Here is a 144,179-nt window from a genome sequence, read left to right as displayed (position 1 = left end):
ATGGATAAAAGAGTTAAATGTAAGACATGAAACCATAAAACTATTAAAAGAAAATATAAGGGAAAATCTTCTTTTTTTTTTTTTTTTTTTTTATATATTATTTATTTTTTTAAAGACTTTATTTATTCATTTTAGAGAGGAGAGAAGGAGGAGAGAGAGAGAGAGAGAGAGAGAGAGAGAGAGAGAGAGAGAAGAGGGGAGGAGCAGGAAGCATCAACTCCCATATGTGCCTTGACCAGGTAATCCCAGGGTTTTGAACTGGCGACCTCAGCATTCCAGGTCGATGCTTTATCCATTGCGCCACCACAGGTCAGGCGGAAAATCTTCTTGATATTGATCTGGGTACTGATTTTTTGGATATGACCCCAAAAGCACAGGCAACAAAAGCAAAAATAGACAAATGGGATTTTATCAAACTAAAAAGCTGTTTTGTTTTGTTTTTGTTTGTTTGCTGTATTTGAAGGATGGGGGATAGAGACAGAAAGATTGGACTGTTTCTATATGTGCCTTGATCAGGGATCGAACCAGCAACCTTTGCATAAGGGGACAATGCTCTAATCAACCAAGCTATCTGGCCGGGCAAACTAAAAAGATTCTGCAAAGGAAACAATCAACAAAGTATAGAGGCCACCTATGAAATGAGAGAAAATACTTTTAAACCATGGGTTTACTAATGGGTTAGTCATCTAAAATGTATAAGGAACTCAAACCACTCAATAGCAAGAAAACAAAAAACCTAATTAAAAACGGACAGACACATCTTTAAAAAGCCATATAAATGGCCAACAAATAAATAAAAAGATACCCAACGTCACTAATCATCAGGGAAATGCAAGTCAAAACCACAATGAGATATCACTTTACACCTATCAGAATGGCTATTATCAAAAAGACAAAAGAGGCCCTGGTCGGTTGGCTCAGCGGTAGAGCGTCAGCCTGGCGTGCGGGGGACCCGGGTTCGATTCCCGGCCAGGGAACATAGGAGAAGCGCCCATTTGCTTCTCCACCCTCCCCTCCTTCCTCTCTGTCTCTCTCTTCCCCTCCTGCAGACAAGGCTCCATTGGAGCAAAGATGGCCCGGGCGCTGGGGATGGCTCCTTGGCCTCTGCCCCAGGCGCTGGAGTGGCTCTGGTTGTGGCAGAGCGATGCCCCAGAGGGGCAGAGCATCGCCCCCTGGTGGGCAGAGTGTTGCCCCTGGTGGGCGTGCCGGGTGGATCCTGGTCGGGCGCATGCGGGAGTCTGTCTGACTGTCTCTCCCCGTTTCCAGCTTCAGAAAAATACAAAAATACAAAAAAAAAAAAAAAAAAAAAAAAAGACAAAAGATAAGTGGTGATGAGAATGTGGAGAAAAGGGAACCCTTGTACACTGTTAGTGGTAATGCAAATTGGTATAACCAATTTGGAAAACAGTAGAGATTACTCAAAAATTTAAAATAGAATTATCATATGATCCAGCAATCTCACTTATGGATATTTACCTGAAAGAAATGAAACCAATATCTCAAAGAGCTGCCTGCACTCCCATCCAAACCCATTGCAGCATTATTCATAATAGCAAGATATGGAAACAAACTAAGTGTCCATCAATGAATGACTGGATAAAGGAGATGTTAACTATGTATAAAATAGAATATTATTCAACCATGGGAAAGAAGGAAACCTGCCATTTAAAACAACATGAATGAATCTGGAGGGCATTATTGATGTAAAATAAGCTAGACAGAGAGGGATAAATACTTATATATGGAATATAAATTTTATTAAAAAGTTGAACTAAAAAATAGAACAGGGGTGACTAGGAGCAGAGGAGTGGGAGAAATGAGAAGATATTGGCCAAAAGGTACAAAGTTATAGTTATTCAAGATAAAACATCTACTTAATGTATACTCATGATGACTCTAGTGAATCATGCTGTACTGAGCACTGGAAATATGCCAAGAAAGTAGATTTCAGGTGTACTCATCATCAAAAAAAAAAAAAGGTAACTATATTAGGAGATATGTTCATTAGCTTGCTTATCATAATCCTTTCGCTTTGTATATGTATAGCAAATCATGTTGCACATCTTAAGTATATGTATTTTACTTTAAAAAATTATAATGCAGAGAAGGTAACAGTTGAAACTAGGTATATGTAGTATGGAAGACAAAAAAATAGGGTGAATTGCAAGGAACTTTCAGTCAAGTCAGTTTTCCTTCCCTTTGTAAAACCAGTAGTAGCTCAGTGTGTCCATTGAAGTACAAATATTGATCGACTTACAACCTATGCAACTTACGACCATTTGACTTTATGACCACAATCGCTAGCCACAACTGCTCTGTGTCTAGCAGCGCAAGCGTTGCCCAGCTGGGCGAACGACAGTGCAGACCAGCTTCCGGCAGCACTACCATCTCCATGTGCACCATTTCAATTGTTATCCCAGACTCGGTACAGCAATTTGTGTTTTGTGTCTTGGATATTTTTCATCAAACCCCTCCCAAGATGTCTATCAAGAGGAAATAGTCTTTGCAAATATTAAACCAAACAGTTGTACTGGTAATGCAGTGTTTTACTTAAACCTGACGAATATAAAAATAAGAAACAAAATGGTGTAGAGATGATACAACTGGCATAAAGTGAACAAAGAAAATTATGATATATAACAATAATGAAAGGAAATTATAAAATATGACTTAAAAATTTTTATAACATCATTTCACAGTACTGTACATATAGCCTACTCAACTTACAACCAAATCGTGTTAGTACCTGGTCTATCGGAACCAATCGTGGTCGTAAGTCAAGCACTAGCTGTAGTCAGGATCTCATAAAGCAAAGAAAAGTGGCTCACAGAAGAGTAAAAAAACATAAAATATATAAGTTGAAAAAAAAAAAAAAAGAATTGGGCCCTGGCCGGTTGGCTCAGTGGTAGAGCGTTGGCCTGGCATGCAGAAGTCCCGGGTTTGATTCCCAGCTGGGGCACACAGGAGAAGCGCCCATCTGCTTCTCCACCCCTCCCCCTCTCCTTCCTCTCTGTCTCTCTCTTCCCCTCCCGCAGCCAAGGCTCCATTGGAGCAAAGATGGCCCGGGTGCTGGGGATGGCTCTGTGGCCTCTGCCTCAGGTGCTAGAGTGGCTCTGGTTGCAATATAGTGACACCCCGGATGGGCAGAGCATTGCCCCCTGGTGGGCAGAGCGTCGCCCCCTGATGGGCGTGCCGGGTGGATCCCGGTCGGGCATATGCGGGAGTCTGTCTGACTGTCTCTCCCCGTTTCCAGCTTCAGAAAAAATAAATAAAAAATAAAATAAAATAAAATAAAAAAGAATTGGAAAAGCTCCATTTTGAAGAAATTTGAGAAAAAAGATTCTCCTCAACACACATAGGGATTCATAAGCAGGAGCACTAATATACCCAGGTTCAGAAAGTGGGCCTCATGGAAATAGCAGAGGGAGAGAGTATTTGGTTTTATGTACAAGCAGCTCAAATAATGTGTTTTAAAATAAACTGTTAATATAATATAGGTCTGAGATAGTAGATGCTGTTCCATGTATCTCAAATTTGCAGATTATTGAGTGAAAAATTATTTGCCACCTCAATACTACATTCTTTGTGGTTAAGTACATGAGTCAGTTGTGAAAACCTATCCTGCCTCAGGGGTTGAGAAAAACTTCAGTGGTGTGCATACTGTCTGAGGTTCAGTGTAGCTGAAAAGGATCAATATAGAAGCAGTTCTAACCACATTGCAAGAACATCAACCCTCAAAGCAATTTGTTCTAACTCCACAAGGGGGGGGCACATGTTTCCACTCCCCATAGATCACTTTTATTTAATATCTTTTCTACCAAATTCAGACAGGAAATTATATATAAATTAACTCCATTACACCACTAAGATCTAGCAATTTAGTAGGATAAGGGTGAAAGGAATAGCAACACTTTTGCAAAATAATTGCACTCCTAACTTTTCATGTATAGAAGCTGGCCTTGGCTGGTTGCCTTAGCGGATGGAGCGTTGGCCTGGCATGCAGATGTCCTGAGTTTGATCCCAGGTCAGGGCACACATGAAAAGTGACCATCTGCTTCTCTTCCCCTCTCTCTCCCCCTTCTCTCTTTGATCCCCTCTTGCAGCCGGTGGCTCTATTGATTTGAGTGTGGCCACAGGCACTGAGGATAGCTTGGTTGATTCAAGCATCAGCCCCAGATGGGGGTTTCCTGGTCAATACTTGTCAGGGCACAGGTGGGAGTCCATCTCTCTATCTTCCTTCCTTTCACTTAAAAAACTACACACACACACACACACACACACACACACACACACACACACCATTCTTGGTTTAGTAAGAATATTACCAAATATAGAACAAAGAAGTCTTTTTCTTAATAAGGAATAAGGTAGTAAGCACAAAGTATCAGTACAATCTCTGGATTGGGAATTAAAAGAGCTTTATTCTAATCCTCAATCCACCACTCATAAACTGTATCATTGGTGAAGTTGTTCCACCTATTTGAGCATCATTTTCCTCCTTTGTAAGATAAAGATGATTATACCTGCCTTGAATATTTCATGTTGTGCCATTATTATCAACTGAGATGATAATAAACCTGTCCTGAAAACTATAAATTATAACTTATATTTCTATATTTTGCAATACATTCTGCCTCCATTATTTCATTTTAATTATAAAACCACCATGAATATACTAGTTATTATTCGAGTTATTAGTTCATACAGTCTTTCACATTGTGAATATAGCTATGGAAAAATTCAATATATCACATATGATTGGCAAATAAATTCCTCAACACTGGGGTACAATCATTTAAGCTGTGCTGATAGAAAGACATCCAGAATGGTCTTAGAAAACACAATAAGCAAAGAACAGATAGAGGTGGGACAAGAGAAAAATTGTTTCAGCTTTGCACTTCATAGAACTCTCATGGCATGTAGTGAATATATTTTCTTTAGCCACCTACACTGCTATAAAGACAGTAAAATGTATCTTTATCATCTTTGATAGCACTTGGTAAATATTATTCATATGAAAGATGTTATAAATTACTCACTGCCACATAGAAAAAAGAAAGTCAGCCTTTACAACTATGAAGTAATCAAAGACTATATTTAAAAACTTGGAGGCCATGGTCATAAAACGTGATTTAACTGAGGATTTTATGGTATGCTCATGAACAAGTAAATCAGACTCTTCAGTGTTTATCTGTGATAACTTCCGGTTTCACAGCCCATCACCCAGAAAATGGCTACTATAATTAACCCATAATGTAGAGATTGCATAAGCAGCCCACAGCTAATCAAAATGATAATGGTTGCCCACCCTTTGATGTTACTGAGGGGGCACTTTTTAACTTTCCTTCCTTGATCAAATAACAGTTTTGACATCTTGATGGAAGAAAAAAGGGACAATATCCGAAATATTGCTGCTATATGATACTTAAATGAATAAGCATGGCTATATTCCAATGAAAGAAGTAAAATCAATGGACATTTGTCCCAGCCTCCTGAGGCCACAGGAGGCAGGTTCCTGTCCCTCAGAGTTATACTGCACAACTTTTGCAACTCTCCTAGACTTGACCCCATGCCTCCTCACTCACTGATGTTGACCTTTCTCTGTACTAAAACAGAACAGTGAGTAGGATAGATTTCAGTGAGTTCTGTGAGTCCTTATGGTAAGTGGTCAAAATGAGGGTGATCTTGATGACTCTCTAAATTTGAAACTGGTGTCGGAAGTAAGGGTGAACTTGGAGACTGATCCCTAACTTCACATTCTATGTCCCCTAATAACTGAGGGAGGCCAGAAAAGAATCATCTCTGAACCTAGTTTGTGAAACTATGCAGGCTTCTTCCAGACTCTGGCATAGCCCCAAAAATCAGAAAAAGAAGGTATCATTGGAAAGCCTTCTCAGGGAATCCTGGGATGATTCTGGATTTAAAACCCATTCCATTGGGAATTCTTGGTATTTTCTAAATAAATAACAGAAGATGGCAAGGAGTTAGGCAGGGTTTATAAATTGATTGCTTTATCATTATCTTGGTAAAAAACCTCCCTTACCTGCCACTATCTGAGTTATAAATCAGATAAATTTCACATTCTCTATTCTCTGCAACCCAGCCCCAAACCCATTTTATTTCTTGCTGCTTCCTTCCATATTGCCCCAGGGGGTCTTGTCCCAACAATCTGATTTAATGGCTTAGGGTGGGGCTCTGGCATGAATATACATATTTTGAAAGCTTCCCAAATGTTTCTACTATGGATTCAGGATGGATAAGCTCCTAATGTTTTATTTTATAGCCAAATAAGATGACTATTTTTTCTTTTTATTTGTTTATTTATTCATTTTAGAGAGGAAAAAGAAAGAGAGAGAGAGAGAGAGAGAGAGAGAGAGAGAAAGGGGGGAGGAGCAGGAAGCATCAACTCCCATATGTGTCTTGGCCAGACAAGTGAAGGGTTTTCAACTGGTGATCTCAGTGTTCCCAGGTTGATGCTTTATCTACTGCGCCACCACAGGTCAGGCCAAGATGACGATTTTTTATATAAACCTAAAATAACATTACATTTTTACCTCTAGAAACCCATACATTCTTGAAGGTCCTGCTCAAAGACAGATTCTCGCCCTGGCCGGTTGGCTCAGTGGTAGAGCGTCAGCCTGGCGTGCGGGAGTCCCGGGTTCGATTCCCGGCCAGGGCACTCAGGAGAAGCGCCCATCTGCTTCTCCACCCCTCCCCCTCTCCTTCCTCTCTGTCTCTCTCTTCCTCTCCCGCAGCCAAGGCTCCACTGGAGCAAAGTTTGCCCTGGCGCTGAGGATGGCTCTGTTGCCTCTGCCTCAGGCGCTAGGATGGTTCTGATTGTGGCAGAGCATCGCCCCCTGGTGGGCAGAGCATCGTCCCCTGGTGGGCATGCCAGGTGGATCCTGGTCGGGCGCATGTGGGAGTCTGTCTGACTGCCTCCCCATTTCCAACTTCAGAAAAAAGAAAAAAAAATTAAAAAAAAAAAGATTCTCCAGGAAGTGTTCTCTGATCACACTAGATCAGAATCAATGTCTATTTCTCTATGTTCCCATGGTGTTTTATTTGCATTACTCCACAGTAATTCTCAAATTCTGTACTGTGATATACTTAATAAGTGGCAATATATATAAAAAAAAGTAAGGTTCAAACATCAGCTCTGTAGTTTTAGGAAAGTCAATATTTACTTTTCAAAGCTTTAAGTACATCTATAAAATATGAAAAACAAATGGTTATCTTATATGTTCTATAACTTTTAATTCTTTTTTTATTTATTCATTTTAGAGAGGAGAGAGAGAGAGAGAGAGAGAGAGGAGAGGAGCTGGAAGCATCAACTCCGATATGTGCCTTGACCAGGCAAGCCCAGGGTTTCGAACCGGCGACCTCAGCATTTCCAGGTCGACGCTTTATCCACTGCACCACCACAGGTCAGGCTATGTTCTATAACTTTTAAATAAGAGACTTCTATGCTCCCCAACCTTCTTTATGTCATAGTACATAGAAAAAAAAAAAAACATAATAACAACTCACTGGTGGAGGATGCTTGTGGCCAGAGGTGACAGACTGTGGGCTCCACCAACCCCAGACCTCATGCAAGGGTTTCAACAGTTAACAAGATCAGCATCTGAATACATCTGTAACCTTCCAGGAAATACTGATTGCACAATGAAATCACAAAGAGAGCATTAAAACTACTAAAGCTTGGATAGCAAGAGATTATGATTTACTTTGTCTAGAATAGAGCTGGAATATAGGGGAGTTTTAAAGCTCCCAGGTGATTCTCATGCGCATTCAAGTTTGAGGACTACCATTCATAAAAAAATTTGGATCAGAAACATCATAAAGAAAACTTGTTTTACAGAAAAATAATTTTAATTTAAAATTTTTATTTATTGATTTAATTTAAGGAGAGAGAGAGAGATAACCATTTGTTGTTCCACTAATTTATGCATTCATTGGTTGATTCTTGTATGTGCCCAGCTAGGGGATCAAACCCACAACCTTAGCATATTAAAACAATGCTCTAGCCAATTCAGTTACCTGGCCCAAGCTAAGTAAACTTCTACGTTATAAATTTCTTGAGAATGGAGAATATGTATTCTTTATTTCTATAAAACATTACCCAATCTCAAGCCTTAGCAACACTGTCCCTTCAATAGAATACAGGTTCAATAAATATTTTTGGAATTCAATTTAATTCAACATAGAAATAAAATTTAAAAGGCCAAAGAAGGTTGTGGAGGTCACTGGAGAAATCATTTCTAAAGTGGGTCAGACATTATTTGAGTGCACCCAGCACCCTCAGAACTCAGTTCCACCAGACCGCCTACCCACTCTGTGTGCTGCACCAGCTCTCAGACTTACCAAAGCAGACCCACATCTCTATATCATCAGATGTCACTCGTGTTTCCCAACCTTACCATGGAAAAGTAAAGACAAATGTTGAAGAAAAGAAAACTTTTATATAGAGCCAGGAATATTTTCAGTCCTAGTTCTTTTTTTTTTTTTAAGTGAAAGGAAGGAAGATAGAATTCCAGATGCGCCCAACTGGGATCCACCCAGCAACCCTGTCTGGGGCCAATGTGCAAACCAATTGAGCCACTCACTGTGAGAGAGGAACATAGAGAGAAGGGGGAGAGGGAAGGGGAGAGAAGTAGATGGTCACTTCTCATGTGTACCCTGACCAGGGATGGAACCTGGGAAGTCTTTACACCAGGCCAATGCTCTAGGCCTAGTTTTTTAAATGTAAAAAAGCTAAGCATATTCACGCTGAATAATGCACATTTCTCAACTTGCTTATGATTTTTTAGTTTCATGGTAAAGAGGATCATCTCTCATGGAATTTGCTTCCAATATTGGAAACCTTGAAATAGAAAAGAGACTTCTTAGTGATTCTGATTATAACTACTGAAATTACTTAAAGTAAAAAGCCCATGTTTATTAACTAATTCTAAAGCTCATAATCAATTCTGGTTATATTCAAAAGATCCTGAATATATTTTCATGTAAGATAATAGGTTTTACTAACCATTGACCAACCTCAGCAATAATAAGAGAGGCAACTGATCACAAATGAAGATTTCATCTCTGTTCAAAAGCTTGAAATGCATCTATGTAGGTCATGCAAAAAATATTTTGGATAGTTTAAAATACATAAATATTGCTCCTTCCCCTGTCCCCACCTTACACACACACACACACACACACACACACACACACACACACACATCTCAGTTGCTCATGCCATACAGTTTGGTCGGTGGGGTACTTGTGTTTAAGTTTGACTCTTCTTCTAGCACTTGCATATTAAAGGTACCGTTCAAACATTTCTGAGCCTCATTTCCATACCATATAACAGGAGTGGGTGAGGCTATAATATAACTAATGCCTTTTAATCTCTGATTATGATTTCATGAAACTGTTAAAAGTAAATGAAAGAAAACCTAGTATTTGATGAGTGCCTGCTTTCAGAAGTTAATTATGTGGTTGCAAAATAGAAAAACATACCCAAACTAGCTTAACAAGAAAGAAAGCTTTTGGAAAGTACTAGTAGGATCCAAAGGCAGGCACTAGAGTAGGGCCTGATCAGATACTAGGTCCAAAAAAAGGGGCATTCCAGAGCTACTATGACTCTCATAAGAGTCTAGCTCACACAGGCTCTTGTTGCTATTTCTCTTTGAACTTTGTCTTTGTTTGTCTTCTTTCTGCCAAAAAGTTTTCTTTGCACTAGGGAAAAGTAGCCCCAGTGATAAAATAAAAAAAAGCCAGAACACCGGTGGCTGACCACTGACTTCTTATCTCCAGAGCCCAAACCAACTCACTGGAGTCTCTGTCTCAATCGCAAATGATCAGAAGAGAGTCTGATTGGTCTATCTTGAATCAGCTACCCACCCATTGTTGAGTCATCGACAGAGAAGAAGGCTCCCAGGCCTTTGAATGGGAGGCTGAGGCAACATCCTTATCCCAACGTTTATGAGGTATAGCTACTTCTGCAAAGGGTACATAGAGGTAACTATTCTAACTTTTAGGTGCTCGACCTTTTCACCTGCTGTCTATATATTTGTAACAAGCTGACAACACAGGATCTTATCCCCATTTTGAAAAAAAAAAATGGTGTTAAGGGAGTTTGAGTGACTTGTCCAAGACCACATGGCAAGTGACAGATTTGGAGCCCGTGTATTTCCCACTAAAAGATACACATTCCTGGTGGAAGTTGCACAGTGTAATTGTATTTGCTATAAATTTTAGTTAAGAAAGAAAAGATTTAAAAACAATGTAGTTATCCGGCAGTTTTGTTTGGACATTCTAGGTGCTGCAAATAATACCTTGAGTATTAATTTTTTAAATGATGATTAAGGCCCTGGACAGTTGGCTCAGTGGTAGAGCGTTGGCCAAGCGTGTGGAAGTCCCGGGTTCAATTCCCAGCCAGGGCACATGGAGAAGCGCCCATCTGCTTCTCTCCTTCTCCCCCCTATCCTTTCTGTCTCTCTCTTCCCCTCCCACAGCCAAGACTCCATTGGAGCACAGTTGGCCAGGAGGATGAAGATGGCTTCATGGCCTCCACCTCAGGTGCTAGTGCTAGAATGGCTCCCATTCCAGTGGAGCAATGCCTAGGAGGGGCCAAGCATCACCTCCTGGTGGACATGCCAGGTGGATCTCTGTCAGGCGCATGTGGGAGTCTGTCTGTCTGCCTCTCCCCTACTTCTCACTTCGGGGAAAAAAAAAAGATGATTAATTTTTAATGAGTATTACTGTAAATCTGACAATTCATAATTTATAGTTTCTTTTCCTTCACATAGACTTTCTGGGAACTAACAAATGTTCTGTGTTCAGGAAAAATAACAGTAGCTCTACTTATCTAACATTACTATGTGTCAAACAGAGTACTAAATGCTATATTTGCACATCTCATTGAATCTTCAAAAAAAGCCAATAATGTAGCTACTACTGTTATCCCCATTACACAGATGAAAAAAGCTGGGAGTGAGAGAGGCAACCTAACTTGCCCAGGTCTCATATTACATAGTTGCAGACTTAACATTTGAGCTCAGGTCCAGGAGACTTCATAACTCTGAACCATGAAGTTTTGCAGATTCCCAACCTTAAGCCAGTAAGTACTTGAGATTGATATCTGAGTAATATAAATGATCACTAATACATATATATTTCAAATTCACTTTCTTTTATATCGGTCTCCTTTATATGTCACATATGCAAATATGTCGTATATAACAGCATGTATTAAGTATCTGGCATATATTCAAAAATACTAGAAATAACATTTGCCAGAAGTTTGTCATCTAATATTTATTGCAGTGTTCTATACCAAATACTCAGCCAAGTAATTTATATTTTAACTTTCTGCAGACAAACTAGAGTCAACTGATTATTTTTTAAAACAAGATAGTGACCTGATTTCCCAAGGAAAAATTTACAGATATTTCAAATGAAACAAATTTACTTTCTTGCCCTGGCTGGGTAGCTCAGTAATTAAAGCATCATCTCAATATACCAAGGTTGCAAATTCAATCCTTGGTTAGGGCACATACAAGAATCAACCAATGTATATACATAAACAAGTGGACAACAAATCAACGTTTTTCTCTATCTTTCTTGCCCTCTCTCTAAAAACAATAAATCTTTTCTTTAATTTGTTTTCTTTTTCTTTGTCTCTGATAAGAAAAGGGAGTAAAGTCTCACATGTCAGCAGATGTTCCAGCTGTCTCTGGAACAAATTATAAAAGTCTATACACAGTCTTTGTCCTGCTGCAGTGGCATCTTAAACTCTTACTTACCTGGTTTTTTTCTCTAGTTCCCTAAATTAGAGAGATGTAAATTAGTAGAAGAGAATAGGAATACAAAAAATAAATCAATATATTAGTAAAAAAAAATTAATAATAATAATAATTGAACTTTTGTCACATTTAAAGAAAGAAAAATATAAAATGTTTACCCATCTGTGTTTTAAGTTAAGAAAAGACAACTAAGCTGGCATAAATTTAATAAGTATATCTTATTAATTCTATAGAACAGTTCTGTTAAAATAAAATCAGAAAAGAGGAAGAAGAGGGCTTGACCAGGCGGTGGCGCAGTGGATAGAGCGTTGGACTGGGATGCAGAGGACCCAGGTTCGAGACCCCAAGGTCGCCAGCTTAAGCGTGGGCTCATCGGGCTTGAGCAAAACCCACCAGCTTGAACACAAGGTTGCTGGCTCCAGCAAGGGGTTACTCGGTCTGCTGAAGGCCCGCGGTCAAGGCACATATGAGAAAGCAATCAATTTTGCAACGCACAATGAAAAACTAATGATTGATGCTTCTCATCTCTCTCCACTCCTGTCTGTCTGTCCCTGTCTATCCCTCTCTCTGACTCACTCTTGTCTCTGTAAAAAAGAAAAAAAAAGAAAAAGAAAAAAGAAAAAAAAATAAAAAAGGAACAAGAGGGAGAGAGTCAGAAAATAGCACAATGGAAGGGGCTTTCTAGAAATACAGAATAAAGTACAAGAAAAGAGAAAAATCACATTCTCACAGATATTTAGAGACATTAAACTAGAAAAGAAAAAAAGATAAGAGTAATACCGGCAAATTAAAAAATAGAGAAAAGTATTAGGGTGGGAAAAAGTAAACCAAGAGTTATATGGGCTTCAGTGTTACTCAGAATGTGGTGAGAGGAACATGAAAATTGCCTGGAGCACTTGTCAAAGCACAAATTGTAAAACGCACCCCAAACCTACACAGTAAGACTTTCTGCGGGCTTGGATCTAGAAATCTGTCATTGAAACCGTCTCCTCAGTTAGTCTCAGGCACACTAATACTTAAGAGCCGTGACATAAGGATCAACTTAAGTGGACAGAGCAGTGTCAAAATTCAACTTCAGTCTTCTCCCAACTCCAGAGTCAATACTCTGATTAATTTAATAACACTTTTCTCTTGAATAGAGATGAAGACTCTGATTTCAAAAGTAGCAGACATACAGGCAAAGACAACACAAAGAAGGAAAATTATATGCCAATATCCCTGATGAATATAGATGCTAAAATCCTCAACAAAATATTAGCCAACTGGATCCAGCAATATATGAAAAAAATCATACACCATGATCAAGTGGGATTTATTCTGGGGAGGCAAGGCTGTTACAATATTCACAAATCAATCAATGTGATTCATCACATAAACAAAAGGAATGAGAAAAACCACATGATAATTTCAATAGATGCAGAAAAAGCATTTGATAAAATCTAGCACCCATTCATGATCAAAACTCTCAGCAAAGTGGGAATATAGGAAACATACCTCAACATGATAAAGGCCATCTATGACAAACCCACAGCCAGCATCATACTCAATGGGGAAAAATTAAAAGCAATCCCCTTAAGATTAGGAACAAGACAAGGGTGCCCCCTTTCACCACTCTTATTCAACATAGTTATGGAAGTCCTAGCCACAGCAGTCAGACAAGAAGAAAAAATAAAAGGCATCCAAATTGGAAAAGAAGAAGTAAAACTATCATTATTTGCAGATGATATGATATTGTGTATAGAAAACCCTAAAGTCTCAGTCAAAAAACTACTGGACCTGATAAATGAATTCAGCAAGGTGGCAGGATATAAAATTAATACTCAGAAATCAGAGGCTTTTTTATACACCAATAATGAACTGTCAGAAAGAGAAATTAAGGAAAGAATCCCCTTCACAATTACAGCCAAAAAAATAAAGTACCTAGGAGTAAATTTAACCAAAGAGATTAAAAACTTGTACTCAGAAAATTATAAAACATTGATAAAAGAAATCAAGAAAGATACAAACAAGTGGAAGCATATACTGTGCTCATGGTTAGGAAGAATAAACATCATTAAAATGTCTATATTACCCAAAGCAATTTATAAATTCAATGCAATACTGATTAAAATACCAACGATATACTTCAAAGATATAGAACACATATTCCAAAAATTTATATGGAATCAAAAAGAACATGAATAGCCTCAGCAAATTTGAAAAGGAAGAATAAAGAGGGAGGTATCACACTTCCTGATCAAGTTATACTACAAGGCCATTGTACTCAAAACAGCTTGGTAGTGGCATAAGAACAGGCATATAGATCAATGGAACAGAAAAGAGAAACCAGAAATAAACCCACAGCTTTATGGACAACTGATATTTGACAAAGGAAGTAAGAGTATACAATGGAGTAAAGACAGCCTCTTTAACAAATGGTGTTGGGAAAATTGAACATCTACCTGCAAAAAAATGAAACTAGACCACCAACTTACACCATTCAAAAAAATAATCTCAAAATGGACAAAAGACTTAAATGTAAGCCGTGAAACCATAAGCATCTTAGAAGAAAACATAGGCAGTAAGCTCTCCGACATCTCTCGGAGCAATATATTTGCTGATTTATCTCCACGGGGAAGTGAAATAAAAGACAGGATCCATAAATGGGACTATATCAAACTAAAAAGCTTTTGCACAGCTAAAGACAGTAAGAACAGAATAAAAAGACAAACTACACAATGGGAGAATATATTTGACAATAAGTCTGATAAGGGGTTAATAACCAAAATTTATAAAGAACTTATAAAACTCAACACCAGGAAGACAAACAATTCAATCAAAAAAATGGTTGAAAGAAATGAATAGACACTTCTCCAAAGAGTACATACAGATGACCAATAGGCATATGAAAAAATGGTCAACATCACTAATCATTAGAGAAATGCAAATTAAAACCACAATGAGATATCACCTCACACTAGTCAGAATTGCGCTCATCAACAAAACAGCACAGAGTAAGTGCTGGCGAGGATGTGGAGAAAAGGGAACCCTCCTGCACTGCTGATGGGAATGCAGACTGGTGCAGCCACTGTGGAAAACAGTATGGAGATTCCTCAAAAAAAAAAATTAAATATCGAACTGCCTTTTGACCCAACTATCTTACTTTTAGGAATATACCCTAATAACACCATAGCACTGTTCCAAAGGGAGAAATGTACCCCCATTTTTATAGCAGCATTGTTCACAATAGCGAAGATCTCGTAACAGCCCAAATGTCCGTCAGTGGATGAGTAGACTAAAAAGCTTTGATACATATATACTATGGAATACTACTCAGCTATAAGAAATGATGACATCGGATCATTTACAACAACATGGATGGACCTTGATAACATTATACTGAGTAAAATAAGTAAATCAGAAAAAACTAAGAACTATATATGATTCCATACATAGATGGGACATAAAAATGAGACTCAGAGACATGGACAAAAGTGAGGTGGTTACCTGGGCGAGGAGGGGGTTGGGAGGGAGTGGGGGAGGAGGAACACAAGGAAAACCAGATAGAAGGTGAGGGAAGACAATTTGACTTTGGGTGATGTAACATAATCAAATATCAAAGTAACCTGGAGATGTTTTCTCTGAACATATGTATCCTGATTTATCAATGTCACCCCATTAAAATTAATTTTAAAAAAAGTAGCAGACACATATGAATTTATAACAAATATTTTATTCCCATCTAAAAAATTCTCACTTCCGTAATGGACGATGTCAAAATTAAATTTGTGATTTTAACAATTAAGATGGTTTAATTTCTAATAATTTAAAACAGGGAACTTTCTGTGAATAACACAAAAATCATTTGTGAAGTTTCAGATAACATTTTTACTTTTATGAATAAAATGTTCATAGGATTTATCCGATGATCAGGTTCTGTTATTGGCTCTCTTCCAAATTAAGAACCATTTTTTGGCCTTGACCAGTTGGAATAGTGGATAGAGCATCAGCCCGGTGAGAGGATGACCTGGGTTCGATTCTCGGTCAGGACACACATGAGAAGTGATCATCAGTTTCTCTCCCCTCCTTCTCCCCCTTCTTTCCCTCTTTCTCACCAGCAGCCAGTTGCTCGATTGGTTTGAGCATTGGCCATGGGCACTGAGGATAGTTTAGTTGATTTGAGCATTAGCCCTAGATGGGGTTGCTGAGTGAATCCCGGTCAGCGCACATGAGAGAGTCTGTTTCACTATCTCCCCTCCTCTCATTTAAAAAAGAACAACAAAAAAACCCTTTTTAAAGTTAATACTAAGAGTTTAAAAAGTCATATTGCATTTTTGCAACTATAGTCACAAAGATCTTGTTAAATCCAATTATTTTCTCTGACTGATCAGCCAAAAGTGACTTCTTCCTTAGCCAGTAAGATCTCAAAACCCAACTTTGATATTTGGCAGATTTAGATATGGAAGTCGGAACCTGATTCAGATCATTTTGCCAGTGTGATTAATCTTGCAACACTTTGCTGCCTCCCACGTTCCATGTAGCTCCAGGGTCAGAACATGTCTATGATTTCTTCCTCGTGCAAGGAGTTCAAACTCCTTCCTTCATATACCCATGTTTACATCACTGTCTAGAATTTTCTTTTATTTGACACTGGAGGAAATGAATGATTTTTAAACCCTCAAAACCCAATGGCTTTAAGCCCATGCTATAAAGCCAGCCAATTTCTATGCATGTTTCAAGTTCACAGATTTTCCATTCTTAATACAGATTCATAAAAGGAAATTTCATCAATTGTAAATAGCATCATTTATCAAGTTTATTGCTCCGAGGAGTTGATTTTAGAATTTACCTGGCTGAATGACTTTTACATGGTTTCATTCTTTGGGCAAAAAATTATTTTTCAAACTTTGGTGCAAAACAAGGGTGCAAGAAATAGTGCACAATAAATATGTGCAGTTCTTGGTATATCGATTATACCTCGTTAAAGCTGTTTTAAAAGAAAATGGAATAAATAAAGAAAAAGCTAAGGAGGAATAAATGAAAACACAATGTACTCCAACCAGCATATATTTACTCTGCAAATTTATTTAGGCTGTGAAACAAGATATGACAGAGACCTAGCCTTTGTTTTCTTTACCAAGTCCCACATACACACACACACAGACACATACACACACCTTTTAGTTATAAGACTATATACTGCAAATTATATATTCCAGTCATCTCACAAAATTAACCAGAATTCTTACCAAAAAAATCTTGAAATCAGTTCATATTTCATGTTCCCAGAGAATGTCTGATTAATCACACAAACAAAATAACTTTTTAAAATTTATTTTTATTTATTTATTTAGTGTGTGTGTGTGTGTGTGCGTGCGCGCGCGTGTGTGACAGAGACAGACAGACAGACAGACAGGAAGGGAGAGAGATGAGAAGCATCAAATTCTTCGTTGTGGCACTTCAGTTGTTCATTGATTGCTTTCTCATATGTGCCTTGACCAGGGGATACAGCAGACAGAGTGACCCCTTGCTCAAGTCACCTTGGACTTGAAGCCAGTGACTTTTGAGTTCAAGCCAGCCACTAAGGGGTCACGTCTATAATCCCACACTCAAGCCAGCGGCCCCACACTCAAGCCAGATGAGCCTGTGCTCAAGCCTGCAACCTCGAAGTTTCAAACCTGGGTCCTCTGCGTCCCAGTTTGATGCTCTACCCACTGCACCACCGCCTGATCAGGCACAAAAGAACTTTTAATACACCTGCCATATCATTTCAATCAACAAATTTTTACTCCTAGATTTCCTGAGCACCCTTTACAGAAACAGCTTGTGTCTTAGAATTGACTTTAGCTTAATATATATTTTATAATAAAAATAGTATCATCAGCCGAGTATGTGTTTTATGTCTTTTGTTTGCAATGACAGCAGTAATACTTATTTACAGTCAGCCTCTTAACAAGAAATGTATTTATAACTGACATGAGCAGTTCCAGGACACTTCATTTCCCTTTTCTTCTCCATGAAAATTGAGACTTTACCAGCATCTAAGGTTTTATCAATGTCTCACTTCTTTTGGTGCCTTCACATTGTCAGGGACCATGGTCAGATCAATGATTTGACCCCATGATTTGCACCCACAGGAATCCCCAAAGATATGAGTATGTACCAGCATCTGTTCTCTCCCGTTCAAAACCCAGAATTTATAGCTGCTGCAAGAGGACAGATTCTCATCGTTCTAAGATAAATCCAAATGGCAGAAATGGGGGTGACATGTATTCATCAGTTAATTAAACTTCAGAGTTCTCTCTTACAGGAGTCTAGGGCAAGTTTTAAAAAAGATTTGACTCTAACACTAGACATCTGATCATCTTGAAGTACTAAAGTCTTCAAGGATTGGGGAAAAATTTAGTTTGGCACCAGTTAACTTTAGAAATGTTAGATGACACACGTAAAAATATGGATTTTCCCCTTTCATTGGTCAGTTAATATATTTTATGTTTTCCAAAGGAACCCACATTTTCAGAAAAATGGGAGACAACCTGGAAAATAGTTTAGACCAGCACTGTCCAACAGAATTTTCTGTGATGATGGAAATGAAATGTTCTGTATCTCTGCTGTCCAATATGGTAACCCCTAATCACATGCAGCTGCTGAACACTAAAAGTGTGGCCCATGCCACTGAGAAAATCAATGTTTAATTCTATGTAATTTTAATTAATGTAAATGTAAATTTAAATAGTCACATGTGGCTACTGTATTGGAGAGCATAGATGTGTCAAACTTATTCAACACAGGTCTTTAAATGATATAAAATGATGTCATATTTAATTAAATACATTTTTGAAAAGAATAAAGTTGCACCAAACTGTAAAGTTCTTTATATAGTCAATAACAACTTCATTGCTGTAGAAACTCAGTATTATAGCAATAGGTATTTTTCCAATTTAAAGACTTAGAGTTTAATTAAGCAAGTAGTAGATGAGAACATTCTTGTAAACTCGGACACAATGCAGATAAGCATCAAGCCCTCCCACTCCAATCCCATCAGCTAATTGCATTCCCACATCTTCTGGGGATGTGCATATATACCTCATTCTTCATGGCTGTGTAAGAATCCTAACTATGAATTTTCTGTAGCCTATTTGAACACATTGACCATTATTTCCTAACTATATCTTATTTTACTCACAGTTTTTTTCTATTATAAATAATATCAAAATAAACATTGTTATTTGCGAGTCCTTGCATAAATTTTAAATTTTAACAAATTGAAAATTTTCCTTCTATGATGACTAATATTATCAAAGGTTCTTTGGCAATTTGATGAGCCAAAAAAAAACCATTTAAATTTTTATTTGTCTTTTTACTAATGAGGTGAAGCAATTTTTTATATAAAAAAATTTTATCTTTTATAAATTGACTGTATCATTAAAATCATTTGATATACTAAAACAGAGCAAGACCAGGGCTGTAGTATTTTTCCTGAAGTATACAGCGCCTTATACATAGATCTCCATAAATAACCCTTGAATAAATTAATAAAACAGCTAACATCATGACAATCTCTCTCTAAAAGAAATAATAAAGGATAAATTGAATCCATATTGTTTTTACCCTAAGTTCCATATTTTCAAATATCAGCTGTAGACAGATAAATGACCAGTTTATATCATTACTACTAGAACCTCCCATTATTCTCCTAGAGAAATAAAAATTTTAAATCCAACTAAATATATATTGATTCCATAATCCCTCTCAATAATATTTCTGCTACTTCATTCTAATGTCAAGTAACCTCAATCTCCCTAATGTCTCCATAGCACAATAAGAGTGATGTTTTAATTAATGTGCTTTTATATCTTGCAGTGTTAATGCCATAGCTAGTCAGGTTAATTCAAGCTCATTTCCACCACAACTACCCACAATGTGTTTCCATTTCTGCCTTACCAATATCTGCTCTTCTGTTACAAGTACCCTTTTTGCTTGAGACTATTTGAGTTAGGCTTTGGTCACTTGCAATGGAAAGCAACCCAACGAGCACACTTGGAAAACCAGTATGTTTTTGAAGGATTATTCTTAATCATGCAATATCCAGATTACCTTACCTTTACTCTGCTTCCCTGTTTATTATAGACCTTGTCTAAATCTGCATTTCTGTGGCTGGCAACAGCATCACTTCTTATACGTGAAACATTTTTCCATTTTATATCTTCCCATCGAAATAACTGCACAGAAGATATATAGATCAAATGCTATCATTCTTGTTTTATTAATGAGAAAAATGGAGACACGGATAAGCTAATGATATTCAAGGTCTGGGACAATATCCAAGTCTTCTAACTTGTAGCTCATTGTTTTGTTTTGTTTTTTCTCTTTCTTTTTTTATGCCTTTTCTTTATGATGCTAAAGGTGAAATGAATAGGTGGTGAGACCCAAGACACTGAGGATGGTCCTGGATGATGTCATCCTGGACATTTTCTAGCCACGTGCAGTGGAAATCTGCTTTCCTTTTTTCTTTCCATGAAGCTTCTTTGCAGTTAAAGCTGTTGGAAACCTTCTTCCATAGGAATAGCACTGAGTACAGATTATCACCAATCATAGTCAATGCTGACCCCACCGAATGCCTCAGTATAAAGACACTGCCGACTAACATACAACTCATTACACAGAGCAATGAGAAGTCACTGTGGACTGCTGACATCCAGATTTTTAAAGAAAACAGGGTAAAACTGTAGTGAAGAAGTCAGGAATACAACCTGGAGTTAAGTTAGACAAATTAGTGTTTGAGCATGGGCTTTGTCACTTATTAGTTTGTGTCCATCTGCCTGTCATTTATATTCTTTATTTTATTCTCACTACCTCCTCTAAGTTGGCTCAGCTCTCCTAGGTTCTGGCAAGTGGTAGGGATATAAACAATCTAAGCACCTGTTTTGGCCTTGAGATAACCAGCAGAGTATCATGAAAATACACCTGTCATATCTGCCCTACCTAGCACCCTTCCAGGCAGTGAAGAAATAACAATGGGCAACTGCACTGTGGTGTGCACCTAGACTTGTAGTAGAGCCATAGGAACAAGTGGCCACTTGTGCCACACCCAAAACCGCTCTAGGCTAGAAGCTCAGTCACCCTTTCCTACCTCATTCTTTATCTGCATTACAAACCCCTCCAGAACTCCTCTCCAGGCTTTCATATTAGGTGAAACTAAGGGGGCAGGTGGGAGGCGGAATGAATGTGGCTCTAAGTACCATTTGTATAGTTTACACATATTATTATTTTTTCATTAGAATGTCATGTGTTTGGGGAGGGGTTGCCTATCATCTGGAATCTGCTGTGGACCATAAAGAGTCATTTTTCTCAGACCCTTTGCCTCATTTGCCCAAACCTCACATGGATCAAATGTAAACATTCTGCAGTCCTCCTCCACTCCTTATTTTATTAGCTCTTCCTCAAGGTTCTTGAGGTGTAGACATTGTTCAATGACTTCACTCACTTCATATATCCTGCTTCCATTAACTTGTATATCTCCTCCTTCCCACAATACAGTGACTTTCCCTACTAATAAGTATCACCCATTCAAAAACTCATCTTCTCTGAACCCTGATTTCACCATCTACAAAACAGGAGGTGTTAAGAAAAATTTGTTATGCGTTATGTAAAGGACATCCCTCCAGGAAGTTATTTTACAACTCAGTAAGTCATAAATAACTGACAGCAATACAAAATATTTCTTGTCTGTAGACATGCAAATTCTGCCCAGTTAAGCGGAAGTTCAATTGATTTCTTTAGCCCTGCTGTGGAAAACCATGTTTTGCCTCCGTTTGTACATTCACTTTAATACTTCTCATCTATAGATGTGTTTGTTCTTTGGATTTTCTTTTGGATCAATTGTAACATCTGCCAGATGCACCCACTGATTAATGAGTAGAATACAATCTTTAATACATGTTCTTTTTCATATCTATATGATAGTCACGATTTTACTTTTGGAAAATTATATTTCAACAGAAATAAAAACATTATATCAGAGGGCTAAAGTGAAAATCAAGTATAGTTGGAAATATCAAAGTATTGCAGACACATGAAATAATGTTTATAAAACAGCATACATTAACCACTTAATAAATGTTATCCATTATTATTTTGAAAGTCAGTCATTTTTTAACCAATTATTCTTTTTTACATTTCAATAAACCTTTAGATAAAATACCCCACAATAGAACTGCTAACTATGGATATCTGGAACAAATGGACCTTCCTTAATATTGTTAATGTTAGCTCCCAGCTTGGCAAACCTAGGTCCAGAAGCCCCTATCTTATGGATTCGTGCCTTCCTGAAACGCCTTCCCATTTGGGCATGTTCCTCATAACATAGAGCAATCATGACATGGAAACAGATATTTTACCACCAACAACAATAAGGACTCTGTAGGAAAAGCTGAAGTAATTACTTCCAAGTACAAAACAAGGGTGTGCTTCCAAAAACAATGAGAAAAGCTTCATTCTCTGGCTTCCAGTAGAACCATATTATATTGTTCCAAGGAACAACAACCTAAGTGAAACCCCAACAGTAATGATTTGTTCAAGTTTTAATTCGTACGCTTACCGGTAAGAAAGACCTCCCCAGACATTTGCTGTTGCTTATTACCAATTCCTGGCCTTTGTCCTACCAAAGACAGAGGTTCCTTCAGATGACCAGAGGGACTGAGAATGCTTTGAAAGATTTTATCACCTACCTTTTTTTTTAATAATAAAAAAGCCATGTATTAAGATGATTATTTTTCCTACCACCAATGTAATTTAAAAGTTGTGTTTAATCTTATTTTCCTAAGTGTTAAGATTTTCAGTATTTGAATTCTGCCTTGTTACTCACTTACTGAAGGACCTGTTGTAGTTGTCAGATATTTAACCAACACAGTCACCTCAGCCAAAGAAAATTTTACTATAAGAAAAACAGTCACTGAAAGCTTTATACATAAGACCTGAATATTGTAAAAATTCCAAGGGGATTTATATGTTTCTTACCCTCTTTTGCTCTCCAACAAATATATCCTGTCTCAAAACAATATCTAACATTTTACCATATTAGTTAAAAACTTTTCTATTACCATGATTTACTTTTCAAAGATGATATTTAGTCTCTATGAGCGAAATCTGTTTTTACCTTGTGAATGTAGGTGTTTGAATTATAATAGGAGGCAGTAGATGGAATCGTTTAATTCCATTAAATGTCACAAATATCCTTTCACATTACACAGTTACTCTCATCCTATTGGATCAAATGCACTATGCACATTCCATTGATTGCCTCTGTGATTAGTCATTATGGCCTAGAAATGTCACCAAAAAGAAAATAGTCAGTTCAAGCATATCAGACAGCCCATTGACATACCAGATATTTGATATTCTGGAGCCAAGTTTAGCCTGGTGAAATTCAAAGTAGTTAGAATATCAAAGACTGCCATCACTCATTCGAAGATTTATAAAAAATTCTTATTTCTATTTTAAAGTAGTGCGCACTAGACACCTTCGTCCCCACTCCACCTGTTAGACCCGACTCTCAGACCCATCACCACAGACACAACCCCACCAAGGCAGAGCATCTCAATGACACACACTGTGTGCAACAGACAATTCATTCTTGCCCGTAAATTTTCTAGTAAACCTAAACTTGGTGCAAGTCCCTTTCTCCATTTTGCTCATTCCTTCATCAGTTGTAAAGAACATATTTGAAAGAACAGTATATGAGAAGAAAAAGATTAGTGTGAACTGTGTAATTAAAGAAAACTTTTTAAGATTTATTGGCATGACACTGGTTAATCAAATTATAAAGGTTTCAGGCATACAATTCTATAATACAGCATCTGTACATTATACTGGGTGCCCACCACCCAAAGTGAAATCTTCTGCCATCACCATATATTTGGCCCTCTTTACCCTTTACTTCCCTTAACCCCCTTCCCTGGTAACCACCATACTGCTGTCCATGTGTACGAGGTTTTGTTGGTATTGTTTGCTCATTTGAAGAGACAAAATTAGTACTTTTTTCTCTTTTACTGCTTATATGTCTTTAAAAAATATATATGTTTTACACAGGGAAAACAAATAAAACATGGAAACAGAAATATTACAACTGGCAACAATAAGGACTCTGTATGAAAAGTGAACGTATTCTAAGTGCAAAATAAGACTCCACAAACAAATAGAAAAAATTAGTTCTCGGGCTTTCAGCTGAGAATATATAGATAATATATATGTATATATATGTATACATGTGTGTATATACATATATGATGTTTAAATATATATGTTTAAATATACATATATAATGTTTAAATATACATATATAATGTTTAAATATACATATATAATGTGTGTGTGTATGATATATATCACACACACACACACACACACACACACGTACAATGCTTAACTGGCCTTTTGCACTACACTATAAGAATATCTTATTCCCTTCGGTATTCTTAACTCCTAAAACCTATCCCCCCAACAGTTGAAGCTCTTTTAAGTGAGTGACTCCTGCCTGAGCAAACTGCACGCTCCGAGCAGGTGGAGACCCTCCTGGACTTTTGCATATTTTCCCCTGTTTGTGCCAATTGCACGTTTTATTATAATTAATTTCTAAAAGTGAGATAAGAAAAATCACTGTAGTTTTCTTACGAAAATCAAATGCATACTTGGAAAAAACATGATAAAGGTGAGTCAATAAGACAAAAAAACCCACTTAAATTAGTTGTGGGTCATACAAAACATAAACAATCAGGAAAAATACAGATCTCTGCACTCAAACTGCTTTGCATGTATATTTGAGTTCTTGCTCCATTTTGAAACCAGCTCTGATAATGGAAATCAATGACAATGCATTACGGCATAATTTAGATGAGAGCGGCTACAGAGAACTCCAATGAAGCAGCCCATGGGCCATACAAAAGATGAGTAAATGTGTTTTCTACGTCAGATGAAAATACAATATTTAAGTTACAAATTTTTTTCTGAGATCTCCTGCTTTGACTTTTAATTAACTGAGCACCTGCCAGTCCGTATTGCTTCAAATAAAAGGGTTCTACTGTAGGCAGTCTTCAAAAACTGTTTGTTAAATGAAAGCCTGTCTGATTAAATGAGTGTAGACTGTGAAGGACATATAAATACAAGAAGGTAGAGTGGTAAGATGACAGCATCTTCAGGACAAAGCTCAGGAAAGCTTCATAGAAACAGTGTTGCCTTTTCTATACGCCTGGCTCCAAGGGTTTTGCTATGCTCAGCTGACCTCATTTTAAGGGACAGAATAAAAGATCATTTTCTTCCACTTCCACCATCATCCTGGGGCATGATTTATCCTGGACTCACTTTAAATTACGTGTTCATTAGCTTGACTCATTTAGAGACATTTAAAATTTTTTCCTAGTCATTTTATTTTATGTCAAATTATGCCAAAATGTCAATATGGGGCATGTCTGGACCCAGTATTTGGTAATATGCTGTGTAATTTCAACATTTTATATCACTTACTAAGAGGTAAAGATTGGGTTTTGCTCATTAGTCATCTTTTAAAATAATGTTCCATATACTTTTACTGATGTTTTTATGAGAAATAATTCTTTCAACATTTCTTAACTGGAAATGTTTTAGAAAATTCCAGAGCATAGCATCATATAGTAAGTTGTTTGTAAAATTGTGCCTTTTCAAGCTTTGCTGTTTAAAAAAAGAAAAACACACTACTAATATAAGTTTCCATAAAGACTAAATAATCAAATTAATCAAAATAATTTTTTACCTCATTATGAGCTTCACTGTTCCCAAATACACTGGGATCTATCCTCACTTCCTGCTCTGAGCTAATGTTTAACCCTCCCCCCATGTGACAGTTCAAAGAGCCTTGCAATGGATCTCTTCCATCTACCTTTTATTCATCCACTGCTCAAAACACTCTAATAATTACTATGGGCTGAGCCTGAGGGACGTAAGTACATTGTCCCCAAACCATTTTTTAAGTCTAATCTCTGCCTTAATGTCTAAAAAAAAAAAAAAAAAAAGATGGCTAGAGAGAGGGTCTGGTTCATTCACACATTCATTCATAACCATGATTTTGATGGATTTTTATATTCCACATTTTTCATGCCATAATCACCTGACCTGTGGGGGCACAGTGAATAAAGTGTTGACCTGGAATGTTTTAAGGTCGCAGTTTTAAAATTCTGGGCTTGACCGGCCAAGTTACACATGAGAAGCAGTTGCTAGGAGTTGATGCTTCTCACTACTTCTCCCCTCACCTCTCTCTCTTTCCCTTTCTACTCCTTCTAAAATGACTAAATAAAATCTTTTAAAAAAATAATAAATTAATTTAATAAATAAAAAACCTACCTAAAAAAATGTCATAATCCTTTTTAACATAATGCCTTTATTTCTCCCAAAAAATATCTGATTTATACTTTGGATGTAACATGCATAGTGTTTTCTTTTGTTCTTCCCACTGAAAGTGATAAGCTTCACTCTTTTGGAAAACAGATAAATAGATGATAAATGATTAAAAATAAAGAGAAATATATAATGTGTTTTTGTTTATAAGAAGCAACAACCTAATAAATGAACCCCAGTATATTGCAAATATAAGTAACATAAAGATACTATTATTTACAAATTGTTCTTCTCAAATTATTTAAGCTTCTATACTATCCAACTCTTCCAATAATGGTAGGGTTAATTAAAGGACTGAAATTGAAGTAACAATATTTTGATAGATGATTTCCATAAACCCTGGCAAACAGTTTTCATTAACAAACTCTTAGGGAGGATCTAGTATCTTCTTTCTGTCTGTAGCCATACCAAGCATCCCAGAGAAGGTCCAGTGCTTTTGCCTTTGCCCCGTTAGGTGAAGAAGAGAGCTTGTGTTAGGGCCTGCAAGACTTTGGGTCCCACACAAACCTCCTATTCCAAAGACACCAGCTCTTTCTTATCTTTTTGTCTGGTTCAATTGTCTGCTCTTATCATATTGTTCTCCTTACAGACATTTCAGAGACTAATTTAACCTTAACATTTTATTATTTGTTCTTAACCACAGGTCAGTTAAATCTAAAATTTGTCTACATTGTCTTTAACAAGCCATGTCTACCACATTTGTGGTGCTGAATTATGGAAGATGGCATAAACAGTAATTCAATATGCATAAGCCTAACATGATCAGAATTCCATTGGGTTATTTTTGCCCTCAGCCAAATTGATCTGAATATAATGTGATGATATATATTCATAAGAATGCATGTAGGTGTAACTGCACTTTCAATGACATTTGATAAATGTTTTATAGTTATAAATCCTCACTTAGTTTATAATAATACATAATAATTGGTTTTTTTGCTGCAAATAGCTAATAATGTTTTATTCTATAAATTTTTCAGAAAAAGAGATAACACAAAACATAATTGCTCTCTCGTAATATATAGATAGACATGCCTTTATATGTGTATAGTGGTTCACTGACTATACTTGTGTGAACGAAGCATTAGACCTAGAAAGTGTGTCCAGTGTTCTCTTCCAGACTCTCGTATTTTGGTTTCAAGTTAGTCCCTGATCTTAAAATGGCATCTTCACTGAGCAGGGTCTCAGCTATTGTGTCTTCAGCCAACTAGAGATTCCATGGCAGTTTTTTTAACTTCTAACTTATATAAAATCAGGAGTAACTTAGACTCAGTCAAATTAAAATTTTACTGGAATCTCTAGGACTTCCAAATAGGGTAGGATATGGAAGTGATGAGTGACATCTGGAAAACTCATAAAGGACCATGAACAAGAGCAAGGATGGCAAATCCATGTTGTATCAATCACCACTATTGCTCTCCTTTCTCCAAACAGGAGCTGGCACTCCAAGTCCTCAAGTCCATCTTTTTCTTTTTTTTTCTTTTTTTTTCTGAAGTGAGATGCGGGGAGGCAAAGAGACAGACTCCCACATGTGCCTGTCCAGGATCCGCCCGGTATGCCCACCAGGAAGTGCTGCTCTGCCCATCTGGGGCTGTTGCTCTGCTGCAACTGGAGCCATTCTAGCACCTGGGACAACTTTGCTTCAATGGATCCTTGGCTGCAGGAGGGGAAGAGAGAGAGACAGAGAGAAAGAATAGGGGGAAGGGTGGAGAAGCAGATGGGTGCTTTTCCTGTGTGCCGTGGCCAGGAATTGAACCTGTGACTTCCACATGCTGGGCTGCTGAGCCAACCGGCCAGGGCCCCAAGTCCTTCTTAAAAGAATTGCAGTTTATCTCTACCAATGAATCAAATGTAGCACTCAAGATAGAACCTATTTGCCACTCTCCCAAATTGCATTTAATGACATAATTATTCCATAAAATACTGGAGGCCAGAGTAGAAAAGTTCTTATGATCAAAAAAAGTAAATAGTGTTGCATCCTCCATCCCACTCTTGGGGACTGACATTTTGGGGCATTGGCATTTTAAAGGCCCAGAGAAGTCCTATAGTAAGGAAGCAAGTTTTTTTTTTTCCTTTTTTATTGGAGTCACACTGGTTAAAAAGGAAAGCCTGTTGCTTTGGGTTAACCCAGCATTTCCCACATTTTTGAAAATACCAGGAAGTTTCTTAGAATGTCCATTACAAACTCCTCACTTAGACCTTCCTTACCCTACATGTGTGAGGCCAGTTTGCACACATGGCCTCTTCAGTGGGCTGGTTATAGAAAGAAAGTACCCTGGTTTCCTGTCTCCTTCACACCACAAGCAGTTCCCCAGAACTCTGAAAGTCCTCTGGAGAGTTTTGCATATAAAAGGGAGTGTACAGAGGCCCCCAAGCAGCCAGCAAGCTTTATACAGGAATAGCTATACAGACTGTGGCCTGCTGGCTTCCTGCCCTGGCAAGTGTGGTGGGCCTCATTGTGCTGACTCCCCAAATGCAAGCTGTGTTTCCAATTGACTGAGAATCTTTAAGTGATTATGTTTGGTTTTAAATTGTTGATCAAATACCAGAAACTTATATTCAAATACACCAAAGCCTTAATAATCTAAACTAAGTTGGATAAATTGCGGGCTGAATTAGTGGAAATTAAAGAATAATTAAAGCAGACTTTTCTGCCCAATAAAGGTCTCAGAGGTCTAATCCCCTCATTTCACAGGTGAGAGAATGGAGGCCCAAAGAAATGAAAGAAATGTCAAAAGAAATTGATCTGATTGTTTTTAAGGACCAAGAATAATACAAACTAAATGCCAACAAATCATTAGCACATAAAATGAGTTTTTAGTATATTAAATACCAGATTAAAGGAGACTTGGTGTTGAGAACAGATTTTTAAACTGCTTATCAAACAATCAAATAACTCTTCTTCAGACACATTTCTTCTAATTACATTGATAACCTTTTTATATCCCTTTATATTCTATATATGTTTAGAGGACTATGATCTCATTATACATATACCTACAATGGTAGGCTTTTTTGTCATTAGCACCCCCACTTCTTTTCATATAATCTATCCTAAGCCTCTCCCATATAGTACATGTGTTGATCAAGTTATGAGTTTGCTTTTTCATAATTTACAGAGAGATGATAGAGACCATATTTCCTCATGTATAAGATGCACCTTTCCAAAAAATTTGTGGTCTAAAAACTGGGTGCAATTTATACAGTGGTTGTAGATTTTTCTTACTTGCATTTCCCACTTTTTCGCATTTTTTTTTTTTTTTGCTCTCTTTGTTGAAGACAGTGATATGTCATCAGACACAGATGAGGACAAGCTAATGGATGGGAGTTTTGACAATGATGAGGAGTGGTGTGAATTATATGATGAATAAAACTTGAGTTCAATAAATTTATGTAATACATTTTTTTCAAAATTTGGGCCCCAAAATTAAGGTGTGTCTCATACATAGGAGTGTCTTAAACATGGGGAAAAACGGTAGATAGAAAGAGAGGTAGATAAACCAATTATAAAATGGTATTGATCAGAGATAATTTAAGCCTTTGTTAAATTTCTAATATTACATGGGTACCTAGCTTTATATGTAATTTGCAAGTGGTTATGAATTCCCCAGTATTGCCTGTGAAAATATCAAGGCAAATAGGCTGTGAACGCACTGCAACAGTAACATAGATGCTAAAACAGTAGGTTGCAAAGCAAAACTTCATCTTTGGTTGTTACACATGTCATTCAAACCTATGGTTGTTCAGTGTTGGAGACTGAAAAGGCATCAGAAGGTCAGGTTCACAAGGATCAAACTTTTCATTGTTCTTTGAATCAGGGATTGTATGTGAGTACAGAGCTTTGCATAAGAATTAGTCCTCTTCCTTGTATCAAGTCAGCTATTTTCAGTTCAGCCTAGCAATCTTTGATTTCTTGGTTTGTAACTATGGCAATAAGATTCAATGGCATTCAGGAAAATTCATTTTACAAATTAGCTTGGGAGGGTGTCCATGGCTGTGATGAAGGAGCAATGCAAAAATACTAGGAAATAAGAGGGAAATTAAATCAGGTTTTGTAATATACTTCAAAATAGTCCTCAAAATCATTTAGTGCCACATGGCAGTTTGTGAGTGTTGTCTGGTGACTAGAAATAAAAATGATCGGCTAACTGCTCCATAGACTCCCTAGCTCAGCTTAAACCACCACACCTCTCTCTCGCCTCTCACCCACCACACCACAATGCCCTTTATCTGTGGGTGCCTGTGTGTCTGTGGGCTAGCCAGAGCCTTTGATCCGGGACTTTTCATACTAAATAGCAGTCAAATCAATTTCAAACACCTTCATTACAGTACCCAGCTCATTATGTTCTAGAAAAATGTTTAGCTTCCAGCCCCAGGCCACGTTATAATGAGGACAGGAGTATATACCAGTACACACGCTCCATAGAGTATCTCCATATTTCTAGGTGATGGTACAATCACCACCGGTCTAAGCGAAAAGCAAGCATTCACTTATAGGCTTGAAAGAAGATTTCCTGAAGTTTTAAACCGTTTGCCATGAAACATGGTTTTAATATTGCTATGTTGTTAACGTTCTTTCTTTCTGTTGGTAGTCTTTTAAAAAGTGCATACGTAGACATGAAAAGAAAGAGCTGGATAAATATTTTTTTTCAAATCCTTAATGAGTGACATATATTATATAAATATACATATATATACATACACACATGTGTGTATATGTTATACATAAAAAGTTATTCTTGTAAATCAAGTTTTTGAAAAGTTATAGATATACATAGACACGTAGACAACACTATGTGTGTGTGTGTACAACTTATTTCAAAAAAATTAAAGAGAATTACTTCCTTTGAAAATAGTTGAGGATAGATGACCATCTTATCCATTGTTGGTTTACAAGTGCCTCATTTAGCCAATAGTTTTATTTATATTTACCTTCCTCACTTTGGGAAGGCAGAACAATGAACACAGCCCTCCATGGGCTCATTTGTGCGCTCTAATCTTGGTGCTTTTTCAATGCCTAAATGACCATCCATGAATTTTCTGACATTACACTTGAAATAAATGTGACAGAATGTTGGCTGACAGTGTTTTTTCTCTCCTATTTAATTGTAAATTTTCACAAAGCCAGTAATTGGGAAATTACTTCACTGACCACACAACACATTATCAAAATTACTTGTGTTTCTCTGTTGTTTGAAATATAAGTTGGTGGAGTAGAAATTTTTTTTGCTGTCACAGCTGATTATCATAAATTAATTGTTTATAACTCTAGATGGAAACAAATGCATCTTGACATACAAATAATTATAACTTGTCTTCTAGCCAGCAAACCATAGTCTGCTTGGTATCTGAGAAAACACTAGTGTAACACAGGAATTGCAATTCTTCTTTAATAAATGGGTTATCACAAAGATAAAACTGATTTTTGTGCAACCTAAGCAAGTGATAACAGTTTTCATGTTAACCTTGGAACTCTACTTGAGAACAGGATTTAGTGGTGTTTTTAGTAAGCCATGAATATCTTAGAGGAATCAGTTGAAAGAAAATAGTCCTTATGTAAAAGACACATTTGAATCTTTGGTTATAATGTAGTATGACAGTCAAGATCTGGCATGAGGAGCAAGATTACTAAAAGCTGTATATTATCTACATAATACAGGGTCAGCAAATGGAGATAAAACAGACCAAGGGAAACCCAAAATCAAGGTTTGTCCTTCAACTCATGTCATTAGAAACCTTGGTTTCAAGTGGCAGAGGCGACAGTAAGTAGAGAATGAAAAATCTCACTACTCATCAAGGACGCTGCTCCAACTGTTCTATGCAGATTAGCTGGACCCATAATTTATTTGCAGATGTTGAAATTAAAGACAGAATGCCAGATAATGTTCATGACAGAAAAAAAGTTCATGAAATATCCTCTGCATTAAGTAAACATAACAAAAAATAATATAATAATAAATTCAGATTTTTTTTTAATTTTTTTTTAAATTTTTTTTTTTAATTTAAGGCAGAGATAGACAGGGACAGACAGACAGGAACGGAGAGAGATGAGAAGCATCAATCATCAGTTTCTCGTTGCGCGTTGCAACTTTAATAAATTCAGATTTATAGACAAATTTACTTGTCTTAAAAACAGGTTTATCTTATAAACATTATCCCAGTATGTTTATCAGATAAAGATTTTGTGAAGAGAATAAAAATTGAGTTATTACAATTCATTTCAAAACTAACATCTTTATGTCAGGAATAAATGAAGGTTAATATTCACTTTAGTTCTAAAGACTAAATGTTAGTCTCTTTAAACTACCTGTTTCATATCTTATCCTAACTGTTTCCATGACTATAGAATCAAATTGATTTCAGTCAGTATAAAATGAAAGACAATGTCTTGAAATGCAAATACAGACTTGTTTTTCAAGCAGGCATAATAACCTGTACTGAAGGTACAAATCATTAATTAGTTCTCAATGAAGAATATGAATTGAAAAAAGAAATAAAGGACCATTAATACTCTAAAACAGATATCAATAAAAAGCTAAATTCATAAAGATTTTTCTGTAATTATTGAAGAGTACTATAAATGAACTAAGAAGTTAGTATTCCTGCTTCAATAGCTCATAGCACCTGCTCATTAGACAGCAGAAATGTCTGTAGTTTGGGAAAGAAAGGAAATTTCCTAAACACATGTCAAAATGAACTGTCTGCTATGCTACATCACTAATCTTTCAGAGCTTTAGAATCCTATGAACAAGAGAAAACCACAAAAAGACAGAAAGACAGGTCTCACAACGCAAGCAATAGTTCAAAGGCTATAGAAATGTTCACCTGAAATCTACAGATTCTTATTGACCAATGTCACCCCATTAAATTTAATTTAAAAATAAATAAAAGACAGGTCTCACCTCATACATTGCTGGTGGGAATGGAAATTAGTTATTTTAAAAAACAGTTGGGGAGTGCCTCAAAATATTAAACATATATAGTTACCATATCACCTAGCAATTCCACTCTTAGGTAAATGCCAACGAGAAATGAAATCTTATACCCAAACAAATCATACTGTATGTTCATAATGGCATTATTCATAATAGCCTAAAAGTTGATCAGTTGAGGAATGGATAAATTAAATGTGATATATCCACACAATAAATTGTATTGGGCAAAAAAGAAATGAAGTTCTATAACCTGGATGAACCCCCCAAAAAAGAAACAAGTTACAAAAAACCATTTCTTGTATGTTTCTGAATGAAAGATTCAACAAATTTATGGAGATGGGAAGTAAAGTAATGGTCGCTTAGGGCTGATGGGGGAAGGGGAAAAGAGGAGTTGGCAGCAAACGGGTACCGCATTTCTTCTACAAATCCATAAATAAACTAAAGACCATTGAATTATATCCTTTACACAGGTAAATTCTATGGTGCGTAAATTATATTCCAATAAGCTGCTTAAAAAAATAAAAAGACCTGCTTCTCCCAGCTCAGGAATAGAATGCTTAAGTTCTCAAGGAAGTTGCCTGCTACAGCAAAGTAGCAAGTTTCAAATACTAAAGGCCTGATTTTAATCACTGGTTATCTGTCCCCAGCTCACCTTCCAAGTGTTTCTACTGTTGGCAATACAGCTAGGTAGCCTATAGATATTCTCTCTCTCATTACTTTCTTTTTTCTTTTTCTTTCTTTCTTTTTTTTTTTTTTTTAGTTAGACAACAATGCACTGACAAAAACCCAAGGTTTACTGGGATAGGTTATCTCAATCACTGGTGTAAATGTTGCTTCTCCCCTTCTTCTACTTGGTGAATGCACAGACTGTCTCCCTAGGGTCCAGCTCTAATGGAAGGGGGTGTCTGCTGGTAACAGGAGCCTGCGGATAAGGTTTACTCTCCCTTCTGTTTGGCACTAGTAGAACAATGAACAAACTGAGCCATTACTTAGCTGACAATGGAGCGGATCAGAAAGAGCTGATGCTTATCTGTGACTGAGAAGGCTCCACCATAGTTCTTTTTACCTAAGTAATTTCAAAACCCTTTTAATTCTTTCATCAGCAAGAAAGGACGCTCTGCTGTTTAATTGAGGGGTTGACATTCTTCGTATTATTGAATACCAAAACATTAGAATTTTTACCTATTTTTGAAAAAAGATAGGTGTCATCTGCTCTGATGGCAATATTTCAGAGGAGGAAGTTTTTTGTTGTAGTTTGTTGTGGTGGTTTCTCTCTCTCTCTCTCTCTCTCTCTCTCTCTTTCTCTCTGGACAAACCTCATACATTCCATTCATAGAAAAGGTTTCCCAGGAAACTTTCATTCAGAGCTAGAAAATGGATAGAGAGATGCAAACTGAGACCAAGGGGGAATGTTAATGAAGAGTGGGAATGTTTCTGCCCTGTTGTGAGATTTACATTGTTGGCAATGACCAGGAATATCACTTAACAAGAACCTTCAGAAATGTCCTTTGGTGCTGCCACTGTAAGGGCCACTTGACTAGAATTGTTGAAATACTCTGCCTTATCATTTGGGCCATAAAATGTCTCTTCTTACCTGACAACATGGAGATTCAAGGCTACCTCTTTCCTCTCTTTTTCTTTGTCTCAAAGTCATGTAAATCCTGATTCTTTTTTTCCAACATTAACATCTTGACTTACAGGGAAGGGAATTATAGCAACCCTCCTCTGTACTCATCCTACTATAGTCGCCTTTCTAAGTGTTTTGATGTCTGGTTTAAAATATTAAGGTCAGATATCAAACAGATTTGTTTCTTCAAAGTTTTTTAAACGATTTTTTATTAGAAATTACATATTACATAACCCAGATATTTTATGTGCTGTGATGAATTCTGATAATAATGGATATCTCAAGGTCTACTTTTTTCCTGCAGACAAAGACTCTTCCATGCTACCTGAAAAATCTAGAATGTATTAAGTCAATATTTCCTAAGAGAAAATAATGAATGATAATGATAATACATTGCATTCATGTAGCCATTCACAAAGCAAGCTCATGTTTTTTGTCTCATTGGAGACTACCAACAGTCATTTGAAAAGATATCATTTTATAGATGAGGAAATGAACCTAGAGCAAGTAGAATGCTCAAGCAAAGACATAAACATAGTAATAAGAAAAACTAAGACCATAACCCCATCCCTGATCCTCATTCAAAACCAATCTGCCTCTCCCTGAATAACCAATGCACCTAATCCTGTCCCAAAGGAGCCTCAGGTCCCTTTCTCCTGGTCAGATCAGGCCTGCCTTAGATAAAAACTACATTAACAATTTAGTCAATAAGATTTTTTTACTTGTAAAGTTAAGAATTAAGTGTTAGAATTTTTTTTTTTAAGTGAGAGGAAGGAGGTAGTGAGAGAGACTCCTGCCTGCAACCTGACCAGGATCCACCCAGCAACCCCATCTGGGGCCAGTTTTTTTTTTTTTTTTTTTTTTGTATTTTTCTGAAGATGGAAACGGGGAGAGATAGACTCCCGCATGCGCCCGACCGGGATCCACCCGGCACGCCCACCAGGGGGCGATGCTCTGCCCACCAGGGGGCGATGCTCTGCCCCTCTGGGGCTTCGCTCTGGTGCGACCAGAGCCACTCTAGCGCCTGGGGCAGAGGCCAAGGAGCCATCCCCAGCGCCCGGGCCATCTTCGCTCCAGTGGAGCATCGGCTGCGGGAGGGGAAGAGAGTGACAGAGAGGAAGGAGAGGGGGAGGGGTGGAGAAGCATATGGGCGCTTCTCCTGTGTGCCCTGGCCGGGAATGAGGTGGCCAATTCTTGAGTACTGAGCTATTTTTAGTACCTGAGGCTGACATGTCCAGACCAACCAAGCTATTCTCAGTGCTGGGGGCTGATGCTCAAACCAATCAAGCCACTGGGTGCAGGAGAGGAAGAGGGAAAAGAAGAGGGAGGCGGGGGAGAGGCAGATGGTCGCTTCGCTTGTGTACTCTGACCAGGGGTCAAACCTGGGACATCCAAACACTGGGCCAACACTCTATCCACTAAGCCACCAGCCAGGGCCAAGTGTTGGAATTAAGAAATAATAAAGGGTTCCTGATCTGTGGTGGAGCAGTGGATAGAGCGTGGACCTCGAATGCTGACGTTGCCGGATTGAAACTTGAGGCTTGCCTGGTCAAAGTACATATGAGAAGCAACTATAGGTTGATGCTTCCTGCTCCTCTCCCTGCCTTTCTTTTCCTCTCTCTTTTCTTTAAAATAAATTTTTAAAAAGAATAAAAGGTAATGTCCACAAGGGGCTAGAGTTATCTGCTCACTGGGCGAGCTTGGGTATCCAAGTGTACACCCAGCATGCCAAGTTTACCAGAGAGCCTCCAGAATTCTGCAGCCAGAAGTAATGTCCCCTCCCATGGACTTCACATGTCCTTTCTCTATTTTACATACTGCTGCCCTTTCCAAAGGAAAGCTGCACAGTATCTTGGAAAGAGCACTAGATTTATAGCTAGAGGATTTGAGTTTCACTTATGACCTTGAGCATGTTACTTAACACTGCTAAATTTCTGGAAAAAGAACTAAGATTCATAGGGTTGCTGTCAGAATTTAATTAGCAAATGTTTCTAAAGCACTTGGCTAACAGTACATAATAAATGTTAGCTACTGTTATTAATCTAGCATACCCATTTTATAGAAAACAAGCTGCGGCATAGACAAGAGAAAAAGTGTACAGTGAGAAAATTATGTGTAAATAATAATAATACCCAAAGCACAGGACTGATGTAAGGATCAAATATATGTGACATGTAAGTTATTTGTGTACATATGCTACTATACCATTTGGACTACATACCCTCGAAGGCAAGAGCCTTTATCTTGTGTCTCCACCAGAGCATGGAAAAATCCCTCCACGGAGTGCTAAATAAATATTAACTGAATTAATTCCACGTAGAGCCACCTTAAAAGATGTCAGACATTTTATCTAAAGATTATAAATTATCTAATTTCTTAGATTTATCGAATCTATGCTTCCACAGATTCAACCAAAACCAACTTTTTCATTATATTATCAAGAGAACACTGCTGATCACTGACTTGGTAAGTGACTGGCCTGCTCTCCAGTGCAGGGAGCCCTTGGAATGGTCTGGAGCACTATGATTGCTAAGGGAGATAGTCAGCTGGGTCCAAATGCCTAACTCGGAAGCATTTATCGAGGCTTAGTATGAGCTGCTTTTTCCAGGAGTTCATCTCTGCCAGACTGGGGGGCCTAAGGCAGAGCAAGGTAAGACCTCCTTAAAATAAATATCATTCTGAACTGCATTCCTCCTACACCTTCAACTCATTGATTTCCTCCAAACCTACAGCTCCCTTCCTTTATTTGATCCCTAGCCAACACAGTTTATCTCTTTAGGACAGTTCTCAGTGGAGATTTCAGGGGTCCTGCGAGGAAAGGGAGCTGTATATACAAGTTCTGGGGCATATATCAGAAGTCCCCAGAGCTTAATAGCTCAGAAGACTCTGTGCTGGTGCTGTCTGTCAAGGAAGAGACACAGATAGAAAGGCCTGGAAGACGTAATGGGTCTTTTGTTCAATATAGGTTCTGATATTAGAGTCAGAAGCCCTTGTCAAAAGGTGTGGGTGAGCTGAATTGGTAATTCTCTTAAGCTGGTATTACTTTTTCCCCTTCTTCATATCTGGAAATTCAATTCAACTTAAAACTTCTTTGAAAACCATAATTTGTTTGGTCCGCAGTCAGGGCATATACAGGAACAGATCTATGTTCCTCTCTCTCTCTCTCTCTCTTTCGCTCTCTCTCTCTCTCTCTCTCTCTCTCTCCCTACCTCTTTCTCTAAAATCAATACAATTTTTTTTTTTTAAAGAAAGGCATAATTTCGCCCAGGAGTAAAGCCAAATCCAGGACACCTCTCCCGGTACTCTAGAAGATTCAGCGTTGTTTATAACTGAGAAGTAAATTTTAGATTCTTATCCCACCTTTCCCTCTTTCTTTTCAGAGCTGCTCCAGTATCTTGAAGCAATGGTCTCTCACAATTTAAACAGATTTCAACACTTAAGAAAGAAAAGTCAACCAAAATTTGGTTATTTATGAGCAAACTGGAAATAGGACTTTGAGTCACTGGAGGAAAGTAGAAGCCCATTAATTCAATTTTCTGACAAGAACAAAATAAACATCATTCCCTAAGTTTCACACTCCAGTCACTCTTAGAAATTATTCTGGGAGCACAACGCCAAATTATGGGCATCCAAGGACAGCCCTACTAAACAAGAACGAAAAGTAGATGAGCACTGAACATTATTAGCATGCGTCCTCTCAGGCTGATGACTGTCATTAGGCTGCCAGAGGATGACATCATTTTCTCTAAGAGGCAGTCAACTCAAAAATGTCAACTATATCGGTGAATTAATTCTTGTGGCTGCTTTACGTCGCCTTCGGCTCCTTGCTAAAAGAAGTGGACATATTTCATTTCTGGGTTCCGTCAGACATGTGGCTGTTTTAAATATTACATTTTAAGCCCGATTCAATCTGAACATACTGTGTTTTGAGAACCTGGTGAAAAAAAACACTGACTTCAATAAAGTAAAAGGTCAAGGTGTAAAACTCTGTGATCTCAGTCGAAAAGTAATCCCTTTCTTAGTTCAAATTGCTTTCATTTTAAAATGTCATTTTTTCCCAAAGACTTCTCTCATATGCAGTTAATAGGAACACATACTACACTAATGTGGTCATAAAATAGTCGTAAGGGGAAGCAAGGGTAGGCGTGAAGAGAGAGAACATAATTGCAGAGCACAACCTATCTAAAAATTCTCACGTCTGAAAGTAGCTGTTTTCTCTTCATCAGCCTCATAAGAAAAAAGCAGTGTCATTTATTAATTTAGTCAATGAATATTACTGAATACTTATATCATTTTCAGATTCTGTGCTGGGGAAATAAAATGATTTAGAAACACTTGTCACCTTTAAGAGAGCTCCAAGTTTACTGGGGGAGAGAGACATGTCAAGAGAAATAATAAAAGAGTCTAGAAGTTTCATAGGAGAAAGAGATTCAGCAGAAATTTCTGACAGTGGGTTCTGAAGGAAGAGTATGAATTTTAATCAGACACACATACATAATTCTGTATGTAGGGGAGAGTGAGATGAAATGGAGAAGAAAGACCGAAATTGTCTTTAAATAACAACTACATAGGCATCAGTAACAACCTTCATAGTCAGACTGAGCACTTGACCATGATGTCAGAAGCACCAAAAAGAACCTTGCAATGCCACAAAATATCTTTGTCTTCTAATGACTGAAATACTTTAAACTGTAAACAAATACTTTAAATCCACTATTAGACTGAAAAACTAAAAGCTATAAGCCATTGATTTAAATGAACATTAAAATATAACTGATTGATACCACACTGTCGTTTCGACAGTGAGTTCACAGAGAGGTGATTGGAAGAGCAGAAAGTCTAAAGCAGGGGTCCCCAAACTACGGCCTGCGGGCCACATTTATCCGGCCCCCGCCACACTTCCAGAAGGGGCACCTCTTTCATTAGTGGTCAGTGAGAGGAGCATAGTTCCCATTGAAATACTGGTCAGTTTGTTGATTTAAATTTACTTGTTCTTTATTTTAAATATTGTGTTTGTTCCCATTTTGTATTTTTACTTTAAAATAAGATGTGTGCAGTTGCATAGGGATTTGGTCATAGTTTGTTTTATAGTCAGGCCCTCCCAACAGTCTGAGGGACAGTGAACTGGCCCCCTGTGTAAAAAGTTTGGGGACCCCTGGTCTATAGGGAGGGGCGATGAACAAAATTAAGGGCTAGAAAAATATTTCCTTTCATGTTTTTATTTTTAATTATTTTAATGTGCATACAGTAAAACACATAGGTCTTCAGTGTTACAGTTCAATGTTTGCATGAATGCAAACCCTTCTATGGTCCACATCCCTGTCAAGACCAAAATATTTCTATCATTCCTTATGTTCCCCCAGCCCTTTCCAGCCAATCTACACCATCCCCCTGGCCAAATGCACCCATCGGTCTGATTTTTGTCACCAGAAATTAGTATTCTCTGTGTTCTTAAAATTATATAATGAAGGCCCTGGCCGGTTGGCTCAGCAGTAGAGCGTCGGCCTGGCGTGCAGGAGTCCCTGGTTCGATTCCCGGCCAGGGCACACAGGAGAAGCGCCCATCTGCTTCTCCACCCCTCCCCCTCTTCTTTCTCTCTGTCTTCCTCTTCCCCTCCCACAGCCAAGGAGCTACTGGACCAAAGTTTGCCCAGGCTCTGAGGATGGCTCCATGGCCTCTGTCTCAGGCGCTAGAATGACTCTGGTTGTAATGGAGCAATGCCCCAGATGGGCAGAGCATCACCCCCTGGTGGGCTTGCCAGGTGGATCCCAGTCAGGTGCATGCAGGAATCTGTACCTCTGTCTCCCTGCTTCTAACTTCAGGAAAATACAATATATATATATATATATATATATATATATATATTATATAATATATATATATATAATATTTCTGGCATTTTTCAGGAAGCACAATGAATCCATGTTAGGAAAACAATAGTTGCTTCCTTTTTATCATTGAGTAGTATTCCATGACTATCCCACAGTTTGTTTATACAGGATTTGTGGATGGAAAGTTGGGTGTTGGCAGCTCTCAGCTATCATGAACAGAGCTATGATGTGCATTTTTGTATAAGTCTTTTCATGGATATGTGTTTTCATTTCTATTGAGTAAATAACTAGGAGTTAATTGCTGAGCTATCAGGTAAATGTAGATTTTCACATTTTTAGGACTTATGAAAGTAGGGGCAGTTCATCTCAACCTTGAAGGATGAGGTAGAAAAGGAAATAAAGACCACCCAGGCTGTGGGAAGAGAAAGAGCAAAAGCAGGGGGTAGGGAAGCAGCTGTGGAATTTGGGAAGGTGAACAGTCAGATGTGAATCAGAAGGTGAATGGAGAGTGCTCTTTCTGGCACACAGTTCCTGGGAGGCTTCCAAAGTCTGTGTTATTGTTTGCGGAGTCTGCAGAGTCTGAAATAATTACTGGAACTTCTGAAAGTGTTGCTAAACTTTTCAGAAAGTGTCATTGTTCTGGGAAGCCTTAGAACATAACAAAAATACAATCCTGCTTTCTGTTCAAGTGTCTGTTTCCAGTAGACCTGATTTGGTAGAACAGTCATCCATGTGGGCACTGGGTACTGGTTCTTCCCCTGTCATCCAGGACTCCTTTCCATTGCATCGTAAGAACAGGATCTGACCTAAAACAGGATTTCCCCTGTTAAGACTCAGTCTCAGTCACTCTGATAGCACAATTAGTTTTCTGCCTCCTTTTGTACATTTGGGTCTATACCTAAGAGTTGTGAGATTTCCAGGGTTGTAAAGATGGTCAGCTTGTTAGCTAGAAGTGTCTATGTTGTTCAGTCTATGCTGTCAACGTCCCCTTTCAGTTTATTACTCTCTTCTTTCAATGGATTGGGAATCTTATAGTTACCCTCGACCATTAAAAAAGGAATTAAAAGGCTGAATGATTTAATATAAATATATCTTCTTCTTTAGTTTTTCTACCCCAACACATAGTTCATAATTAAGAACTGATAGCTGAGGTTTCTAGTTTTGATTCTATCAACTATTCTCTAAGAAAACAGATTCCTAAACAACCAATTCCCTAAAAATGGCCCTAAATCTCAAGAAAGATGTATCACAGTCATAAAAGTAAATACAGCATAATAAAAATAATGCAACATGCACACAGAGTTATCCTAGGAGTCTCCAAACTAATGGACTGTCAACAACGGTCATGTACATAAGAGTTAGCTGCTACTCCCATTTCTTCCTTCCAACAGAGTCTTATGTGTCCACAGACATTTATTACTGATAAAGCTAGTCATACACAGGAGCAGATGGCCTGGGCTAGGTTACATTGCAGTTACAGGGAAAATTCTCTGTGATATATAAAAACGGGCTTATTTCTCACTCACACTAGACTGTTGGTGAGAGGGACTAGCAGCCTTGAGACCAGTGCTTCTACCACTAGCCACATGGCCTGGGTCAAGACTTTTAAACCCTCGAACTAAATTATTTTATCTATAAAATAAAAGTATTGTGCCAGATGATCTCTAAGACCTTTTCCAACACTAGAACTCCATAACAAATAAAGAAAAATCACCAAATTATAAGAACACTCATCAAACAGGCACATGTTTACTAGACTGAACAGCAATTTGGCTGCTCCAATTATTTTGGTCATCTCCATGATCAATAATGTTCCCAGTGGCCCAATCAATTATGTCACTAGCTGTGTGGATCATTAAGGTAACTAAGGCACCCTGACAGACTGTGCATGATCCATTTCAGCCTCTGTGCTCAGCTGTAGCTCAAGAGGAAAACGTCTGAGTGTTCCTTTAACTCAAAGTCTTTCTCCTCCTGTTATGGTCTTAGTCCCCTTTTATTTTTCAAATAGAAATGAATGACACGGCCACAAATGAAAGAAAACTGAGAATATGAAATCAATGTTCAATGTCCTCTTGAAAAGGCCCTCCCTGGCAGACATTGTACTAGAGACAGTGTAAGACTCTGCGTCTGCCCCTAAGACAGCGGTTCTCAACCTGTGGGTCGCGACCCCGGCGGGGGTCGAATGACCAAAACACAGGGTTCACCTAAAGCTATTGGAAATACATATTCAGTCTACCATGTAGGTCAACAACAACAACAACAAAGAAGGAATTATGCTTCCCTCAGACATTGGTGCTCCTGGTTCAGCCTTGGATTTGGACTGAATTACACTCAGGCTTTCCTGGGTCTCCAGCTTGCAGATGGCAGAGAGTGTAACTCCTCGGCCTCTGTATTGTCTCAGCCAGTTCCTGTAATTTGTATATGTATAACTCCCATCAGTTCTGCTTCTCTAGAGAACTCTGGCTTAGATATACCCTGTTAACTTTTTCTAGATATGCCTCAAATAAGGGTCCCATGGTTAAACAGCTTGGGGAAAAGTTGGGGACCTGCCTTCTTCCCATCACAACGGACATCAACATAAGAGCCCTGAGGTGGCCTGCTGCTAAGAAACCTATTCAGCTGTATTTAACCTGATTCTTCACCAACTCAATTTACACCAGATACCTTTGAAATCCTTCTAGGATTTCACGTGATATATTTTTGGAAGACCCTTTGTTAGAAATAACATAATTTTACTATCTATATTGCTTATTCATTTTTCTTGAAATAATAATTGATAACTGATTTTTTATAACTTTGTTGATAATTATTTTTTTGAATTTGAGCTTATCTTTTTTTAAAAAAAAGATTTAATTTATTCAGTTGAGAGAGAGAGGGAAGGGGGTGGAGGGAGAAGCAGGAAGCATCAACTCGTAGTTGCTTCCTGTATGTGCCTTGACTGGGCAAGACCAGGGTTTTGAACCAGCAATGTCAGCATTCCAGGTCAACGCTTTATCCACTGCACCACCACAGGTCAGGCTGATATTTTAATTCAGTATAGCCTCTGGAACTAGTTTTTCAATTTCTCAGGAATTAGAACACAGGTAAGTGGATTAATGACTATGAAAGAACATAGAATTCTGAGAGAAAATGTTTACAAAAACATATATGTGAAAGACTGTTACTCAAAATATACAAAGAACGCTCAAAACTCAACAATGTGAAAGCAAACATATATTCAAACATAAAAGCGAACAAAAGATCTGAACAGACACATCACCAAAGCTGATTACAGATGACAACTAGATGAAGAGATGCTCAACATCTTATGTTTTTATGGAATTAAAACAACAGTGAGGCACCACTACACACCTATTAGTATAGCTAAAATCCCAAACACTAACTACACTAAATGCTGCTGGAGCAGCAGAAGCTCTCATTCATTGCTGGTAGGAATGCAAGGGATACAGGCACTTTAGAAAACAGTTTGGCCCTGGCTGGGTAGCTCAGTTGGTTAGAGCATCATCTTGATATGCCAATGTCATGGGTTTGATCCCCAGTCAGGGCACATACAGGTACAATCATACAATAATCAACCAATGAATGCATAAATAAATGAAACAACAAATCAGTGTTTCTTTCAGCCCCTCTCCCTTCCTTTCTCTTAAAAAAAATTAAAATAAAATTTTAAAGACAGTTTGGTGATTTCTTACAAAGTGGGACATACTTTTACCATGTGACCCAGAAGTGATGCTCCTTGGTATTTATTCAAATGAGTTAAAATGTATGTGCATACAAAAATTTGAACATGGATGTTTATGGCAATTTTATTCATAATTCCCAGACTTGGAAGCAACCAAGATATCCTTCAGTAGGCAAATGGATAAACGGTGGAACATCCAGATAATGGAATATTATTCAGTGCTAAAATGAAATGAGCTTTCAAGCTATGTACTGTATATAATTCCAACTATATGACAAAACCACAGTAAAAAACCAGCCACTGCCAGAGCCCTGGGAGGAAGGGAGGAGGTAAAGTGGCGGGGCATGGGGGAATTTTAGAATAGTGAAAATATTCGATATGCATGATCCTGTACTGGTGGCCACGTGACATTATGTTCTCGTCAAAACCCATAGAGTTCATAACACAGAGTGAACCCAGATGTAAACTATGGACTTTAGTTTATAACAATGTATCAGTGTTGACTCATCATTGTACAGAGTGTGCAAGATAATAAAAAATATGTGGGGAGGGAGAGGTAAATGAAAACTCTCTGTACTTTCTGCTCAATGTTTCTGTAAATCTAAAAACTGCTTTCAAAAATCAAAATCTACTATAAAACCCACACAAAATTAAAAAATGTTTAAAAGAGGACCCCCAAGTGCTACAGTCCTGATTACCTGCTGGAGGAAAGAAGGGGTTAGGGGCGGGGGTAGAGAAAAAGGGCAGTGGCCTTGGATGCTTGCCTTAGTAATAGAGGAGGACTGAGATTTCTACCACAGAACTCTGCACACGGAGGCTCTGGTCCTAACTCTGCCATTCTCCCGGGTTTAGCATCCTCCTTGCAAAAATGGAGATAATAAAGGTACCTTTTAAGAGCTCCTGCAAGAATCAAGTCAGACAATGTATGCCAAACAAGAAGCAAGTGTCTGACACATCATAGGATGTCAATAAACATATAACTTTTATCTTAGTCATCTTGGTCAAATCACTTAAACATTTTAAGTTGGTGGATTTGTAAGAATCAAGAAAAAGTACAGGAAGCACTATGCAAATGTTCTCGTTTTGATGCCAGGCTATGTCATGGGTGATGTCACAGATTATTATCCTTATAGTTTGTCTTTTAGAATCAGACGGGTCCTTCCCAGGTGCGAAACCCCGAGGTTACTGGCTTGAGCACAGGCTCACCAGCTTGAGCGTGGGATTGCTGGCTTGAGTGTGGGACCATAGACATGATCCCATGGTTGCTAGCTTGAGCTCAAAGGTCTCTGGCTTGAAGCCCAAGGTCACTAGCTTGAGCCCAAGGTTGCTGGCTTGAAGCCTAAAGTCGTTGACTTGAGCAAGGAGCCACTCGCTCTGCTATAACCCCCCAGTCAAGGCACATACGAAAAGCAATCAGTGAACAACTAAGGTGCCACAACAAAGAATTAATGCATCTCATCTCTCTCCCTTCCTGTCTGTCCCGATCTGTCTGTCTCTCTGACTCTCTCACTGTCTCTGTCAAAAAAATAGAATTAAAAAAAAAAAAAAAGAATCAGACGGGTCCTTTCCTGACCTTGGGCCTCCTTATCAGCAGCTCTTGCAATTTTCACTTTTGTCATGAGGACTATTCCTTTCCATAATCAGCCCAATCCTGCCTGTTTCTGAATGACTCTCTGGGAACAAGCTAGGCCCTTCAGCAAACTACATCAATGAACTCTTTCAGGCCACATGGGTATTCACTAATAAAATATTCCCACAGTGCATTAAAGAGTATCTTTGTAACTTAGGTCAGTTACTATCACATTTCAAACTTATTCCCACAGAGTAAATGTTCTGTATATTTGGAGAACATAACATTATGTTATGTTACTGATAATCAGTACCAAGTTTCTACAAATGAATGTCCAAGTTCCTACAAATACTATGTTATATACTTTATGAAAATAAAATACATTTAAAATAATTATCTTTGCCTATAATCAAACTTTCAGTTGTCATTTTTTTACCACTCAGCATGCTTTCGTCCTAACTTGACTAAAATCATAAAATTTCTCAGCTCTTTTAAAAATATTTTTCATTTACAAAATCATATGTATTTTTTCTGTTGGGATCAGCTCAGTGATCATATTGAAAACACTAATTAACTTCCTGTGTCCCTGATTGTAACTAGTGTCCAGTACTAATCATTATCATCCACTCTCAAATTTGCAATCTTGTTTCCCCTTCAATGACATGAAAGATTTTATTGGAAGTGCATAAGCCTTATTGTAGACTCAGAGTCATTTATCACCAAGAAGTATGGCTTCTTTAATCAACCAGCCTTAACAAGTATTGGATTTGTTACAGGAAGTAGGTTTGTACTTTCATCTCCTGACTCACCATTATCTAATTAGGCAGGAAAAAGTAACCACATTCTTTGAAGAATAAAAAATTAGATGGCAATCCCTGATATAATAAATCTCTACGTCATTGATCATATTAGCTCTTTAAATGATTCTGATTAGCATATAAATATTAAGCAAAACATTTAAAAAATTAAGGATATAAAGTCATCTAAACCTATTTAAAATGATCTAATCTATTGAGAGGACATTCTTGATGATCACATATCTATTACCTTAAAAATAAAAAGACAGTCATTAAGAACTGAAATTGAGGGACATATCTATACCTTTAACTAACACTACTATTGGCACAGAAGTTTAAGTGTACTTGCCATTGTCCTATTATTTGTTTTTTAAATGTTAGAGTACACCATCCAGGATGATTGGATTGTAATAACTGCCCTTTTCTGGACCAGTGCTATGTGGGTTTTTAATCTAATTTTTTTTTTCCTACTTGGATGAATAATGATGGATGGGCCAGGGATCTATTTAAACAGAGGAATCCATTCAGTGCCCTGTTAGGTAGCCTACATAGGAATTAGAACCAGTAGATTGGCTTTAATAAAAAAAGGAGTAAATAAATGCAAGACAGTAGAGCCCAAAGTTCTGAAAATCTACAAACCTTCGGAGAAGTAAAAAAGATCCCATGTGCTCAAGTGGGTAAACAAAGTTCAAAGTCATAGTAGACCTCCAAAGACACAGGAGAGAAAAATATCAGGCCATGAAGTGCTGAGCTAGGTTATTTTACCTAAGCCCAAATTTTTCATCATAGCAGTTTCTTACCATACTGCCAGGAAAGTCAGACCCTTGGGTGTTGAACATACACCAAGTATGGGAAACAGGAGTGAACAAGACCAAGTTCTTGCTATTCTGGAGTTTGTATTTTAGTTAAAAAAAAAAAAAAAAAAAAAGATAATCAACCAGGAAACAAACAATACAATATTAAACTATAATACATGTTGTGCAAAAAAAAAAAGTAAGGAGCCCTGGCCGGTTGGCTCAGTGGTAGAGCGTCAGTCTGGCGTGCAGAAGTCCCGGGTTCGATTTCCGGCCAGGGCACACAGGAGAAGCGCCCATCTGCTTCTCCATCCCTCCCCTTCTCCTTCCTCTCTCTCTTCCCCTCCTGCAGCCGAGGCTCCATTGGAGCAAAGATGGCCCGGGCGCTGGGGATGGCTCCTTGGCCTCTGCCCCAGGCGCTAGAGTGGCTCTGGTCGCAACAAAGCAACGCCCCGGAGGGGCAGAGCATCGCCCCCTGGTGGGCAGAGCGTCACCCCTTGGTGGGCGTGCCGGGTGGATCCCGGTCGGGCGTATGTAGGAGTCTGTCTGACTGTCTCTCCCTGTTTCCAGCTTCAGAAAAATACAAAAAAAAAAAAAAAGTAAGGTACAGAGTGGTGGCAGGTGACTAGAATTGGGGGTATGGGATTGTCAAGCAGTATTTGAACAGAGACCTCCTTCAGTGAAATTTTCAGGGTTTCTTCCCAAAGGAACCTCAGAATGGCAAGGCCGGGGCTTCCTGGTGGTGGTATGATGATTTATGGATTAACTTTTAAAAGTTAAAATAGTTGTATATATCATTTGTATTATCTTTTTTATGGCAGGATATACCACTTTTTTTTTTAAGATGGTGATGACAAAATTTTAATGAAGTTATTTAAACAAAAACAGGGACTTAAACCTAGAAAGTAAAGAATGGTGCAGATAATACATAAATAAGGGAAAATAATGAAAATAGTAAAAGAACAGCTAAATAAGTCAATTGAGTTCATTACATTAGTTGAACTAATATCACCAAGTTAGACTCTTCTGGAAACCTTAGTGCCCCACTTGGAACACCTTCTTGTTTCCTCAGATCAGGAGAAAGAGAAAGAAAATGTTGGCACCACCTAATTCAGAGAAGGGGAGAGCAAACAAACATGGGCTCTAGATAACAAATTCAAATTTCTTTTCTTTTTTTTTTCATTTTTCTGAAGCTAGAAACAGGGAGAGACAGTCAGACAGACTCCCGCATGTGCCCGACCGGGATCCACCCGGCACGCCCACCAGGGGCGACGCTCTGCCCACCAGGGGGTGATGCTCTGCCCATCCTGGGTGTCGCCATGTTGCGACCAGAGCCACTCTAGCGCCTGGGGCAGAGGCCAAGGAGCCATCCCCAGCGCCCGGGCCATCTTTGCTCCAATGGAGCCTTGGCTGCGGGAGGGGAAGAGAGAGACAGAGAGGAAAGCGCGGTGGAGGGGTGGAGAAGCAAATGGGCGCTTCTCCTGTGTGCCCTGGCCGGGAATCGAACCCGGGTCCTCTGCACACTAGGCCGACGCTCTACCGCTGAGCCAACCGGCCAGGGCCACAAATTCAAATTTCATTGTACAGTATTTAAAAATTGCGTCATTCAGCTCGGAACTCACTTCCGTCCCCGGCAGCCCACTCACACCTTCACTGCCATGCCGTAACCTCAGCTAGTCACGGTCTGATTCAACCACACTGTAAGTTTTGCAAGGGCAGCAGCCATGTCTTATATGATTGAATATTTCATAATTATTTTTTATGTCTTGGCATAATGTTAATCCTGGATTATAGGTTAAATAAATATGGGCTAAATAAACAAATTGATTAAGTAGCATGATTTTATATATGTGAACTCCAATTCAGGATAAACAGAAGTGATTTTGCAGAGCTGGAGCAATATCCTTAATCACAGATCAGTGTCGCTTCTGGAAAAGCACTAACATAAGTCATATGAGTTTGTCAGATGTTGTCAAAGCAAAACAAACCAAAAAAAAAAAAAAAAAAAAAAGGCTATGAACATCCTGAACAAAAACTTTAGATGGAAGAAGGCTTAAAACAGTGGGATAGAAGGTGAACAGTAGAATTAAACTCAGAAGTGAGTCTTTGAAAAAAGTTTCACCCACCAGATAGAATACTGTAATCTCTGGTTAGGCAGTAGGATCGTTTCAGAACACTCACTATTCCAAAGGTCCGCATGCTATAATGGGTATTCTGCCAAAGCAAGCCTAATAACAGGTAGCCGACTCCCAACCACCGAGATGAGACTCAAGTAGTGCACATCCAACCCTGAGAGCGGGGGTTGGTAGAAGGAAGTCAGGTGCAACCCAAAATAGATAACAGTACTACTACATGTTCTACTAGCAATAAAAACAAGAAGCCTTTAATGAGTGCCACATTATGTGCCAAGCATCCTTCTAAGATCTTTACATGCATTATTTAATTTAAAGCTCACAACAGCTTGTGGAACAAGTACTATTACTCTAATTTGACAATTGAGAAAGCACAAAAACCCTAAATAGCTTGCCTAAGGTCAAACAGCCAATAAGTAGAAGAAACAGTATTTAAACCCAGGTACTCTGGGCCAGAGCCACTATACCAACCAAGAGCTGTCATAGGCAATGTATAGAGAAAGAAATTCAGGAACAGAGATTCATTACTAGCACCTGATTCAAGGTGAAGGCCAACTCTTGGAACTAAGGCAGACACACATATGTCAGAGCCAGAGCCTAAGTCCAGTGATAGACTATTTTAAGGTCAACTTAATGCTATATTTCAGCTTGCTGGGCTAGACTTCCCAAACTTTCACCTGACCCAAGTTACGAACTGATCCTAGAGATTCAGACAAGGCTAATTAACATTGATGAAGGTAAGGCTACAGTGACCGAGAACCATGCAGGTCTTAAATCATAACAATAAAATGCTTAGCCCCAAAAGTCTCTTCTGGGACTACCAATTAGTGATGCAATTTACAGAGACAGAGACAGACTACAAACTTAAAACATCCAGCCAGCATCAAGATTAAGAGCATACCAGAAGTTTTCTCATCAAACTCAAACAGAAGACAAAAATAATTATAATCATCATCCTCAATTAACACTGTTTAAAAGTGTTATTCAAAACAATTAAGCAAGAAAACCAAATAACAACAAAGATGTATGCATATAAGAAAGGGGGAGATTTATCATGTTAACAAACAATATTATTTACTGGATTTACGTGAAGGCTCAAGTCACTTGAGGTAACCTAGTCTTGACATCTCCTTTGTACCTCTGACTCCACATCTGCAGGATTTGAGATATCTTCTAGTTGAAGTAGTAATGCATGTTTTGTGATAACTAGGCATGACCCCTGGCACCCACCCAACCTAAATAAAAAGAATATGCTGCATATTCGGTCTCTAATCTAAATGAAATGCAACCAAATCTGAAAAGACAATCTGTCATTTGACTAGCTTATTCCACCACACAGTACTTGCTAAAAGCAATTCATTCTCTACCATATCACCTCAAAGATTCTTCCCTGTTTCACTATTTACCTTTAATCATAGTCTTTAATACCTAAATGTGGAAACAAAGAGAACTTTATTAGTCACATTTCTAGTTAAATATTATCATATTGCTGAGTTTTACTCTAGTAATAGTTCTAAAATTAGATTGCTGAATAACAATAATGAATGTGTCTTTCTTCTAAAACAGTTTAGTAATCTTAGACTGATAGCAAGCTAAATTAAGAGCTGCGGTGCATTGTAAATTTGGAAGCTATCCCCAAGAAATCATACAGAACAAACCTAATCTTTCTTCCTCAGGATGGGATATTCCTTCCTCTTGACCCAGACCTTCCTTTTCCAGGATGCTGATTTGCACGGCTAGCAGCCAATTTCATTGCCCTGAACAAGCCAACAGAGGCCTGGGAGTGAAAGAGAACCGCCCTCTTTCTGCAGTGCATCCTGTACGTCAAACTATTGTACTCCACAGTGTTTGTGTATGTGTGTGTGTATCTGTGTTTGGGCTGGGGCTTGAAGCACTGCCTGAGTTGAGAGAAAGCTTCTTTCATCCAACTATCTGCGGGTTACCAGCTGGAACAGCAGACAGAAGCAAAACATAAACTGATGTCAGATTCAGAGAAGGAAAGAAAATGCTGGCACCCAGCTGGTTAAAAAGAGAGGGGGAAAACAAACACCTTTTCATGGACTCTGGAAAGAACAACACATTCAAAACTCACAAATGATTGAAATGGAAGGGTAACAGTGAATTATTTTCAAAGAAACCACATTTCTGTTCTTTATGATATATGTATCAAGGTATATATGTTTGCAAATAGAAATCTATTCCAATTCTCCCAGGTGTGAAAGTAATACATATGGCAGCCTTGGTGCATCTTCACAAGACAAAATTGCTGTCAACATGAGAATCTTAACCCAGTGCTCCCTGCTGTACTTGGCACAGAATCCCTGCTCCATGCGATCTGGCAACCAGCCTGATGCTGAGAGAGGAAAGGGCTGAGCCTAGGAGAGGTCAGGTTCTGCATTATTTCCAATATATTATTAAACTTGGAAGGAGAGCCTCGACTGCTGTGGGAAACCTCATGCAGATATTGGAGAACCATAAGTATTGATACTTAACACAGTGGCAAGAGGCTAAGGAAACATCACCAACTTGGAGAGTGGGAATTTGAATTTGAGGCTAAGCTCTGCCATTTAGTGGCCCTCCTGTGTTATGGACAGGTTATGCAATCTTCCCTCCTCTATAGCATGTGACAACTGTACTCAGTATACCTCAATGGCTTTGTGAGGACTGCATTGATAGGAAGTATACAAAAGTAATTTGCCAATAGTAATGTATTGTGTAAACCCAAATTGCCATCATTATCACTATTTATTAATTTTCTTATTATTATTATTAATAATTCACTAATATTTAAATTTCTTTTCCTACATTTACCATATTAATTATGTGGGAGTTTATACTGGGCATTCAATTAGTACTTATTAATGGGAGAACATAGAAGTATTTGGAAGGTGTGTAAGATCTAGCCCTGGAGCTTCCGATAGCTAATGAATGAACATGGTCACATTGTGGAAATCTATATAAGGAAAAGGTTGAATGAGAGGGTCTCTGGGGTCTCTACCAGTAGAAATATTCTGTGGCTCCTATTTCCTCTTTGTCCACATGACCATCAACCCTAGGAAACTTGTCTTTGTTACCACTGTCACTTTGCTTTTGCCCCTGTGACTCTCCATATTTTGTCCTGGAACCCTATTTTCTTCTTCACCTTTCTCCCAGTGTCTAATGCAAGGCTTAGACATTAATCAAAGGATATGTTTGTTTCAAGACGGATGGATCAACACGATGTTATAACTATGTATATTAACTTCTCATCAGCAATGGCTTCTTTTTGTGTTTTTAGATAGGGTTGTCGGAGTACACAGAGGTAGTCCAGAGATCTTGGAAGTAGTCAGGAATGTTGGGGGATACTATCCAACATTTTACATAGATGTGTTTAATACTTTATGCCTCCTTCATATTATCCTGTAAGAGGAAGAATATTGAATTCCATTTTGGCTCAGCCATTTCAGCTGGGTCAATCTAAACAAGTACCACAACTCATTCAACCAACACACTAACTAACTAACTAACATGTGCCATGCAGGGCTCTAGGTAATAAAGAAGGGGATAGACACAAACAGATATCATTCTGACCCTCAGGAAGTTTGTAGTCTAAAGGCATTACAGTCTTCAATGAAAGAATCACAAATAGGTGTAAGTTTGTAATTATGATAGTGCTACAAAGAAGAGAAGCATGATGCTAAGACAGTGAATCATATAGGAAACTGGCTTGGTCATAGAGGATCAAGGAAGCTATATCTAAATATGTAGTGATGAACCTGACATCTAAAGAAAAAGTAGGAGTCACCCAGGCAAAGAACAATCAGGATGGTGGGAAGAACACTTCAGTCAGAAAGAAAAGCAAGTGCAAAAGTCCTGCTGAATTTTTCTTAAATGACTTTTTTTTTTTCTGTATTTTTCTGAAGCTGGAAATGGGGAAAGACAGTCAGACTCCCACATGTGCTGGATTGGGATCCACCCGGCACGCCCACCAGGGGCGACGCTCTGCCCACCAGGGGGCGACACTCTGCCCCTCCAGGGCGTCGCTCTGCCGTGACCAGAGCCACTCTAGCGCCTGGGGCAGAGGGCAAGGAGCCATCCCCAGCGCCCGGGCCATCTTTGCTCCAATGGAGCCTTGGCTGCAGGAGGGGAAGAGAGAGACAGAGAGGAAGGGGGGGGTGGAGAAGCAAATGGGCACTTCTCCTATGTGCCCTGGCTGGGAATCGAACCCGGGTCCCCCGCATGCCAGGCCGACGCTCTACCGCTGAGCCAACCGGCCAGGGCCTTAAATGACTTTTTAAAAAGTCTGTGAGATTGGGGTGCAGAGCATGGGGAGGGAGCATGATATAAACTGAGGTTGGGGGGACAGATCTTGCTGGTTTTGTGGGTCATGTTAAGGATTCTAGTCTATACCTGAAAAGCAGAGGCAAGTCCCTCAGGTGCTATAAGTTGGTGGTAGCATATTTGTATTTGCATCTTGAAAAGCTCCTTTGCCTAACCAGGCGGTGGTGCAGTGAATAGAGCATCAGACTGGGACCCAGAGGACCCAGGTTTGAAACTCCGATGTCACCAGCTTGAGCACATGCTCATCTGGTTTGAGCACACCTCACCAGCTTGAGCCCAAGGTCGCTGGCTTGATCAAGGGGTCATTCTGTCTGCTGTAGCCCCCCCTCCCCCTCCAGGGTCAAGACACATATGAGAAAGCAATCAATGAACAACTAAGGTGCCGCAATGAAGAATTGATGCTTCTCATCTCTCTCCCTTCCTGTCTGTCTGTTCCTATCTGTCCCTCTCTCTTTCTGTCTCACACACACACACACACACACACACACACACACACACACTCTCACACAAAAGCTCCTTTGGCTAATGTAGAGAATAAATTCAAGAAATTCAAAAGTGTATTGCTGAGATATTGGCTTAGACCACATCTGTGATGACAGAGATGTGGTCTCTGTGCCTCTCAATGCAGAGTACCTCTGCGTGATTCTGGGCCACATCCTAGGCAGTCTTGAGATCCTAACTGAGATATAAAAGTCTAAAGCTGAGAGAAAAGATAGGGCTAATAATAAAATGTTGAGCTAGAGCTTACAAGTGAACTGTGAGACCTGGCCAGGAATGAGGTTATCAACTACGACAATGGAGAAGAATAAATAATCACAGAACCCTTGTTCCTTCGGTTATTAAATAGGAACTGTAGCAACTGTTTTTGCAGAATTTTTGTACCTGAAATGTAGTAGGCAGTCAATAAAAATTCAAATATTATTATTGTATTAAGAAAAATAAAACTATAGCCAGTTACAAAGCAATTTGCAGTATGATTTAATTTTTTATTTGTAAAAATATTTTAAACCATAAAATATAGACTGGGACTTTTAATTTCCATTTACTAATGATTATTGTCATGTGATAAGAGTAAATTGAGCAATGTAAATTTCTTCTTTGTATTCCTTAATAATTTCTAACTTGTCGGCAATGACCATGCATTCTTTCTATGGTGAGAACGTCAACTGTTTTACTGTTTCAATTATCTGAAAGTACTTTTCCAAGGGTAGAGCCAAAGATGATGAAATGAGCTGAAAAAACAGGCTGTGGAAGTGGCCCAGGTTTAGCACACGTGGCCAAATGGCTTTGTTGGAGGCCAGTGTGTGTTTCCAGGTCTCTGACATACAGACAGAGAGGTGAACTGTTCAGAATTGGACCAAATAGATGTTTGGGTCTAAGCTGACCTGGCTGACTTTCCACGGCACATGTGGCCTGAGAACCACCAGCCTTGCCAAACCCTTTGTCTATAATTCTATTCAAAGAGTTGTCACAGCACAAAGGTCCTCAGAGTCCTGGAAAATTCATACCCTATGCCACACACGTGCACAGTTTCTACATAGATTGCTAAAATCTGCTTATTTCCTTCTTTTCTTACCAATAACCTGAAGCTTGTGATAGCTACGTGCATACTCTCATGCTCAGGGTGAGCGTGCTGTCTAGGACCATGGCTCCGAGCTATCAAGAATATGATACTTGTCTCACTGCTCGGGTTTCCCGGGCCTTTGGAATGAGTCAGAACGGACTGGCCATGTGGCTGTGAAAAAGTTGCATGACTCTTACAGATCAGCACTGCTCAGTGTGATGGAAGGAGCTCAGTTGTGGGAGTCAGGAAAGCTAGATCCTGGCCCTAACATTGCACCTACCAACTGTGTGACCCTGACCAAGTAACTTAACTTCTCTCTGTCTTAATTTTTTTTTAATCTGTAAAATGAAAAACCATTCCCTATGGACGATCTCATGCAATTCATAGGCTGAATCCATGTGCCAAACAAAGCACTTACAAAACATATCTGCATTGGAATGTGTTTTGGTAGGCTGTCGATGCACACGCTACTAAAACTCCTACCTCACATACCGCCTACACACCACCTCCAGCTCACCCCACTGCTACTCCCTAACATGTCTCTTTGCTCTACTTCCTCCATAACTATAAAAAAGTATATTAGTTTTGCACACCTATTCCCAAGAGGAAGAACTGCACTTTTCTGTCCTGTTCACTGCTATATCCTTAGGTCTAGAATAGAGTTTAGTACGTAGTGCTGCTCAAAAATGTTGAGTGAATAAATTCGAATGCCACAGTGTCCTTGTTTGGTGGTATGGGACTCGCGAATTTCCCAACATAAAGAGAATAGAGGGTTTTGATTAGAGTGTCAGCAAAGGGGTACAGGATGGACACTGCCCCACCCAACTCCTTTGGACATGAAGCCTGGATGCATTGAAAGAAGGGGTGCACTTAGTATGTACAAAGATGTGGAATCAGAAGATCTTCTCTAAGATCTTCTCTTGCCTCACCTACTTACTAAATTTCCTAAAGTCTCTGTCAACCTCAGCATCTATATCTCTAAAATAGACATAACAATACTATTAACAGGACTGGAGTGACCCCAAAATGATTTCAGGGTGGGGTGGCATGTCTAAGTAGAAAAGCATTGTCCAAGTGTGAGTTATTGCTCCACACAGAATCCAAGACATTCTACATTGTCAAAATGAGAAGATGACGTCAATACAAAAATACATGTGAGCTTTGACTTACAGATCCATGAACAGGCACCAGTGCTAAATGGGCTGCGTTGTATTCTACTCCTGAAGAAACTAAGACTTTGCAAGTTTTGTTGGTATTTCCAAAGAGTCCCTCCACCCTTTTAAAGTTTTTGAGCACTTATTGGAATCTGTTTTTTAAATATTCTCTATAAATGAGCTGGGATACTTTGTTTTCTTCCATAAATTTGCAAACATTCTCCATGTGTGTCTTAACTTGGCAAATGATCAATATAATGTCAAAATATTGCGATTCTATTTCCATACTATAAATATTACAATGCAAGGTGGTTGTAGATGATGATGTGTTTCCTGAGCACCGACCACGAACTCATGAATGGTACTTCATGGACCTATAACTGAGCCACAGCTGGCTGTCCATACGCTTTAGCGAAGGTCTTGTCCAAGAGAACCAGCCGTGGGCCATTATGTGATAGCTACATTATAGAAAGAGCATTTCAAAGAAAAAAGAGTTGATATACTCTTCTGTACATATTAAAAATATTAAACTTTAATCTTCAGGAAAAAAATTAGGAAAGCAGATATTTGTGATTAGACCAATTGTTAAATAAGACTCCTTAAAAAACATGATCAATAGGGAGTGTCTTCGTTTCTGTTTTTGTTTCTCTACATCAAAGAACACATTAAGAGTAACCTTTCAAGAAACTCGAAGAAAGACCTTTCTTAAATCTGGCCTAAAACAAATGTAGTTGAAAGCCCTTGACTTTTGGCCTTTATTTTTTTCTCTCTCTCTTTTTCCAAGGAGCTTCAAAGTCAGAAGCTGGTGGCTTTGGCAGAGCCCTGCTTTGAAGAGTGGGGAGGAGGAAAGTCAATTAAAAACAGGTCACAGGATGCTGCATTTGAACTAAAATGGCTGCTGATTTTTATGTATTGAAAGCTTTGAGCGATCAGCCCCAACTTCTTAATTGCATAACATAATTAGCAGAAGATCATAACATCTTATCTTTCAGCAAAAGTTTTGACTTGCAGTGATTTCTATTCCACCCCCCGCCCCACACTGTCTGACAGTCATGATTACTGGAACAAGAGATCAAAGTAACTACTTACAGGATACAGTCAGATTATACTCTTTAAACTGGCTAGCTGTCGCTCTGCCTGGGCCAACCTCCCACCACACCACCCCTGCTGCACGGCAAATGACACTCCCAGACTGCACGAAAGGCATGCATGTTAGGGGGAGACAGATCAGAGGGCACCCAGATGACAAAGGTTTCTTTGGAGACAATAATTTAACATAATTATAGGAAAAAGTAGAATTTGTTTTATAAGCCATAAACTATCAAACCAAGAAAAATCAAGAAAGCTTTCCTCCTTCTGACTCACATTGTGAACTCTTAATTAGGATGGCTGTTACGTTACCATTTGCTCTATTTAGATGTGATTTGGGGCCACTGAACCTAGAAATCTTGTCATTGTTTTTAACAATGCCTGCCGCCCTTTGCTGTCTGACAATGGCCTGTTTATTAGTTGTGTGGAGCTCCCAGTTTTACTAGCTGTGGTTAGTGTCATAAGGGTTTGCCCTTTGCTCTGTGCCGAGGACTGCAGGGACTGCTTCTTTCCGGGTGAGGTTCAGGACCCCCCATTGGCAACCTACGTTCTCAACTTGTCCAAGGTTTCACACAGCCGACTTCGAGCTCATTGTCTTCCCCTTAGCAGCGGATGGGCTCCATGCAGTGACAGACAGCCCCACTGCATGTGGCTAACGGGTGCCCCTCAGACAGACTGCGCTGCTGTGCCATGAGCACTATGGAGGGGCCTTACTATGGCAGGCACGGCTTCTGTGATCAGACAAGCCGGCGGGGCGGAGGGCCCGGGCTGGCTGTGGGAGTTCTGCCCTCACAACACAGCTTCCGCCCAGATGTGCACGTCTTCCCCAGGGGCCTGAGACCGCACACCGTTCAAGCCAGTAGACCGCTGCACAGAATGAGAGCTCTGCTCAGAGAGCTGGAGGTTTCCCTGTTTCTGTTCCACAGTTTCCTTCCTCTGAAACCAATGGCACTGAAATTTCCTACATTTAGGAAGCAAGTGGTTACTCTTCCTGAACTCTGGGTACATTTTCTGCCTTCTGTATACCTGTAAGAACTCTTTAAATTAAAACAAAACAAAAAAAAAAACAAATAACAAGCAGTCTCATTTTCTCTGATGGGAGTTCTTAGAATGACTTTGCAGGAAGAGGTCGGGAGGTTGAGAGATCGTACCTGAGGCCCCTGGTCATGTGCCTGGTGAGACAAGGGGTGGAATGTTTCTTCCTAGTGACGATGAACATACCGTCTGCTGACAGGGGAACAAGACAAACAAAGGAATCCATGGACATGACTCGAAAGAAATGAAAATAAAATCTGGAACTTCCTCATAAGCAGAGGCAAATAAAATACAATTTGTAATCAAAATTAGAGGCATTTTATATAATTTCATCATCTTTCATGTCCTATGTCCTGGAGGCTAGCTCTTGGGGGGGCTAAAGACAACTGTGTTTATTTTTCTCTAAATCATCCTGTAACTAATTATGAAGGCCACAGAGTAGCATGAAAAAATGTTCACAAAGTCATATTACATGGGAAAATGAAATACAGAAAGTCTGGCCATAAGATGACTACGAGTATATAAAATCATGTCAATGATCTGTTTATATTATTGTTTCTGCTATAAAACAATATTATCATTGCTTCCCTTCACAACGTTCTAATTTTGCTTGTTGGTCCTGTGAGTGGGGCTTTAAATCTTAGCGTGTTTATTTCTCAGTAAACAGAACGCATTGGTGTGTTGGCCCTAGATCAGCTCCATCCCACCGATGAGGTAGAACTGCATGAAAGAACAGGCCAGGCCCCCACCCTCATGAAGTGATTCAAGGCTGCGGTCACACATGCTCTGTCTCTAATGAAGTCTCACGGCAGATGTGGGGACTTGTCCTTGGGCACACTGGGCAGTGGCCATGGCAACAGCACACAGAATCCTCCAGGCCAGCTACTCACTGATACAGATCTCCCCTGTGGGAGAAGCCAGCCTCAGGAGGGGAACAAGGTCTCTGCCGGTGTCCAGCAGCCACACACTAGCTCCCCTGGCTGCGGAACAATACAAGAGTGGAAGGAAGGACGTGATCCCTGCACACGTCAGGAGTTAGAGAAAAGCAGGTCAGCTGATTAACTGGTTGCTCGGTTGCTCAAGAGAAGGATGGGGGCCAGCCATTCCTTCGGCTAGGGCAAGAGGGACAGTCATCCTGCACCTAGCTCCTGGTGCTCTGTGCCAAATGTTTATTTTATTTTAAATAGATAATATATTTACATGTCCCTCATATATAGCAGGGCAAGGCTCATTTGTACAGACCTGCTCTAGGTAGTAGAACTGACTAAATTCAAATACGAACAAATGGAAAATGGAGTAAATAAATATTCATGCCTTTTATACTTAAAAGAAATCATCAAAAAGAAAAGGCTGCTAACAACACAAGACCCAAGGAAATGTCACGCTTAACTTCACAGCCTTTTCGAACAGTGAACCTGTGGGTTCGCTGGCAGAAAGAGCTTACAGTTCCGGATGAGAAGCAGAATGAGTGAGTTAGTGGTCGTGTGGGTAGTAACAGATTGGGTCTGTTTTAGGAAACTGTTTCCTAACTTCAAACTCCTCTTTATGGCATTTCTTCTCGGTCACAGCTTTGAACTTTCTGACAGTCTACCACTTGACACCCTTGCTTTTGAGCTACATCCACATCATCAGCAAATGGATGTGTAAATTCCAAGTTTAGAAAGAATGTAGAGGCCATTCAGATCCCTGGCTAACAGTGGAGGAGACATGCTGAGAAGGATTAACTGACCAGCCTGCCACAAGTCACAACACCTGCGGGCAGACCTGGTCCTTCCACCAATCCCGTGGTCTTGCACCGCCTCCAGGACCGTCACATCCGCGGACCAACAATGACAGACAGTAAACACTCTCTAGAAAATAGTAATAAAAATCATCAACAGTGTCTAATAGGTAACAATCATTATTATCTTTAAAACAGTATCTGTATTAAAAAAAAGATTGATAAAAAGAAGAACTCACGTGGTTCCTTTGGTTTTAGTTGCGTTATCCTTAACCAAACTTCATCTCTGATCCAGGTACTTAATGCGTGTTACTTAATTTAATTCCCACAGCAGTTTTAAAGGTTTTTATTTTTTTAATCCAGAAAAACATGAAAAGAAAGATCCATAGTCTTACTATGTAAATATACTCTGTTGAGATTTAAAATTAAGAGTCACACATAAACCTGGCTAGAAAACTTAAAAGACAAAAAAATATATATAAATAGTAAGTGTAAGTCTTTTCCTGATACCTAACTTCCGTTCCTCTCCCCAAAGCCAACTGAGAACTGTTTCTTAAGATTCCTACCCACCTTGTTATACACTCACTCAGATGCATACTTCCCTATGTACATTTTTTAACTTATTTACACAAAAGGAACTGCAATATACACATGTTCTGCGTCTTGCGTTTATTTGCTCAATATTTTTAGACATCTTGCTACATTACGTGTTTCTGTTTTCAAAGCTTGTATAATATACTATCGTATAGATAGATGTACTGCCTTTATTTAACTGCTTCCTTATTTCTAGTACTTAGTTTGTTTCCAGTTTTTTCTATTGTTCACTCCATTCTACAAGCAGAAAAATTGGAGCTCAAAAAGGATAAACAAGTTAACTGTTGATACTGCTCTAGGCAAAAATCAGCAGAGTGAGCACCTATGTCAACGAGTTCGTAATTTCAAACTCCATGCTTTTTCCTTTATCCCGGTTATTTACCGTAAGCCAAGGCACAACGTCAGCCTTATTTACCCTGAGCCAAAGCCTTCTGATTGTTCCAGTTTCACCTTACCCTAGGAATTCTTTTTTTTTTTCCTTTCTTTCTATCAAGTCCACAGAAAGTGACTCAGAGGCTAAGTGACTTGTCCGTTATTCTGTTAGAATGGCCCACATGGTTACTTAGGGAAGGACCCCCTCCCCCCAGGCTTATTTTTGTACTAAATAAAAACTGACCCTCCCAAATATAAGAGTTACTCTCTGCAGAAAGAGAAACAGGACTGCCTTTCCTCCATCCAGGGCGAGGAAGAGTAGAGATGATGGGAAGGCGACTATTTCCTCTCGCACTTAACTCCAGGTGAGAGGATAGTGAGGGAGCCCCTCCCAGCAGGGCACAGAGCCGACTCTCATAGCGGCCAACTGCTCAGCTAGATGCAGCAGGGGAACGAGAGGCCCTCCCATACTGAAGAAAAGGCAAAGACTTCAACTGTGTTATCGCAGTGAGGCCCCAAACTCCCTAATTACATGGAAAGACGGAGGAGACTGGTTCTCTACTGGCCAGAGGAGTGGGGGGGGGGGGGGGATTGGCCTCAATAGGGCCACACAAGTTAACCCAGCCCCCAGTACAGGGTAATTTCACACTCTCCCTCAGGGGGTTAATGACTTTGTGTGTGGCTGTCCCAGAGAATAGTTCCCCTCTTCCCCAGTCAGGAAGCCTTCCGTTGCTATGCAAAGCTATTGAGCCTCTTGAATAATTCCAAGCAAGGTAAAGAGCCCTGCCTCCCGCCCCCTTTGTTAGGTATTGTGCTGCGGCTTGTCCTTATTATGGCAGAATATTTCATCTTCTTGCAAATAGCTGCCGCTTTAGAAGGCTTCTAGGGGCAATTACTCACAGCAAGGCTACCGGATGGCCAACAGTGCTGGGCGTTGCCATAACATTCCCTGGCCTTTCTGTTCACAGTCCCCTGCTGGGCTCCAGGCACTTCCATGCAAAGGGAACACACTTGTCACAGCACGGGTCCTTGCACACCAAAGGACTCAAAGAAACTGGGGAGCTCAAGGTGTGAGCACTATTCAAAGCAGTATCACCTTCTAAGACCAGATGGAGAACAGAGCTCCAGAGATCACTGCATGGGAGAGTATTTTAATACATGTTGGCAAAAATTAAATAAATGCGGGCATTATGTGATGAGATCCTTAAGTTCAGAAAAAAAATCTGCTCAGTACTACGGAAAGAAATCTAAGAGCCAACGAGGTTTCTAACTCGCCATCACCCTGCTGTGGCTTCTCAAATCAGTTTACATAGCCCCTCTCTTCCCTCTAACGATAATAATCTCGCAAAGTGAGTTACAGTTTTATAATACTTTCACAGGTCATACTGAAAAACAAATGGTTTGCAGTATTCCTCACTTGTATTTACTTGAGATGATTTTACACTGGATATCATAGCTCAGAATTTGCTTAGTAGATGGTCAGAGACCATTCGTAAGCTATCTAATGCTTGCTCTCCTCGTCCCCAAACCTCTGGGAAAATGATGTGTGCTCGCCTCCTCCCCCTTCTCTGGATGAGCTCCCCACATGTAAGTGCTGGAAAGAAGTGAGAAGATATTTTCCTTCAAAAAGAGCTATATCCCTGAAGAGCTACAAATCCTTATTTTATACAATCTGAGACCCATCAGGGGTCTGAATAACACTCAAAAGCTGTTCTTGTTCAGAGCATCCACATTTGCCAAAAGCTCGAACGTGTAGACAGCAGACAAACTGAACAGTGCCAAGGAGGATGTTGAGTGGAATGAGTGAACTGCGGACCTGGGACAAATAACACATTGCTGGAGTAGAAAAGCTGAGAGTTTTAAAGACATATGGTCCTCGTGTCCGATCTTTATGACTTATCCACTGGGGTTTTGTCTGTTTATATGTTCAGTTTACTCACTGTCTTTCCATTTATATTTGGTTTATGTAGAAGGAGCTTAACGCCTATGTATTTATATGGTTGGCAAATCTCCCTTTGGTGTGCCTGTTTTTATTCTTCATCTTAAAATACTTCTAAAGACCTTCCTATTTTAAATTCCACACTAAAATCAGTGGCTAAATGAAAGCATCTTTTTAGCAACTACTTGTGTCTGATTTATGCCGGGGTTAACCCATTCCATGTCTTAAAATTGGACTTGCAAAATAGGGCCCATAAAGCAGGAAAAGGAGGAGAAATATTTAGATATATAGCCAGATACCTACTTCCAAAATAACACAGCAGGCTTCTCAAATGTCCCCAGATGGCCTCCGTAATCTAAATTGCAGATAACAAAACCACTTTGTGGATTATTGGAAGGTTTACCTTCAAGGTAAAGGGAAGATAATGGCTCAGGCTTCACAATGCAACTAAGGGGTCCCATCTACAAAGGCAACTCTTAGGAGCAGCCATTTTCAACCCTGTTTTAGGCTCAGTGCTGTTTTAGCTGGAGAGATGATCTGGAGAAAGAAAAATATAAACATTAAAATGAATGAGTGGACTACCTGAGCTCAGACAGCCCAGGACCTGAAACAGTCTAAAAGTGAAAAAGGAAAGAACATTAGGGTGAGTTGATGACTTTGTCATTTAACCCTGAGTCCACTTAACCACCTTTATCCCATTACTAATTACGCAGACTTCATACATTTGAATGTTGATGTAGGAGTTGCTCAACCTAGTCTGACTCTCATAACAGAACTGCATTGTGTGTTTGTAGTGAAAATTTCCAGTTTTCATAACCACTGAATCACAACTTCACCTAATTTATTTTTTCTTTGTTTTTACATTTCTAACAACTAATAATGTCCCCAGAGAGCTAAAAATGTTGATGCACAGCAGGTTGCAAAAACAAAACAAAACAAAAAAAGCAACATTCACAACAACTAAGTATTTTCTAAGGTTGGGGTGTTGATTATCCAAAGGCATAGATATATACTATCCCTTCACATATAGAGTTTACTCCTCATGCTAACATTATCTACCTACACATTGCCCATGAACGAATACTGCACATCCACTTAAAACACTACTCAGGAGTAATGAATTTTGTCTGCACAAAACAGCAAAGGTATCCCTAGCCTGGGTTTTTACTGCCTCTGTGTCTTGGAGTCACCAGGAAACCACTGTGTTGAGAACGCATTCCTGGACAACAGAACTGACATTGTCCCCTGGCTTCCAGGACTAATTTTGGGTGTTGCAATGGCATCTTCACTCTGTGTCTGCAGCTGCTCCCTTCTGACAATCACTTCCACATGCCCGGTTTCAAAGCTCAGGGGAAAGTCCTTGAGCATGGCTTGGCCACACACATTGAAGAGGACCCTCTCTCACGCTAAAGTGGCATTAAAAAATGTTTTATGGTGTTTACTTAAAAGCTAGCTTTTCACAAAGGTCTTTAGTCTAGGCAAACCCTAATGTTATTTTTGTTGGGATGATGATGTCTTGTAGCAAAAGAACTTGACTGCTGGTTCCTGAGAACTTTCTTAAGAGAATCAATCCCTAAGAGATAAACCCACAGGTCCGAGGTGTGTTTCCAGCAAAGCCATTGTTTACAGCCCCTCTGGACCTGTAGATGGAAGTTGGCTTTAAGCTAGAGCAGACATTTACCTCACGAGCTACTGGTTGCTGACTTTCTCAGGGATGACTAATAATGTCCCCAGAGAGCTAAAAATGTTGATGCACAGCAGGTTGCAAAAACAAAACAAAACAAAAAAAAGCAACATTCACAACAACTAAGTACCTGAGACTGCAGCTATTTGTCAGGGACTGCCTGACTTAAGAGCTCCTTCCAGGGCAAGTAACATCCTCATTTTTCCCTCCTGGTCCAGACAGTCTGATCTACTGCGGAACAAAGGAAATGCAAATTAGAGATGTTTAGCAAGTAGATGGTCTATTTCCTGGCATGCAAAGAGGTGAACTTCTGAACCAGACATATCCTGTTTTTTTCCTTCCTCAATCTGTAATGGACATCTCTAGGTGAATTCTAAGTAAGTGGATAAAAGTAATGTTAGGTCGCCAAAGGAGAGATGGACAAGGCCTGATGAGTTTTATAAGAAATTTATTTATGCATCTGCGGACAGATGGGCTGAGACCCTCGTGGTTTCAGCCAGGAGAGGAAGAGAAGCCTTAGCTGCTTTTCCCGCTGTAGGGTGAAAATTTCTGTTACCTGTGGTGGTTCAACAATGGGCGGGCAGGGTGCTAAGTAACAGAATGCTCAGATAAGTGATGGGAGGTGACTAACTGGCTGGATGTCCCAGGGTCAGGAGGAAGTAAGATATCAATCAGGATTGTGCAGGTGGAGTTATGGGAACTGTCCTGCATCGGGTCACCTAAAGTTCAACCTGGCTAGTTGAGGCTTTTGGTAGGGGCCTGAACCCGAGCCTAACAAGTAAGATGTTGGTTCACACGGGTACAAGCTATTTTAAGCAAATATAAGTTTATGAAAATATATATGGACATGAAAAATTGTGTGAATTCATTTGCAAGTGGGTCTTGACTGCTTTACCCCAGCATTTATAATACAAGGCCTGAAGATGCAAGTTCCCTCATTATATTTAACTTTTGATTATATTGACCCCAACTGGCAAAATTTTTCCAAATCTATGTAGTGTCCTAAGATAGATCTGCGTATTTAGAAAAATAGTTTTACTCTTATTAATGCTAAAATAAATAAAGCTAAGCAAATGCCCGGACCACAGAATAATACTTGTTTTTAAGAATTACTATAACAGTTATATGTTACCGGATCCCTTCCATGGTCAGGGCCTCGTGTCGGACGCCGCGGAGGAAGGAGACAGTGCAGTTCGCAGTTGCTGTTCAGGAGGAGCTCACTGTTGTCCAAGCAGACACAACGACAGACAGAAGATAATACTGGAGATATGAAGTTTAAATGATGTTCCCCGAGATCATGAAGCAAGTCAATGATAGTCTTGCTGTAAATCAAAGTCACTGTACCACAACACCTCTCTCAAACACTTCTTGAATTTTATCATCATTCTTCTTTCTTTTGGTCTTTGGTTGGCCTTGAGCCACATAGCAGAACTTTAGACCTGTACCCTAAACATAAGAAAAAGTGAAAGACAGTGGCCAGGACATGGAAACAACCAAAAAGCCCATCAATAGATGACTGGATAAAGAAGATGTGGCACATATACACTATGGAATACTACTCAGCCATAAGAAATGATGACATCGGATCATTTACAGCAAAATGGTGGGATCTTGATAACATGATACGAAGCGAAATAAGTAAATCAGAAAAAACCAGGAACTGCATTATTCCATACGTAGGTGGGACATAAAAGTGAAACTAAGACATTGATAAGAGTGTGGTGGTTACGGGGGGAGGGGGGAGAGGGAGAGGGAAAGGGGGAGGGGAGGGGCACAAAGAAAACTACATAGAAGGTGACAGAGGACAATCTGACTTTGGGTGATGGGTATGCAACATAATTGAACGACAAGATAACCTGGACTTGTTATCTTTGAATATATGTATCCTGATTTATTGATGTTGCCCCATTAAAAAAATAAAATTATTAAAAAAAAAAAAAAGAAAAAGTGAAAAGAGGAGAGGCCAGATGTCTGATAAGAGGTGAAATGAAGGTGCTGGTGAATATGAAAAAAATATTCAATGGAAATATGAAACAATTTGTAAGGCCTCTGTTGAATGAATGGGCAAGTTTTCCATAATGACACGCCTTCAGTGAGACCAGGTCTCTCCCCGTCCCTGGCAGGCCCACACAAGCCAATCTGTGTATTTGTTTGTGTAAGCCTGTCACTTGAGAAGGACTGATTTTTAAGTCAAACTTTTTCTGCCATATAGATTTGCTCAAGGTATTATTTTCTGAGGATGCCTAGACATCTAAATAGTGAAAAACATAATTTCTAACTCTTTTTTTTTGTCACTAGGAAGTCAGAGCCTTAAACAAGAGAATTTAGTGAACTGCATGCACTTGGGTCAGCTACTGAGGAGGCGCCGGTAATCCCGGGGGTTTCTGACCGTTCTATTTCCTCATCGACCTGCTTTCTGTTAGGAGGGAAAAATATAAAACAAAGACAGTTCTGGGTTTATCATCATCCTAAGTAACGCCCCATTTAGAAAGCACCTCTCACACCATAATGTCAAATGTCATTTGGTCTGACATACATAATTCTATTAAGCTGCTATAACGATCTCTAATGAGATACTGAATTTTCTCCCAAAGAATCGGTCACAAAAGCACTTTTTTTTCCTGATGAATTAATTAATAAAATACGAGGCTCCTTATGCAAAATATATGCCAATGGTTCCAAGTGTGTTGATGCCCTAACCACTCTGAACAAAAAAAGCTGAGGCTTGAGAATGATACAGTAATGAGCGCTGGGATTCATGCTGATGCAGACGATTTTACAAGCCCTCTCTTACAGAATAAGGAATGTGTGCTATGCTGTGAGCAAGGCAAGCGGAGCGGAGCCAGGCCTCTGCCAGGAGGGGCTTTCCAACCTGACACCAAAGCGGAGCTGCTCGGCCTCCTCAGTTTTTTCTGTAGACTATAAAAGGCATGTGCCAACATTGCTGTCTGCTTAATGTTAGCTGACTTCTTTGAAGAAAGCAATTACAAAAGGATATTTTTGGAGAGTCGAATATACATAGATGCATGTGTTTAACTGGAAAATACCTGCTCTGAATATACCCTTTTTTTTTTCTATGATTCAAAAATGTTTTACATGTAAATCCCCACGAAACAAGATAAAATTACAGCCTAAAATATTCACCATTCACTGTTATCCTGGAACAGAATCAGGCCCTAGTTTTTCCAAAGTGCTCTGCAAAGTAATGCGTTGGACCTTGAGAGAGTGATGACTGTGCAAGTAAAAACTCAGCGGCTGTTAGGCAGTCGTAGCCAACACACACGGCCATGGACCCTCGCGACGGTTTCTACTTTGAGAGGATCACTGCCAGGACACCACGATGCTCCCCAGCTGTGCAGAGCTCCCACCTGGACTCCAAAGGCTGGGGACAGAAATGCCTGCCCAGGCTCTGATTCTCATCGTACCCTTTGAACAAAGCTTTGGAGTATTAGTTCTGGTGTCTGGCTATCAGATTTGGTTAAATTATGTAACAGATCTAGGGAATCCCCCCAAATCTCCCAAACTTTTTATTTCACCCAATTCTTTGGAGAGTCTTGTCTCACGACCAAACAGGACTCTCAGGCCATAGGAGTCCTGTAGCACCAGATGATGTCAACATTGGATGTGAAATCAATGCCTGGAGCGCACAGCTCTTTGCATCAGAGATGAGCAATAAATACTGGCTGAGTCACTGTTTCTTTCCAGCTTTTCAGAGCTCTCTCCAGAAAGCATCTCATAATGGACCATCTCAGAGCTCATTGCTTACAGTAATACTTTTTATTTAATGACACTGGGGGTGAGCAATGTCTTGATAGCATTTCATGGAAACACCACTTATTGTGCTACCTTAATCCTCACTGATATTATCATTTGTCAACCATAAAAATGGATTTTATTTTTCCATGATTTGTTATATTTAGAGTGGGAGATGTTGTTCTGCCATCTTTGTTTATTTATTTTTTTTAAAGAAATCAAGCCACAAGAAGGTCAAGCAATTTCCCAAAATTCACATAGCCCGTGAACTTTGAGTCTGTGCTTCCCATTCACTGAGGTAACACTTACCTCAACTTAAAATTTGCTGAGTTGTATCAAATTTGAGTAAAGGAAAAAGAAAGACTGTCACAGAGGCAGTGTGGAGTGGTGGTTATAGGCAGCTTTGCATTCCAAGTAATTCAACCAACAACTTGTCACTGACCATGTGCATGCGATATGCCAAGCAGACAATAAACAGGAGAGAAGACACTTGCCGTCATGAAGTTCTAATACTCAGATGGGACTTAGCGACAAGAGGAAACGGACACACTGATGCATCATGTAAACATACACACAAGTGAGAAAGAGAATGACAAAAATGCCAAATAATCATAAATGCAGTGCTTTTTGTGATGTGATGTTTTGTGATGTGATCAAGAATGACCTAATAGTTGCCTCTGAGCAGGTTCTGAGTGGCATAAACTGAGTCCTATAGGAGAGAAGGAGCCAGCCAGAGTCAGGGTCTGGGGTCAGAGCACTCCAGGCAGGAGGAGCAACAAGCGCAGCAGAAGGAAAAGACAGATCCCCAACTCCAGTCATATCACCTCAGCCACGTGAATTAACACGCCCGGGCCCTTTGTTAAAGGAATCCTTAAAAAAGAATCACAATAGCTAACTCACGGGGACCTACAAGAATTGAATGAGAATGGCACATAGTAATTACTCATTAAAAGGTACTGATTTTCTATCTTCTCTTGATAAACCCCTTAAGATTCAAAAGCCACTAAACTCTGATTTTAAATCTTTGCTTATGCCTTGATTTTTTGTTTCTGTTGTTGTTTATTTCAGCAAGGGGCTGCAAACAAACAAAAAACAGAGCAGAGCTTAAAGTCAAAGAAGGGCCAGAAGGAAAATTCCATTGTATATCGTGGTCATATTTATTTATAGAAGAAAGCAAAGAGTCACTCATTCTGGGGCAGGGCTGACTTCTCTGTATTAGGCACAGCGGCATAGCACCTTTGGCTCACAATACTTTGGGGGAGGAGAATCAACCAACAAATATGTTCTAAAAATCAGAAGGAAAAAAGAACTTTAAGGTCAAAGAAATTATTTTAATATATAATATTATTTATTTTCCTTTATACCAACAAAATCATAAAATGTAATTTTTAACACTGTCTTGGGAGGAGGGCCTCATCAAGGCAAAGTCTCTGGGACGCATGGAAGTTAGGAAGCAGGCCTGTTTGGGGCAGCCCCGTAAGTCCACACAGGAAGAAGGGGAGGGTAGTGGTTTGATTGGAAGTGAAACTAAGGCATTAAGTCGCACAACTCGGCTGTCACAGGAAATACCTAATGGCCACTTGGAGTATCTGTCTATAAAAGGAGCTCAGGGCACAGTGATCAATGTGGGAAGTGAGGCAGAGAGCTGAACCCAAACTGAACATAACCAGAGGCATGCAGCATGTGGCAAGGCCCCATCCTGACACCCTGGGTCTCATACCTGGGCAGGGGTACTACTCTACCCCCTTCGCTATGTCTGCTCACTCCGGATCCTCTGCCACTCACCCTTCTTCCTAGCACCATCTCGGCTTACCTTCCTGCCTTATCCCAGCCCTGCTTGTCTTTAGACCACCCAGCCCGGGTTTTTACCCAATTTCCCAATTCCTTCATTTCTCTCAGCTCAGCAATTCAGTAGAAAATTTTCTGGAGGCGCTGAGACCACAGTAGGTCAATCTAGATGCAATTAATTACACAGAGCAGGAAGCATGGGGCCACTAACTTACGGCCATGTCATTTCCACAGGAAGTCCCAGAGGCCTGGTCCCCGGGCACAGTGGGTGCTAAACGCACGCGGCCCTTGATTTTCCAAATTGCATTTCAACTATGATGATTTGTGTTCTTGCTCATCAGAATTCACAAATTGTTGTGTCATTATTTGCAGTGGCATTGTCTCTTAGCTTGATGTTTTGTTTTGCTTTGACTTCCCAAGAAGGGTTTGTGCTCTAAAAATTTACTGAAGAGGTAAGCTGCTTAGGGTATTGATTTCAGCAAAAAAATAATAAAAATTTTCAAAACTGAGAACCTTCTCCTTAGATACTGAACTCTTAGCCAGGGCACCCCTTCCCCGCCCCCAGATGAAACTGTAAAGCTGCCTGAGCGTATCACACCCCAGGCACAACTGAGGCGTCCTCCGCTCCGAGCCTGCCACCTGCCATCTCCGCACTGGGAGGTGAGATCTCCTGGGACCTGTCCAGGGGAGTTCACATTTTCATTCTAACCCTACCCGTGAATAAAAGGTGATAAAGGATTGTATGTGCCAGGGAATAAGTAGAAGTCACTTATGTGGCTGCTACTGTAACCTTTTCTAAAACTGAAATGACTAATTCTACATTTTTAAATTGATTTTTAATTATATGAGAAGTCTATGAATACATTTTCATTTTAAAACTCATTCCTGCTCATTCCTGGTACCTCCTGTTCTCCCCTCCATGGGGGCACTGGTGTGGTTTATAAGTGCATCTTTCAGACTTTGTTACATTCATCTGCATCCATGTATGGGTACGCACTGGGGGCTGGGGGGATAGAGTATTGTTTGGTGACTGCTTTATACATAAATGAAATATTACACTGTGTGTTTCTGCGCTTCCATGTTAGAATTTACTTTGTATCTCGTTTTGAACTACGCTATCACACTGAGGGCATACATACACGAAAGTCTGTTTCGTTGTTCCCCTAGTGAAGGCCTGAAATCTCACCTATCGGGTCAGTGTCTCTCTTAGCATTTTCCTCACTCTAGGCACCTGGCCACAACTAAAATATACTAGAAACAAGATTAGAATGTCAGAATTCCAAAGTCACATTTTTAAAAGGTAATAACAAAAGTTCCAAGAAAGGTTTCTCTTTCCATTTGTTGCTAAAAGCCAATGTGGAGACACCATGTGCATTTACAAAGAGATATTGTAAAAACAAGACCTTTAAAGGGAGAGTAAATTGCTGAGGGTTGGGGACTGGAAGGAAGCGAGGCCGGAATAACAGCCCTTCTAAATCAGTGAGAACAGTAATGAATAAAGTTACACTTTGAGGTTTTATGGGACATGGGCTTTGCTTCAGCACCTACCCTCACCCCATTTGCAAGCACAGTGTCCCTAAGTCTTTTTCCACTATTCACATAGATTGACAGACTAGACCCTTCATTAACTTGCTCTAGGGTTTGGCTTGTCTGGTTTGTGTTTAACTGAATTAACTCAGTTTAACTGGTGCTGGACTGAAACAAAAATCAGTAGGAAGTATAGCAAGTGCACAGTCGAGTCTGTGGCCCTGGTGTGTGGTCACGCAGGTGTTACTGCTGCAAAGAGGGCATGTGCAAATTTAGGTTGCTCGACATGCTAAGGCTTCACAAATAGGAGACCTAAAATGCTACGTAGAGGTAGATTGGAGCCCAGAGAAAGGATGTGGTATATAGACTAATAGAAACATGGGGTTGGGAGGGGGCTCACTCTCCAATCAGTGGGCCGTGAGGCACTAAGTACTTAACGCCCGAGCCTTTTGCCCTGCTCCTGGGCTGAAGTCCCAGATCTGGCTCTCACCTGCCGTGCCACCACAGGCACGTAATTTATCCTCCTCATGCTTTTGCTCATCCATCTGTAACACAGCGATAATAATCTTTTTTCCATGGGATTGTAAAGATTCAACTAAACTATTTATGTTAAATGCTAATTCAATGCAGTGCCTGGCACATAATAAACATTCAATAAATGTTCATTTCTATTAACCTAAAGAAATTACCTGGTAGTCAGGCACAAAAGTTCTGATATTTGGATCTAAATTATTTTATAGTGAATAAGTATTACTTCTGATTTTTTTTAACATGAAATAAAATCTAGACAACATGTACTGAATAAAGCTAGATTCTAACTTCTCATATCATGCATGACTCAGCCATGAAGTTGATCACAAATCTGTAATTCCAAAACTCCAAAACTGAACCCCTAGGATTTGAGACAGATACTTGACATTGTGATCATTTCACCCTGGGTTCAGCCCCCATTTCTCCAGTCTTCTGCACCAGTCAGGTGAAGTCCATTTAGCTCTGAGCATAAACTTGAGACGATTCTTTTTCAAACAATCCTAAAGCTAAGAGACAGCAGGACAAATGGACTCCTCCAGGGAGGCTGCAGCCAGCTTCCAGGCCCTAAACCATGACCAATTTGTTTTCTCTGGAGGGGGAATATAATCCCCAGAAGGCAGGAAGGTATAGAGTTCATAAATAAAGCGAATAACCTGTTCATGTGCTTTAGCCATTACCGTCCTTGGCTTTTCCGACTTGCCGTCACCTTCTGCAAACCCCAGCACTATCAAGGGCACATTTGACAGCCTCATTCCATGTCTTTGAACAAACAAAGTTGCAACTACAGTTCCTCCCTCAGGAGCAAAATTTGAAATTTGTCAAGAAATGCTGAGTACTGTTTGCCAGTGGATGTAACTCAAATGTCAGGATCTGCTTTTGTGCCCTTGGTCCCCAACCGCTCCAAACGGCCCGTGTTTATTCAGTTTCTCTTCCCCGGAAGCAGGGGAAATAGAACGTGCTCCCAGCTGCTGGGTTTATAAAGAGCTATGAAATCCCTGAAATTGAGTTGTTTAAAGTAAAGTGTTCTCTCGAGGTCACAAAGGGCCACCATGGAGAGGGAGGGGTGGCAGCTAAATCCTGGCTCCAACAACTCACCATCAAGTTGGAGCTACAATTACACACAGAGAGATGGTTCGCCGGAAGTTTCCACCAACCAATCAAATCCTGTAAGATGTGAAAATAAGGACACCCTCTCCCTTGGCTTTCTTCTGCAGAACAGAGAGGGATTATATACTACCAGCTGTTTTCCCCTCTCTGTTTATGGTTTCTTTAGCTAAATGACTCCGAGGGTTGGAAGCATAAAGTTCTGACATGGCGTTTTTGCTGCATCACTCCATTCCATTCATCCTGAAACAGCAGCGCAGGTGGTTGCTAGGGGGTCCCCTCCGGTCTGGCGCTCGTTAGGTTCTGGGAGCCTGGGCATGAGAGGGATGACAGTTTCTCAGACTTCCTTAGTCTTTGATGACCTTGACAGTCTAATGATGAAAACAATCACCCAGCAGCTGAGCCTCTCAATGTGGCTTTCTTTGTGTCCAGAGAGAACTAAAAGCCTAACTAAGCCTCAGGAAGGACGTTGGCTGAGGGTCCCCAAATTCAAGTCTTGGGGGATGGGTTCCCAGGAACTGGATCAGCAGGGGAGAATTTGGTTCTGTGCTCCAAGCCTTTGTTTACTAAATGTAACAAGTCAACTGTTCTCTAAGTGTCCGTCGAAGTTAAAAATGACAGTTATTTTACTGCAACCCGAGTCCCATAGCCCTCAGCCAGGTTGTGATGGTTGAGAAAGTTTTTAGCAAATTAAAAAAAACAAAAACTGCAGGAAACAGAGCGAGGCTGTACAACATCTGCTAGCCAAGTTGTTGTTTAAGGCCTGTGGTTCCAGCTTTCCCAATGGCGGTGCTGGCCGGAGAGAAAGCGCAGGGGCTGGAGTTGGCCTTCCATTAGGTGAGCAGCAACTGTCCCTGCAGCCCCACCCAAGCCTTCCACTAGGGCCCTGGGCCTAGGACAGAGGCTCTAGAAACTGCCGACTCCTGAAATTCTACTGCAAGCACGTCAGCAACATCCTGCCCTGCCAAGGTCCCAAATTGATACGGCCCAAAAGATGTTTGCATCTCAAAATGTTTTAGGTTTTTTTGTTTTTTGTTTTAAATGTCTGAGTTTCTATTCAAACTCAGAAGGCCTGCCAACACTGAGCCCTCTCTCCTGTGGGGCAGCCACCGCGCAGGGCTGACAGGTGGTCAGCCTGCTCAGACGACGCCAGCGCTCTCCATCCCCACTGAGGCCGCCGGTCCCTTTGGGTCCCCACAGTCTCCACTGCTCGCCCTTGTCTGGTGCTCTCTTAGCCTCACTGATATTCGTCACCTGCTCGTGGCTCTTACCTCATTCTGGTTTCATTGCAAATTGAATCTTGTTGTATGTATATGTTCTGTTTGCTGGTGGACTTTGCTCTGCTGGAGACGGGGGCGGTCCGAGACTACTACAGTTCTTCTGCATCTATCGCCGTGCCTTCTCGGGGATCAGCTGATCTTTTCTGACTGCTTTTAAGTAAACGACCCGTGGACAGTCTTCTCTACTTCAATGTGAATGAAGAGAATGAGAACAGATTGGATGTAGAAGTGACGAGCAAGTAAGGAAGGTAACGGTGGACACACAGGGGAGACCGGAGCCTCCCGACAGGGTCTCTGCCCACAGAGCAGACCAGCCCACAGACAGCTTTTGTTTTGCCCATTATTTTATTTTTTTTTAATTTTCGAGGCAAGATTTAAAAATTAATTGATCAATGGCCGATTCTAGGCCTAGGGCAGGAATATATGAGATAAGCAACCCTAATAATGGGGATATGACAAAGGGACAGAGGAACCAACTGAAAGAGTTCCCAATGGCCAGAGTTAGAGTAATTTTTTTTTTTTAGGATTTTATTCATTGATTTTAGAGAGAGGATAGAGAGAGAGAGAAGAGAGGGAGGGAGCGGGAAGCATCAATTCATACGAGTTGCTTCTCATATGTGCCTTGACCGGGAAACCCTGGGGTTTTGAACCGGTGACCTCAGCATTCCAGGTTGACGCTTTATCCACTGCGCCACCATAGGTCAGGCAGAGTTAGAATAATTTGAGTAGCCTGACCTGTGGTGGCGCAGTGGATAAAGCATTGACCTGGAACACTGAGGTCACCGGTTCAAAACCCTGGGCTTGCCTGGTCTAGGCACATATGGGAGTTGATGCTTTCTGCTCCTCCCCCTTCTCTCTCTCTTTCTCTCTCTCTCTCTCTCTCTCTCTCTCTCCTCTAAAATGAATAAATAAATAAAAATAATTTAAAAAAAGAAAAGGTTAAAAAAAAGAATAATTTGAGTAACAAAATAAATAATGTATTAAATTAGAACTCAAAATATAAAATAAATGTCTGTGAGTCCATACTGATATAAATAAATTATTAAATAAAGTAATAATTGGGGGAGAAAAGAAAAATCTCCCAAGCAGGAGAATTTCACATAAATTACGTAGATTCTCCACCCTTAAGAAGGGAAAGAGCTTATACCCCTCTCCTTAAGTGTGGGCTCTGCATAGTGCCTTCCTTCTCAAGAATACAGTCTGGAAAATGACTTTACAGTGGAAAAAAAACCTAACAAACACCACCTCAGCTAGTGATCAAGGTCAACATCATCAGTGACAAGTCATGTTGATAATGATGTGATGAGGATAGTGCTTAACCTATATAGTCTTCCTCCTCAAAACCCATAGCTCCAGTCTAATTATGAAAAAAAATCAGATAAATCCCAATTGGCAGGCCTTCTACACAATACCTGACCAGGATCCTTAAAACTGTCAAGATCATCAAAAACAAAGGAAGTCTGAGAAATTGTCACAACGAAGAGGAGACATGATGAGTAAATGTCATGTGGTACCTGGACAGATTTGGGTCAGAATAAGAATATAAGGTAAGAACCAAGAAAATCTGAGTAAAGTAGCAGTGTTTGTTAGTGATAATGTACCAGTATTAGTTCAATGATGTTAACAAAGAAGGATATTAATCCTAGAGGAGATTGGGTGTGGGATGTATGGGAACTCTCTGTACTGTCTTCATACGTTAATGTAAATCTGAAAGTATTCTAAAACTAAGAGTTTATTTTAAAAATAATTTTATTTAGAAAATTACATTTAATGAGGTGACATTGATCAATAAGAGTACACAGGTTTCAGGTAAATATTTCTATAGCGTTTGAACGATTGATTCTGTTGTGTGCCCATCACCCAAAGTCAAAAGGGTATATATTAAAAAAACAACAACAATTTATTTCACATTAAAATCTTGATTACTAATAATGCAATATTGTATCAGTGATCCAAAGATCAGAAGGTGATTACCCCTGCTACCACTGCCTTTTGTATAACCTGCAACCTTATTTGCCAAGTGAAACAGAAAGAGAAAGGTGCCTCTACCCACACCTTCCAAATCGAACTGGCAGTGCATTTAACTGGCAGAGTATAATTCACCCACTGGACCCTCCATGCAATCCAGACATGTGCATGGACAATATGGAAAAGCACGCTGAGTACCGAGCAACCATATTAGGCATAGACAGAGCCATCAAACTGCTCTCCCCAGTGCTGGGGCCAAATGTGACCTGTCATAGATCTGCGTGCCCACATTGTTCCTACACCTGCCTCTGCTTTCCTCACTTACAGTCTACTTCTACTCCAACTTAAGCACGGTGGCACAGTTTAGAAGGTGTTCCATAGACGCTGGTGGAAAAGTTTGGGAGCAAAATTTTAATGGTCCTCTTATATATTCAACAAAACTTATCAGGCTTCAAATACTCAGCTAAAATAGTAGAAGAGAAAAATGAAGATATCTCTCTTGTATGAAAGAACTGCCAGCCTAATTAGGGGAACATCATGTGAATAAATACAAATCACTCTATCACAAGACAGAACACTGTAGTGCCATGCATGATAACTGAGCAAGTATCATATAAAATTGATAAATATGCAAATTCAATGGTGTAATAGGGCTTTGAAAAGGACAATAAAAATTTTAAGTATTATTCTTCTTATAGACATATTGTCCACACGCTATTATACATGTTCACACGTGTAACTATAATGATAGACAACTTAAATTTTTACATTTATTTGCATAAATTAAAAATATTACTTTTCGCTATTTTAAAACCATCATCACACCATTTATTCATTGAACTTTTATAAACAAGAAAATATATCAATTATCCCTACGTTAGTCTTTCTTGTTGGATGAGCCTACCTAGTAAGCGTTCTCTTTAAACCCTTCAAAAATGCCATTGTTAGAATTGTCCAAGAAGCTCCTTTTCCCCTGGGAACTCAAATATTATTTATAAATGTTCACCTGCAAGAATCTTGTAATAGCTTATAGGAAAATAAACAGGGAGAAAACAATATCCAGCTACTCAAAGGCAAAGAAAATCCTGACTAAAGAAAATACTTGGCTGGCTATAATCATCTGCTCTTTCTAGCTTATATTCTATCATTAGGATAACACCACTGTGGTGAGGAACACACTAACACAACACCAATTTTCTATTCCATTAGCTAGGTATTATTATCCTACAAGAACACAGCCCTGCACGAAAATATTCTAGCTGGGATTTGAAACCTGAAGACAGATATTAATGGCCTATTAAGTGAGGGCCAGAATGAGGGAATCATAGAGGGCATCCACTTCAGTCTCTTAACCTTACACAGAATCTATGAAAGATTCAAACAGCACTAGATTGCTGCTGCAGATGAGAACCTCACTGCCTCATGAGGTTCTTGGTTTAAATACACAACTAGTTCTACTTGATTGAAAGGGCTTTTGCTGAGACAATTGGCCTCCCTTCTACTTACTGCTTTCTGGAGCTGGACAGAACACAACTGTTCCTTCCTTCTCCCCTGGAACCAACTAAATAACTTAAAGGAATCAAGCACATAGGTCAGGGAGTCTGTAAGGTCGGTGGATAATGGGGGATGGTCACGTGGGGAACTCAGACCCGTGAACTTTGGCTAGGACCGCCCACAACCAAGTGCGCCAAAAGGAGGCTTCACAGGAACCGTTTGGAAAAAAGCCATTGTCTACCAGCCAGTGGGATTTTACCATGTCATGTTAGCTCCACTTCCCTAGAGGGACCCTTTAAATATCTCCCATGCGGTTTAATCTGTGCAATTTCCCTAGCCTCCATCTCCTCCATCTTTCTTTCTTCGGGGCCAGGGAACCTTGCCGGGTGGGATGCGTGCTCAGTACTCAATAAAGCCTTTTTGTTATTCCACACTTGGTGGCTCCGAGCCCCGTTCCTTCCTTCTGGGGGGTGGGGAACAATACCTTACAGAGTCTATAAGGCACTGACACTGAAATGAACTGGCAAGCCTGTACCTTTTAATTGAAGGAAGTTCTCTACAGCTACAGAAGGTAAACAAGCCAGTCTAGTGTTGTGTTGCTTGCAATTCTATAAGTAGGAAATAAGGATCGTTATATAAGATCCTCTTTTAAAAGAAAACAAACAGCACTGACAATAATTATGTGAACCAAACAAATTGTCTTTGTAAGACATTTATGCAGATGCCAGAGATAATTGTTGGCTTTCCCCACTAAGTCTCATTCCGTTGGGCTCATCCTGAACTTCCTTTACCGCCGCTTGCAGGCCACAGTCTCCCGAGTCCTGGCTAGAGGCAGTGGCTGGACAAGCTTGGTATGAAACCCCAGACTGTTTATCACCTGTGCGGCCCAGGGCAAGATTCTGGAGTATGAGTACCAAAGCCTCATTTCTTGTCTGTGAAAGACAGTGCATGCCTCCTAAAGCCCTGAGGAGAAATGAATTAGACGATGTACGCATAGTATTTAGCGGAGTGCCTGACCTAGAGTAACTACAGACTAAAACTGGCTGGAAAATTCCTTGTCATGTTTCTCTTGACACACTTTTGTTTGTATTGCTTATTTTTAAAAGGCTTTGTCCAAAGGAAATACTAATCCTGATGGTTCTGAACAACAGAGTATGACAGGCCTGTTACTTAAGCACATTACAACCTGGACTTGCATTAAAGCGGTAGGAGAGTGTTGATTTAATCGCTACATCACACTGCTGCCTCCAGTTAAGCTCGTAATCAGCTAAACACCCGCCACAGCTTTTCAGAGGGGCTGTTTCCAATCTGGGCATACCTCCTCCTATGAATCAACTGACTTGGGGGGAACCCAAATATGTTCCTTTACATTCATCACTATTTGATTTCATATGGTTTGTTGGAGACCTGCCAATTCTATGGTAACAAGACTGTATTAAGAGTGTAGGTTGTGAAGTCAGATAGTGTTTGGATCCTGGCTCAGTTTCCCTATCTGCAAAATAAGGATAATAATAGAATCTACCTCAGAGATGTCATGCAGATGAAATGAGGTAATGGATATAAAGCTTTTAGAGAGTGCCTGGAACATAAGCACTCAATGTGCATTAGTGATGATGGTGGTGATGATGATGGTGGTATTGTTATCAAAGTACCAAAAAGAGCAGATGACTCTTTGATGCTCAAACAGAGCTGGGAAATGTTTGTTCAACAAGATATAAATCATCTACCAGAAGGAATATTTAGTCTCTATTTGGCATGTTTCTTGGGTCACTCTGCCAAATCATGAACAAGGAATATAAGAGAATGTCCTTATAAGCTAGTCTCATTTAAGGTGCAAATGGCTTAATGGACTCACCTTTCCAAGGAGTCATCTGTCTCAAGATCCCATGCCCACCTGAAACTAATATAATATTGTAAGTCAATCATAATTGAAAAATAAACTTAAAAAAAAATCCCATGCCCATCTTATCAAAAACTTATATATAAACACATCTTCTAGAGTTCTCAGACTCCTGCTTGTCACCAGCATGTGTGTTGGGATGGGGGGCAGAGACTAGAGCTGACCTTTTCTCCCCAGATCAGAACACAATATCTGATCCAGAAAATAAGATTGTTTTTCTGCCTAAAGGACTATACAGGGCATGGCAAAAGTAGGTTTACAGTTGCAAGTATGCAAAACACAGAGTTTATTCCTGTATTATTTATTAATTATTGTATTATTTTCCATACAAACAACTGCAACTGTAAACCTACTTTTGCTCTACCCTGTATACTGGAGAGAAGTTGCTGTCCCTCAGGAATGTCTATCTTCCTCCATTTTATTGCTATTCTCTCGGCTTTTGGAGGTAATCTTTGAAGCTCTATTTCTAAGAACTACTGTTATCTCCATCTTTATTTTCTTATAAAAAGCAATATACAAGTACACTTCCAAAATATGTAAAACCAAAGAGGTACAAAGGCAATAAAATCTACGATCCCCCCTTGACCACGTCTTCTTCGAGGCCACCGCCCTTGACCCGCTATGACCCGAGCCCTGCCACCTGGTCCCCCACCCTCACGGGACCGCAGCCCCGCCGCCTGGTCCCCCACCCTCACGGGACTGCAGCATCACACATGCACAGAGAGGGCAGACTCTTCGCTTCTGGTTGTTGTGGTTCACTTAGAAGTTACATATTATCCTACAGGTTTCTTTTCCCTTTTAACAATACCTCATGGACACCCCCCCTCCCCAAAACTGAATTTTAAATAGGTGCATAATATTCCATATTAAACATGTGCCATAACTTTATTTGCCTGTTGGTGGACATATCTTGTTTTCTAGATCTTCCTCGGAAAAAGCAGAGACATAGTGTTTATGGTGGTAGGGGGGTGCATTCTTATTTCATTCTTTTATTTATTTTATTCTTTTACTTCTGAGACTAAGTTTCTGTAGGGACTACTGAGTCAAAAAGATTTGTTACTTAATTTTATTAAGCTTGGGCAGGTTATATATACTGCTCACAAAAATTAGGGAATATTTCAAAATGAATATGAAGCAATAAAAAAAGAAACATTTGATCTTTTTTATTAACAAGAACACAAGAAAAGCAAACGACAAGTCAAGAAAAGTTGTTCTAGTATGCAAACGAGATGCAAAATCAACTTTTATTTCATTGGTGAAAATGCACTATACAAGAGGTTGAAAGTACTGGACTATCTGCACGTTCCCTGATCCCCTCATTTTTGTGAGCAGTGTAGTTGGACTCTGTACCAGCTTTAGGTTGTTTTTCCCAGAGACCTGCCTCCCTGAATGTTCCACAGCCCCATGCACAGCAGCCTGCAGCAGGTTCCCCTATGTACCCATGCCAACGCCGGAAACCACCGTGCAGCCAGGGCCCAGCGCCATGGCTCTCTGTTACCTGGGCCAGGGCAAGGTCTACCTATTGTCACTCCTATAGAAGACCAAGTGGTCAGTCACCAGCCCAACTGTTGAAAGGGGAAGGATGTGTCTGGCATTCCACATTGAAACTTGCCTAATTTTCTTTTTTCTTTTTTTTTTTTCAGAATCAATTACTTTATTTAACAATTACGTATTTCTGGACTTCAAACCTGGAAATGCTGTGTGTTTGTGAGTGAGTGTGTGTGTTTGGGAGAATGGAGCAGGGTTTGCACACACGTATTATAAAAACCAGATTCGATCTGACAGACCTGCAGCTGTTACTGTCCGCTGCAAGGTTCCATCATAGATGCCAGAAAAAAGCATCGTCATGTTTTCTGTCTGCCTGATTGTGGCAGCCAGAATTTTTTTTTGTATTATATTTATTTATTTATTTTTAATGGGGTGACATCAGTAAATCAAGATACATATATTCAAAGATAACATGTCCAGGTTATCTTGTCATTCAATTATGTTGCATACCCATCACCCAAAGTCAGATTGTCCTCTGTCACCTTCTATCTAGTTTTCTTTGTGCCCCTCCCCCTCCCCCTCCCCTCTCCCTCTCCCCCCTTCCCCCGTAACCACCACACTCTTACCAATGTCTCTTGGTCTCACTTTTATGTCCCATTTACGTATGGAATAATGCAGTTCCTCATTTTTTCTGATTTACTTATTTCACTCCGTATAATGTTGTCAAGATCCCACCATTTTGCTATAAATGATCCGATATCATCATTTCTTATGGCTGAGTAGTATTCCATAGTGTATATGTGCCACATCTTCTTTATCCAGTCATCTATTGCCTAATTTTCTACCGAAACAACGTTTAGTAGTTAGGTGGAATTGAATCCGCACCACAGCAGACCTAGCGCCCAAGGAGAGGTATGCCAGGGCTAAGGGTGAAGCACTGGAGGGCCAGTGTGCGCCTCTGACCAATGTTTTATACCATGGTTTTGATGAGAAAGTACACTTCAAATAGCAAAAAGCAAATGAACTTCTAAGACTCTACTCGTTTCTGAATCAGGAACATATCTTGGCAGTTTATAGAGGGTGCTTGGAAACAGCAGAGCTCAACTTGCGATGAGAAGCTTATGGTAGACTCTAAGGCACAGTTACAGATATGTCGAGCTGATCAATTGACCCTGAAGACTTCCTGCATTAACCTGCTCCCTTGGGGTGAAGGGACAATGAGTCAGAGGAGCCCCAGAAGGGTGCAGAGGTCCACCGTGTCACTCCAGCAGGCCCACGCAGGAACATGGACTCTGACTCCTCACTCTAGCACCAGGGCACAGCAGGACTCAGTTTCAGTTTTCTTATGCAGCAAAGATAGATAATACCCATAGCCATATCATAGGTATAATTTGAGAATTAAAAGAGACTACACGCAAAATGTTTAATATCAGATATGGTACATGATAAGTTCTTAATAAACGTTAGCTATGACGACTGACTACTGTTACTACACCTAGTATCATGGTTATCCTCCTAGAGCTCTATGGCACAAGCTTACTCCAAAGGCAATGTTATAATACAGCTCAGCAGGCACATTACATAAGTATAGTCTATAAATGTCTGAGATCTACTAGGTGCCAGGGTTAACTAGGAAGACAACAGTGATGGTGACAACTCGAGACAAGTATTTCTTCAGTACTTAAATCCAGGGAGAATTATGCCTCCAGAAAAGTTCTGAGAAGAAAAAAAGAGAGCATGACAAAATTATGGCTGGGGCGAGGGGAATGTGACAAAGGGGACCAGAAACATGGTCAGCTTGGTTCTTTAGAGTGACGTTCCTAAAGGACTGAACTTGGATTCTGAAGACTGGCCTGGAGTCCTTTGACAACTCATTCCACCCTCTGCAGTGCTTCTAATTCATCCGGAAGGAGGAATCGGGCCTGTGACCTTAAGGTTCCCTCTTTAACTAATTCTTCGCTGACAAGGTTATTTGGAGTCTGACTCTGCATAGCTTGTTGGTCCATTTGGGGTAAGTCCTGATGGAAATGAAGCAAAGCACTGCTCTATTCTCCTTAAACAAACTGCCCATCACTTCCCAGCAGGTGCTGCAAGTTGGCAGAAAGTGAGGGGCAAGAGAGTCATCCTGCCTTGTGCCCTGCTAATGACAAAACACTCAGTTTAACCCTTTCTGAAAAGCAAATGTCTCCCCTGGCCATCATGTTAGTAACCACTTGAATAGAAATGGGACAACATTTTCTTTTGCATTTCTGCCAAGTTTTCAGCTCCAGAGATGTGGCTTTTAGGATTTCCCATAAAAGCCTAAAGTGGCAACATCAATGAATTTACCACAATAATCGTCCATGCCCTGACCCCACCAAACTTCCCAGTGGAAACTCTTATCTTTCTGCTCAGTAGTTATCCTTCATGAGCTGTCTCAGATTTATGGCCTATGTGGGGCAATTCATCATCTAGGATAAATACCACTTTCTTTCATTGGGCAGGCCGTGCTTCAGGTGGCTGTCATTTCAACATGGTCCCATAATTAAATTTGGGCTGGAGGAAGAAAGAGACTTAAGATAATGGGTTGCTTTTGTCAGTTATATATTCACAAAACAAGCAATTTGCAGTGACCTTGATTTCTTCTCTACATGTCAGTGCTCTGGGGCACCTTGAAGAAGGCAACTATGGTGTATTGAGTCAATGCGGCATGAGAAAAGTGGATGGGTTTTGGAGGGACAGACAGTTCAACTATTGGACGTTTTGTGAACTTGGGACATGTAAATGAAATACCTCTGAGCCTTGGCTGCCTCATTTGTAATATAGAGGATCGTTGTAAGACTTAGAAATACCATTTACAAAGTATCCAGTTTTGTACGTGGCACAAAGTAGGTACTTAGTCAATGGTCGTTAATGTGGTTAATTTCGCTTGAAAATAGTCAATATGGTGACTCTCAGTCTTGGTCTTGTCCTTAGCAAGGGGATTTCAAAGAGAAGTTTCCACAGAGGTCATTCAATTCCAGGGAGCCATGCCCACAAGGGGAACCAAGATGTGGCAATTTGGAAAAACTTTGGAAATGACTATTGATCTAAGAGTATTAAAGTGTGATTGGTTGTCCTTCTCTCTAATTAATTAATTAATTAATTAATGCATTCAACAAATGGTTATTGAGCACTTACCCTGTGTCAGGCTTCATTGTACTTCTTAGAATAAAACAGAGGAAGTCTGTTTTCATGAGTCCTCCTGACCTCTCATAATATTTGCATCACCTGATCAGGGGCAGAGGACATAAAAGTAAATGTCCTAGAATAGTGCTGTCCAAAGCCACTAGCTCCATGTGGCTATTCAAATTCAAATTTTTATATCAATAATTAAAATTAAAAATTCAGTTCTTTAGTGGCTTTAGCCACATGTCAAGTGTTCAATAGCCACAAGTGGCTACCCTAATGGACACTAGAGATACAGAACATCTCCATCGTCACAGGAAGTTCTGTTGGACAACACCGTCTCTAGAGGCAATGTAAGCTGAAACCACACACAAGGACACCGACCTCCAGGATCTGAGGTGTGATCCCAGTGCTGCCCACCATCAAGCCTGCCAGAACTGTCTCAGGTGTGCTCTCCACTGCGGACTGCAAGGTGGGACTGGCTCTTCTCCTGGAATAATCTGAAGACAGTAGGAGAGACCCTCACTCATCTATACCTACATTCAAGCTTTCTTCCTGGGAAAAGCATCCCTGGTTAGAGCTTATCTACAAGGGACCAATTTACTGTCCACATTATCCTCAAATGACCCTTCAACTCACTGCTTGGTTCCCAATTTTCTGTGGAGTCCCAACCTTGTGGCTCCCATGTTTAATTTCAGATAACCAGTCTGGGTCTCTTTCGCCTTGCCACTGTGCTGGGACACAGGCTACCAGCTCTGGCCCTTGTCATACTCTCTCAGAAACCACTTCATACACACCCCTTGGCTCTCACATGCCACTTGGTGCCAAGTGTCTTATATCACCCTGGAAGGGTCCAAGTGGATCAAGTATTTTAGAATACCAGGATATTCTTTAGTAAATTACTATGTCACAGATAAGGTATCTGGATTCATGCTCGAAGTGTTTTTGAACAAATGTGACAACCATGCAAAACTGAGTTTCTGACACATGTGACCTCACTATTGTTTATACTGTTCTAATTGTACCTGTTTATAATTGGTAACTTGAAAACAGTGCAGAAAACTCAGTACAATCTCTCATAGTGGAAAAGCACAGTGACATGGAGAATTAAAAACAAAACAAAAACTTCCAGTTGGATTTTAGAAAGAATAAAAGAATTGATTCTCTCATATGACAGATTTATCTTCCTAATTAATTACTTTATGCCTGGACCAAAATTAAAAACAGTGTCCCTTGTTATGCACCTTTCACCACACAGAAAGAGGTGGAGGAGAATGGAAACCAGTGGCAGTGAGGGACAGCGAGTGTGGGGTTGTAAAGTTCGTGGGGAAAAAATCACAAAGTTAATGATTTGTGCATGGGGAACAAAAAGCTAATGGTATAGAAATAAATTTACCATTTTCTTGTTTTTTACATCTTCTCTTAGTTGTTTCACTGCCCCTTCCTCTCTTCCAAATGCCACTTCTGCACTCCTGTGATGGCACGACCTGCTCATTTTGCCTTCCTGCTTCTTCCCTCCGTCTGAGCTGGCCCAGCACAGGGAGTGCTCAGACACCTGAAGCGTCCGGGCTGATCATTTAGCTCTGCAAGTACAGATTCATTGCTCCCTCTTCTTCAGTGATTGCTGGCCCTGACTGCCTCCCCCACTTCGTTTCTCACCCCCTTTCTCTCTCTAGATTCACAACTGGCTTCCCACTTTTCCCCTGAATGCCCCAAACATGCTCCTGCCTCAGACCATTTGCATTTATTGTTCTCTCTCTGAAACAGCTGTTCTCCAGGTGTGCACAGGTTTAGGCTCTCATGTCATTCAAGTATTTTTCACAGAAAACTCTTCCCTAACTGCTCTTTTACCCCCTTTCTCTTTATTTTTAAAATTAAATGGCAGTTTTCACAAGTTGAGATTATGAGGTATGTGTATGTATACATATATTATATATATTATAATATAAATATATATTAGACTATTTCTCCCCACTGAAATGTAACTACCATGAGGGCAAAGACTATATCAGCTGAGTCTTGCTGAGTAATAAACCTTTCCAAAACATAGCGCTGAGAACAGCAGCCATTTATTTAGTTCATAATTCTATAATTTGGCTGTTTGGGCTATGCTCAGCTGGGCTCACCTGGGTGGTCGTCTAGTCTGGGGCTGGCTTGGTTGATCTTGACTGATGCTTACTCAAACATCTGCATTCATTAGCCAGTAAACAGAAGGTTGGCTGACTCAGCTGGACAGTCTTGTTTTTTTCCCATATGACCTCTTATCTTCCAGCTGGCTACATTGGGCTTGTTCATATGGTGGTGAGGGTTCCAATGCATAAATGCTATTCATACCCCTGAGTAAGTCGCATCTGCAACAGTTCCATTGGCCAACCCAGATTTATGGGGTAGAAAAATAGATTCTGTGGGAAGGACCTAAAATTAACATCACTTTCCAAGGTCCTAGATGCAGAGAGGAATTCATGGCTATATTTACAAACTATCCCAGGGAATAGATCTGTTTTATTCACTTCTGTATTTCTAGTATATAATTCAGTGGCTAGCTCAAAGCAGGCTCTCAATAAATAGTATTTAAATGAATAAATAGGATTTACTCCAGAAGACCAAGAAACAGGAGACACAAAATCTGCTGGAACACCATCACAACTGGATGTTACTACTGTGACTGTCACCACTGTATTCCACCATCACGCCTGACCCCACCACTCCCACAGAAGACGTGCACCAAAGCTTTCCTTTTGCATTGCTTGTTCAAGGCATGAAGTCATCTGGAGCTTCTGATTGGCCCAGCCTAGCTCATGTGATTGCCCTACTGCTTGGGAGGTGGGGCAGGGAAGGCCAACCTAGAAATACACATACACACACACACACACACATACACACACACACGAAATTCCCACAAAGTAAGAAGATGGATTCTGGAGAGATCAGTTCTCCCTAAGTGTCCATAGTTGTCCAGTAAAGATATTCTACTTAGAAACCGTTAGAAACTATTCTAATGCCTATTTTTGTGTTAACTGATAATGATGGTAAGTATCTATCTGGACTACACACTCACACACACTAATGTGCAGATGAGGGAATCTTTAAATTCAGCCAAATAATCATTCTTTCCAGAAACAGCTGTTTAGTGAATGAATTATTTTGTTACTTTTAAAAATCATTTGGATTGCATATAGAGGCTGAAAAATTCTATGTGTATAGAATGCTTGCCACCTATTTAAATCACAAAGGAATCATTAGGATGACTGGGGCCAGGGGTAAGTGCTATAACTGTCATTTAAAGTAGTCATGTAGAATAACACACAAAGACTTTGTACCACTGTCACTGGAATAAACATGTGCATTCAAAAGTAGAAGACCTAGAATTGGTTACTGTCATGCAGAACAGTAGAAAATTTCAAACATATTATATAAAGACTCAGAAGCAGTAATAGGATCTCGTGGACTTTAAATCAAAGCTTCTTAAGAAAAAAAGAAAGCTATAGAAAATACTGAACCCACACAAACTGGTATAATTTTTCATTATTTCCTCCAGCATTTAGAAGACAGTTATATAACCACCACCACCACCCTGACACACAACACACAAACACACACACAAACGACAGTGCTCAGCTTGGATCCAACATCACTTTCTGTTCTTTCAACTATCTGTGCCCAGAAAAGGAAAACACGGTGGTGAACCTGAGCCTCGTGGGATGCCATTCAGGATGAACTCTTCACTTCAGAGCCTGTAGTTTCAGGGAGTCCAAGGAAACTAGTAGCAAGTCAGGCAGTACCCCAGTGCCTGCCCACATCCCCTGCCCTTGCTGTGCCAGACTCTGTCAGCCTCGTTCCAGATGCCAGCACCTGCATTTCTCTGCCGGAGGGTTTTCTCCAACCATGGAGGCAGTTTTTCTGCCTATTTGGCAGGCCAGAAAACACAGAACTGACACTCCCCAGCTGCCCTCAACCAATGACCAAGGGAATAGTAACTATATATTGTGTCCTTGCCCTCTAACAGGATAATTCTGAAGCATATGTTCTTCCATAAGAACAAATGTCGACCAGGTTTTCCCATGGGGAATGAGCTCCTGCAGCCATAGAGTAGCTACTTGGTAAAGCTGGCTTTCGCGTCTGCCTCCCTTCCCTGCTTTACCCACCACTCCATTGTCAGAGCCTCCTTCACCTCCTTCCTGGCTGACTCAGAGTTGGCGTAGGGAGGAGCCCAAACCAATGCAAAGTCCCAGCTTTGCAACCACCCCCTGCCCCCAACACACAGTCGTCCCCTAATATCTTGGCTGGGTCCCTGGAGCTACTTGGTATGAGGTCCAGGTGAAAACTCAGAACCCCTGAGAAAAGCCCCCTGTGGTGCACTGTGAGCTATTCACACCTTAAAGAGCAGAAAGGATTTGACAAAAGCTGGGTAGATGGGAATGAAGGGAAGGTGCCAAGAGTCTGGGTAGTGGAGGAAAACCCGCCCAGGCAGGAGGAAGAAAGGGGCTCATCTGTCCATTCTCTCCCTTGTTTGGGAAAAACTGTGCTGGTGGACGTGGCTGTAATGGCATCAGAACATGGCAGATGAAGCCAATCACCTTGATTTTCCTAGGCACTCAGTGCTCTCACTAAACCTTGATTTCCTCATCTTTGCAACGGAAATGATGATACCTGCCTCTGGAAGTTGTCAGAATGAAATGAAATAGTCCACATAAAACGCTAAGCACAGTGCCTAGCACACAAGACATTAAACTATCATTTTATTATTAATTAATACTTTCTCATGATTACGTTTATAATGTTAACTTGTTAAGCCTAATCCGGAAGGACTCGAAACATTGAAGACACGAACAAAATCTGTCGATTCCACACCGAAGCTTTATTGTCTAGCTTGGCCAAGCGGCGGCAACTCCAACAGAAATCTGAGGGAGAGTGCGCCGGCCCTTTGTTTTACAAAGTTTTGTAAGCGGGAAGTACAGAAGCAAAAATTGCAATTAGGTGCTCTTTACCACTATTGGTTATAGTCATATGCCCTTTAACATGACAGGACTATGTTTAATTTGCAAGCCATACATCATTTTGAAGAAAACAAAATTTACAAGTCAACACAATGGTAGAAAGATGTCTCTTCCTGCACCTGGCTAGCCATTCACCCCCTTCCCCACAGGTGTGGTGGATTGTCAGGGAATCCTTGTTTTCCTTCCCTTTACATTTACAATACAATGCCAAGGGCCATCCTGGTTTTATGCCAATCACACAGTACAGAGATCGTTCACAAAATTTCTCTGCACTCCTTAACCCAAATTAATAAAATGTTCTTTTAGCCTCTTAAAATATTAACATTGATTCTGTAGCTTTTGGTACTTTATAACACCTGCAGGGGTGGTGGCTCAGTGGCTCCTCAAACTCATATAATGAAACCTTGGATTTTTATTCGTTCTCCTGACCTGCCAAGGATTCAAAATCAAAGCAAAGAGTTAACTTTAAAAAGTCCAAGCTGCTGCACTGTTTCAATGTCTTCTCCCTATCGCTCTCTTACCAGCGCGCATGCGCCAGGCTGCTGGATGTTGTTCTGTCCGCTTTTTTCTGACCTGTGTGACATGCAGTCCCAGGGTGAGGGTGTGGAGGGATGGCCTCTCGTGTGCCTCGAACCATGCAGAGCAACCACAAAAACAACAACAAAAAGAAAGGACCAGTAATACTCAGGGATGCAAGGTTAAACGCTCATGTAAAAAGCTCATTATCCCGCATCCTTCTCTTCCCTGCCCAGCCCGCTTCACCGTGTGAGCCACTCCGTGGTTCCGGCAACCTTCCAGAGCCACTTTCCAGGCGCTTTGCAGCAGATGTGATCAGTATAAAATGCACCATCAGAGGACTGTGGTATTTATCTCTTTTCCTTAATTTCAATTTTTACTACCTTTCCTTTAAAGACAGCAAACACAGATTGAGCCATAAACTGTCAGATTCCCTATGTTATGAGGCTACCAATTTCCTGAAATGAGAGATGATTTAAATTCCCAATCAAAAAGGACAGATAGGCAAATACATCGCTACTGCAGGAGGAGCTGGAAAGCTCTCAAGCCCCGTTGTCCCCCTTATAATCTCCATCAGCTCAGAGTATTGATATGGACATAGAGAAAACCACTGGACAGTCAGAATTAGACACTGTTCATCAGAACCAGGTCCTGGATGGCTGGAAGACACCCCCCTCCCTTACTCTAGATCCCCAGTGGCTTCAGACTGACAATATATTGCTTGTGATGTCAGGAACCAGGGAGCTCTTGCAAACTGCAAGCTCAGAATCAGTAGGCAGGATGGCTGGAGTCCCGCCCGTCAAGTAGTTTTGGAAGCCAGCCATGTTAAAACTAACACATGTGCAAAGACCCAGCCACACAATTAGGACAAATCCTCTGTGGCAACATAACAGGTGTTGATAGTTTTATTATTATCATCATTGTTGTCTTTGTTCTTGTTTGCTTGATTTTGGTTGGTGATTTGTTTTTCCTCTGGATGGACAAGATGGAGGAGAAAGTAAGACGTATGCTTTTGAACATGATTTCCCAGACAAAACCCTTTTGCCTGGCAACTTTAATACCTTAAAGCTTGCCTGGTTCTGGCAGATAAGGATTTGAACGCTAGTTGTTAAGTTGGGAAGTGCTCCCAGGAAACAGCAGGAGGGGAGTAGGGAAGCAAAGTGGGGGGGAGGAAGGAAAGAAGCCAGAATCCAGTGTGTTAATGAGCAAGTTTTCCCTGTGAGCACCTGGGACCCTATCCTACTGGGGCTCCTGGGTGACCGCATCCAGCAACTTTCAGAATTGCCTACTCCTATCGCTTCTCGGCCTTTTGGCTAAGATCAAGTGCAGAATTACCCACTCCAGGGACAAGGGACCTGGGAGTTTACCCACAGTTCCCGAATGAGGGTGTTCCCAGGGTCATTAACTCTGAGGACAGTGCCTGCAGAGGAGATACAGGCAGGGCAGCAACGGCATCCGCAACAAGTTCCACCCTTTGTCATATGCCCTGGTCCAGCCACAGGAGCAGCTGGTGGCCGCCAGCCAACGCCAGCTCCAGGAAAACCCAGTTCCAGTCAGAGCCGGCAGCCCTAAAGAGAAAGGAAACGGTCCCACAAACATGTGCTGATGTTTTGCGAGGCGTGCTATTGTGGGCTCTGAAAAGGGCCCTCTGAGAGGATGTGCAATGCAATCAGCCCGTCCAGGAAGGTGCTTTCAGCTCAGTGGCATGATGGCGCTCAGTGGGTAACAGGCATGGAAAAGCGAGGCCTCCTAGGACCGTGGGCTAATTAAATGCAAGACTCTTTCCCCTTCCTTCACTGCTGAAACACACAAGTCAAAATCTCCTAAAAGCCCTAAATCTGCAGCCATATTCATCTCATTAATTACTGTGTCTGGTTTGCTTTATTTGCGGGCATGGGAGCTTTTTACAACACCATCACATCTCTGGGCAAGGTGTCAAGGAATCATAAAGACCCCGGGGGAAGCAGGGAAAGTCAGGTGCTCACTTGAGCCAATGACTTTGCTACTGGCCCTTCCTTTGCATCATGAAAAAGGTACTGAGACAGCTCAAAACTGAAGGGAGAACAAGCTGGCAAAGCACTAAGGCCGAAGGGACCCTAGAACTAGATTTGAGTTGAAAAAGGGCAGCTGAAGTCCTCATAGAGGGAAGACAGGGTGAGTCACAGGGTCCTGCCGTCAGACCAGGGGCCTCTTTTCCAACTGCTGGGAGAGTTGCCGACAGCTGGCTGTTGGCCTGGTTCCTCTCGGGGAATTACCTGTAGCTGAAGGGAGCTGCCATGCCCCAGGGTCCCTCCGCTCCCTGGGAGTGGCCCCCCTACAATAACAAGTCTGTGTGGAGTCCAAGCCCCTTCCTGCTTGCCTCATTTTGGGGTATCTCTGAAAAACCATCCCAGCTCCAGGAGTCTCTGTGCCTGGGGCCTCAGGGGCTACAGCAGCACAGCACAGCTCATTCTCTGCCTGTTCCCTCACTCCCCCAATACGGACACCATCCTCAGAGAGCTCCCTTCACACAAAGTGCTGCCTCAGAGTCTGTTTCTTGGGGAACTAGACTACGGCTGCTGAATACCATGGTTGGTGTAGGAAATAGCAGATGTGCTGAAGCCCCATCCAGGTGCTTCCAGATGGCATGGTGTTGTGAGAACATGCAAGGCGTGGGGGGACACATGGAGGGCCATTGTTGGGCAAATGAGTTTGTAAAATTTGTGTTTGAGTTTGCTCACTTTTAGTGTTAAAAAATAGCGCTGGGCAGCGCCAAATACGTGGTTTGTGAAATTGCAAATTACCTTCCTGCTTGGGAAGGGCCATTGCCTTGCTAATGTTTCCTGAAGGAGAGGTTTTGGGGCCAGAAAGTTTGTACAGAGAGGAGATGGGGAACAGAGGTGAGGGGCTTCTGCGAACTCCACTGAGACTGGTGAGGCCTTTGATTCTAGGAGGAACCAGAGAAGATTCTCCTGGTTGCGGAACCAGAGAATGTGTCAGTGGCTTTGGGAGCCCTGAGTGAAAGGGAAGTGTTTTCCCTGTGTTTGCTCATCGGCCAATGCAAAACTTGAAAAAAAAAAAAAAAAAAAGGCCTACCATTTTTTTTTGCTCCACTGTTTCTTTACTGTCTGTCTGACTCTTAATGTGAACCTGCATGTAAATGGCCGTGATGGCTACGGCCCTTGGCCTCACAGCTATTCAGCAGACACCAAAGCCTGGCATTTTTCTGGGCATTATCCACAGGGTTCACACAGCATACCTGTAAGTCAGCACATGCAGTATGATTGACAATGCTGGTGCACAAAATTTTAAATTTCTGCAGTGTAAAATAAGTAATGAGCACTATAAAAATGGTAACAAAACAAGTGAGAAATTGGGGAAAGTATTTACAACAGATATAACAGACAAAAGGATATTTTTTTTAATGTACAAAGAACTCTTGAAAATTAATTTTGAAAACACCAGCAACCAAAAAAAATAAAACAGGCAAAGAGGGTGAACTGAGTTTGCAGAAAAAACAAATTACCAAATGGCCTATAAAAAAATATTCAACCTTACTCATAAGAAAATAATGCAAATTATTACTAACCTGAGATGTCATTTGCACCCAACAGATGAATCAAGATCAAAAAGTTGAATAACATGCTGTTTTGGCAGGTGTGTGAAGTAATAGGTATTCTCATAAAATTCTGGCAGGTGTATAAATCGGTACAACCCTTCGGAAGGTAAACTGGCAGTTTTAAATATACATACTCATTGACTCCTCAAGAATTTGGCTCTTTAAGGATTCATAAATCCAAAAAAGTATGCAAAGGTTTCCATACAGGGCTATTCATTTTAACATTGCTTATAGTAGCAAAAGACCAGAAATCATCAAAATGTTCATCATAACATGCTAAAATAAATAAATTTATAGTAAACCCATTAATAAAATAGTCTTCTTCAGCCCAGCTCTGTTCTGCTCACCCTGCAAAGGATCCATCTAGAGGCCAACCAACCTTGAGGCCAAAAGAGCTATCTGCACGGGCCCTCACTCAGGCAGAGCACCCCCATGCACCTTAGCACCACCCCAAGCACCCAGTGTTTCTCCTGGGTTTGATCAACTTCCCCATTGCTCTGCGCAGCCATGCTGGGTTAAATAACCTGAGCGGCCTGACCTGTGGTGGCACAGTGGATAAAGTGTCGACCTGGAAATGCTGAGGTCGCCAGTTCGAAACCCTGGGCTTGCCTGGTCAAGGCACATATGGGAGTTGATGCTTCCAGCTCCTCCCCACCTTCTCTGTCTCTCTCTCCTCTCTCTCCCTCTCTATCTCTCTCTCTCCCTTTCTCTCTCCTAAAATGAATAAAAAAATAAAAAAAAAAATATATTAAATAACCTGAGCAACTCACTGTGTTTCTTCCGATGAACAGTTGGGGTAATAGCACATATTATCACCATTTATATGGTATTGGTTGTTCTAACTTTCATTAGTCTTTCACTTTAAGGGAAAAAAAGAATTATTTCCAGTATAAGTTTAAATTATGATATTTAATTTTTGGATGTTCAAACCAATCCAAAGGATTTTTTTTTCAGTACTCTTCCATCAGGGAGTTTATTAAATAGCTTTCAGTCACAGGATGATTTAAAAGCAAATCTTTCCTTGGTTCATTTTATTTGTTATGGTCTTGAGCATCTTTATTCAGAAGAGTTCTAAGGGCTTTATATAATCTATATCAGCCATAAATTTGCGTTAAGGGAGTAAGAATATTTGGAGTGAAACTGTCTTAAAATATTTTTCAAGATACTAATTCCTGAAAGAACTAACAGAGAAACAAACCAGAACTTGCAAACCCAAATGCCTCAGAAATGTTCACCTGCTTTTTCTCAGCTGGAGGAAAAACTCTTAAAAAGCTCCTGGATGTCTTCAGAGATGAGATTACGGTAAGCCCATCAATAACAGTGGTGGAAGAAGAGGTCAGCACAGTTCAGGGTACCTCTGTCCATGGCCATCAGGCCGAGAGGTCTATTTCGTTAGCAGGTTTCATTGACACAGGCACATTTTCCCAACTCTGTGCCTCACAGACTGCATTGCACTCTGTAGAAAGATTTCCAAGGTCTATACACCCAGAACCAGCCACCCGATTTCAGATCCCCAAACATCTGCATTAGCACACACAGCTCCCTGACTCAGCTGCAGAGCTGAAAACCCTGGATGTTGCAACAAAGGAATGAAGAAGAGATGAATTGTGCTGGGCCTTGCCAAGTCATTTCAGGTGTTCAAATGACAAGAAGGTGTGGGGATATTACTTTATTGGTGCAGCTCTTGAGATAAGATGGGGGAGGGGACCCCGTGTTTCGGAGAACTGAAAAACCATCCTTTGCGTTGCACAAGCGAACGAATGCATCATTAATCACTGGGACCTGAAAGGACTTTGGATCATGGGATGCATGATTTTCCACTGAAACCTGCATATTGCTTTTAATTGCTCTACCTCACTGCATGACAGAACACTTGCTTGGAGTTCAGATAGCAACTCCTCCATCAGGTCTTTTGGCAGCTTAGGAGTGAGTGAGTGTTCTTTGGCAAAGAGACTTTCTTAGCTGTGTGTTGATTAATAACTTGCTCTGCCCAGTCTCATTCTCTCATCTTCTCTTCCCGACAGCCCTTCCCCCTTCTCCCAGCACATTTTCCCACAAAGCCTTCGCTCCCTTCAACCCCAGGCCAGGAATTTGATGCAAGGCCTGGAAGCTCGAGGCGGAGTCTGTGCTGGTGTTTAAGCCACAGCAAATGAAGTGAGTGCTAAGGGACTGGCAAGGTGCCTGCTCCTGCCTCCTCGGGCTGATGTATCGTGGGAAGTGGTGCCAGGGACTGGTGGGGACCAGCCCATTTTATTAGGAGTCAAGGCTGCAACGTGGAGCCCTTCCAAGGCGTCTTTCACATGTCCTTGCTACTCCTCTAATAAGGCGAGATTAACCCTCAGTAAAGCACACACACTGCACTAGGAAAAACCTGTAAGTTTTACCTCGCACCATGGCCTTCGAGCGCTGGCCTTGCTTTTGGCAAACACAAAACTAAACAGCCGAGCAGCCACTTGCCTCCCCTCCACACAGTGCAGGGCACACCTTATAGAGAGGGTGTGGGTTACCACTGTGGGTGCACGTGAACGGGACTCTTAGGCTCTGAAACCAATACTTTATTTCTAGGGCAGAGTCCTCCTCCTCAGCCCACTGCCTCACACCTTGCCAGGGCCAACTTCAGGGCGTGCAACCTGAGCAGGTGCTCAGCGTCCGGGGCTCAGCAGGACTCCACACTTGGTTTCATGCTTGGCCAGCGTCATCTTGAAATTCTTGATACTTTTTGAACAAGAAACTCTACATTTCCATTCTGCACTGGGACTTGCAAATTATAGAGCCAGTCCTGCTCCTGGCTTTACGGCTGCTGACGCAGAGGAAGACTTGCTAGAGGACAGCCTCTGCTCAAACACCTCCTGGGGTCTGTTTTTTGACAAAAGGCCGCAGAATTTCCAATCTGGGGGCTGGCCAGTTTCTCACAACTTCATGGTGATACATTTCTTTATTGCCAAGCCCCCTGGCAATATTTTTGAAACACTGGAGAAATTAATACTTACCAAATGATTAGTAAATCCCAGGCCCTAGTTCTAAACACTGGAGGTGCATTTCCTCCTGTCACCCTTACAGTCGCACTGCGAGGCAGCACCACCATTACCCCATTTTAGAGATGTGGAAATGGGCTCTCGGAGAGTTCAAGTAATTTGCCTCAAATCAAACTCAGATGCAGTTAATTCCAAAACATGCAGTTTCAACCACTAAACCATACAGCTTGATTATAAAAGGAAAATATGTTCTCCATTTCATTGGCAGTAAGATTCGTGATTGATGTGTTGATTGATTGTGAGTTTGGAGATGAAGACTGGATGGAAAGAAAAAAAGTACAAGAAAAACACTCCCCCCCCCCCCAGTGAGTACCTAGGGGAATATAAGCTGGTCATGCCAGTGTGCCATAAAGAAACAAGGTTCTTCTGTAACGTTGTCCTGTTCACTTTGGTCTGGGCATTACGTTGAAGGCTGTGAGTGTGGGTAGCTGTGAGCACTTTGGCTCTAGGACTGTGGGATTCATTATCTCAAAATGGATTCTTGGCCTTACAGCTCCGTATCTTCTCAAGTGCATTCAGCAGACCAAGAATATACCCAGAATCCAGCACTGGGGAACTGTCTGTGATATACCATCATCATCTGATAATCAGAGCCAATGTTCATTCACTGTTATGAGCCAGCCAGCTTATATATATAAACTTATTTCATCCTCACAACAAGCATGTAAGGTAAGCATTTTCACTGTACAGAGAGAAGAAGCAATTAGGCAAGGTGACTCTGAGCCAGGTTTTGGATTAAGGCAGTCTAGGGCAAAAACTATGCTCTGGGCAAGCTGAGTGTCCTCTGTGAAAGGCACTGTGCTGAGGATGGAAATCTAGAGAGATTAACAACAAAGAGTGGAAGGACCAGCAGGTCTCCTGATCCTAGAACCACAATGCCCTTCCTCTCTGGCCTCCCCTCCTTCACCTAACACTGACTGAATGTTTCTTCACTGGGAATGAGACCCCTTGGGACATAGCACGGCCGGCACCAGGGGATAAATGATTCTTTATTAATCCCGATTATATTTTAGAGATGTTCATAACTCAAGAATCTAATCTTCCTCAAGTTCCTGACTACACCCTACAAGGGTGTGGTAACTACGTAACCGAAGAGAACCTAATTCCTGACAGTTATTTCTTATAAAAAGCACTCACTAAACTAAAGAACTCCTAAATGAGTGAAGAAGACATTTCATGAACTCTGATATATTTCATTTAATTTTTCACTGTCCCTCTGAGAAGATGGTATCATTAGCTCTATTCTACAGATGAGAAAGTGAGAGCTCAGGGAAGTTTAGTGACTTACCCAAAGTCCCACTACAAGTAAATGAGCTAAGGATTCAAATTTCACACTGCTAAACTAAAACCCAAGGTCTAAGCCATGAGCCATGTAATCTCTCCAAATACTGTGTAATGAACACCAACACCAGTCTCACCTTACATGGAGCTGTTCAGCATCTTTTCTCTCAATGCAAACTGTGTTCCCAAGGTAATGTGTAGCTTCCAACCCTCTGAGCAATGGTTTCCTAATCAATACTAGCTACTCACTGAGGTTTTTTCATCACTGAAGAGGTTCTTAGCAAACTTGTTTCATTAGGACTATCTCATACTAATTCAGAATTACTTGATGGGACAACTTCATGTTTACAGAATGTGGTAATAGCAACTTACCATCTATCCAAACTATCCACCTTCCTTTTCTTCCTTTTCTTCTCTTTGATTCTATAAGAGGAGAAAAGAATTATATTTGAGAAAAAGCATCACACCAGATGTTATTAACTTTGCAGCTGTAGAGGTTACTCTGAACTGAAGAAAATCATAAAAAGAGGGCTTTCCTTCCTCCCTTAGTCCACTTCACTCACCACCATCATACAGAGGTAAACACACACACATGCACTCACACGTGCACTCACACACACTCATACACATGCACACAATCACCAGGCAAGCCCACAGTGTGCACATGCCCGCATGCACAGGCACATGCACACACAGGCCCCCATACACAAACACACACATATGCACACATACAGATTTGCTTATTCCCCTGAACTCACTGACTGGGTACACAGGTTCTTAGAAAGCAGGTTGTTCAGGTGAACAGTGTTTTATTCTGAGAAACTGCCTTATCCCTCTCCTCTTAGACATACTCCCTCTTTGCCAGAAGCCAGCCTTATGGACTTAACTGGTGTATTTTATTAACAAAGGCTACTGTCACTTTCCAACAGAGGCAGCAATGTGACTCTACACAGTATACAAAATTTTGATTTGTTGAGCAATACTTTTTTTTATCCACTGAAATCTTTTTCTGCCTTTAACATAGATATACAATTATGAAAATGAAGAATAATTACTACTCACCCTGAGGTCCAAGATGGCAGCAGCAAGGGACATGGGGCTCACCCCTCCCATGAGAAAAATCAAATATATGTGTATATAGGTGGCAATTGGTGAGACAAGTGACTGCTGAATGAACGGTAAAGGAGAGAAAGAGTCTGAAAGGAGAAGGCTGGGAAGCCAGGGGAACTATGGGAGCAATGGGGATTCTCTGGCCAGGGCCAGGGGTGGGGGAACCATTGTTATTTGAGAGCTCTGTTTGGGCTTTGGCCCACCTGTAATATCACTACAGGGAGTTCACAGCTACACTGCCTGGAGCATTTCACCCTGGGGTGGGGGGGGGGGGAAGCAAACAGGAGCACTAGCACCTTACCACACCACCTGGCATCCGGGTAGAAAGCTGCTTGGAGAGCAAGGCGGTGCCCCAGGTGCCTCCAGCTATGCAGCTCCAGGAGGCTCCCAGCGGCTTCCCCAAACTACAGAGCACATGAAGCCTAGTCCAAAGTCTCCCCCACATGGAACCACTTCTGGTATAGCAAATAGGACAGAAAACTAGACAGAGAAGATTGGAGAGCAGTGGGAGCTCTCTGGGGACTGCTGGAATTCTCAGGGGCCAGAGGGGCTGGGAGGTGCCACTGTTGATTGCACAGTCCATCTCCAGAAGTGGGCAGGGGATCCATCCAGGTGGTCTGGCCTACCTATGAGATAGCTGCAGCAAATTTCCAGGAACATCGCTGGAACCCATTTTGGCCTTAACAAAGGGAGCAAGCATTACTACACCCACCTGACCACCCTACCCCAAGCTGCTCGGCTGGGCCCTGAGTACCATAAGCACCTGCTCAGCTCCTACCGGCCTGCCAAAACCACCCTGTACACACACAGTCTACACAGGGCTTGCTTCTATATAAAGCCATTTTTCCAAAACTGGAAGAGACAGCTACTTTGTCTAATTCATATAAATAAATAAAGTAAAACCAAGCAAAAAGACAGAAGATTACCTCTCAAGTGAACAAGTGAAGAAGAAAAATCCTCAGGGGGGAAAAAAAACTTAAGTAAACAAAATAAGTAATATGCTTGATAAAGAATTCAAAGAAACAGTCATAATGCTCTTCACCAAACTTGAGAGTGGAATAGAGAAACTTAGAACTTCAACAAAGAGAAAGTATAAGGAAAACCAAGCAGTCCTGAAAAATGCAATAACTGTAAAGAAAAACACATTAGAAGGAATCAACAATAGATTAGTTAACATAGAAAAACAGATCAGTGACCTGGCAGACAGCCTAGTAAAAATCAACTAACAGCAGAAAGAAACAGGAATCTAAAACAAAAACAAAAATGACAATGGTTTAAGTGATCTATGGGATAATATTAAGGGCTCAAACATGTGCATTATAAGGGTCCCAGAAGGAAAAGAAAGAGAGAAAGAAACAGAAACTTTATTTAAAGAACTAATGGCCAAAAGCTTTCTTAATCTGGGAAAGGAAAAAAGACACCCAAGTCTAGGAAGTACAGGGAGTTTCAAACAATATGAATCCAAAAAGACCTACACCAAGACATATTGTAGTTAAAATGGCAAAAGTTAAAGATGAAGAAACAATCTTGAAGAAAGAGAAAAATGAATCACATACAAAGGAATCACTGTAAGGCTATCAGCTGATTTCTCATCAGCAACACATTCAATGGAATCCCTATTGAAATACCAAGGACATCCTCACAATTAACTAATCTTAAAATTCACATGGAGTCACAAAAGACCATAGATAGCCAAAGAAATCTGGGAAAGAACAAACAAGACAGAAAACTGTACAAAGAAGACTGAAGAGCAGTGGGAGTGTTCTGCAGACTGCTGGAAATTCCCTGATAGCAAAATATACTACCAAGCTACAGTAATGAAAACTGTATGGTACTGGCATAAAAACAGATATATAGATCAATGGAATAAAAATAGAGAGCCAAGAAATAAATCCTTATTTATATGGTCAATTAATCTATAATAAAAGATAAAAAAAACATACAATGGGATAAAGGCAGTCTTTTCAATAGCGGTACTGGCAAAACTGGGCAGATACACGCAAAAAAATAAAATAAAATAAAATTGGACCACTTTCTTACATCGTATACAAAAGTAAACACAAAATGGGTTAAAAACTTAAATCCTAGACCAGAAACCATAAAACTCCTAGAAGAAAATTTAGGCAGTAAACTCTTTGACATTGCTCTTAGTAATATCATTTTTGATACATTTCTCCTTGAACAAGGAAAACCAAAGAAAAAAATAAACAAATGGGACCACATCAAAATAAAAATTTTTTACATAGAAACGGAAACCATCAACAAAACAAAAAGACAATCTACTGAATGGAGAAGATATTAGCAAATGATACTTTCAATAAAAGGTTAATATCAAAGTTACATAAAGAACTCACACAACCTAACACCAAACAAAAAAAAAGGCAATTAAAAAATAGGCAGACCCATGTTCATTGCAGCACTGTTCACAGTGGCCAAGACATGGAAACAACCAAAAAGCCCTTCAATAGAAGACTGGATAAAGAAGATGTGGCACATATACACTATGGAATACTACTCAGCCATAAGAAATGATGACATCAGATCATTTACAGCAAAATGGTGGGAACTTGATAACATTATACGGAGTGAAATAAGTAAATCAGAAAAAAACAAGAACTACATGATTCCATACATTGGCGGAACATAAAAACGAGACTAAGAGACATGGACAAGAGTGTGGTGGTTACCAGGGGTGGGGGGAGGGAGGACATGGGAGGGAGGGAGAGAGAGAGTTAGGGGGAGGGGGAGGGGCACAGAGAACTAGATAGAGGGTGATGGAGGACAATCTGACTTTGGGCGAGGGGTATGCAACATAATTTAATGACAAAATAACCTAGACATGTTTTCTTTGAATATATGTACTCTGATTTATTAATGTCATCCCATTACCATTAATAAAAATTTATTAAAAAAAAAATAGGCAGAGAAAAAAAATAGGCAGAGAACCCACTAAAACATTTTTCCCAAGAGGATATATACAGGTGGCCAACAGCCATATGAAAAGATGTTCAACATTACTAATCATTAGGGAAAAAATTAAAACTGCAATGAGATATCACCTCATACCTGTCAGAATGGCTATCATCGATACATCAACAAATAACAAGTGCTGGCAAAGATGCAGAGAAAAGGGAACTCTAGTATACTGTTGGTGGAATTTTAAATTAGTACAGTCACTATGAAAAACAGTATAGAGATTCCTTGGAAAGTTAAAAATGGAGCTGCTATATTATCCAGCAATTCTACTTCTGAGTATTTATCCAAAGAAAACAAGAACACTAATTCAAAAAGATACCTGCACCCCTTTGTTTAGTGCAGCATTATTTACAATAGCCAAGATATGGAAGCAACCCAAGTGTCCATCACTAAATGAATGGATAAAGAAGCCGTGACATATATATAAAATAGAATATTATTCATTAATAAAAAATAATGAAATATTGCCATTTGTGATAACATGGATGGCTCTAGAGGGTATTATGCTAAGTGGAACAAGTTAGAGAAGGATAAATACTGTATGATCTCACTCATATGTGGAATCTAAAATAAACTCAAGTAAATGAATAAGCAAAATAAAAGAAAAACATTCATAGAGAGATACAGAGAACAAGCTGTTGATTGTCAATGGAGTAGGAATCGGGGATGGGAATAAAAATCTTTTAAATAAATCAGCAGGTGTTCTTTACTAATCTCTCTAAAGAAAAATGTACTAAGCTTCCCTTGACCTTTTGGGAATTATATAATTCTTTGTTAAAAAAAAAAAAAAGTTATTACTTGGAAGTGCTGCTTTCCTTTAGAAAGCATTCACCATGCTTTGAAAAAAACCTCTCGATGCATACAAAATGTGACTCCCCTGATAGGCTGTGCCGATATGCTTGGGTTTCAGGATCACCCTTGTCACATCAAGTTCTAGAGCAGTGGTCCCCAACCTTTTTTGAGCCACGGACCAGTTTAATGTCAGAAAATATTTTCACAGACCGGCCTTTAGGGTGGGACGGATAAATGTATCATGTGACCGAGATAAGCATCAAGAGTGAGTCTTAGACGGATGTAACAGAGGGAATCTGGTCATTTTTTAAAAATAAAACATCGTTCAGACTTAAATATAAATAAAACGGAAATAATGTAAGTTATTTATTCTTTCTCTGCGGACTGGTACCAAATGGCCCACGGCCCGGGGATTGGGGACCACTGTTCTAGAGGACAATTGCTATTAGACTCATGGGTAATTAAAAGCTAAGATTCTTCCAAATAAATAAAAACTATGAGAAGAAAAACTCTTGATTTGAAAGCAAAAGTTAAAATGCATTGAGTGGAATTAACTGCTTTAAAAAAGGAAAGTTACTTCAGAAGACATTCAGAAATTCTAAAGGCAAACTCCAGGAGGACAAATAAATGCAGTGCGCAGGTCTCTGAAAATGGGGCAGGCCCTGGAGTTCTCCTCTAAGAGATGCAGTCTCGAGGCTACCTCTGCACCCAATATCCAAATCCCTTTTTCTTTCTTGGCTGCCAGCTGGTCCCAGGGTCACCCAGCAGTGCTAAATATAGGCCAGTCTTTTCTTCTTTTGTCTCTTTGCTGCAGAAACGATACCTTCATCCAGATGAAAGCAAGGCAAGTGACTACATTTTCTGGGAAAGCATATGTTTAAAATTCATAATTTTGCAAGAACCAAGCAGTGTAAATTCAGTTTATTAAAACATGAATTTAGCACATCTGCCAAAGTAGTGATATTTATTCCTACTAATCTTGAAATTATCTTGGACGGTAAAGGAGATCTTTAATTATGTATAGACGAAGAACAACAGAATACAATGCATCAGCTTTTGGGTTTTTTTTCTTTTTCTTTTTTAATATTTCCCAAGGGCAAGAAAGTGATAGGTTAAACATTTAATGTTCTTGCAGCTTTCATTTTATTTCCATCAAGTTCTAGAGTAAGTAAAACATTTTTTTTGGCATTAAAAAAATCTCCACTGTATGAGATATACAGGTTTACATTTGGCCTGATGTTTTTCCATTGGATTCAACAGAATACTAGGAATTCATAAGTATAGGCTTCTCCTGTTTTCCATGGTATAAACATCTGGAAATAGCCAGAGTAACTACGTAGATAAAGTGCTATTGAGTTTGCCAAAGACATGTATGCATAGCATCTCATTTTGAGCCTCATACAACCCTGTGATATGAGTTAAATTACTCTCTTTTCTGATTCCACCACAGTGATAGAGTTAGAAAAGTTACATATAACAGGAGGAAAATAAGGTCTAGAAAAGTTAGGCAATTTTAACCAAGATTCCTTTTTTCTTTTTTTAAACCCAACATCCAAAGCCAAACCATTTTCCATCACCCTATATTTGGCCTACTTTACCCTACCCACCCCCTTCCCTCTGATAACCACCATACTGCTGTCTATGTCTATGAGTTTTAGTTTTATATCTCGCATATGAGTAAAATCATATGGTTCTTAAGACTTCCAGAACTATGTTGAATAAGAGTGGTGAGAGTGGGCATTCTTATCTTGTTCCTGATTTTAGAGGAAAAGCTTTCAGTGTTCACCATTGAGTATGATATTGGCTGAGGGTTTGCCATATATGTTTTTTATATGACAAGATTTCTTAAGTGATCAGTAGAGAAACTGGAACTAGAACTCCCAGATCAGTCCTCTTTGACCACACATTCTATCTGAATCCAAACTTCTGGGAGTCTGTAGGTCATTGGCAAATGGTCTCCTGTATAAGAGATTTCTTAACAAAGGACACTCACAGTGATGCTGAGAGTTGCCAAGGCCTTCTGAAAAATTCTGAGTGTACTTCTAAGCTTGTCCCTCACCCAGCCTCAAACAGCACCTGCTCTGAGTATATAGGACCTGACTCTATTATGGATCTCCCCTGCCAATCCCAACTTATCAGTATGACTACCAGGCATGCCATGATGAGAAGGCATCTTTAGCTGATTATTCTGGGATCAGTAAGCAAAAAAGCCATGGCTATTGGCCAGCAGACAAGGGCAGGATGTGGGAGTATGACGAATGTCAATTAGGTGGCCTTTCTTTCCATGGAATATTTCTGATCTGAAGGTGAGCCTTTTCTTACAAGCCTGCCCTCCTGTCTTAAATATTTATGCCACACACAATTGTGACTTCAGATGACTGGGACTCCCTTTAGAGTAAAGATCCTTTTTATTTTCATTTTGGGGAGGTTGGTGGGAAGGGAGAGGAAATACACTGTGTAAATCATACTCATCAAAACCTTAACTCGACTGTCTTTATCAGATTCTTTATCAGACCTGCAAGAGTTTCAAACAGGGAACATTTCTAACAGATAAGAGCCTCCCACCAGTGTTTCATTGAGCAAGTTCTGAGGTTAGTGTGCCTTCAATTTGGCTACTCTAGATAGAGCTCGTGTTCCTCTGTGCACTACAGAACCCTCTGCTCCTACAAACTACACCCCTCTACCTGTCTACCTGTGCAGGCATCTGAGCTTGCCCCCTGGCTTTCTGTCTCATAGGTGCAAGACATGGCATAGATATTTTCTGATGCGGTTTTGCACACAGAGAGGCAAGAGGCTGAGCTCCAGAGAAAACGGAACATCGTCAGTTTAAAGCAGGGGTCCCCAAACTACGGCCCGCGGGCCACATGCGGCCCCCTGAGGCCATTTATCCGCCCCCCCTCTGCTGCACTTCCGGAAGGGGTACCTCTTTCATTGGTGGTCAATGAAAGGAGCACATTGACCATCTCATTAGCCAAAAGCAGGCCCATAGTTCCCATTGAAATACTGGTCAGTTTCTTGATTTAAATTTACTTGTTTTTTATTTTAAATATTGTATTTGTTCCCGTTTTGGTTTTTTACTTTAAAATAAGATATGTGCAGTGTGCATAGGGATTTGTTCATAGGTTTTTTTTATAGTCCGGCCCTCCAATGAACTGGCCCCCTGTGTAAAAAGTTTGGGGACCCCTGGTTTAAAGTAACCAGCAATAGGGCAAAACTGAAAAGGGGAGGGAGGCTGACAAGTGAGAGAGGATACAGAGAGACAATAAAAATACATCGGACAGTTCTGCTTATAATTGAACCGTGACAGTGAGCTTTTTGAGTTCCCACCACTGCCAGTGTTCAGACAAGCTGACCCTTCAGCATCAAAAAACATCAGAAATAAAAGAGGTCTCCTCCCCCATCCCCATGCCTCCCACAAAGGTGGACAAGATTGGCATTGGCAGCAGCACAGACCAGAAGGGTAGATTTATCTCCTAATCCTAAATACAGGGAGTGTGTGACCTGGGGAATAGCTTCTGACTTGGTAGAAATGCTCTCTCGCTCTCTCATTTGCTTGTTCTCTACCCTCACTGCCTCATGACAAACTATCTCTTTATAGAGTTCTCTTTTCCTATGCCATCCGGTACTGCTTGGAGAGTCTTATTGCTTTTGATCTCTTTTTGATTAGCTAACCTCTTTGCATGCTCCGATTTATTGTTTGTATATACTCTTTTTAAACTGATAAAAAGGCAAAGGTAAGGCAATGCATTCTTTGATTTTTATCACCTGCAGATTGAAAATGAATACTAAGTATGTCTTCAGAAGTGACTTGCTTCATCCCAAATGTTCTTATGAGGCTAAGAAAGCAATTGAACTAGGATGCAGATTCCAGGAGCTACAAATGTAGCCATGTATTAGATCCCCACAATTTTCTGTGCTGAAGTCAACAAACAGTATTATTTTCTAGACAAGGTTGTTAGTATTTTATTAACCTATGTTTATTTATTGATATCTGCATTGTTCTAGAAATGATTGCAGGCAGCATAATTTATAAATTTCTGATCTCTGTTCAGGAGCAGTTCTATCTGATTTTTTAAAAATCAAATCCACTTTCAATGATTGATATGTTAATGATTTAATTAATCCAGTCAGTTTGATTCATTTACATGGTAATTTATATTTCATCAAGATGTGTTTTCAAGGAAACACTTGAGGTCCTCCTCAAAACTTTCATTTCTCAGCATGGGGAATCCTTTCTTTTCCATAAGCAAAAGGAAGCTGACCCTTGGAAGTGTAACTGACATCTAAGCGTGGAGAGGTTAATTAACCTCACCAAGGTTTCGCAACCCTGGAGGAGCCCACTTTTTCTATGCCTGTGTTTCTTCTATAAGGTACATAAGTCCATACAATTTTTAAAAGAAGCCTAGGCGTGAACAATAGCCACCCACTCCCAGCAGGCTGAGCAAATGCCCAGAAAGCCTCAGGCCCCGGGCACAGGGCCTGTTTGGCACCCGCTGGAAAAAACTGTGGCGAAGATTGTCCTGCTGAACCTCGCCGTCAGGACATGACTGGGCACTCTGTGTAGGGACAAGCAGAGTCATGTTCACGTGGAATAGAATGGTTAGGCCAAACCAGTCGTATTGGAGATGATTTTAGTAGGACGCAGACAGAACATCAAAAATTTTGTGAAAAAAATTGTTCTCTCCTGTCATTTTCATATTCAATTCTCTTTCTATACTTCCAATGACGTTATGGAGAAAGCTTCGGCTCAGTGTCTAGTAGACATTTAACACGTCCTCAATCCTGCTAAGTTCAATTGTCAACGAAGAGCTGGCATCAGGGTAAAAACCTCGGGTGAGAAACAGGAGCTAGCTACAGTTGGGTGTTGCATTTTTGTTGTATGTAGACTCATGTTTACTCTTTCTACCAAGTAATGCTGGTTATCCATTTGCAGTAGTGATATAAAGTCATCTTTTGAAATAAATATAGCCAAGTATTTTTAAAAATCCATTTAAAGAAAATAATACAATGAATTACATAGGTGACGTAAATGATGGCATTTGGGGTGACGGGAAGGAAAGGATAAAGGGCCTTCAGTGCAAGACAAGCGGCTGATGTCCTGAGAAAGGCCCACACTCACCTGGGAGAGCTGCGGCTGAGACCAGGGCCCCCACTGAGAAGCCACAGGTCATAAACGGCTGGTACTGGTTCCCTCCTGTAAGCTGGATATGATCAGTTCGACCTTTTCACAGATCTGTGGTTTAGGAACAAATGAGATATTGTAAGAGAAATATTTACACAGTGTGAAGTATTACACCCATGTACAGGATTATCACAAAAAATGAATGATGGGGAGGAGTAAGAAAGAACAAAAGGAAGTTAAGTTGAAGGAAGCCAGATGACTAGCTAGGAAGAAAGTTCTGCTGTCACTGGGAATAAATGGGCCTGATTATTGGAATAGCAGCAGGTGGCCCAATTTGTGATTTGTTTTGTGGAAGGATAGGCATCAGAGGAATAAAAAGATCAAAATCAAACCAGCAGAAAAGCCTGCTTCTGCTGAGGACCCACCAGGAGGGACAAGAGAGTTTAGCAGCCCCAGAGTCTGGGCACAACTCTGAGGGTACAGTCACCAAAGCCTCAGTTTTTTTCAGCGGGTGCCAAACAGGCCCTGTGCCCGGGGCACTGTGCCTCACCTTCCATCTGCTCCTGTCCACCTGCACGTGGCTGCACCCTGCCAGGTCCCCACACATGCAGCTAAGCAGTGTGGATCTGTTACACATCTGGTGGCTCAGTGGGACGCTTGAAGTGTCCTAGACGGAAACGAACAAAAAGAGGCACAGTAAACCCCATGAGCAACAATTGTCAGTTCCCTTTGGCACTGAACGCACATGGCCCAGAACAGTGCCTGCCAGAGTGGGTGCCCAGGAGTAGGAAAGGGAGAGAGCGAGGGAGAGGAGTGGGGGGAGCTTGGTCTCCCAGCCCCAGGTGGGGCTGCAGGGGCCCAGGCCAGGCCCTTTACCCCGTGCCTCTGCTCCTTTCTGTGCAAACACAGCACCCTGTTCCTGAGCACTGGGCTCAGAGTCGAAGGAACCTGCTCGTGTGTGACACTGACCATATCACTAACTCCTCCAACTGTCAGTTTTCTCTCTGCAGCTTCAGAGAGTCACCGCTACTATTAAGTGCAATAAAATATGTGTATGTGGTAGATGGGCCAGGACTGTGGAGGTATTACTGTTGTTATTACCTATTCTCTACAAAAATGCAGAGGAACCGTTTTGATTCTGTTAAAAGTGTGACATGATAGGAATTTTCATTCCACAAACAGATTCTTATACTTTGCTTCCTCATTAGACTCTTATCTGTCATGTCTGTAATTCCTGTGTAATTAAATTGAAATTAATTGTCAATTTACTTTGAATTACAGAGTAATTCTATGTATACATGCCACGCAATCTGCATTTTGTTAGAAGATGACAACCAAAAAGGCCCCGGCAGTCCCTCTGAAATTACACAGGGATCTGATTAAGGTCAGGGTGACAAACTATCTGCCAAAGCCCGAAGAAGGAAAACCGGGAGCGGGTGGCGGGGTCGGCAGAGGTTAGGGGCAAGAGGGAGGGGCACGGAGCTCGCAGTGACCTAGCCACTCCCTGGGAGCCCACAACAGCCCAAGCCAATGGCAATCACTTCTGCAGTGGGGCTGATCCTTTAAAAGGAAAAAAAAAATACCTTAGTTACAGAACATGCTAACTGGTGCTGCCTCCTCTTCAGCCTCTAGCCCAGCGTTTTTGATTAGGCTGATCTCTGAGGTCTTGAATCTCCACAATTCAAACACAGTGATAAATGTGCAGAGCACACTTCAATCTTCATCCAGGAATTTTATCTTTCTGTCATGCACAAAATGGCTTCCACCCTATGGAGGTTTTAAAAAAAAAGATGGCCCTGGCTTGTTGGCTCAGTGATAGAGCATTGGCCTGGTGTGTGGAAGTCCTGGGTTTGATTCCTGGTCAGGGCACACAGGAGAAGCACCCATTTGCTTCTCCACCCCTCCTCCTCTCTCCTTTCTCTTTTTCTCTCTCTCTCCCTCTCTCCCTTTCTCTCTCTCTCTTTCCTGCCTGCAGCCATTGCTCGATTGGAGTGAGTTGGCCCCGGGGTTCTGAGGATGGATTGATGGCCTCAGCCTTAGGCACTAAGAAGAGCTCAGTTGCTGAGCAACAGAGCAGTGCCCCAGATGGGCAGAGCATCACCCCCTAGTGGGCTTGCCAGGTGGATCCCAGTCCAGGCGCATATGGGAGGCTGTCTCTGCCTCCTCTTCTCTCACTGAATTAAAAAAAAGAAAAAAAATACTTTATATTCCATTCTTTTATAAGCAACAAGTGTGTAAATATGTCATTCTTGAGCACAAGGGGCAGTGGGAAAGGATGAGGTAAGTGGGGCATGGGCCTGAGTCTAAAGGAACTGACGTGCAGTTTCACCTGGGGCATTTACAAGGCATGTTACCAACCTCTCCGATGGTCAGTTTTCTCTCGTACCATTGGCATGACCACACCAGCTTCACAGAGCTGTGGCTAGTATTAAGTGAGAGAAAGGAGGGGAGGGGCAGGGTATGGAAGGACAGGGCACTGGGTCCACAAGTGCTCACCACACATGTGGCTTTCCCCCTAGTCTCCTCCTGTGGCCAAGGATGAATAAGAGAGACACAGCCAGACAGACTCCTGATTGCAAATGGCAGGTAACGTGAGGAAATGGTGAAGAGCCAGTGTGTTCCCACTCCATGCAGTTTTGGAACTCCAGAGGGTTCTCTTACAGAAAAGGCAGCAAGAGCACCATTGACAGATAGTAATGCCACTCAAATGACAAAACGACTTTCAGTGTGTCGCAGAGGGTTACGTGAACATTGCCTTCAAGCTCAGAGGCAGGACCCTATCTCTGGGAGTGTTGCTCCTCACCGTGAGAGCCCCTGCTATAAACATCATCAGAGCATTTCTCGGGCTCTCCTCTATCTGCCACCTGACCCTGAACAACATGCCTCACTTTCCGCCATCGTGTTCCCTCGCTTCTCTTTAAATCGAAAGCTAATGCACACCCTAGCCCGGCTGCTATGGAGGTGGCATTTAGCCAACTGTACGCTCGCCTGCTGGCCAAGGACATCGGCAATGTGAAACGGATGCTGATACATCTGCCTGAAAAATTTTTAAGGTCACTGTGCTTGTTGCATGTGTCTCTTGTGTTCTGAATATCTCAGAGTTTTGCATAATGGGCAACATGAAAAAGTCAGCACTTTCCCCCTTTTCTCTGCCAAATTCCATGGATGATTTTAAAAATGCAACATTTTCTATGGAAAGGAAATTGTATCTTTTAAAACCCAGCCTCCTATTGCCCGAAATGTAAAGTCATCTATCTTCTGAGATTGCCTTTCCTGTTTGGTCATTTTGGAATTAAAGAGAACCCAAATGCATCTCCAGGATTTCAGCTCTGCACATGACGAGGCTGGCTCTTCCTTTAACACTAATTTTAACTCAGCATGGTTCTCTTCATCCAGGTCAACTCCGCTGTTCACAAACCAACAAAGCTACATGTTTGTCCTTGTCTTTATGTATTCCTTTTTGTTAGACTAATTATTATCTGGACATTGAAATTTAAAATGCATTGGGTACATAAAGAGATTCATTGCAAAGGTAGTGCTCTCAGGCTTCCTGCCCAGAGCCTCCTCCTGTCAAATACCTTCTGGGTCTTTTTGCACATGCTGATGTCCCATGCCTATACAATGAGCTGACATATGTTTTTTTTCCATAAAGGGCAACAGTATATATTTTTCTGCAACTTTTTTTAATTGAACACCATGTCTTGGACAGTATCCCATACCACCACTCACGGTATTCCTTTTACAGCTGCTACTGACGAACTGTGTTTTGCTATTATAAACTATGCTGCCAGATTCATTTCTAGTGGTAGAATTGCTTCATAAATTCATGTGTGAATTTTCTTGTACTTTTAAAAGTATATTAATTCTGAAGATTGAGTATATTCACATGATGCAACAATAAAAAAATATACAAGTATACTTAGGAAAAAGTAAGCTTCCTGAATACTACTGTTTAAAAGCCATTCAGTTCCCATCACTGGGATAACTTCTGTTACCAGCTTCTATTATATATGCCGAGAAATGCAATACTCTACTCCTTCCTTTTTCTTACTTAACCATACATCTTGGCTATTGACTATATATCAGCATGTAAAGAGGCTCTCATTCCTTTTGACAGCTGAGTAGTATATTATGGAAGGGTGTGCCATAACTTAATTTAGCCAGTCCCCTTTTGATAGATTTGTAGGCTATTTTCAGTTTTTTTGCTTGTTCAAACAATATTGTAATAAATAACCTTTTATACACATGATTTGGCAAAAGGACAAATATTTCCAAAGGAGGATACATATCTAGAAATGAAATTGTTAGGTCAAAGGATAGCTATATTTTCAAATATAACTATTCCCAAATTGCCCTCCACAGAAGTTGTAGCAATTTACATTCCCAACAGAAATGTATAGGAGTGACTGTTTCCCTATACCCTCACTTTACCAGAAAACACATAATGTATTAAGAAACATTTGATCTTTGCCAAACTGAGAGAATAAGTGGTATTTTATTATGGTGTTAATCTGAGTATCTCTTCTTATGAATATGCATCTTTTAATATGTTTAAAAATCATTTATACTTCCTTTTTTATGATCTGAGTATTCATATTCTTTGTCTATTTTTTCTATTGGTTTAGTGTTCTCATTCTTATTGACCTGTAGAAGATGTTTACATACTGAGGAAAAGAGCTTTGTGAATTAGAAACTACAATTTGCTATTTGTCTGTTTTCTGTCATGCAGAAAAAATAACTTTTATAACCTAGTTATCAGTCTCTGATATTAAGGGGTTTACGTCATACTTAGAAATGCCTTCTATATTTGGAGATTATTGTTGTAATTGTTTCATATCTTTTTCGGGTACTCTTAAATTTTTATAGATTTAGTACTTTAAATTTTAATAAATATTGATAAATTGTCTTACAAAGAGATGATACCAACCAATATTCCATGGACATTGTATCTTTACTCTTGAAAATGTCTGTGGCTTATCTCTTATGAATTGTCCACCCCTTCATAAATTTTAACATAATTGCAAGCAAAAGCTGTGTCTCCTATGCATTTTAAGTCATATAGCAAGCACAAACACTATGCACATGAAGGACAATCAATAGGGTTTTCTTCTTATTGGGAACTACCTGTATTTCTGACCAAGAAGAGATGGCTTGCCGTTTCAACCGCAGCAAGTGGTACTGGGAAGGTGGGTTACTTGGCAACTAAGACCACATTTTTTGAAGCACAAGTTAGAAATCACGGTCTGATTATTTTTGGATTTGTTAATTTATTTACACATAACGATTTTCAAAGCATAACAGTGAAAACACCTCCTCATTACATATTACAAATCTCCTTTATGGAGGTGATATGAATGTGTAAAATTAGGGTTACTCCAGAAAATCCAGAATGCTGGAAGTAGGAAACATAGAGAGCTGCACTGATTCCTAAAGACTGGATTCCTGGGAAGAGTAGAGAAAGCAAAGAGAGAGACCACTGCCTGCTGAAAGCATGCTGAACACTTAAGTAGGATGTCTACCTTTACAGAATAGAAGGCTTGGCATATAATGTATAGAATGTTTTAAACATGAGCCTGCTGGCACAGAGAGGCTCTCAGAAAACAAATCTCTCTCTTGTGGTCTGCCCTCCAGGGGCTTATATGTAAGTTTAATCTATTCCCTTCAAATGAAAAATAATTAAAATATAATTAAATATGGTACGTTAGCACAGGCAAACACCTTCTGATGAATTCAGCTCTCTTTCCCATCACACTGGCAAGCAAACAGAAACAAGTTGTATGAACTGGTAAAGAAAGAGGCCGGTACAATCATACTTAATACCTTTTGAAATTACTAGGTTTCCCCCAAAGGAAGGTCCCAGCTTTGCCTTCTCTCCCTAAGGCCCAGTGGTAAAGATCTCCCCAGTGGGAGATTCCCTATTAGGGGACTCAGGACCCTACAAGAGGTAGTGGACATTGGTTGACTTTTTTTGCGCAGCACATTTCGTCTTTTTCTGATCACAGGCCCTTCAACACGGCTGGAGGGACTCACCTGTCTTCAGTCTCTGCGCGTTTTGGAGATGTGTTCGACCCTATCCTCGGAGGGACTGGCATGTTATTTAGGCTAGTCAATCACCGATTTCCATCCCTTCCCTGTGGCAGTTAGGTCAGGAATGGGTAAGTGATCCAATCACATTCAATGAGACAGAGTCCTGAGAACCACTGGGAAAGAGAAGCGCCCTCTCTGTTGGGGTGGCTAAGCTCAGGGAAAGGGAGTCACAGATCTGTTTAAGAATGAAACCAACTGAGAGGAGAGTCAGGCGAAGTGATATAAGGGAGTTATTGAGTCCTAAGAACAGGGTATGAACCCCTAAATCTCGCCATGTCAGAGACAAGTCAACAGATTTCGTTCTTGGACTGCTGTAAGAAGCACAACTCCCCTTCCCACCACCACCACTATTTTTCAAATTTTAGTTTGAATTGAGTTTCTGTCACTTACAACCACTAGAGTCCTAAATAACACAGTAGAAGGACTGGGAAACTGTTCATGAGTGAATATATGAAAGACTTTATAAATATGTTCCCACATCAATCAATCAAGACAACATATTAAGCCCAAGAATATCTGTGATGTTTTATAGAATCCAATTTAACAATAATGAATAAACTGCCATTCATTTCCACTTGTAATCAACCCTAGAAACTTTTTCAAGATTGTCCTCCTTGTAAATTTCAACAGGATACTATATATTCACTTAACTTTGATGCAGATAAATATACCTAATAGGGCATTTTCTGTAACTCAGGTTGAAATCCACTCAGTCAAAAAAACAGTACACAGACATATATCATACAAGTATCCACATATAACAGAATTTCATGTCAAATAGCCTCTTCTTCACAAAGGCTTTAAAGGGGCTTTATTGTTCACCTGGAGCATAAATGATTTAAAAAGACAATTTAAGAAAATAACTTAGTAACAGTGAGAAGTATTTGGAATAAACTATTGGGAAATGTTCTAAACTCAACTTCCCTATAACACTGTGAAAGTAGGATGGGAATTCTTTTTTTTTTTTTTTTTTTTTTTTGAGAGGAAGGGACATCAATTTGTTGTCCCACTTCTTTTCTTTTTTTTAATTATTTTTATTTATTTATTCATTTTAGAGGGGGGAGAGAGAGAGAGAGAGAGAGAGAGAGAGAGAGAGGGAGAGAGGGAGAAGGGGGGAGGAGCAGGAAGCTTCAACTCCCATATGTGCCTTGACTGGACAAGCCCAGGGTTTTGAACCAGCGACCTCAGCATTCCAGGTCGACGCTTTATCTACTGCACCACCACAGGTCAGGCAGGATGGGAATTCTGATATGTTAAAACCAGCTCTGTATTAAGGGGAAATAAAGTTATAAAGTTATAGACAAATGGTCCTCAAACATGCCTGCACATATCGCCTGGAGAGATGATATACACATATATAGTTTTCTGCCAGGAGAGCCACACTGAGAAACAGTCAGGTCCTGTCCTATACCTTCTGACTTATAACCTGCCTTCTAGCCCCAGAATGGAAAAATAGAGCTAACAGTCGGTGCACAGAGATACATGGATATAGATATAGATTATATATATTCTTTATTTGTGCCATTATCTCATTAAGTCTTCATAATAACCCTATGGAGTAGGCACTATTAAGAGATGAAGTAGTCCCTTATTACAGATTAGGAATAAAAAGTTTAACAAGTGTGAACACTTTTCCCAAGGTCATACAACAGGGCAAACCCAGGACTAGCTAATTTGAATCTCAACAGATGTCCCAAATGCTTTTGTATGGCCCAGGGAGGGGCCTCTTATAGCTGTCTAATATAAGTCATCAATAGCCCCAGCAATAGGGATGGAAGAGAACAGATTTTCCTTTTTCCTGTGTGAAAATTACATAAACCCTTTGTTTTTTCCTCTTGATCGCACAAACTGATTAAACAACATCAAAAAGATATCCTTTTTGGAAGAGGGAAGAAAACAAAGAGTTTTAAAACCTATTCAGAAACATTAACAACCAGTATATTACAAAGAAGAGATTATGATGAAAAAATAAATTAGCAAGTATTTATAAAGGGAAGTTTAAGGAAGTTTCCCCTACATTGGCAACAAAAAAGGATTATACAACCTCAGGTTCCTCCCAGTTCTGGTTCACTTTATCTTCCCTAGGGCATGCTTCCTGGGAAGCGCTGTATTTGCTACGTTAATAAAATCAGAAAAGCCTCATGATGTCCTACAGGTTATTCACATCACAGTTCTACGCCAGTGTCAGTGCATTTTGAATAAGCAGCTCTTTCATCTCTGGCCATCGGAATCTCTAATGGTAGGCTGCCTGAGGATCTGTAATGGCATGCATCTGATACATCACTGGTTGCCAACATCCATATGCTTTTGCAAAATGACCTGCTGATGAGTACTGAAAAGCTAATGGAAAAAATCACTCTTTGATAATAAAACATCAGTGCTTGACTTTCTGATTTAGTGAAGTTTTCACATTAGGGATGGCAAATGGGGACCTACCATGATGTCTCTCAAAGAGATATGCATACTAGCAATTGTCCTTCAACAATTTTTTTATAATAGTAATTTCAATTAGGATACCTTTGTAGATATTTAGCTTGTTGATGCTTTTGGCAGGTCTTTCCAGTTTTTATATTCACATTCCTCTTAATTTATGGCAAAGAAAGCCTTCTGGTTCTTTGAATAGTAGGAGAGTATAGCGACATTCCTCTCTCACTTCATTTGCTGGTCCCCTGCTACCTGTCAGTTCTCGTACACAAACTCCATGAGGAAGACTAAGAAGCCTCCTGCCCAGCCTCCAAATTTCACACTCCAGTGAGGAGTGAAGGATATCATACAAACAATGAAAAAGCACTCTCCTCCTAAATAATGAAATATTGTTAAAAAAAAAAAAAAAAACCAGAAGCTTTGAAAGAGTACAATGTGACCGACTGCTTAGGTGGCTGGGGGAATTCTTCCCAGAGGAGGTGATATTTGAGCTGAATATTGAAATAAAGGTAAGAGTCAAGAGGAGGGGATCAGATATTCCAAGACATTTTGCTGTGTGTAAAATAATATTCAAGAACATGGTCATCCTGGGGTTCAGAAAGTACTTGAGCAAAGGTAGACACCATATGCACAGGGCACAGCAGAAATAGACACTACAGCTATAGCTTGCAGCAGATTTGGTGGGCCTTATTTGGCATGCTGAGGAATAAGCAGGCAGGTGGGAGCTTCTTGTTAAAGGGTTTGAAGTGAGTCAACGATAAGCTCAAATAGATGTTGTCCGTTTTATCTCATTTCACTGAGGTAGAAACAACAACAAAAAAGTGTTGGTAACTCTGTGGCACAAGAAACATCACTGAGGTACAAAGGAGTTTTTCCTGACAGTAACATTGGCTAAATATTGGGATGAGTTCCCGAGACTGGAAAATCTCCTCTTTAAGAGTACACTACAGCCTGACCAGGTGGTGGCGCAGTGGATAGAGCGTTGGACTGGGATGCGGAAGGACCCAGGTTCAAGACCCAGAGGTCGCCAGCTTGAGCGCGGGCTCATCTGGCTTGAGCAAAGAGCTCACCAGCTTGGACCCAAGGTTGCTGGCTCCAGCAAGGGGTTACTCAGTCTACTGAAGGCCTGCGGTCAAGGCACATGTGAGAAAGCAATCAATGAACAACTAAGAAGTCGCAAGGCGCAACGAGAAACTGATGATTGATGCTTCTCATCTCTCTCCGTTCCTGTCTGTCTGTCCCTGTCTATCTCTGCCTCTGTAAAAAAAAAAAAAAAAAAGAGTACACTACATAATAATTTGTGTGAGATGCTTCAGATGTGATTACTCAGTAGGGAAAGGGGCTTGACTCCGAGTTACTTCAGGTTAGACAGTTCCATTGTTCACAGAATATTATAGTGAATATAGCTCTGTGCGGTTAGCAATTTGCACTTGATCCTATGGTTGCAGATTGATTATAAGATTACAGAAAAAGAATGTTCACTTGAGAAATATGCATAGAATGAACACCGCATGCATGGGAAGTAACTGATCTATTGAAGACAGAATAACCTTGTATATGAGAGTGAACTTCCCCCTTACTTTCTCAAAGGTTCATGATCTGACCTTGCTTTACTCTATTTTTCTTAAGGCTCTCTGAACATTAGGACAGGTGCCATCAGGGATGAGAAGACACCATAATGAGCTATAACAAAGAGAAAAGAACTCATCCAAGATTAACTTAGTATGTGTGGGTGCCTTGCATCATTGCTCAGGAAATTAGTTAAAACTAGTTATTGTTGAAGGTGCCCTTTGTGACTATTAATAACCCCCAGAAATTTCATAGTTCTAGAATTTAAGGCCAGTCCATGTGCATTACCTTAGCAGTTCTTCCCAAGAAAGACTAAAGTGAATAAGCCTTTTACAAATGAGGACATGGAGGCTGAGTGTAATGCTGGTGGCTGCCGTCATGGCAAGGTAGGTTCACATTGGATTCAGGCAGACGATAGAAAAACTGCAGAGGCGAAAAGGGTTGGGTCATTTTGTTTAATAAAGTCTCACCTATCCGCGGACAAGCACATAGGCAGGGGAAACTACCTCTCAGGCAAACAAACAGCAAAATGACCCCTCACTGTGGGTAATCCAGGTAATCCACCATCTGCAATCCCCATCTCTCTCGAACGCAAGCACCCATAGCCTTACATAGGCCATACACACGTGGTGCTGCTATTGGTGCACACATGCATCAATCAGGCACAGTGCTTACAGGGGGTAACCCCACGAGCAAGCCTAACACAGCTGCCCTACAATGAGAAAATCACAATTACCTGCCCAGCCTATATAATTAGTAAATGGCATAACCAAGATGTAACCACTATCAGAAACACTCCATCAGAAATACTCCATCTGAATCTTAGTTTCTGTAAATCTTTACAAAGTAAGGGAACAGTTGGAAAGGTAGGAGAAAGACAGAAAATGAAGCCACAATCTAAATAAAATCAAGCTAAATGAAATGATACCTCAAGACCAGAACTTAGTTCCATTTTAAGGTCATGAACAGTACCAAGCAGGTTGACAATGTGCAAATACTTACTCTTGGTAAACAACAACCTTTGATGAAGGAAAATCTAGAACACTGAGATAACAGATTAAGAAGAGGCCAATAATAATACACTGCTCGTAAAAATTAGGGGATATTTCAAAATGAATATGAAGCAATAACAAAAGAATCATTTGACTTTTTACTAAACAAGAACATCAGAAAAGCAAACAAGTCAAAGAAAGTTGCTCAATTATGTAAATGAGATGCAAAACCAACTTTTCTTTCATTGGTTAAAATGTACTCTACAAAAGACTGAAAGTACTGGAGTATCTGCATGTTCCCTGATCCTCTCATTTTTGTAAGCAGTGCAATAACAACAATAAGAGATCTCATGCAGTTCCATGTACTTATCTCATTACCAAAATAAAATAACACTGAATTGATAGTTCCATTAAACTATGTATAACAACTGAATTTTATTGAAACCAAAATTCTACTGATTATAAGATGCACTATTACCTTATGTCCTACTAAGGAAGAACAGACATTACCAATTAAACTGCAATATGCCACAGATTTTAAGATTCCCGAGTTGTTGAATGGAGAAAAAAAAAATTGCTGCATTTAAGAATACATGAAATATAGTGGTTAAACAAATAGCACCGGGGTGCGGGGGGTTAGATGCTAATTGGAGGTGCTGAGGAAGGCTATGGCCTTCAAGGATCACAAAAATCTGCTACAAACTGTATTTTAGACAAATAGAGAACCATCTGCACAGTAATAAAGATGTCACAGTCCAGGGACTTGATTTTATGTTAGAAAAGCATCCTTAGAAGGAGAAATTATATACAAGAGGATCAAGAAGCAGGTGACTGAAGCATCCAGGTGGTCTTTGTACTAATCCAGCCTGTTAACCGAGAATATTCAATAGGATTAATCCAAGAAATAGTATTTTTGTATCAAAAATTAACTATTTTAAAATGTAATGGGTACTATCAAATTGCCTTCTAAAATGTAATAGCTTGAAACAGAAATGTACATGAAAATTTTAATTTTCCCAAAACTCTACCAACTTTGTATATTATCAGTGATTAAATGATTATAAATAATAGATGTGTAATGCTGGTGGTTGAGGCCAGGCAGGTTCTCATCGAATCCAGGCAGAAAGTAGAGGATCTGAGGAGCCAGAAAACGTAGGGCCATACCCGTTTATTGGAGGCTCACAAAGACAGGCGAGCGAATAAACAACAGTAGGAAAAGAGCTAATAAACGAAGGAAAATCTGCTTTTCACAGGGAAGGGCAAGGAAGCAGGGAAAACCGCACCTCATGGTGGCGGGAGAGCGATCTGGGAGAATCGCAGCCCGGGAAAGCACCCGCAGCCTCACAGAGACCACACACACGTGCGCTGCCAGGCGCCCACACACCAATCAAGCAAAGTGCTTGCAGCTGGTAAACCCGCGAGCGAGCCTAACACAGCTATTTTCCCTTCAAGATGAAACATGAAAAATCATCTCACTTTAATTCATATTTTAATATTGTTAGCAAGGTTTAGATATTCTCATTTGTTAGCTGGTCATCTGCATTTACTCTTCCAAGTCACTGGTTCACAGATTTTTGTGTAGTTTCCTAGTGGTTATTGTCTTCATTAATTTGTAAAAACTCTTTACATATCAATGTAAATGTATATACACATATATTTTACAAAAAAATGAAGACAGATATATAAATATATCACAGATTATTCTTTAACATGTTATTTATTCTTTAATGTTATTTGCTGTGTTTTTTTTTAAGATTTTATTTATTCATTTTAGAGAGAGAAGACAGAGAGAGAGAGAGAGAGAGAGAGAAGGGAGGGAGGAGCAGAAAGCATCAACTCCCATATGTACTTTGACCAGAGAAGCCCAGGGTTTTGAACCAGCGACCTCAGTGTTCCAGGTCAATGCTTTTACTCACTGTGCCACCACAGGTCAGGCTATTTGCTGTTTTTTAAAAACATAGTAAGGTTTTAAATGTTTATATAGTAATATATATATATTAATCTTTTTTGATGATTTTTTAGTTCTTTGTCATATTTAAAGGCCTGACAATAATAATAAAGTACTGCCTTTAGTATTTTAAGTGCTATATTTTTTATGTTTAGCTCTTTCGTTCAATGAAATTTATATTTGATACAAGGTAGATATTTCACTTTTTATTTCAAAGAGGAAGCCAGTTGTCCTAACATCATATATTATAAAATGCATTCCTGCTCCATAGATTTCAAATGCAATCTTTTTCAAGACTCTCTTTACTATTTTATTGATTTGTCCAATGTTTTAATAGAGTTTCTTAATATCTATTAAGACAGTATTTTTCAATCACCAGTCATTTATTCACACATCAGGTGGCCAACTCTTCTGCGGATCGGTATGAAATTTCTGGCAGACTGGTGGTTGAAAACCACAGTATTAAGGTAAGTCTCTCCAATAAAACTGCTTTCAAAAACAATTTTTAGTAATCTTTTTTAGTAATCTTGCACATATAAACTTAAATCTTTAAAATTTTAAGATAATCTCTATAAAAGAAAAGGATTTGACAAGTTCCCTTCTACAGACTTCCCACCAAAACCATGTTAGGTTTATGGTGGGAATTTCAGAAGACTGATGAACAAATTTGACAAAGATGGTATCTTTACAACTACATTTATTTGGTATCTTTACAACTTACCTCTTTGGGGGAAGTGCCATTGCTGACTTCATGAAGACTTACATTTCTTGTGACATTTACCCTGAGACTTTTCACAGTTTTTGTTACTACCATTAATGAGATTTAAAAAGCTGTTAACTGGCCCTGGCTGGTTGGCTCAGTGAATAAAGCGTCGGCTTGGCATATGGACATACAGGGTTCAATCCCCGATCAAGACACACAAGCTTCTCTTCCCCTTATTCTCCCCCTTCTCTCCCTCTTCCCTTCTCACTGCCAGTGGCTGGATTGGCCCGAGCATTGGCCCCAGGTGCTGAGGAGAACTCAGTTGATTGGAACATCTGCCTTAGACGAGGTTGCTGGGTGGATCCTGGCTGGGGCACATGCGGGAGTCTGTCTCTCTATCCCTCTCCTCTCACATAAAAAAACGAAAAAGGCTGGTAACTATTTATTGCTGATTAACTAAACTATTTCTATGTGAACTTTATTATTAGTTAGGGTTGTTTGACTTTCTGGCATATGATCATATTTTCTGCAAATAATAATCATGTTTTTTCACCACTGATGCCATTTATTTATTATCTTATTGCATTAACTGGATTTTTCAGAAAAAAAGTAAATAATAACAATAGTATCTATATTTGGACCCCAAATTTAATGAGAATACATTTAGTATTTAATGGATGGTTGTTGTTTATGTCTAACACTGTTTTCCATATTTAGGAATTTTCCATCTCTTCCTATTTGTTTTTGAATTTCCACCAAGAATAGACGCTAAATGATAGATTTGCTAATGTACTGTCCTTGAATAAATCCCATTTGAGTACATTCTATTTGTTAAAATAATTTAAAGCATACTTGCACTCCTAGAATAAACCTCATTTGAACATGACATATCCCTTTATATAATTTTTAATGTGCCATTTAAGATTTCTGCACCTGTCATTGTAAGTAAGACTAATTATAGTTTGGTTGTGGCCTTTGTCGTTGACCTCAGAGGTTGGCTGCCCATCATATTGGAGTGTCCAACTCCCCAGTCACTCTTGGCCCCTCTTTATTGAGTCTCCCTTCACATCTGTTCAGCAAAACCTTAAGAGAACCTCACACCAGGCTGGAATTTTTGTTTCCCTGTAGGTCCTTCATTTCTGGAACTCTGCATCACAAGTGCTGGTTGATGCTGCCTCCCCAAACTCCAATCTCCATCCCCATAACTCAGCAGGCTTTGTGTGGGTTTCTTCTGCCTGTGCTGATGTCTGAAAATTGCCTCCACACATTAAGTCAAGAAGATCTTAGGACTTACCTCATCTGTTCCCTTTTCTCAGGGATCATGGTGTGTACTGCCTGTTGTCCAATATCTAAAAATAGGTGTTCCTTATATTTTGTCCAGTTTTACTGCATTAGCTTAAATCTGGTCATTGTTACTCCTCCAAGGATGAAAGCAGAATCCTAGTGCCTTTTTGATGATGGATATTTAAAACTCTTTCTATTTCTTCAATACTTCATTCCTTTTTCAGCTTTTGTTTTTGTCCTCTTCTCTTTGTGAAATTTTAATTTCCTTACAAAATAATCTAATTCATTTAGATTCTCAAACTTAAACAATTATTCTCTTCCATTGATAATGCTGATGTATTTAGCAAATACCAACAGAGGACACACAGTTCAACTTGAATTTCAGATAAATAATGAATAATTTTGTGTAAATAATGGAATGTACTTCTAGTATAAGTATGTCCCATAAACTAGAAGATTGTCTGTTGTTTACCTAAAATTAAAATTTAACTGAATGTAGGGTACTTATTGCGGCAAGCCTATCTATTAGAAATTCTTGTTTTCTTAAAAAAAAGTTTTGGTTGTATTAAGACCAGGGCTTTTGTATGTTTGGGGGGTAGGTTTTTATAAAACATAATTTCTGCCTTATATTTATTAATTCCTTGCTCTCTTGCTTTCATTTGTGATTTATTGTGTTGTTCTTTTTACTAGTTTCCAAAGCTAAGTGTTTGATTCATTTGGGTTAAAATAATAAAAAGATTTGAATTCTGAAATTCTTAATGTGTGGAGGCAATTTTCAAGAATTTGGCTCTCAGTGCAGCTCTATTCATGCAATGGAGACTTCTCAATGAAGAGGACTCATTTGCATTAATTGCTAAAGCATTTGTAATTTCTGTTATTTCCTCTTGATTCAAGAGTTATTTAGAAAAGGTTTTTTTCTCCAATTCTGTGTAGGTTTTTATTATTTTCTTTTACCACTGAAATATAATATTTTGGGTTTGTAGGCAGAATGTATCCCAGAAGTGTCCTAGTTTAGGGGGGACAAATGTTAAAGCATTTTGCAGGCCAAGAACATAATTAAATTTTGTGCATACTTTATGAGCATATTGGAAAAATATGTATTTCCTTTCTACTAAATAATTTTAGATAGTGAAGTATAACGAAGTTGATCAATCGTGTTATTTAAATCCTTCAAATTCGTACTTGTTTTTGACTCACTTCACCTTGATCAAGAGCATAACAAATAGAAACCATACTGAACTTTTGCTCAAAACCTGAAAATATAACAAGCTTTTTTCTCCATGATTTATGAAGCATTTTTAAAAATGGCTGACTGTCTATGGAAAAGTGTTCTTTTACCAGCATTTATTAGAAAATGTATCATTCAAAGCCAATTAACCCTGTTCAGAAGATAGTAAAAGCCAAACACATGAATGAAGTTACCTAGACAAAGTGCCTTAAACAATTCACCACAGCCAAGTTTGAGAATCTAGATGAATTAGATTATTTTGTAAGGAAATTAAAATTACACAAAGAGAAGAGGACACATTCTTCTATATTAAAAACATGCTAGTCATTGTTTTCATCAATGAACTGTTTGAAGGGATATAGAAAAGGCTTAGAGAGATTTTTGTAGATTTTAATTTAGTCTTAATGTAAAAGTCTGGAGAGGCAAAGTTGGAATTTTACCCTCTCCTAACAAGTTGGGGGAAGAGACAACAAAGAAAAACTAGAGGTTGGATTTGATGAATGCTAACCAGTCAATCATAAAATGAAAGAAAGAGTTAGGGCCACATTTATCTGTAATTATGAAAACTTCCGCAGGTTCATCTGGTTTGAGCAAAGCTCACCAGCATGGACGCAAGGTTGCTGGCTTGAGCAAGGGGTTACTCGGTCTGCTGAAGGCCCACGGTCAAGGCACATATGAGAAAGCAATCAATGAACAACTAAAGTGTCGCAATGAAAAACTAATGATTGATGCTTCTCATCTCTCTCCGTTCCTGTCTCTATCTATCCCTCTCTCTGACTCTGTAAAAAAAAAAAAAAAAAAAAAAAAAAAAAAAAAAAAATTCCAAATGGAGTTTTTTTTTTCCAGTTTTCAGATGTATCAATCACAGATTTTTTGTGAAATAGATTGAAACTTCAAAATGTGGAGCTGTTTCCATTTTTCTGAGCTTCTCAATGGATTGCACCTACCTATCTTTTGGAATATTTTCTGAAATTCCTGGGCTATTCAATGATATTACAATTGCAAAAAAACAAGGATGTGAGTCTTTTACTATAAGGATTACAGCTAATGATGATGATAATGCTTCTCTCCACAAATCTGACACTCAAGTATAGTATATATTGTTAGACAGCATCTTATAAGCACCATATCTTGATTTAGCAAAATCTGTAAACAGAAGTGGTTTCTTAAAGCATTTCAGCATACTGGTCCTAATGCTTTACAGGATCCATGCCATCCATGCTTTTGCCAGTGAACAATCAAAATCAATTACCAAGAAGATCAATGATGCCATGTTGCGATTATAACTGGTGCCATTCTAGAAACATGATGAAAGGGTTTCACCTTCGAAGTTCTGACAAAGTCAAGTCAACAACTTTAAGCATACAGTACAAATGATTTTCCCTAATAAGAGTGCTTACCAAAAGTCTCCCTCCAACTGATCCAACAAGGATGACATTTGGTAACACAACCTACACTGAAAAATTCGGCAATTGGATTGCAGAACCCATGACAGCTAAGATCCTGTCTTTCTTCCCATGTTGTATCCAGAAGCTAGAACAATGTCTGACTTACATTAAATGTGCAATATATTTTTCATGGCGATATAATTGATAAATAACATTGCCTTAGTTTCAGGTGTACAACAATAAGTCTAGTTAACATCCATTACCAGTTCACATTTTCAAACACATTATTGGAAAAGATATTGATAGTGAAATAAAGTACAGCTTTAATTCTTCAAAGTTTATAAAGAAATAAAATTTTAATATCATCCTACCTGTGTCAGACTAGTCACAAACGGAACCATCAAATCTGATTTTCAGATATTGTGATAAGTTTAAGATGGAATCAAATATGTCTAGAGAGGCAGGGTAGATCATGGGAAGCCCACATGGCTGGGAGTCAGAACATTGAGTTTCAGACCCAGGTTATTATCTGGGCAAGTTACTTATTCTCCCTTAGCCTCAGTTTCCTAGTTTGTAAAGCAGTAGTCCTTATGCTTATGTCACAGAAAAGTTCAAATGAGACCAAGGATTAAAAGGCTTTGAAACCTAGAGAGCACTACACACTACAAATGAATGTTTAAAAATGTAAAGTATAAGAACTATATCTGGCCCTGGCCAGTTGGCTCAGTGGTAGAGTTTTGGCTTGGTGTGTGAAAGTCCTCGGTTTGATTCCCAGCCAGGGCACACAGGAGAAGCACCCATCTGCTTTTCCACCCTTCCCCCTCTCCTTCCTCTCTATTTCTCTCTTCCCCTCCCGCAGCCAAGGCTCCACTGGAGCAAACTTGGCCCAGGTGCTGAGGATGGCTCCATAGCCTCTACCTCAGGCGCTAGAATGGCTCCAATTGTAGTGGAGCAACACACCAGAGGGCCAAGCATCGCCCCCTGCTGGGCATGCCGGGTGGATCCAGGTCGGGCGCATGCGGGAGTCTGTCTGTCTGCCTCCCTGCCCACCTCTCACTTCAGAAAAATACACACACACACACACACGAACTATATTCATTACATCAAGCACATAAGGAATAAGATGAGTCATAAATGAAAACTGCGAGAAATACAGATATTCGGGAAAACTATTTTCTCAAAAGAAAAAAATTCAAAAAGTATGTCTACATAGCAGTGTTCACTGTGGGTTATTTCAAAAGAACATCCAATCATATCCTCTATACTCACTGCTGGGAAAAGACATTTGGTTTGGTATACTTCCTCCTCTTCAGTTTTGTACAAAATTAAAGTCATTGTCTTTATTTATAGAACAAGAAATCGCTCTGCTACTTACATTGTTTCTTTCCTATCTTGTCAACACAGCCCAGAAAAATATATGAAATATGTAGATGGAGAATTTAAGAATCTCAGAAAACACATCTCTTTCTATTCTATGCACAAAGGATTACAGAAGAAAAGAGAAGAAAAAGAGGAGGGTGCACACGCAATACCCAAGCTCCTTCTAGCGTGTCTCTGACAAAGCAACTGAGGAAGAGTATTAGTAAACTTGCACAGTTCCTTAAACAGCTGAGTCAGCCGGTGACACAACTGCTTTGTAAAGAAGTTGAGGTGATCCTGAAATGCTAGTTGAAACTGCTTTCTTTCACTGGTTTGTCTGATGAACTATTCCTTATAGTGATTCTGCTGCTTAGAAAATCTTTGGTTTTGTGGGTAACTATTGAGAAAACAAACCAGTAACAATGTGAGTAAGGTTTAGACCAGGATATAGAATCTCTTGATCACAAATGTCTAAAAGATTTGTATTTTTTTAAAATTATTTTTATTTATTTATTCATTTTAGAGGGGAGAGAGAGAGAAAGAGAGAGAGAGAGAGAAGGGGGGAGGAGCAGGTAGCTTCAACTCCCATATGTGCCTTGACCAGGCAAGGCCAGGATTTTGAACCGGCAACCTCAGCATTCCAGGTTGATGCTTTATCCACTGTGCCACCACAGGTCAGGCTAAATGATTTGTATTTTTATATACATGTATAAAAATGGCCATTAAGAAAACATAAGATCCATAATTTATGTTTGGGAAAGAATGGCCTGAGAGGGGGGGAATGTATTTTCTTAATTTCCAATAGTAAAAGTTTTATGTATAATTTCCTTTTGGCTAGTTTCCATTGTAGCAAACTTTCTTAATTCTGTTCCTCTTAAAAATCTATATTTTGTTTTTTATCATTATCTTTCCAGAACTTATCACCTTCTCCATGACTATGACATTTCCATCAGCATGCAGACATTTTATTATTTCTTCTATTAAAAAAAGTGCATAGGCCCCATGAATTCTTTCAGCTATTACTTCATTTTTCTGCCTTTCTTAATATCAACCCTTTCCTAACCCTGGCCAGGTAGCTCAGTTGGTTAGAGTGTTGTCCAGTTACACCAAACTTGCTGGTTCAACCCCAGATCAGGACACATATAAGAATTAACCAATAAATGTAAAAATAGGTGGAACAACAAATCAATGTATTTCTTTCTCTCTCTCTTTCTCCCCTTAACATTCCTCTCTCTCTACAATCAATTTAAAATTAAAATATGGCCCATTCCAATACAAATTTGATCCTCGCTGCTACACTGAAACTAACGCCAGCAAGGAGTTCCACCTCTCCAAACACCATGCTCAATCTCCAGTCTCATTTCACTTTCATCAACATTTGACACGACTGCTTGCTCCCTTCTTTTATACATATTTTCTCCACTTCCAATTTGATAGGCCACTAAATTTATGTAGGTAGAGCACAGAGCACATTCCTAGCAGCTGTGGCTGATGCAATGCTGTGAGAACACTCCAGCACCTGAAACCCTCCTAGGCACACCCAGGACGGAGCTCGCCCGCTGTAAGGAAGTAACTCAGCACCAACCAGGCAGCTCCCTGATCTTTTCAGCCATTGGCTATGAAGGACATGCTGTAACACCCTATGGGCTGAACCTGTGTATATAAACTAACTTACTTCCTGAATAAATTGGATCTGCATCACTGAACCTGGTCTCCGGAGTCAGGTCTCTGCATCCCCGTTGTCCTCACCCCAGGGTGGACCTTGTCCACAACTGGCACCTGGACAGGGATCCAACCAGCATCTAAAGGGACAGGTGAGTGACCCTCTGCAATGGGAAACCTTCTCCCTCACTCCCAAGCCCTGCAAGCTCAAGCCCTCCATGCTCTATTGCAGAGTAGGCAAGTTAAAGTTAGTGAAAAGGACCTTTGTACCTACTAGGAAATCCTCTCAGGTTTCAACCCTTGGCTTCAATGCACATCTTTTGGACCCCAACACTTGGGCCTGAGCTCCCCGGCACGTCCATTCAGTGGAAGTACAAGAAGGGCAAACCTTCCCCCTTGGTCTCACTCCTGCCCTTCTAGCCCTTCTCCTGCTGAGGACCCTCCCTTTATTCCAAAAATATTACAGGCTACCCCTCTCCTTGAGGAGCCCCTATCTCCCTATTCGCCCTCCTCCACTGAGGAGGAAAGTGGCTTAGCCTCCAAGTTTAACACACTCGCGGCTGAGTGCACAAAAGCGAAACCACCCGAATTGCTAATTGTGCCATCGGCTCCGCCAACAGAAGAAATGAAGTTAGGCCCTGGCCGGTTGGCTCAGTGGTGGAGTGTTGGCCTAGTGTGCAGAGGTCCCGGATTTGATTCCCGGCCAGGGCACATAGGAGAGGCGCCCATCTGCTTCTCGACCCCTCCTGCTCTCCTTCCTCTCTGTCTCTCTCTTCCCCTCCCGCAGTCGAGGCTCCATTGGAGCAAGGATGGCCCCGGCACTGGGGATGGCTCCTTGGCCTTTGCCCCGGGTACTGGAGTGGCTCTGGTCATGACAGAGCAATGCCCTGGATGGGCAGAGCATCGTCCCCTGGTGGGCATGCCGGGTGGGTCCTGGTCGGGCGCATGCAGGAGTCTGACTGCCTCCCCGTTTCCAGCTTCAGAAAAAAAAAAAAAATAAAAAAAATAAAAAAGAAGTGGAGTTGCCACTCCCGCACCCCTTTACCGTTGATATGCTGGAAGGACCCAGCCATAGCACAGTGGTGGGGTCCACACCCCCATCTAATGCATGGGAGAGGTTATGCCTGTGTCTTTCCAGAGAACAGCTCTTGGCCAGTTTGGATCCCAGGACAAAACATAAGGCCAGTCCCAGTGTCCCAAGATGACCCCTCCAACGAACCCCCCAACCCAGGAGATGGCAAGTATCCAGAAGAAGACCTCGCGGCCAACGTGTGCACTCCACCACCTGGGGGATATGAAGGCTTTAGCAGAGCAACACCAGAGAATGGCCCCTGACAGGCCCCCAGGCCCTGGTACTCTGTTCCTACTTATGTGTGCTGTAATAACCGCTAACTCTAAGACATGGGCAGGCCCCCACGTCTGGGTTGCTTTTCCCCACCCTGGCATTATCCTGCCTGTAGAGACAACAACAGCAAACTGTCATTCATCAAGTCCAACTGGCCCTAATTAAAAGAGAAGGGAGAAATGTAGGTAGAGCGCAGAACGCATTCCTAGCAGCTGTGGCTGATGCAATGCTGTGAGAACATTCCAGCACCTGAAACCCTCCTAGGCACACCCAGGAGGGAGCTCACCGCTATAAGGAAGTGACTCTGTGCCAACCAGGCAGCTCCCTGACCTTTTCAGCCATTGGGTGTGAAGAACACACTGTAACACCCTATAGGCTGAACCTGTGTATATAAGGTAGCTTACTTCCTGAATAAATTGGATCTGCGTCACTGAACCTGGTCCCCAGAGTCAGGTCTCTGCATCTCTGTCATCCTCAACCCTGGTGGGCCTTGTCCACAAATTTAGTTTCCCTTTCTTATGTTCCTCCTCCTCCCAACATCTAAATTTTGGAGTGTCTCAGGGTTCAATCTGTAGTCTCCTCTCCTCTCCTCTTTTCTGTTTATTCATCCATAAGTTCTTTTATCAAATTCCATAACTTCAATTAAATTTTAAATGATTCCCACATTTACATCTTAACCCTGAGCCCTGTCTATGCTATAAACCCATATATATATATAACTGCCCACTCAACATTTTCACTGATGTCTAACAGGTATTTAAACCTAACATTTTTTTCTGAAGAAAATTCTTTAATCTACCCTCCTACTCCAGAACTTCTTTTCCCCCAGTTACTCCCCATGTCAATAAATCAGAGCCCCAGCCATGTGTTTGCCTAGGCTCAAAACCTAAGCCACCCTTGCCTCCTCCCTCTCCTTCAAACCCTGCATCCCATCCTTCAGTAAGGGCTTGGAGTCTGTCTTTCGGGTGTATCTAGCACCTGGCCCCTTTTCACACCTGCACTACAACCACCCAGGGCCAGCCACTGTCATCACTCTCCTGTCTCTCCTTCTTAAGTAGTGTCCTTGCTCTTCTGCTTTCACCCCCCAAGGTCTGTTCCTTAGCTGGCAACCAGAGTCCCCTTTTTAAAACATAAGTCCTATCAAGTGCTCAGAATATAATCCAAACTAATCCGTTTACACTTGGTTAATTTCCTCACCACATTCAAATCTGTTGTTTAAATAATAACTCTTCGAAGAGGTCCTTTCCTAGAGAACCCATCTAAAGTAGCCCCCTCCTCCACTTCTGTCTTCTTAAATAACAAATTTAGTTTTCTTTATAGCACTTATCACAATGGGAGGAACTAATTAGGCAGGTAGTAATTTGAGAATGTGGCTTGTGGTGTAGCTGAAACCTACCATACATATAATTGCAGGTAGCCTAGACTAGACTAACTTTTAGAATTCATAGTTTTGCTTGGAGTACCCTATAAACCCACTTAGATCACCATAGAAGTTATAAGGTTTGTGTAACCACGTCCTGTAATTTCCTGAGTTTAACAGAAGGGCTGGGACTTAATTAAGCTTTCTACCATCCCTGTGCCATCCCTGACACTGACCATGTTGACAACTGCCAGAGCTATTTGTTTTTTTCAGGAACAAGCCCAGGATGATTTGAAGAACCAGCAAGCTGACCTGGCTCCAACCTCAGAAGTTGGCCAAAGAGACTGAGTGGACCCTCCCCTGACCTCCTCATGAACTATTCTCACTATACCTCATTATAATACTAGCATCTCCTGCCAGGGCCAGAGATTTCCCACCATTTCTGAATATATGATGTATCTGTAGACATGTTTTCTAACTGCACAAGTGCAGGAATGTCCCCCATATATACATGTGATGAGGAAGCTCACTCTGTGTTTATTCAGGGTTTCCCTGATTAAAGATGAATCTGACCCTTTGTGCTGGGATAAAGGTTAACTATAATTCTATTCAAAAATCTGGAACCTGGTTCTAAAGAATACATAGTACACGACTTCATTTTTATAAAATTTTAAAAACAGGCAAAATTAAGTCATGTTAACAATCAGGAAAGTGGATGACTCGGGGGAGAGACGTGTGAGAAGGGGGAGACTCCTGGGGTGCTAGTGATATTCTACTTCTTGAATTTATTTGCAGTTACACAGTAGTGTTCACAGTGCTCACCTATTGACTTATACAATTTTGATTTATACATTTTTAAATTGTGTTTATTTGCATTAGACATTTTAAAAATAGCTATATGCAGGGTTCCTCGGGTTATAGCAGTCTCAAGATACAACGTTTTGAGTTTACAATGCTCACTCCCATAAAAACTTTTAAAAAATTGAGACGAGAGTGTTTCATCTTACACCGTTAGCATCATAGTTATAGGCTACGTAGGTGAACTACGATACTACCAAAGGTTTGGCAGAAGGTTTTTCTATGGTAGAGGGTGGGTTGACAAAATTTCAGGCTGAGGACCCCAGCGATGACAGATTGAGTAAGGTCTACAGAGCTGTTATGGGTGCCTTGCAATGAATGCTACAGGCAGATTTTGGAAGAGAAGAAATCATCAACCTTCCAGGCTAGCCTAGAACAATTCTTTAACCTTTTGAGTAGTGAGTTTTTTTCATGCTTGCTGACCCCTAGGAGTGAGGGTTTTTTCTTCAAAAAATGAAATTAGTTCCAGTTACAGTTTTATTAACTTAAAATCATGTTTGTTTGATAACCAATTTATGGAAACAAGAAGAAAATACATTTGCATTTTTTAAATGTTGCCTTACACATGTACGATCATATTCTGGATGGTCAGGAGGCACAATGGCATACATGAACGTTCATACTACTCAAAGGGTTAAGAAAGTAGAGAGGCCTACAACAGATCCTGTGCCCTCTACATCAGCTGCTTCCTGAGATGAAACACCTGTAGTACAGGTAGAATCATCTCCAGCGTCTCCTGCATGGTCCTTAGGCAGTCCTGATTCACCTGACCCAGTATCTCCAGCACCTTCTGCAGGTTCTCCTGCCTCCCCAGCTTCCTCCTCCTAATAGGTCACTCTCTTCCACCCTGCAATGCCCCTTCTAGTGTGCAAGTCAACCACAGGAATAAAGGTAAGGAATTTTTTTTACACTCATTTCTTGTCATTTTTTCTGTTACTACAGTATAATGTACAGCGCAGTATATTTATGTCCTTTTCCTTATTCTGTGGCTTGTGTTTTTATGTTCTAGATTATGATTTTACAACTGTGTGAGGATAGGTAAGAGACTTAGGCTAGGGTGTATTTCAATTTACACCAAAATTCAGGTTACATCACTGTCATAGGAATGGAACTGTGTCATACTCCGAGGACCCCCTGGACCCGGTTCATCCTTTCATTTTATTAGCCTGTGTGAAGCTCAGCATACCCATTTTCCTGACTGAATGAGCCTGGGCTGAATTCAAATGAACATTCAGATGACAGCTACGGAAGCAAAATTGACAAATGGCAGCAGTTTAGCAGTGTGGAAAATAAATAAAGCTTCTCTTAACTACATACAGGAAGTCTCATCAAATATAAAAAAAAATATGATCCTAAACTAAAAACATACTTTGACTACCCAAGAAACATTTGGGTTTCTTTGTTGTTGTTTTTTTGAGTTTTTTTTCCCCTGACATTTCTCAGTCAAATGATGTTACTATTTAGTTAATATTTTCAATGTTTTTTGAAACATGTTAGTGATAAATTCGTATCTTGTTTACTGCTTTGTTCACAAGGCAAATAGTTGCTTGAGACATTATTCTGCTAATTGCATATTTTTGCTATTTTTAACATATATTAGACGTCTCACACACTTTGCACGTACCGATAAGGTATAGAGCAGTGGTTCTCAACCTTTCTAATGCCGTGACCCTGCAATACAGTTCCTCATGTTGCGGTGACCCCAAACCAAAAAATAATTTTGGTGGCTACTTCATAACTGTAATTTTGCTACAGTTATGATTCGGAATGTAAATACTTGATATGCATTATGTATTTTCCGATGGTTTTAGGCGACCCCGCTGGGGTCGCGACCCACAGGTTGAGAACCGCTAGTATAGAGGGAAAATGTGGGACAACTTATGTGATGTAGATACACGTAAGAAGTATGCACATTGGATTTTTACCTGTTGGCAGCCTTACTCCCCTGTACCTTTTCTTCTACACCATAACATCAAACATGGAAAGAAAAACCCTTTCTGATAGAATGCCCGGCCCAGTCTGATTATGAAGTACCCAAGTCTGGAGAGTCTGCAATATTTGAGATCCGTTTGAAAAACTGGCATGGAGTTAACCTTATCATCTTTTGGTAAATATGAAAATTATTTTAATGTTTTAAGTTAAATGTCATTATAGTTTACCTACACCCTTCACTGAACAGAGAGGGTGTGTGTGTGTGTGTGTGTGTGTGTGTGTGTGCGTGTGTAATAAATAAATACTCATACAATATAATACTATTAACATGTGTCAGTGAATAAACTATTGCTTCATCCAAAACCTGGGTGAATCTCAAACATAATTTTAAGCTAAGTAAACTGACACAAACTAGTGAATAGTATGGGATTCCTTTTTTTTTTTTTTAAGTGAAAGCAGAGGAGATAGTGAGACAGACTCCCACATATACTTGGACCAGGATCCACTGGGGCCGATGCTCTATAGCGAGCTCATTTTAGCACCTGATACTGATGTGCTCCAACAGAGCTATCCTCAGCACTTGGGGCCTCGCTGCTCAAACCAATCGAGCCACTGACTGCGGGAGGGGAAGAGAGAGAAAAGGGGGGTCAAGGAGAAGCAAAGTTTGCCTCTCCTGTGTGCACTGACCGGGAATTGTACCTAGGACGTCCATATGCTGGGCCAAAGCTCAATCCACCAAGCTAGGGCCTGGGTTCCATTTTTACAAAAATGTTAAAACAAGCAAAATTAATTTATGGTTTGGAAATCAGGAAAGGAAGAGGAAAACAATGAAGTAATATTTATATTTCTACATCAAAGCAACTGATTCTACTGATTTTTTTTTCCTCTCAATGTTAACACTTCTGCACACTGAAAACTGTCTCTTGGCTTGACTGCACAAGAATCTCCATGAATGTGGAACAAAAGAGAGCGGGAGTAAAGCATGAACTGTGGGACCCAGGGCAGAATGGCTCATCCTGAGTGTTTCTGTGCACTCAGCCTGAAGGCCAGGGGGTCGGCATTTCCAACAGAAGACAACTCCATGGCCCTCGCAGGCTTGCCCCGTCCCGGAGCGCTCCGGAGTCCCTCCCTTTCCTCACGCTGCCTCTGTTATACAGGGCAGAGGGCTGCAGAGCTGAGAGGGGCCAAGTGATTGCAGAATCACACTTAGTTTGTAAAGAGCTCTGCTATATTCGGAGAAAAAGCACTTTGGAAATATGAGTGATTATTGTTGCATTAGAAGTAAACCTAGGATAAGAAAAAATCCATTAGCAAGTGTTTCTGCTAAATGCTTCCTCAGGTGGCCATTAAGAGTGACATTCAAAGACGCAAATGTAGGAGACCCAACGGACTCTTCCCAATAAAAAATACTTTGTGCCCAACAAGTGCTAATCACAGAAAGTCATCTGAGAACAGGAATTTCTAAAACAAGCTAAAAGCAAATCCCCTCTCAAGGACAACAACCTAAAGACTTGCTTAAGCAGCACCATTTTAGAGACTTCCAAAAAAACTTGCTTATTTTTACCCAAGCAAAAGGTCACAATAACAACTTGACCTCACAGGTTGTCACCAGCAGGAGATCTGAAAAACCTGGGGTTTTCAATTACTCTCTTAAATACGGAACACCACGTCAAAGCCTGTTTTATAGGGCTGAACTGACATCAGAAATGAAGATGTGTATTTTACCATTAACAAAATGTCATTTTTTATTAAAAATTCTTTAGTGTTTATAAGCAATACATAGGCTCAACCTTGCATATGGGTGAAACACTACTTTTCAGTCAAAAAGTGAGCCACTATCTTAAAACCACTTATAACACTGAGCACGTACCAGGTGCCCAATGAATGTGCCTTTTCCCCGAGGGTTTGCCTTGTTTTCTCAAGTTTATTTAATCCAGTCTGAAGAAAAAAATAATAGCAATAAGTATCTTTCAGTCAGTGTCTAGTATATGTGGTCACTGTGGAAACCTGTATGCATTAAATACTCTTTAATTTGTACAACTCTACAGAGTAGACTGTATTGTTAGCCTCATTGTACATAAGAGGTTAAAAAAAACTGCCCACCATTCGATAGCAAGGTTTTGTTTGTTTTTTGAGAGAGGCAGGGAAAGAGAGATAGGAACATTGAGCTGCTCCTGTATGTGCCCTGACCTGGGACCAAACCCAGCAACCTCTGTGTTCTGGACGACACTAGATAACAAGTTTTTTTTTTAATCTTTTTTTTTTCTTTTTATTTTATTTATTCATTTTAGAGAGGAGAGAGAGACAGGGGGGAGGAGCTGGAAGCATCAACTCCCATATGTGCCTTGACCAGGCAAGTCCAGAGTTTTGAACCGGCGACCTCAGCATTTCCAGGTCGATGCTTTATCCACTGCGCCACCACAGGTCAGGCTAGATAACAAGTTTTTAAAAGGAAGATAACCTCCACTACCAAACTCAAGTCTTGAAAAAATCAAAATGGTTAAAGAAGACTTGTTAGCTGTTTTCTAATTACAGAACTCATCTTTCAGGATACTGTGTTTGTGATGTATAACTAGTTAGACAGAGATAGAGTTTGGAAACCTTTGGTTTTCAGAGCAGATTGCTTATTTTATTTTGTTAAGAACAAATATATAAGTTTACTTTATGTGAGTCCTCATATGGAGCCCTATACATATGTGCCATATGCTCTGGGATAGCAGAACACTCGGGATGCTGTCAAGGCCAAGTGGAATCACATCAAGGAGTCCTTCAGAGTTCAGTTCTTCTCATCCTTGAAAATGAGTTTAAATTACCTTATTAGTGAACATTGCTATATGATTCCTGATTGCTCTACCACATAGCGATTACATGGTGTTTCATTAATTAGTTCCAGCTATCTATTAAATTATCTGATGGAGCAAGGCAATTTTATTTGTGAGATCATTTTTCATAATGAATGAAAATGCAAGTCTCCAAAATAGGTCCCATTCATTCTTAACCTTATACCTTCACTCATGTTATGGCCCATGTTGGAAGAACCACACCTCAATCTAAAGGTCTTAGCAGATTTGGCATCTGCAGCCGTCACAGACCTCTTAACTGCCTATTGCTTTCTTGATGCTATACATCTTACCTCTTCTCTCTTGGTTCCCCTAAGGCCTCTTTAGTATCCTGCATTTACCATCAAAACACATTGTAGATGATATGTCATTTGTGGTCTGTAGTATGTAGTTCAGTAGTGAATCATTTGTTGTTTTACACTGTTCACCTCTGAGTTGTGTAGCATATTTACCTGAATTACATGAACCTTAAGGGTAGAAACCAAGTGATATACTTGTTTATTATCAAACCAAACCCTACAACTAACACATAGCTAAGAACATAGTGCTGGGTGAAGAGAACCCTAGAATTGCTCAGTGTGCCACCCATCCACCCACACATACACACAAAACACTGTGAAGCCTAAATGAGATGATTTATGCAAAGCTTGTTGAATAGCAAGCTCTTAGCAAAAGAGCACTTACCAAGTAAATACATGTGCTCAATTTTTTATTTAACCAAAAACTGACATTTCCCTTTGAAAGACACATCGGGGTGACAAAAAATACAAAACACAAAAATGCACTTTGCAAAAATGTGTATGTTACTAGATTGGGAGAGTTTGGAGAAAGGACACTTTGATATACTATGAAAGAATAAAAAAATCAGCATAACTTATCTCTTTGAAGAGAAATTTGGCAGCCCAAAGTGCTTGTATAAATAATCATCATTTTCTTAGATCTTTTAATTTTTTAAACTCAAACTTTTCCCCCTAATTAACATACCCATATTACTTTTTAAAACTTTTACCATTTTACATTTATTTATTAAACATGATGAAGTTAATAATCAGTGATAAGATGTCTCCAAAATAAGCCCAAACATGTCTTATACTAATGAGTAACCATTGGCAGTTGCTTCATTTTTGTTCCAGGGTGTTTGCTACTAATATGTGTTAAAGCTCTCCTACTGAAAATGCTGAGCCCCCACTGTGGTGGTTAAGAGCACAGCTGCTGGGGCCAAACTACTCATATTCAAGTCCCAGTTCTGCCACTCACCAGCTGTATGGCTTTGGGCAGGCGACTTGGCCACATCTATGCTTCAGGGTTTTTTTAATCTGTAAAATAAGGATATCAGTAATACTTAGGACTGGAGGGAGGATGAAATATATTCATAGATAATCACAGTAAGAGCAGTGACATGAAATGCTTTGCAAGGGGTTGCTTTATTATTATCACTATTTATTGAGCACCCATGATGTGCTAGGGGTGAGGATGTAGTGGTAAAAGCTTATACTCTAATGGAAGAAATTATGTAGGTTGTTGACTAAATCAACAAATACACATATTCTTAAAATGATGTGAAATATCTTAATAGAAAAACAGTGGTTGATATATAAGAACTGATAAAGGAAGTGCTATGGGCCACAAGCGCTGCCCCTGTGGTGTGCAGACTGTTTTGAGCTAAAGGCAACATCAGCGGCAGGCTCGGAAAAACTTCTGTCCTTGTCCCTTAACTACCTAGATTTTGAATTACCAGCCTTGCCCACAGAGATGATTTAAGGTCTGCTCTTATCATCTTGCAATGGCCCTTTGACGCCCCCAAGGCACCTTACCTCATCCCTTGCCCAGAATGTCATATATACCCACATTCTTTGTCTATCTCTGACTCTCTCCTGTATGTGGCATTCCACACTTCCGTATGTACTAAATTTGGTTCTTTTCTCTTGCTAATCTGTCTCATGTCTACTTGATTATTAGACCAGAGAGAACCTTGAGGGTAGAGAAATTTTGGTCCTCCCCCACAGTATTAAGTGCACACTGGCAGTCATGAAGAATTATTCAAGGATGAGTGAGAAGAAGAATCTCCCAGGCAAGGTGAAGATGATATGCAAAGGCACAGACAATAAAGAGAAGAAGACTAGGGTGACCCGAGACCAGTGAACCCCAGATGAGACTGGAGAGGCTGGCAGGGTACTTGAGCAGAGCTATGGCAACCACGTTAGTGATACTGTCTACATTTATCTGAAAGCCAATGAACAGTTTTAGGCAGGCAAGTGAACTAATTAAACTTACATCTTAATAAAAATTATCCTGGGTGGAAAATTATGTGAAGTATCTTGAGTTCTTATACAAGTGTACAAAGACACGTGTACAATAAAATCTTCATGCTTGGAGAATTCGACCCCACATTCTCTTTTTTATATAGTTAAAACACTGTAAATTATATACTGCATGTGAATGTACTATACATTTGTGTATACATTACACACTTATGCATACATATGACTACTATTCAGGCACTACACATAGAATAAAGCTGTTCTGTACCCAATTCTGCTATTTGGGGAGGGAGAGGGGTATCTTATACCTTCAACTAGCAATTCTTGGACACCAGCAAGGTGTCTGAAATTCAACTCAACTCTGACACTAACTGGAGATAGCATTGGACTCCACAGGCTGAGGGTTTGTTCCTATGAGATTGCTCACTCTTCCCCCCAACCTCAGGGTACCAGTTACAAGTCCAGGTTGTTACCCAGGCTTCTGACTGATCACTTACAGATTGGAGGTTTCCATGACCCCCTCCCCAAGTTCAATTAATCTGCTAGAGTAATTCACAGACTCAGAGAAACATGTTACTTACTAGATGAACCAATAATTATAAAAGGATAAAATTCAGGAAGAGCCAAATGGAAGAGATGTCCAGGGCAAAGGGTGGGAAAGGCTATGGAGCTTCTATGCTCTCTCTCACAGCAAACACTTTCCCCAAATCTTCACATGTTTACCAAACTGGAGACTCTCTAAACTCTCCTTTTTGGGGTTTTTATAGGTTTTCATTACATAGGCATTATTAATTAAATTATTGCCTATTGGTGGTTGATCTCAATCTCTAATCCCTCTCTCCTCTCTGAAGGTGGTAAAATGGGGCTGGAAGTTCGAACCCTGTAATCATGGTTGGTTCTCCTACCAACGAGCCCCTCTATCCTTAAGTGCTTCCAAAATCACCTACTTCATATAGCAAATCTACTTCATTGCTCTAATCACTTAGGAAATTCCAAGGATTTTAGGAGCCCTGGACCAGAAACAGGAGTAAGACCAAATATATATTTACTATAAATCACAATATCACACATCAAAAAATATTATTTAATAAATTTACAAGTTAATTTCATTTCTAGAGATTGTTGCCTGGATGTTGACTTTAGAGTTCAGATGCAACTGCAGTGTTAAATGATGTTCACTTATATTATTTGTAAAGGAAAAAATATATATATATAATAATACAATTATCCATAAAATGGAGAGTGGTAAATAAATTTTGATATATACATATATTGGACTACTAAACAGCCATAAAATGAATAATGTAGATATACACTGACCAAAGTAAAATAGAGTTAAAATATTATGTATACGGGGGAGTAAGTTCTAGAAACATACAATTAGTAATAAAAATATTTTTGTGAAAATAAAAAGTGTATATATATATAAACTGTATAAAATTATAAATGCTTCTTTATCTAGACCTAAAACTTTACACATCAAACTATTACATTAACATTAATTATTCCTTGAAGAGTAGAGCTAAGGGATGGGCGAGCATTTACTTTTCACTTTAGATGTTTCTTAATGTTTGAATTCTTTATAATAAATATTGGTCAGTTTGCAACCAAAAGCAAGCAATAAAAATATAAAATTAATAAAATAAACTACAAGCTTAACTTTAACTTTATAATAAAAGTAATATATGGCATAGAAAAGAAATGATGGCCTGACCTGTGGTGGCACAATGGATAAAGTGTCGACCTGGAAATGCTGAGGTTGCCGGTTCAAAACCCTGGGCTTGCCTGGTCAAGGCACATATGGGAGTTGATGCTTCCTGCTCCTCCCCCCTTCTCTCTCTCTGTCTCTCCCTCTCCTCTCTAAAATGAATAAATAAACAAAAAAAGAAAATAAATGAAGTAAGACATGTCCGTGAAAGAACACTCAGCCTTAAAAAAGTCTTATGAGGCTCTGGTTGGTTGTTGCCTCAGCGGTAGAGCATAGGCCCAGCTTGTGGATTTTCCAGGTTCAATTCCCAGTCAGGACACACAGGAGAAACAACCATCGGCTTCTCCACCCCTCCTCCTCTCATTTCTCTCTCTCTCTCTCTCTCTCTCTCTCTCTCTCTCTCTCTCTCTTTCCCTCCTGCAGCCATGGCTCTATTGGAGTTGGTCCCAGGCATTGAGGATGGCTCCATGGCCTCTGCCTTAGGTGCTAAGAACTCAGTTGTTGAGCAACAGAGCAATGCCCCTGATGGGCAGAGCATCTCCCCCTAGTGGGCTTGCCGGATGGATCCCAGTGATCCCAGTCGGGGCACATACGGGAGTCTGTCACTGCCTCCCCTCCTCTCACTGAATTAATTAAAAAAAAAAGAGTCTTATGAGAATTTATTTGAGCCAAACTAATGACAATTACCGCAAAGCAAAATCTCAAGCAACTGAGAAAATGCTCTAATGGGAGCTGCAGCTTATTTTACAGGTAACATCAAAGGAGAACACCTTTAAGATTCCTAAAGAATAAAGAGAGAGACACATGTGTTGGTGGGTGCGGCATAGTTAACATGTACAGTACACAGAGATGGTATGTGGGTAACACGATAACAAGGTAGGCTCCCGTGCCCACAGCGGTGCCTGGAGCGCCTGGAAAAGAAAACTACTCTGATGTTTCAAAGGTATGTTATCTTAGATGCACCAAATCAACAGATAATTGCAAGATAGGCCTGACCTGTGGTGGTGCACTGGGATAGAGCATCGACCTGGAAATGCTGAGGTCCCTGGTTTGAAACCCTGGCTTGCCTGGTCAAGGCACACATGGGAGTTGATGCTTCCAGTTCCTCCCCCTTTCTCTCTCTCTGTCTCTCCTCTCTCTCTCTCTCTCTCTCTCTCTCTCTCTCTCTCCTCTCTAAAATGAATAAATTAAAAAAAATATATTTAATTGCAAGGTAAAAACTGACCTTTGTCAAAGAAGCTACAGACCCACAACCTACCAGGAACTGGTCTTAATTATTAATTTTTACCTTCAGACTATCTGGTGTGGTTACTTTGGTCTCTGGATTTGTAAGCTCAGTCATGTAGGCCTTTCCTAAGCTTGTCAAGTTTAGTATGTGGCCCCTTTTTCATCCACACATACATAGTAAGTGAAATGAAAAGAAGATTGATCTATGCTATTTATAATTTTAAAAATAGTATGATATAACTAAGGTATTTTCTGTTAATTACTGGCCGGCAGAATTAAGGGATCTCTATCAGCCAATATTGGTCAGGTAATACAACCTGATTTCAGACTAGTACACAATGGGGGGGGGGGGGAGGCTTTATTCCATAATGGCTTCCTCTTCCACAGCAAGTCTTCCACCAGCTGCATTTTATCTTTTTGAAAATAAATAAGTGAAAGATTTTCATCAGAGTAAATGGAGAAATGGCAAGTAGCTTATACCTAACCACAGGTGTCTGAAGAAAATCATAAAAATTCTTTAATATCTCTTATAATTACAGGGACTTGATAATTATATTATTAAGATAGAGTTGACAGAGATATGAGAATGTAAAGCCATCTAATTCAGCATGACTCATTTCTATGACTCAGCTGAATGACAGACCCCAAAATGCCATACTTGCCATACATTAGTTTTAAGGTAGTTACTAGGAAATTATACCAACAAAAATTCTGGTATTATTTCAATGACTGTAGTAGGCAGACATGAATGGAGCAAGGATGATGGGCCAGGTACAGGTCATCAGGCAGAAAGCCCCAGATGCCCAGAAACAGGCAAACTGAAAAAGCAAGGACCTTGTCCCTAGGGCAACCCTTCCTCCCCTGGCATATCACTGGTCCTGCAGTTTTAACCCTCTGACCTTTCATATCACTGCACCTGTGGTTCAGACCCTCCCCTGACTTCCCTCCCCTGGGGGAACAAAGTGTGGCCTCTTGCCTCCCTTGCAAGTCCCTGCACAACCACTCCCTTAAGCATTAACCCCTAGGATAACATCTAGACCTCAGCTGGCTTTCAGCTCCAGGCCCAGAGAAGCAGCAAAACCAGACCAGTGACAGCACAGCTGCCTCAAGACTAGCTGCTTTGACTAATGACCCCCTGAAAGGGCACACAGGGAAAGCTGATGAATATTCTACTGAAATGCTCTCCTGGGACCACCCCTAAAAATCTCTGCCCGTAAAAGCCCTTGGGTGAAGGGAGCACCATGCGCCTATTACTTTCCCCTCCCCCCTTCTTCACTACAGGCGTATTTCCCTTGCCTCTCTTTCTTCTAAGCTTCAAAGGGCCCTTCTTTTGCCTCTGTAACTTGTTTCCTAAAGTCCATTTCTTCTACCTCTATGTTTCAAAATAAACTTTCTCTTCTATTTTGAGTCTTGGCTCTAAATCCTTCCCAGCTAGAATTCAAGTACCGAGGTGGCTGGACCCAGGTCTGGTCTGACCGCACTGGTCTAACACCTGGTGCCGGTTTTCTCACAGCCACCTAACAAACCCACTCTGTCACAGACCAGCATTATTAAAAGCAT

Source organism: Saccopteryx bilineata, chromosome 4 (assembly GCF_036850765.1).
Source record: "Saccopteryx bilineata isolate mSacBil1 chromosome 4, mSacBil1_pri_phased_curated, whole genome shotgun sequence".
In the NCBI taxonomy this organism is placed as follows: domain Eukaryota; kingdom Metazoa; phylum Chordata; class Mammalia; order Chiroptera; family Emballonuridae; genus Saccopteryx; species Saccopteryx bilineata.
This window is presented reverse-complemented; position numbering follows the sequence as displayed.